This window comes from Podarcis raffonei, chromosome 14 (genome assembly GCF_027172205.1).
Source record: "Podarcis raffonei isolate rPodRaf1 chromosome 14, rPodRaf1.pri, whole genome shotgun sequence".
NCBI classification, from domain to species: domain Eukaryota; kingdom Metazoa; phylum Chordata; class Lepidosauria; order Squamata; family Lacertidae; genus Podarcis; species Podarcis raffonei.
Genome location: NC_070615.1, coordinates 40,942,871 through 41,087,049, shown reverse-complemented (window position 1 = coordinate 41,087,049; position 144,179 = coordinate 40,942,871). Strand labels below are relative to the sequence as shown.

The window sequence follows — 144,179 nt, the reverse complement described above, 5'->3', positions numbered from 1 at the left end:
TACAAAATGGATGTAGACAATGCGAAAAATTTAGATGCAATATAAAAAAGCCAGAAGAAGGAAGGAGGGAAGCCAGCTCTTAGGAGCAAGTATAAATGTAAAATGCAATACAATATGTGTATGTGGAGTATGTAACTGAAAAACCAATAAAGATTATAAAAAAAAGAAAAAAAGAAAATTGGTACATGTGTTTTATTGTTAGTAACGCTATATTACCTGGTTGTTGTTTTTTTAAATGGCTGATTAATAAAATCCAATGAGTTTTAATCAGTTTAAATCTGACTAAATGATTTCTTTGCTGAATATAGTGGGTCTTGGGTTGGTATCCAACTAGCATAGTCTATCACTACAAAATTTCCACTTTCATGGGGGAATTCTCACTTGTACACACCTTGCACTCTCCCCTATTCTCTGGAGGGTTGGGGAAAATCTTTAGGGGGCACACAGGGGGAGAAGAGAGGGGGGTTCCATTGCACAAGCAGAAATCCTTACATTGATGGAATGAGTTACTTGGACGTCACCCTGTGTTCCAATTAAACATGTATAGGATTGGGCTGTAAATCTGCATAATATATGACGAAGTGTTTTGGAAGGGGGTGCCTGCTTAAAGAAAAAATGTTCCAAATACATGTTGGAGCAGAAGGCACCATATTAGAATATTACCTCCTGCGTGGGGGACATGGGAAGCTGCCTTACCCTGCCTGAGTCAAAACACTGGTCCATCTAGCTTCGCAATGTCTAAACCAGGGGTGGTTTCCTCACTGCGGGACATGAAGCTACGGGGAACCAGGCAGAGGGCCTTCTCGGTAGTGGCACTCGCCCTGTGGAACGCCCTCCCATCAGATGTCAAGGAGATAAACAAGTATTTGACTTTCAGAAGACACCTGAAGGCCAGTTTTTAATGTTTGAGGTTTTATTGTGTTTTTATATTTTGCTGGAAGACACCCAGAGCAGTTGGGGGTATTATTATTATTGTTATCATTGTTATTACACTTAGTTGCCAGCATAGCATTCTTGGTCTCCTATAGCAACCAGCCCAGCACTGAAAACCTTAAAATACAAGCCTGACCTAACAGACTAATCAGTGCAGATTTGCAACCCTGATCTTTAATGGTATGCTGTTGTCATCTGGTATTTTGCTCTGCTTTTCCATCGAGGCAACACACACATCCCCCACCCCGCCTCTGGATTCCCCAAAAGTCCGTGCATTTTTCAATATGTGGTATTCGCCTGGATTTCAGATCACGAAATGTCAAATGTGAATGCACAGGCAAAGTCTTTAGGTCCAGAGCAAAGATTGCATAGGGCGATATAAATAGCTTGACGGTAACGTATATGTTTGGCATGTGTCAATCTCGGGTGTCGGGGTGGGGTAAGATCTCTGCACAACATGACCCTGCAGAGCAGCTGAGAAAAGCTGGATTCTGCAGTCGGCATCAATTATGCAACGCAAGCCAGGCAGCCTCTCATACATTTGCTTGATAGAGCATTCTTTCTCCTGCTGCATCTGCTGAGTCCATGGACAGCAAGAAAGTCTGAATCAGTGATAATCCTGCTCTCTGATTCCCACTCCCTTCCTGATCTCCTGAGATTTTTCTATTTATTGTGGGAATGTTCAGGGAGGCAGGAGAGGATATATTGTTTATTAATATCCTTCCTAACTTGCGCTAACAAGTTCCTTTACTTAGCAGAGTTTCACATTCCCCTTTTAAACACACAGCAGGTAGCTGGTTGCGTGTGTAAGCCTCTCACTAGTAGGTTCCTGGTAGGTTCCCTTATATCCCTCTTAAAAGAATCAACATGCCACAATCTTGTGTAATGTATATAAAAAGCAGTTTACTCACATTCAGTTCACAGTTGGATCCCTGAAGGCAGACTTAGTTACAAAGTATATACAGTGGTACCTCAGGTTAAGTACTTAATTTGTTCCGGAGGTCCGTTCTTAACCTGAAACTGTTCTTAACCTGAAGCACCACTTTAGCTAATGGGGCCTCCTGCTGCCACTACGCCACCGGAGCACGACTTCTGTTCTCATCCTGAAGCAAAGTTCTTAACCCGAGGTAATATTTCTGGGTTAGCGGAGTCTGTAACCTGAAGCGTATGTAACCTGAAGCGTATGTAACCCGAGGTACCACTGTACATGTGGAGCTATCCCATATGCGGATAATCCCAGTGTCTAAAAGCTGCTCCAACAATGGAGGAAGTCCTGGACCGTAGTCACATGCAAAAGGAAGGATGCTCCAGCCCAGGAGGAAACAGGAAGTGTTTGACTGGCTGGACCAAACATCCCCTTGCATGTCCACTCTAGGAAAACAAAGAATGTTGTATTTGACTGCTCCCAGTGGATTACATCCCACATTTATCACACACGTTTCAGCCTGTTTCTCCACAGGCTTGAGGACTAGAGACTTGTTGGGGAGTGTTTAATGAAAACCGGTTTGCGAGGGGGGGTTTCTAAGGAGCAGCTGCACCAAAATAGTTAAAAGAACTGCGCTGGGAGCATCTCTGGTTAAAAGTACAGTGCATTACGCATGTTCATTTGGAAGTAATTCCCACTAAGTTCAATGGAAAGTGCACATGAGATGGCATTGTACATCTCACCTCAGAACCGAACTTAGTGTGTGTCCTTAGCAACCTCCTTTCTCAGTCCTCACTGCCCAACTGCAATATACTATAAAGGTGAAGGGACCCCTGACCATTAGGTCCAGTCGTGGCTGACTCTGGGGTTGCAGCGCTCATCTCGCTTTATTGGCCGAGGGAGCCGGCGTACAGCTTCCGGGTCATGCGGCCAGCATGACTAAGCCGCTTCTGGTGAACCAGAGCAGCACATGGAAACGCCGGAGTGGTACCTATTTACCGTATCTACTTGCACTTTGACGTGCTTTCGAAGTGCTAGGTTGGCAGGAGCTGGGACTGAGCAACGGGAGCTCACCCTGTTGCGGGGATTTGAACTGCCGACCTTCTGATCGGCAAGTCCTAGGCTCTGTGGTTTAACCTACGTGGAAGTGACTTCGAGCCCTTAAGCACCGCATGAATACATACAGAACGGTAATCCTGGGGAGGCCAAAGAGCATCTCGGGCCAGGCAGACATAAGCCCCGGCACCTCTCTTTTACTGTAGAAATTAAGCACCGCAGCTATGTACCCTCCCCACCCACGCCGCTGTCTCGCTGAGCTCCCAGTGGGTTTTTTAAACAACAGGCCTTTTCTCTTTCTAAACAAAGCATGTTAATAGAAGGAGCAAGGAATTCAGCTGCGGGTCTGACAATCCCAAAGGCATTTAACTGGATTAACTGCAATAACACAACCGGGGAGTGATAACTAGCCTTTGGGCGAGACAATTGACTGTAAAATGCACAATCCAGAGCTTTCATCTACAGCAGCTTTACACCAGTATGTTAGGAAAAGGGGGGGTGGGGGAGTTCTCAAATGGGGCTCGCCAGTTTGAAAGCTTGCAATGCTTAGACATGTTCTCCTTTGCTCTCCCTCCCTCCCCCCTTTTTTTAAAAAAGTGTGCTTTTAATGGGCCACTTTGCAAATTCCCACCAAAACACAAGTGGTCTTTTCAAGTGCCCCATGATGTCATCCAGCCTTACAGGGTGGTCTTGGGGAAGAAGCAAGGAGGATGCTGAAGCCTCGGGTCTTAAAAGGACAAGTCGCCAGCCTCCAAGTGTTTCCAAGCGGGGTTTTACTTTTGGGGTGGGAGAAGGCCTTGCAGAGAGCTGTTGCCTCTTGCAATTTTGACAGCGAAATCCTTGAGGTTCCGGGCCACGACCTGAAGCTTGATGAAGCTCAGCAGGGCCGCATTCATACAACGCATTCCATACCCTCCGACATTTCTCCGCTGGAAATAGGGGCATCCCATCCCATAAGTTTACTATTTACACCCCCACACGTTTTACTGGGTTGCCCCAGCCACTCTGGGCAGCTTCCAACATATATAAAAACATAATGAAACATTAAACTTTAAAAAAAAAAATCCTCCCTTATGCAGTGGTACCTTGGGTTACGTATGCTTCAGGTTACATACGCTTCAGGTTACAGACTCTGCTAACACAGAAATATTACCTTGGGTTAAGAACTTTGCTTCAGGATGAGAACAGAAATCACACGCCAGCAGCACGGCAGCAGCGGGAGGCCCCATTAGCTAAAGTGGTGCTTCAGGTTAAGAACAGTTTCAGGTTAAGAACGGACCTCCGAAACAAATTAAGTACTTAACCCGAGGTACCACTTTAGTAGAATTGTAAATATATGGTGTGAATGTGGCCAAGGTCTGGGCTGGTCAGTGCCTCCGTGTGTGGCCCTCTGAATATACCACAGCCGCTGGCCTTGAGCTACCTGGCAAAACTGTGATATCATCATCATCAACAACTTATTTATTTATTTATCACTTTATTAATTAAATTTGTATGGCCCCCTATACCTGTAGATCACAGAACATAAAATCACAATATAAAAAGTAGTAAATGAGCAGAAAGCATATGGGGAGGGCTGTACCTTGCTGAAAAATAGAATAAGAATGCAGCTTAGCTCAGTTGGTTAGAGCATGGTGTTGACGACCCCAAGGTCACAGGTTCAATCCCCATAAGGGACAGCTGCACATTCCTGCATTGCAGGGGGTTGGACTAGATGACCCTCAGGGTCTCTTCCAACTCTACAATTCTGTGACTCTAAGAGCAAAAATATGCGCCCTGCATAAATTGAGGAAATGGGCTTTTTAACTAGTTACGGGGGAGAGAGGGGGGTGGAAAGAGGAGCATCAGGGCACTGAAGCTTTGGCCTCTGGCACATAATGAGAAGCATTTTTAGGAAATGGGCCCTAATTTCAAACACTGGCTGGTATCTCCAGGTAGAGCAACGAGAGACTCAATGGAACTCAATGGAGAGACCACTGAAACTGATGAACATGACTAAGTTCAGCCAATTGATTTCAGCAGGTCTACTCTGAGTATAACTTATTTGACCCAGTATCAAGGCTGTTCCCTGCATTCCCATATGAAGTTTTGCCCTTCGTATCAATTAAGTTCGATAACTCTTGCTTGCGGAAGAGGAACGCTTTGATGGAACATTGCCAGACAGACGGGCGGTTATCACCTTTCTCTCCCACCAAAAGGAAACAGATGACATCACCCAGCCAGCAAAAAAATGATTAATGTTTTAGATGTCTGACCAACTGCAATAGTTCTCCAGGGTTAAACGGTCCCCCCCCCCAAAAAAAAAATTATGATTAGGGTTGTCATAGCAATAACAACAACAGGCACTCCTTCAAACAAGACCTTGACCATTTTCATAATAGGAATCTCATGGAACAATGATTCTTTCCCCACACTAGTTCATTGGCAGGGGCTTATCTATAAATGAAGTTTGCTGGAAACCAAACAAGAAGGTGGTAGTTGCAGGGGGAAAGTGGTGGTTTCTATTAAAATAACATGTAAAAGAAAGAGTGGACACAGCTAAAACCAACTTTGCTTTTTTAATCCCAGTTTTCAATTTAAAGAAGTATTGGGGGGTGGGGAGGTTTCTAGCCCTCATGACTGCGGAGAGAACCTCAAACGTCTGATGAAAACCGAGGACCCAGAGAGATGCTCAGGAAAGAATTCCTAATTTCCAGGATGCAAGGTTTTACATGTACCTTGTCCCTCCCTGTAGCTAGCAGAATAAATTATGCAAAGTTGGCAAGGGTTCGTATTTGTATACCTTAATTCAGAGTGTAGATTTTGGGTTTCCATGGTACAGAATGGATGGGGGCGGCAGTCACAAAGCACACGCAGTTCTGTGGAAGTGTCACCCAGATAACATTTCGCTTTGTGGTGTCATGTTTTATAATGCTTTTCTCTTTTGCAACACAGAAGAAAAAGGGGGAAAGAACTGGCTGTAAATCACATTTACTTCAAAATTACGGTCTGCAGAGAGTTTTGTACGTTGAGATGCTAATGCAAAATAATAACAGTAATAGGCTTATTTATTTGTTGCATTTATATTGTTGCAGGCCACCCCTAAACTCTGAGACGTGCGAGATTCCTGGAGTTCCAGGTGTTCAGCTAGGATTCGATTTTCCTTTTGGGAATGAGGCACAGTGGAGAATGTGGTGTCTTTAGGATATATGGTTTATTTTCACATGCAGTGGTACCTTGGTTTATGAACTTAATCTGTTCCGGAAGTCCGTTCTTAAACCAAAACCGTTCTTAAACCAAGGTGTGCTTTCCCTAATGAGGCCTCCCGCCACCGGTGCCCTTCCACAGTTCGGATTCCATTCTTAGACCGAGGTACAGTTCTCAAACCAAGACACTATTTCCGGTTTTGCAGAGTTTGTAAAGCAAATCTTTCTTAAACCGGACTGTTCTTAAACCGAGGTACCACTGTATATACCACCTGAGCCTACAGTGGAGGGGCTCCCAGCATTAACATCCCAGAAAAGGCTGGTTTCTCCCATAGCCATAGCCTTAGATTCAAGCATAAATCAGCCATGGTGCTCAGTCTCTCTCTCTCTGCCTTTCCATCATGGAGGTTTTTTCTCCAGGTCACATCACAGCAAACTCCTGCTCTCAAACTCTGGCTTTGTCCTTCCAAGTATCTAAGAGGGGCCCCACCCATTTTTATCTGGCACAGAATTCTCTTTCCTTTGTTATCTTAATGGCCCATCACCCAGGAAGCTAGCCTTGCTTATTTAGCTTTTAACACTTAAAAGGATTATAGGGGTCTGGTACCCACAAACTCATAACAATATACACTTTCCTCCAAGGACCTCTAGGTGGTTCTTCTCTCCCCCTTTTTATCCTCTCAACAACCTTGTGAGGTAGACCAGGCTGTGAGAGGCAGTGACTGGACCAAGCTCAACTAAGTGAGGTTCATAGTGTTATTATGGTTGTCTCTAACTCCCATTATACTCAGAGTAGACCCATTGAAATTACTGGACCTAACATGCCCATGGCCATTAATTTCAATAAGTTTACTTTGAGTAGGGATAACATTGACTACAATACAATACAGTGGTACCTCAGGTTAAGTACTTAATTCGTTCCGGAGGTCTGTTCTTAACCTGAAACTGTTCTAAACCTGAAGCACCACTTTAGCTAATGGGGCCTCCTGCTGCCGCTGCGCCACCGGAGCACAATTTCTGTTCTCATCCTGAAGCAAAGTTATTAACCCGAGGTAATATTTCTGGGTTAGTGGAGTCTGTAACCTGAAGCGTATGTAACCTGAAGCATATGTAACCTGAGGTACCACGGTATTTCACAAGATGATTCCACAACACAACAGTATTCCCATTTTATTTTGATGGATGATTAATCAATGCAGATTATGCATAGAAATTTTATTTACTTTCCCTAAGGGGCCACTTTATAATGGCATAAATTCCGGTGTTTGGGATGCCTTGGATTCAGCAGTGCAGGATCTTCCTCTGGTCTCTGCTTCAGAGTCTTTTGGTTCCTTTTTGGAGTGCACACTTGTTGATGACAGAGAGATGGAGAGAGAACCCTGCTGCCACCACACTTGCTTTGGCAGCGAAAAACGGAAGAGAAGAAACAGGAGCGGCAGAAATGTCTACAAGGAGCAGCAGGTGGTCTTCCCAGATTGATGCTGTGGATGAGGAAGTTCAGCAGGGCCTGCGGTTGAGCACACTCCAAACGTGAGAGAATTTGCTCTGCTGTGGAGCTGCCACCACCCTGGCCAGCTTCCACGGGGAATATTTTGTCTGTGCATAATTCGGCCTTTCAGCTGGGAAGAGAAGAACCTACCTTTCACTCACCTCTAGCCCTATATTGTCTGTTTGGACTGGGAACAGCTGTCCCAGACACCAGCTGTTTCTAAGCACATGGCTTCCGTGCAAGATTCCTAGCAACTGTAGTTTACCGCCCACAGAACTACAATTCCCAACACCCTTAACAAACTACAGTTCCCATGATTCTTTTTTTGGGGGGGGGGCCACATGAATTAACTGCGCTTTAAATGGATGATGTGTACTCAGTTCTCAGTTTTCCTTCCAATGCATGTGTTTTCTCTCAGTGGACCTTGGGGTCGTGTTGTGGACATGTTTCAAAAAGCCGCAGTCAGATCAAAGAGAGACTGCGACCATTCCTCATCCTGTCCCTTTAGGGAACCCTCTGGGCAAAGCCACCACAAACATTCGTAAAGTACTGGATGTGCTCTTCTGTTATTTCTTTTCACTTTCTGAAGAAGAAAAAAGAGGAGAAAAGATTTTTCATTCTTTCCAAGTATTGTGAGAACAGGAATTTCCCCATTTTAGCCAATTCCACATACTTTTTGTCATCAGAGAGGACGCGGACTGAAGGGTTTAGCAGAGGCTAAAACAGGGGAACCGCAGGGTATATTCTGGTAGCAGATCAAGCAAACACAAAGTAATTGAAAAGGCCAGAAAGAAGGAAGAAAAAGTAGTTTAACGCCAGCTCCAGGCAGCGTTGGAGTAAAGGCCATGAAGGGATCTATTATGAGGAATAGCAAGCTGGTAGAGCAGGCGATCCCAAGCTATGCCATGAGAAATAAATTCATTTAAGGGCTCCAGTGAGCCAGAAACACCATCCATGGTGGAGGAGGGTATCCGTTGCTCCTCTGCATGAGCTACTGTTCTAGATTTTGCCTCCCTTCTCATCAGCCTCGGCTGTGGGGTAGGCAATTCCTCTGCATCAGATCATTCACCATTCTTCTGATGAATAGCAGATTGACTCTCTCTCAGAGGATGCTGCCTGTTGCTTCTCTGCTGATGCTCTGCGTTGATGCAATTGTGCAAAGCTTCCTAGCAAGCGCTGGCAGCCTGTCTCCTGGCCTCTTCCTTTTCTCCCTTACTATTGGTTGGTTCAACAGCAATCTTCCACCTGTGCAAAAGCCCTAAACTGCCTCGGCCCAGTATACCTGAAGGAGCGTCTCCACCCCCATCGTTCAGCCCGGACGCTGAGGTCCAACGCCGAGGGCCTTCTGGCGGTTCCCTCATTGTGAGAAGCCAAGTTACAGGGAACCAGGGAGAGGGCCTTCTCGGTAGTGGCACCCGCCCTGTGGAATGCCCTCCCACCAGATGTCAAAGAGAAAAACAACTGCCAGACTTTTAGAAGACATCTGAAGGCAGCCCTGTTTAGGGAAGCTTTTAATGTTTAAAAGGTTATTGTATTTTAATATTCTGTTGGATGCCACCCAGAGTGGCTGGAGAAACCCAGCCAGATGAGGGGGTATAAATAAATATATTATATTATTATTATTATTATTATTATTATCATCATCATCAAGGAGACCAGCCCTGGAGGTTCCTCCCCGTTCTGCCCCTGTGTGTCAGAAAGAGCACTCAGCTGCAAATTGCAGAAGCAGGCATGGGGAAAGGATACTCTCTCTGGACCCATCCACCAACCCAAAAAAATAGGAGCCACCCACCACAATTCAAGCAAGGGAAAAGCAACCCAGCTTGCTCTGGGTAGAATTGCCTCCTTACAACTCACCACTTTGATCTGGGTTTCAAGAACTGATCTGCCTTTTCCCTTCTCTCCCCCAAACATTGTGCGCCTTGTTTTTATAGTTTTTAAGCAGCACCTGCGACACATTTTTAAAATAAAATGTATTGATGTGGGAACGTTCCCTAGGAAGATGTATGGATTGTTAAACCACGCTGGGAATTGTAGCTTTCTGAGGGGAACAGTGGAGGGGTGTGTGTCTCCTAACAACTCTCAGCGCCCTTACCAAACTACAGTTCCCAAGATGCTTTAGGGCAAAACTGCTACTATTTAAAGTGGTATGTTACTGTTTTAAATGTGTGGTGCAAATGGACCATGATGAGCATGTATAGACCTATTCCCCATGAATTTGTTCTAATCCCCTCTTTCAAACTATAAATCCCATCTTGTGGCAGTGGGTTTCAGAAGTTGCATGCTGGGGAGCTGCTTAAATATTTGCAGAACACTAACCACTACACCAAGGGACACGGGTGGCGCTGTGGGTTAAACCACAGAGCCTAGGATTGCCGAGCAGAAGGTTGGCGGTTCGAATCCCCGCGACGGGATGAGCTCCCGTTGCTCGGTCCCTGTTCCTGCCAACCTAGCAGTTCGAAAGCACATCAAAGTGCAAGTAGAGAAATAGGTACTGCTCCAGCGGGAAGGTAAACGGCGTTTCCGTGCGCTGCTCTGGTTCACCAGAAGCAGCTTAGTCATGCTGGCCACGTGACCCGGAAGCTGTACGCCGGCTCCCTCGGCCAATAAAGCGAGATGAGCACCGCAACCCCAGAGTCGGCCACGACTGGACCTAATGGTCAGGGGTCCCTGTTATGTACTGAAGTTCTCACCCTGGGCCAGCAGGGGGATACTGTAGATAGTTTTCACTCAGGTCCACGTCAGTTATTTTAGGCGGGAAACCCTGGGTTGTTGTTGCTACAATGTTGACAGCCGGCTGCCTATAAAAGCAGGCCGGCTGAGCTGTTTGCTGTTCAGTTCTGCCAGCTTACAAAATAAAGAGCTGCTTTGGAGAAATCGCTGTGTCGTCTGCTATGTTCGCCCACAACTTAACAGTCCCTTTCCCTTTTTGAACCAGTACACCACCCTGGCTGAGCTGACGGGGTTGGTAAGCGGAGAGGGGGTACATTTGGGATAAGAGGCTATAGCGGGTAACAGCTCCAGGCTCCCAGCTGCCAACTCTCCTGTCTTAGGTGAACAGATGAATAATTCTCTCTCTCCCTCTCAGTCTTTGCGCCTTGAACAACGGATGCCTGGCCTTGCCAGAGAAAAGATCGCAGTAAAGAGTCATCAGGGACAGCGTGAGGAATTTAATGCCACAGGCCCTAAAGATTTATCACCCTCAGTCCCTTTTTACAGCCAACCTGAATCCTCCAATTATCTCTTTATGTCTGCCCGTTCCCCCTAATGGGGAGGAAGGTTGCCGGCACTTCTGGGTCAGCGGAAAGCAGAAAGAGTCTCATTGCTCAGCTGCGACAGGCCAGATGGAAGACAAGCAGCTGGGAGAAGGTTGCAACACACATGGTGCGGCTGGAGGCGGGTCGCCTCTGGATTGCTGCAAAGGTTGCTTATCAGCTTCCTTCACATTTCGCCACCTTTGCCCACCCCCCAAAAAACGAGGCAATGGCTTTATTACTATTTATTATTATTATTATTATTATTATTATTATTATTATTATTATTTGGCTCAGTGTACATCATACCTTTAAAAGCACATTTCACACCCTCCCAGGAATCCTGGGAACTGTAAGGATGCTGGGAATTCTTTTTATTTTATTTTTAAGATGGCAAGCCTGCTGGCAGAGACTGCCTTGTTTTAATTGACTGTATGTAAGCCGCTCTTGTGAGCCTTTCTGGATGAAGATCTGGGTACAATTTCTTGAAATAAATACATAAATATCCTCCCTCCCTTCTTGATGGAGTGGGATGGAGGAATGCTCCTTCACCAGCAATGGAGAACGATGTTCTCTCAGGTTCAGGTACGTGTCCTTGTAGTCTGAGTTCTCTTGGCAGTTGACACCTCCAGAGCTTTCGCTAGAATGGACTTGTTCCTCGTCGTGAGTGGAGTGCTTGGATCAAACAAGGCTCATGGCGATGTGCCTAAGTCATACCGAAAGTATTCATTTGATCCCAGCAACTTGGTGTCTGGTGGGAGAGCCAGCAGCAGTCTCTGTAGCAGCAAGCGTGTGCCGACATGTTGCAGCAACACCAAAACCAAGGGATTCTGGGCCATTAGGGCAAATGGGACGCTTGCCCCATCAACCTTGATTTCCCTTCTTCCTTACATACAGTCCAGGGGGATCACTCCTCCTCCAGCTTCCTCTGCACTATACATTTAAAGCAGTATCGTACCACTTTATAAACAGTCATGTCTTCCCCCTAAGAATCTTGGGAAGCAGAGCCTTGTTACAGGCGCTGAAGATTATTTAGCTCTGTTCCCCTCACAGAGCCACGATTCCCAGAGAAGAGGCAGTGATCAGCTCTGTTAGTTAAAGCATGGTGATTTTAACAGCAAGGTTGCGGGTTCAATCCCTGTATGGGGCAGTTGCATATTCCTGCATTGCAAGGGGTTGGACTAGATGATCCTCTGGGTCCCTTCCAATGCTACAATTCTATGTTTCTGTGATTAAGCCACTGTAGCTGTGTGAGGCACACCACTGAACAACATCTTTCTTTAACACTTTCATTATTTGCTGAATTTTTCTCATTGAAAGCCAGTATGGTGGTAGTGGTTAAGAGCGGTAGTATCGTAATCTGGTGAGCCGGGTTCGCTTCCCCGCTCCTCCACATGCAGCTGCTGGGTGACCTTGGGCCAGTCACACTTCTCTGAAGTCTCTCAGCCTCACTCCCCTCACAGAGTGTTTGTTGTGGGGGAGGAAGGGAAAGGAGAATGTTAGCCGCTTTGAGACTCCTTTGGGTAGTGATAAAGTGAGATATCAAATCCAAACTCTTCTTCATTGCCCCTCTGTCGGGAAAATTCCATCTTAGTTGGTTTAGTATTATGCTCCCAATCTCCCCCATTTCATCCATGTTCTCCTTCATTACGCTGCCTAACATGATGTATTCAGGGACAGTGAATTAACTGTTCACAGTTTCCTTAAGCATGCCTAGCTGCTGGACTTCACCCTTCCCTTGAGCTATGAAAACCTGCTGCAGGCCTGCATTAAGAGCTGGAACAGGGTGTTGTAAATAACCCAGTTAATATATCTGTTCAATTACCAACCACCGTGTGAAGCCTGAATCTGTAGTCAACAGGCAGCATGTTTACTGTGTAATCTTTCACAACCCTACTCGGAAGTAAGCTCCTTTGTGTTCAATGGGACTTGCTCCCAGTTAAGTGAGTACAGGATTGAAATCTCCATTTCCCTCACGTGACGACACAAAGGAGAATGGAGGTACTCTGGCAAGGCCCACCCACTCTGGCACATCACATTTTACAGCACACCATGAATTGTGGGGTGCACTTCTGAAGCGGGGGGCCTTTGGGCTCTGAATCGGGGGGGGGGTCCCAGCTTCAGAAGAATGTCCTGCAACTTACTGAGGGCTGTAAAGGTTAAAAGGACCATGCAAGGTTAAAAGCAATGCTGAAATCACATTTCATGCAACTGTGGAGATGTTGGTGGTGGAAAATGCAGTTCCCAGGAATTGCTTTTGACACAAAAGGTTCTGCAACATTCCACTGTGACTCTGGAAATCCTGAATTGAAAATGGTGTTGAAATATTTTGAATAAATAAAATAAACAAAATAAAAAGGATAAGCATTTTCTGCCCTTCTTCTCACTTTTAGTTCCTTGCCCAGCCTTGAGAGTTGTATCAGCTGAGGCATCAATTAGCCAACATTGTCCCCAAACGCCTCCTAACAATTGCTTCTTTTCGTGCCGCCCTAGAAATGATGCAGATGGCGTTCCATAAGAAATGCAACCCATCTGTCAGCCGTGGCCTGGCATCTACCATTTCCACACACATTATGTAAATAATGTGGAAATAAAACATACAAATGAGTCGTACCCCTCCAGCTCACACCCTGGTTCGATCGGGGGCCCCTACAACCAAGCAAGGAAGCTACAGACTCTGCCACTGAGGAGAATATTTGGGTACATCCCATCATGGCTGACTCAAGACGTTGTGCTGCCTGAGGCAAAGGAGAAGATGGCGCCCTCTCCACTCCACACACAGAAGCCAACCAGACTCGTAGTTGAATCTTACTTGAACACGGGATAGTATCTTCCACCACACCTGAGGGCAGAAAACTAGTTTATGAGGCGCAAGGCAAATTAACCACGGGGAATGTCTGAGGGAACTGCCAGTGCTGCCTCCCCAACCAATGAGCCTTGCATGTGGCGGCCGTCTTACTCCTTGTCTATGGGTAGAGCCGTAGAAGCTCCTGTTTCTATGGTAGAGATTCACACCATCGCTGGCTAAATTCCTGTCGTTCTGCTGTGGAGCTTCTCTAAGCAAGGTTGCTCCTGTCCTCTTTTGTTGGATTTTGTTTGCCATCCAAGTTTGTGCAACGGCTGGGACGATGGAATAAAAACTTGCCTGCAATATCTTTGCTTAGCTTTATTTTAAGTAATAATCAAACAGCTGCAAAACACCCCTTCTCACCACTACATGCTCCCCCAGTCATTAACCGAATTCTTTAACACTACACTAGTCAAAGAGAGAGTACAAAATAAGAGAGTAAAATAGCAAGATATGATACAGAGCATTTGGTCAACTTAAATACAGTATTCAAAATAATCAATTATCCTATCACATCGCTGCATTCATTACAGCAGGTAAACTCCCCATGCTAGTTAGGCAAATGGCTAACATACCACAGGTGTGCTGAAATGTCGATAGTTCACAGGTGTGCCGCCATGCAGGCTAAGATTGCAAACACACACACCTCTCTGAGTAGCACCATTGACCACATTAATATTAGGAAAACCTAACATTTTTGTCAACCGAGGAGAAGATACTCAGGACTGGGCTTCTGCTTCCACTGCTGGTCTTCCAAGCTCAGGTACTGCTTTGCTTTTGAAAAGAATAGGTGACTGGACACAAATCCCAGCAGGAAACTATGGGAAGAGATGCTTACTGCTACCTCTTATCTTTGGAAATGACAAGTTGCAAATGGCCTCACTACAACCCTGCGAGGTCTGTCCCCCTCATTCCCATTTCACAGACCAGAAGCAGGTGGAGGCTGAGACAGGAGTGCCAACTTGGGCCCGCAACTGTGGGTGCCTGGGGCCGTGGGTGCCATGCAGCGTGCACAGCCCTGGCATCGAAATTTGTGGGTGCCCGGACCCTTCGTGGGGAATTTTGTGTGTGCTCAGGCACCCAGGACCCAAGGGAGTTGGCACCTATGGACTGAGAGACAGTGACTTGTCTAAAGGCAAAGAGTTTCAGGAGGCTGCCTGTAAACAATTGTGGTGCAGTGTCCCTGATCGCATGAGGCAGCCGTCTTATTTTGAACTAGCCATCTTCTGATGCTCTTTTGTTTTTAAATCAGTGTCTTGCTTCTGGCAATTTGATGGCTAGCCTCAGTTATTTCTTGCCTGTGAAATGGGAATCGTGGGTGGGGACATACCAAACAGGACTGTAGCTTGTGAAGTGCTTTTATAAAGAACTTTTCATTTGCAATAATAATAAGTAGCATAAGTTGGTTCCTCATTGTCTGAGAAACGGATAAAACAAGGAGAGTCTTCTTTGTGGTGGCCCCCTGCCTTGGTAATGCCTTCCTGGCAGGTGTATGACTGACATTGCTTTTAAAGTCATTTCCATGCCAGATTTATTTGCTGGGCATTTAAAACTGTTTAGGTAAGTTTTTAATGTTTGATGTTTTATCACTTTATTATTAATAATACTAATATTCTGTTGGGAGCTGCCCAGAGTGGCTGGGGAAACCCAGACAAATGGGCAGGGTATAAATAATAAATATTAATATTATTATTAGAAACTTGGTTGAACTGCTCTGCTTACATTTCTTATCTGCCTCTAATTCGTTCTGATGATGATTTTTTATTGCATTGCATTATGCATTATGAGTTTTATTTGCATTTGTTGTAAATTACCTGGTATCATGAGATTGAAGGGGAATCTTAAAACTATTTCTAACAATAGGTAAACAAACAAACTTTTCATATGGTAAAAAAACAGTAAATTTGCGGATTGTGCAGGCATCCATAAGCTTTTTTGCACACTTAATATGTAACCCTATATACATCTACTCAGATGTGATTTCCATTTAAGTTCAACTGGACTTACTCCTAGATAAGTGAGCAAAGGATTTGAAGCTCTAAGGAACAATTTGTTCTTTGTATGGATAATGCCTTCCGCAATATAAAATGCCTTCAGGAATCCTTCTGTTCCTAAATCCTGGAGATAGAAACCGTTGGTTTAGATATCAACTTCAATTAATCTCCGTATAATCTATGACAAATATTAATATACAGAGAAAGAGCGGCAGGGTTTGTTTACATTTGGAAATAAGTGCCAAAGAGGTTTCCGATGCAGATTATCCGGCTAATCTAAATGTAATCTGTTTGGCAAGCAGAGGGGATGTGAATGACTCTTTACTGAATCATGGCGTCATTTACCTGCGCAAGGTATTGAATGGGTGAGTTCAAAAAGGGAAAGTGTGTGTGTGTATTTGACCTGGTGGAACAAAACTAAGCTCCTCTGCTAACCTTGGAGGATGACCACATCCCACTTTTTCAAAAGAACAACTAAAACTAGATCCAGAAAATTCCAATGATAAACTTACTTCCTCAGCCCAAAGGGATGTTTTCAAATTCCTCCTGAGAGTTAATAATGATGGAGACAGATGCACCTCACTCGGGAGGGCATTCCACAAACAGGGAGCTACCACTGAAAAAGCCCTGTCATGGGTCAGAATGAACTGGGCAGCCCCCAATTGCAGCACCATCAACAAGGCACCACCTGCAAATTGTGGGCTCCGAGATGGGTGATAATGGGGAAAGCACTCTTTCAGGTACTCTGTCCACTCACGGTGGCTCACTTTTCCACCCAAGCGATGCTTCAACTCCCAACCAAGCCCCAAACGAGATTGCTATGGGAACATAGGAAGGTGCCTTATAGCCCATCTCGCTCAGAACTGTCTCCAGAAGGGATGGAGAACCTTTGGCCCTCTTGATATTGCTGAACTACAACTGCAAATTATAGCATAGACACTTTGCAGGGTCTGCCGCCCTCTGCTCCCCTCTCCCAATTAACCTCTGTCTCCAGGGCCCACCCTAATGGCATCACCTGGGGCTGCCCTTAAATCTGAGACTTGGGCCCTGAAATGTCAGGGTCTGGGGTGCTCCTGACCTGGCCACCCAACTTTCTGGCCACTGGAATTCTCCCCGGGCCATGCACACCACAGGCTCTGCTTGGCATCTACACTATGAGCTGGCCACCATGGGAAAACCTCCTCCCAAACCTGTCTGCCCACTCCTGAAGATCTGCTGGGAGTCTCTTCTTCGTGGCCTAAAGGTGATCAAGAAACTGCTGGTTGGTACGCAAGAGGGGTTCTACGGTGGTTACATCTAGGTTGTGGGACTCCCTGCCTCATATGTTCCTTTGGTCCCCTCTTCAGCCATGTGGCCAAAGACATTTATGTTCCAACAAATATTTGACCTACCAGGTTGGAGGGTTTTGCCTGGCTGGACTGTGTCCTTGAACTCTGGTCATGCCTCTTGTGTCAGGAGCCGGAGTCAAGCATACATCAGCAATAACAAACACCAATGTCAGTGAAGTTAACTCTTTATTCAAAGCAAGCAAATAATAAGAATAAGAATACAAATATATTATTATTATTTATACCCCACCCATCTGGCTGGGTTTCCCCAGCCACTCTGGGCGGCTCCCAACAGATTAAAAACAGAATAAAACATCAAACATTAAAAACTTCCTTAAACAGGGTTGCCTTCAGATGTCTTCTAAAAGTTAGAGGATCACTTATTTCCTTGACATCTGATGGGAGGGTCTTCCACAGGGTGGGCGCCACTACCAAGAAGACCCTCTGCCTGGTTCCCTGTAGCTTCACTCACAGGGAGGGAACCGCCAGAAGGACCTCAGTGTCCTGGCTGAATGATGGGGGTGGAGATGATCCTTCTGATATACTGGGCTGAGGCCGTTTAGGGCTTTCAAGATCAGCACCAACCCATTGAACCAAAACAGTGTAGGCCAGTAATCCCAGCAACTCTTCCCAGTAGGTCATGCCCCAATGAGCCAGTTGCAAGATCTGAAGGTGCCCACCTTCCCACAGCTGCCTAAGTCCCCTCCTCAGCCAGGCTTTCCCCAAACAGTTGTAGACTGTGTCTGCACACCACCCATCTCTGCTCTGCTCTTTTTATTTCTCTGCATGTTTTTGGAGACCAGGAGGGAGGGGAGCTGGTTACAGAAGGAGGGGGAGACTCCCTGGATTCTTCAGCTCTACCTCTTGGTCCCCCTCCTTTCCTGCCTCTGCTTCTGCCTCTGAGTCTGCACTGCTCTCTGCCACAGCCTCTTCCTGCTCACTAAACACTGTTGCCTCTTCAGCTTCCAACACCTCCTCCCCCCCCCCAGGCTGCTCCCTCTTCTCCCTCTGACCACTCATCATCATCCCATCACCACGCCCCATCTCTGAGCCCTCTTCCCTTGGGGCTTCCCATGGGGTTCCTCAGCTGGTGCCCCCCACTCCTCTGCATCCAATGGGTCATGGGTAGGCAACCTAAGGCCCGGATACCGGATCTGGCCCAATTACCTTCTAAATCCGGCCCGCAAACAGTCCGGGAATCAGCATGTTTTTACATGAGTAGGATGTGTCCTTTTATTTAAAATGCATCTCTGGGTTATTTGTGGGGCATAGGAATTGGTTCATGATTATTATTATTATTCAAAATATAGTCCGGCCCTCCACAAGGTCTGAGGGACAGTGGACCAGCCCCCTGCTGAAAAAGTTTGCTGACCCCTGCAATAGGTCCATGACTTCTGCTTGCCTGGATAGAGAGGTACGCAAGTGTGGGGTTAGAAATTAGCCTACAGCACAGAGGTAATTTTTACATCTGCTGCCCCACCCACTTTTTCCTCGGGTCCTCACCCACTGTTGGCACGTGGCCCTCCAAAGGTTGCTCAGAAGGGAACCCTCACCCAGGACATATATAGTTATTTTACACCTTAGAGGCTCGGCAGGTGCATCCCTTGTGCTTGGTTCATAACGCAGAATGTATCTCCCTTCGTCCTATTCCCAAACTGACTTTTTCTCGCCAAAGACATTGGCTCAGCGCCATGAGCTACAGCTGCCGCCCTCCCAGTGCCGTCCTTTGAGCCATGACCAAGAAAGAGAGCCCAGTTGAATGTCCTCTTGGCACACCAACCTCTCCCCTCCCCCTGCAACAAAACCAAAGGGAGCATATTCATGGCTCTTTGGACAGGCCAACTTTCATCCCTTGCCAGATTCTGCCACAATTTGCTCCACACACACTCCAGCCACCTCAACGAATTGCCAGACAGTTCTTATGCTCCTTGCGAACAGGTGAAAACACCAGAGGTTTTTTTTTTTTTTAAACAAATAATAAAGCTTGTCTTCTCAAGCCCATCTGTGGGACTCGGCAGGTAAAGGTCTGTTCACACCTGAGAACAGGGGCCACACGATTGCTGCTTCCTGTCCATCCATTGGTGTGTCTTGGGTATCTCTGCAGAGCACCAACTTATATAAAACTCTAAGGGCATAAGAAAGAATCTTCCGTTGAGTCCAGAATCATCAGCGGCCAAGAAGATTCCTATGGGAAACCCACAAACAACATTTGTGCATTTCTCCAGCAACTGGTAGAGTATAATGCCCTGATGGCTACATGATTGACCCGTCTCAAAGTTATCTCTGTACCCAGAAATGGTCAGGTGGAATTGCACAGAGGCTATTTATTTCTTTTAAAAATCCTTTACATGATCTCTCTTCTAACATGGAACCCAAGGCAGCTTACACGTGAAGCCCAGGCAGTCACCCATCCAAGTACTGACCAAACCCAGGCCTGCTTAGCTTCAGCAGATTTGGTGGCCTCATGTGACTTCAGAATGCAGTCTGGGACCATTTACACAATTGAACCTTGAAGCTGAGGCTAGGGAAGAATTGAATTCTTCTCCGACTTGGATTTAAAATCCAATCTGGGGAAGAATGGTAACATCATATTGCCTCAAGACAGGTGCCTATCAGAATCATAGATTTGGAAGGGACTCTGAGGGTCATCAAGGCCAACCTCCTGCAATGCAGGAATCACAGCTAAAGCAATCATGACAGGTGACCATCCAACCTCCGTTTAAAAACTTGCAGTGAAGGACAATCCACAACTTCCCTAGGGAGCTGGTTCTACTCGTGTGATGATGTTAAGGCACCTACTGAAGGCATTTCTGCTTAGGAAGATCAATCTGATGTTATATTGTTGTTTTTAGAGTTTGTATGGATGATTTTATTGTTTTAGATTCTGGGGAACAGATTTTCTTGTCATCAGAGTGCGTGTTTCAGTGTTTTATTCTGATTTTACTGTGTACTCTGCTTTGATGGGTTTATGACTGGAAGCAGTCTACAGTGGTACCTCTGATTACGAACTTAATTCGTTCCGGAGGTACGTTCTTAACCTGAAACCCTTCTTAACCTGAGGTACCACTTTAGCTAATGGGGCCTCTTGCTGCCGCCGCGCCGCCAGGACACAATTTCTGTTCTCATCCTGAGGTAAAATTCTTAACCTGAGGTACTGCTTCCGGGTTAGCAGAGTCTGTAACCCGAAGTGTTTGTAACCCGAGATGTTTGTAACCCGAGGTACCACTGTATAAATTTATTTAATAATAGAGACAACAACAACAGTACACCTGTTTGACCACTGTTTGACGCAGGCCAAGTATTGTAGTCTGTTGGATGGGCTGCAGCTGGCTCTGACCCCTGAAAACAAACAATATTTTTGAGCTAGTGCTTAAAAATCGACTCCATGGTGGTGGGGGAGAGCACTGTCTCAAAAGGGCTTCAGTAACAGCCGAGCCTCACATTCCAGATCCAAGAGTAGAATTAGAAGGCAGACATGCATAATATCGGAAAGACTTAATGAAATAATCCATATTGTTCAGCCCCAGCCAATTCCTGAGCCCCAAGCACAGCTGGGCCGTGAAGGCAGACCTCCAAACACCGCATCTTATTTGCTTCTCAGCATAGCTGCATTTCTCTGTGTTGGAACAAAACGCTTTAGCCCACTGGGGACCATGCCGAGGTCGATTTGCCCGAGGCCATGGTTTTGCATGATTTTGAGGTATGTGCTTTCTTGCCTTTGCTCTGCAACTGTGACTTAAAGGAAGGGGGGGGGGAATGTAAGAGAAAGGAACCCCACTGGAAATGCAGCTAATCAACAGATTATCTTAAACACATGGTAACGTAATGAAGCCATTCTGCGGCCCATGTAAATTCCACACTTACAAAAGAATGTGAAGCAGCTATTGTGAGCAAACCCATGTCAGATTCCTTTCTCTATTTTTTTTTTTAAATCACTGTGGGAAATATATATGTCTAGTTGTATGTGCTCTGTTACCAGGATTGTAGGCTTTCAAGTCAACATTGTGGTTTTGTGGGTCCTCTGGGGTTCTGGCCGGAAGATGCTATAGATGAAGGATGTCTCAGAAAGTGTCTCCCTCCTTCTCCTGTGCTCACACAGAGTTCTGAGCAATCATGGGCAGTGGTGGGTGAATGTGATCCCATGGCGGGGACCCCGTAAGGAGTCTCGCCTCGGCATTCTGCACCCTCTCCATAATGAGGCTCTGCACTCTGGAGGTGGGGCAGAGGAGAAAGCTGAGAGCTTCGCTTCTCCCTCTCTGACATATAGAGTCACAAGGGGAGGACCTGCTTCCTCCATCCCTGGGTGCCAGCCTTACACCCCCTCATCTGCTCCTCCTTCTCCCTTCTCTGCCTGGTCTTTCTGGGACTTCCAATCCATGCTAGGTCCTGACAGAGCTAAGCAGTCCATGGCACTCAGAGACATTTGGGGGGAGGGGAATGGATGGGCAGGTGACCACAGCCTTGCAACAGGTAAAAACAATTCTCTACCATTCAGATCACTGGTAGTGATGGAGGAAACTGTCAATTTTTTGTTTCTTTCAAATTTTGTAGTTTTCCACTCCACATTTCCACATCAGCTTATGATTTTTAAAAAGAAGTTCTCATGAAAACTCAACAGCATTTTAGTGTAGGTGCTTCCTAATATTCTACATTTTTGCAAAACAATTTCCCTTATTATAATGCATTTTTGTAAGTTTCCCTATATGCCGTTTGCTACACATTACTTTGGTCAGAAAATTGGATTGCAAAATTCAGGGAAGAGTGACCTTGAAAGGGTGGCTGTGTTTCATTTCCTTTATTGTTGCAGAAAACGTGAATTTGGTAAATTTGCCTTTAAATGGGAAGGGAATTGAATTTGACTCCCATTCCTAGTCACTTAACAGAATCTTTGGGCCTCAATTTCATTTCAGCTGAACATGCTCCCAGCAAGACAGCAAACTCATCCCTGTGGCTGCGCATGGCAAACTGGAATAGTGGCATGTGAGCTTGTTTTCCAAGAAAGTTTGTTTGCCACACCTGATCTTCTCAGGAAAGAATAATGGAATCATAGAATTGTAGGGCTGGAAGGAACGCCGAGGAGCCCTTGATAAAGTTGGAGGAGTCCCCAGGGTTCTCCAGAACACATTATGAAGCACACTGCTGTAAACCTTGCAGAGGCCTTCATAAATTTCAGCCCAGAGAGCCAGCCAAATGGAAACTGGAATTAATGCGGCAAGAGCGCAATGGTGTCGCCACTCCAGATTATGTTAGCAGCTGCACCGCCTGCCAAGTCATTCAGCGTTGCTGGCGGACGCACCAAAATGGCATGTTTGGATGCGTTTGAGCCTGGCACGACTGCCTTCCTCTTTGCTAAGCCGACTTTTTGAGCCTTCCCCAGTCTCAATGCAAGCTTTTGAAAAGAGAGAGGAGAGAGCGAAAGAGACAGAGAGCACTGCAGGTTCCCGTTGCATCCTGAGTGTATTGAAGAGCCCAGAATCTGTGGGGATTTTCCACGCACGTGCAATTTGAGAGAGGCCCCTGCCAATTTCATTTCAAAACATAGATGTGTGCAGAGTGTAGCCCACCACTGCCAAGTAGCTTATCTGTTATGTTGTAGGATGTGTCTACAAAGGACCTTCGCATCCCTAGTCTAAATTTCCCGTAACAAGATGCCTAGCTTTTTGTTTTTGACAATATTTATTATAGCCTCAGCCTGAAACGGTCATAGGCACATGAATGAATCATAATCACTCAAAACAGGCAGGGAGACAATCTAGGAATCACTATCTACACTGGGACCCTGTGCCCCTCCCTCCAGATGTTGTTGGACTCCAACTCCCATCAGCCCCAGCCAGCATGGCCAATGGTCAAGGATGATGGAAGCCGGAGTCCCAAAAAATATTTGGATGGTTTATTTCCTATCCCTGATTTGCACACTCACTCTATTCAAGACAGGCAGGATCGAAATGTTAATAACAACAAAAACAACAGAAATAGGCCAGGATTTCCAATTTAAAAACACATTTGGGGGGGGGCAGAGGGTTGCCTTTGTCCATTGCGTTTCTGGCAACAAGCCCAAAAGCCCAAAAATGTTCCAGGTGGATGTGTTTATGGTCTGCTGGCAACCTAAATTAAAGGGCAGCAGATTCTCAATGACTGATTTTTATTTTTTTAAATTAATATTATTGCTACTGGGGGAACGAGGGACACCATTTGGAGGAGGGCATCTCAGGCACTAAAATCTCTCAGGCCATCTGTGCAAAACAGGAGTGTGGGCAGCAGTCCCAGTGGAAGGGCAACAGCACCCCACGTGTGTGGAGGTTACTCTGACAGGCCTTTATCTATGTTAAACACGACTGTTCTGTATCAGATTTTGTCAAGAGAAAACCCAGATTCTGCCTCAGATGTATGTGTTTGCTGATTGCCATAGGTTTCCAGATTTTGCCCAATTCCTGTTGCCCTTCTGCTCACAGAGAAGGCCCATGTTTCCACAGCAATCTGCGGGTTCTTTGTACATATGTATATATATGTATGTGTGTGTGTGTGTGTGTATTTCTCATAAAAATTTATCAGCATTTTTGTGCGGATTTATTCCAATAGACACATTTTTAATACCAATTTGATGAACGTGCACGTTTTTGCAAGTGATTTCCCTGTATCTAATCTGTTGTTGTTTTTTAGATATATTTCTTACATTAATGCATGCGTCTTAATGTACACTTTCCCTAATAAATGCAGTTTATTACATTTTGTATACATTGGAGAACTGCATTACTCTATGAACCGCCCCGAGTTCTTGTGATGAAAGGCCGTTTACTGTATAAATTTAATGAATAAATAAATAAATAAGCCACCCAGAGTGGCTGGTGCAACCTAGCCAGATCGGTAGGGTAGAAATAATAAAATTATTATCATTATCATAAAATTGCAAAATTCAGAGAAGGGCAACTTTTGAAGGATAACTGTGATTTGATTCCTGTATTGGTTCAAAATGCGCAGATAGGTAGTTTCTCATTGAAATCCAAACATAATTGAATGTCTTGCACACACCTAACCTCAGGGACTGCTTCCTTCCGTATAAACATGCCTAGGTATTCTTTTTTAAATTATGTCCATGTAACCCATATATCAGGGACGCGGGTTGCGCTGTGGGGTAAACCACAGAGCCTAGGACTTCCTGATCAGAAGGTCGGCGGTTCGAATCCCCGCGACGGGGTGAGCTCCTGTTGCTCGGTCCCTGCTCCTGCCAACCTAGCAGTTCAAAAGCACCTTAAAGTGCAAGTAGATAAATAGGTACCGCTCTGGCGGGAAGGTAAATGGTGTTTCCGTGCGCTGCCCTGGTTTGCCAGAAGCGGCTTAGTCATGCTGGCCACATGACCTGGAAGCTGTACACCAGCTCTCTCGGCCAATAAAGCGAGATGAGCGCCACAACCCCAAAGTCGGTAACGACTGGACCTAATGGTCAGGGGTCCCTTTACCTTTACCTTTAACCCATATATAGCAGAACAAAACTCCATGAGGGAAATGTAGGTCCCATTGAGATCCTCAGCAGAAGTCCTTCTGCAGGCCCTTTCACCATCTACAATGGTCCATTAGGGCCCCATCAACTCACAGCCAGCCCCAGCCAGCCTTCTTTCTTACAAGCACTCCAGAAGTATTTGCCTCCCTGTTCCTGATTTCTATTGCATGGGGGCTTTGTTGACATTTTCTTTTTAGTATCGCTGTAAGCCGGTGCCTGTCTCTAAAAAGTCCTGCAGAAGTGTTCGAAACGAATGCATCAATTCTGCAAACTTCTCAGGATCCTGCAAATTTCTCAGGACCCTCGCCCAACCAGAAACCTTCCCAACACGCTTTGAAATTTCCTCTTTGGCAAAATCCTTGCCACTGCAAGTCTTCCTCTGTGCCTCCCCTCTGCTTCAGAGGTTTTCGTTAAGCCTGGGTGCATGCTTTGTGAAGCTAGGATCGCCAGCCTCCTGAATCCTGTGCCTAATACCAGCGCTGGACAATTGTGTCGTTCACAGACCCTCGGCAGACTATGATCGTCCGTATTATGGTGGGACCAGCCTGATGGAGCGCAAAACGTCTCCCGCATTCCAGCCAGCGGACAGATGGTAGCAGATGTTGCCTTTGTGGCTGGCCAGCTCTTTTACCCTGCAAAGGATGTTAGCCAAATAAATCTTTAATTCCCCAACTAGGAGCTGTGGGGGATTAAAAAAAAAAAACATTGGGTATGGGACACACCATGCCAATAGTTTTGAATTGATTCGTACAGCTGCACTCCCAGGCACAATTGCACACGAGCTTGTCTCACTGCAGCCACATGGCCATCCTATTTCCTACCTCATGGTAGGTAACAATGGCAATCCCCATTGACCCCCAACTATTGACCACGCTGGTCGGGACTCATTGAACTCCTATAACATACAGCAGGCATTATGTTGAACAAGGCTGCTTTAGATCAACAGAGACGGCTGGAGAGGTGAGCAGAGAACAGGCATTGTGGGCAGCAAATGTGGGCAGCACCTTCGAATGGGACATGCCCATTCATCTCTTGGGAAAGGTGAGGAAAGGTGGTAGATGATGTGAAGGAGCCAAGAGCTGTGTGGTGTAGCCATTTGCAGAAGGCTGGAAGTCAAGGCTGAGGTCAGTGGGAAGGTACAGTTGCGTAAGGCAGCACAGAAAACCCTCTGGACCCAATTCACAGAAGACTCTAAATACTCCTAGTGCAAATTAGGCTGCAAATTACCTACCCACCCCTGCAAAGGAAGCCCAGTGGCTCATACTGAACCTGTTTCTACTTCTGTGGATTTGTGCAGTGGCAGTGACTCCCCTTCTGGGTGTCTGTGTAGGAAGAACAGGAACCTACACTGATATCTAAACACTGTGTACAGGCAACTGAGCTAACTGTTCTCGATTTAACTCTTCCTGAACCTCTGGTTGCCTTTGTTCATGTGAGGGAGCATACGTCTTGCTTGGTGCTGCAGGGTACCTCCAATTGACGAATGGGCACATGATGTTGCAACTGAAGCGAGACCCGTCACAACATGCCGTGTTGTGGAGTCCTCCTGTTCCAGCCACCACCAGCCATGCTTTCTTGAAGAACCCCCACCCCCCGTTCCACTTCTCATTCTCCTCCCCCATTTTCCTGCCCCATCCCTGCCACAGTCAGGCACCATCCCATGGCCACTGAGCATGCTCAGTCTTCATATTCCTTATTTGGGCTCCCTCTTCTAAAGATCTGTTGTAGTTCTGCAGAACTGGTGTTCCCGCTAAACCTGCCAATAACCTTGTGGGTTGACATCATCGCTTTGGCTACACAGTCATATCTTGGATCCTGAATGCCTTGCAAGTCAAATGTTTTTGGCTCCCGAACACCGCAAACCCGGAAGTGAGTGTTCCGGTTTGCAAACATTCTTTGGAACCTGAATGTCCGATGTGACTTCTGTGGCTTCCGATGGCTGCAGGAGCTTCCTGCAGCTAATTGGAAGCTGTGCTTTGGTTTCTGAACGTTTTGGAAGTCAAACGGACTTCTGGAATGGTTTCCATTTGACTTCTGAGGTACCACTGTATAAGGATTGGGATGAGTTCACTTCTGGTGTAGACAAGGCAATGATACATTCTATTAGTATAAGCCACGTAGGGTCTTTCCTTACTGAAAGAAGCTCACAAATCACTTCTAAGTTCCAAGAATTTTATTCATGACATCATTCCGTCCCGTCATCCCAATCGGTAATCCTGAAAATGCAACATTGCTCGTTTTGCTTCCACTGAAATGCACTCCAGTGGTCCACGTTTCTGCTTTTCATTGGAACAGTTACAACAATAATTGCAATGCGGTTTTGGCCGAATGACAGGTTTCTTGCAAAGACTGGGTGCAATCCAGAAGAGTTGGGGTGCCCAGGTCCCATTTGAAATTAATAATACTTCATTAACTGCGTGCAAAAGATGCTAGCCCCCACTTTATGGTAAAGCAATGGTGAGATCCTTTGTCAGTTCTCACGGACAGAAAAACCCTGCCCACATCTCTTAATTTTAGACAGCGGCACTGGTCAAAAGCACTTCAAAACAGGTTGACTATTCTCATCGATTTTAGACCATCTCCCACACAGAAGGAAATGCTTCTGCTGACTCATAAACATGGAGGGTAACACTGCTAATAGCTTCTAGCCACCATGTCTATGTTCTCTCACTACTGTAGTATACCGTACACGTGTATAAGACTAGGTTTTTTTTACTGTAAATAATGATAAAAAGGGGGTCGTCTTATGCACGGATAGTGCACAGGAGGGACGTGTGATTGGTTGCCGCCCCCAAAACAGGGATCGTCTTATACATGGGGGCATGTTATACATGGAAAAATATGGTACTTCTGCATAGCAGTTTCTGGGAATTACAGGCAGGGAGGATACTGTGTGCTCATGTCTTGCTTGAGGGATGCCTGAGTGGACACTGGGAGAACAAGAATGCTGGGCAAGATGGGCCATTGCTCAGATCCAGCTTCTTAGGTTCATAATTACATGCCTACTAGGGAAAAAATCCTGCTTCTTGCTTCAGAATAGACTGCCTTTACCTACAGGTAAAATCAGTGCATGCATGGATTATGGCTGCATCTCTTGGAGGAGGAATTACCTCCATACGGGAGAAAAGCATGGGGCTTGTCATCAAGAAGTCCTTGCATTAAAAACCATGGTTTTTTAAAAGGAAGAATTTTAAAGAATATTCTTTTTTGAAATATATTGCTTTTTATTAGCTTTTTGTAAATGCGTTTGGATTTCAGTACTCAGTAGGTTAAAATCCTTCAATGCAATTGTTTTTTATTTTAAAAATAGTAGTTTTTAGAAAAAGTTAATCAGCAGGAGCTTTTTTTGTCCATTAAAAGTGTGTTTTTTAAAACTCATTTTAACTACTTTATCAATTATTCACTGTAGCACTATTTATGCAATCTCTAGCTGGGTCTTAGGTTCTATGCATCTATTTCAATGGGACTTGTGCACCTATTTTTTGTTGAATTGCACCCAGTCTTTTTCTACCTATAAACCTTTCCACTGTGTGTCTGATACTCTCCGCAATGTGACAGCGATCAAATGTTTCCTGCATTACTACACCAGGCACATTTATTTATTTTTACCAATGCAGTCAATGAAATGCAGTAAGCAAAACAAAAAGAACGATCAAACATTCACTCTTTTCTCTCTCTCTCTTTTTTAGAAAAGCGCTTTTTTTCTTTAAAAAAAAAAAATCCACACAGGACAGAATACCAAAACATTTCACAAGGAGTCTTAGATAAGTATTACATATATTGTATTTTAAAAATCTTTTTTTAGATGGTGCCATTACATTATCTAACATGGCATCTGATTTTCCACATTTCTCAATGCATGCAAAAACAGTAACCAAGGTCATAAATAAGAATAATAAACACAGTTTACAAAGATCAAACAAAGTGTGGAGCGGGAGGGAACCCACGAGACTGAAACTCTTCTTGCAGAGACAGGATCCCATCCTAACATTCATGGTACAGGACACAGTCCAGCTGGAATCTGCCTCAAACAAGCCTCACTGGAAGATGAAAGGGCGCCATAGGTCTCATAGGCAGCCCCCATTCATTCCGCACAGCCTTGCAGAATCCTGCAGAACTGTGCCTGCAGCCTATGAATGGAGTGAAATATTGTATGGCAACGTGATTAGAGTGTTAAATCTAGCGAGTTCAAAAGTGTGGACAACCTAACAAACTACAGTCTAAAATCAGTTCACATATTACGAATATCACTGAAATGAATTATTGTCAGAACGCAGCGGATTCCCTGCTTCCGTAAATGTCAGTATAAACATTTATGCAAACGGTGAATAAACTCACATTCAGGGTGCAAGTAAGCAATTCCCACAGCAAAGAGATCTGACCTTTGCCAAGGTTTGCGAATTTAAGGAGTGCGGGAAATATAAACCGATTGCTTCAAAACTTCATGTTCTGAAAAGCTATGGATTTGGATTTTTTTTTTCTTTGGCGTTTTCTTCACCTCTCGAGTCCATACAGATGGACCACCTGCCAAGTAGTAACTTGTCGCAGTGTGTGGATGTCTTAAGAACTACTTTGTAAGCCAGTCATTGGCTTTGCCTTGCCAAGGGGGTGAGATGAATCTTGCCACTCTTTTGGCACCTGATCAGAAGTCCAGGGGAGACAGCAGGGGGAGCGGCAAAATTCTCTTCCACGCTGAGCAGGGCAGACACCTTGCATTATTAATTATTACCATTAGTCCCAGCAAGGCTAATAAATGCTTGGGCAGGGCAGGGGCCAGCGAGAGCTAAATTGAGAAAACATTGCAAGGGAATACAGCTAAACACCACTGCCACAACCACCCAATCACTTCTCCAATCAAAACCAAAGCTTTGCAGTTTGTTTGCTTTTAAGGTGGAAAATATGATCAGGGATCACAGGTGCTAATCAGGAGTCACACAAACCCAGTATATTTTTGCCCCCTCAAAATCGCTCCACATTCGGCTCTATGGGCTGTGTTGACCATATCTGCCCTAAAGAGTTTGTCCAAATTCATTCTCTGCCTATTCCACTATCAGTTGCCACGCGCCACGTTCCTTCAGGTAAAGATCTTGCCATTGCTTGATGCTTCCTCCATGGTGAAGGAGCAGCAATGAATCAGCGCTGGAGAGCATGCATCAAATGCACAAGGCCCCGGGTTCAATTAAGCATCTTCAGTTAAGAGGGTCTCGAGCAGCAGGGTTGAGGGAAAGAGATCTGTTGGAGACCTACTGTATTTTTCGCTCTATAAGATGCACCAGACCATAAGATGCACCTAGTTTTTGGAGGAGGAAAACAAGAAGAAAAAAAATTCTGAATCTCAGAAGCCAGAACAGCAAGAGGGATTGCTGCGCAGTGAAAGCAGCGATCCCTCTTCCTGTTCTGGCTTCTGGGATAGCTGCGCAGCCTGCATTCGCTCCATAAGACGCGCACACACTTCCCCTTACATTTTAGGAGGGAAAAAGTGAGTCTTATAGAGCAAAAAATACGGTACCTTTCAGTCAGAGGAGGCTATAAAGTATGTAGCTGAGTAGAACTACAGTCTAACTCAGTGTAAGGCAGCTCCCTCCTCAATAACATGCTGGATTCAGAAGAGGAAACAGCGTAACAGATATAATTGCCCCCCAAAGGTATTTCAGTTCTGGCAGTGTCAGTGTCCCATTGCCATGCCCAAGTCACCTGCTACGTGACTGTGCCAAAAGCAGCCTCCCTCGCCACTGGTGCCAAATTCCTGAGCCGTGTGGAGCTACGGTATCCTTAACGCAGGAAGGAGCTTTGATGTGGAGCAGCAAAGCTGAGGTCCCACCCACTTCTTACACCATGTTGCTATTTTGAGCCACCGATCTCAGGGCAGAGTTTTCCCTTCCAAAAAGGAAGGGAAAACAAACCTTATCGCACTGATGAGCGCACTCAGGGTAGGATATTCATAAAAGGGAGATTTGTTTTGGTGTTAGTCTGTTTTGAATATCCTTCAACTCTCTCTGTAGCTTAAGCCTGGTGATTTCAATGAGCTTATGTGCCTGTTGCTCCTTGTTGGACTATGGCTCCATTCGCTAATCAACTCTCACAAATGTTAAAAGGGGATTTTGTAAAAAAAATTTGGGGGGGAGGGTCTTAGGAAACGTCTAATCCGCCTAAGAAGACTTCTGAAGATGAATATTCAAGTTAAGTAGTTGCGGGTTTAGGTGTTTTGTTTTACAGTTTGACGAAACATAGATACGACCAGCTGTTCAGCACACTTAGGTAAAATAAATGCTGAAATGTGTGGTTTTCAGTGTTTATAATTGCATTCTGATAGGCATCATGACCAGGGCAACCAGGAATGTAATTCAGGATGTGAAAAAACAAATTTAAAAAATCCTACAAATAGTTCACGAAAGCCACTTTCATCGAGCTCTCTACTGCCTTTTTTCTAACATAATAACAAAGATGATGATTGGATATCTAGTGCCCCTGACATGATCGTTTAAAAAATATACATAAAATACACACGTCTCTTGTTTTCTTCAAAAAGCTATGGAACGGCATGGGTCAAAATTTAAGTGCACAAGTTTTTAACATAAAAGGCAGCCAGCAGGAATGACTTAAACAGTGAGGGAAATGAAACTGTTGTATCTCTGGATGTTCCTCTTGAGGATTTCTGAGCAAGGGCCAAGGACTCGTTCGAAGCGAGGGCGATCCAGCTTGACACACTTCAGGGGCCCACGAGCCACCACAGTGGCGGCCCGGGGCCTGTTGAGCAAGAGGGCTATCTCTCCTGGAAGAGAGAGAGGGGGGAAATACCATCATCACATTTCTGAAGATTTTGCATGTTACCTGTTGCTTTGATCACAGCCTCTGTTCTCTTCTCTGTGGGGTTGTCTCACATTGTGTGTGTGTGTGTGTGTGTGTGTGTGTGTGTGTGTGTGTGTGTGTTTAAGTCTGCAAATGATACCCAGTTAATTATTTTTCAATCATGTTTCCTTTACATTGTAATGAATGCAATGCAAAGTTAATGTAAGTTATGTATAGCAGACAGCTGGATGAGTTAATGTATTTGGCAGAAACTGGTCTGCAGCAGAATGGAAACAGCGCTGCTTGTGGCTAATACAGGTTGGAATGGAAGCCATATCCCTCTTTCCCTCCACTGTCGGAGGCAGTATGCCTGTGAAGACACATCTCTGAGAATGACAGGTGGGCAGAGGGCTGTTGCACACAGTCCCTGCTTGTGGGCCTATGAAAAGCCTCTGGTTGGCCGCTGTGAGAACAGGATGCTGGACTAGATGGGCCACTGGCCTGATCCAGCAGCGATCTTCGTATATATTATTACATTCCAAGCCATTTGGATCGTACTGTAGGCCATCTTGAGTAATTTTCAGATGGCTACTTTAGCCAATTGGCCACTAGAATCTGTCACGCCGCCTCAGCGACGGCCTCATGTGGAAGCACAAAGGGAGACTCACATCCTGCACAACGGAACAGGGCCACTCCCACATAGCCACCCCAAGGACATACTAAACCTACACTTGCTTGTCTTCCTGACTGTTTCCCAAACTGAAATAAAATTGGGAATTTACCAAAATAATCTGATGGTCCAAGCCGTCCAACTTCCACATACTCTTCGTTGTCAGACCTGCGCTGGAGAACGGAAGCTGTGCCCTGAAAAACAGAAGCAGAAAGGTTTGCTTTGCTTGAATGCACAAGTTTGGGAGAGGGACCGCAGCCCATCATGATTTGCATGTAGAAAGTCCCAGGATTAATCACTGGCCCCTCCAGTTGAAAGCAGTCCAAACTCCTTTCACCTTGGTCACCTGACCTAGCAACCTGGTAGAACTCAGTCGTTCCAAAGGCTGTTGTGAGTCAAGTACCTCCAAAATCTTCCTGAACAGAGTTTGGAAAAGGGGTAGCTTAGGCTGCCTTTCTGTAGACAGGGTTGCTCAGATAATTACCCCTTCACATTTCACACTTCTCTGAATTTTGCAGTTCAGTTCTTGATTTTTTTTAAAAAAGTATCAAAGTGCATTTTAAGATGAGCATTTAAGGATAAAATGCACTTAGAAATGTGTATGTTTCAAAACACCTTGTTCAGCACCGCAAAGAAGTCTGATCACTTGGGCAAAGTTTGGTTTGCAGTCTTGAAATATGTCTGTGAAGAGAGAGGCAGTCATCTCACTCCCCCAGCATCCCTATCATCCCCTTAGCTCAAGCTATTGCAGCCCAAAGTTATCTGTTTTAGCATGGTGCTTTGTGCATGCTTTGGGATCAGTCATGCTCTGAGTACCTATGCTGTTCCTTATTACTACAGTCATACCTTGGCTTACAGATGCTTCAGTTTGCATTTTTTTGGGTTACGGACCACCGAAACCTGGAATTACCGGAACAGGATACTTCCGGGTTTCGGCGGTCGCGCATGCACAGAAGCACTAAATCGCGCTTTGCACATTCACAGAGGCACCGGATTGCAACCCGCACGTGCGCAGACACGCCACTGTGGGTTGTGAACGTGCATCCCACAAGGATCACGTTCGCAACCTGAGCGTCCACTGTATTGTGGTTGTTTACTGCTACTGTTTTCCATTTCATGCTCTTTCCTGCATAAGAAAAAATTAGTGGGAGGGGGGCAGAGTATTGCATACTTGAGTGTTGTAAAACACACACTTAAATGATTGTGTGTCACTAAATGCAGATTTGATACAAAAATGGAGACAGAATGGAGGTTTTTCTTTTCTTTTTAAAAAGGTTTGATTGTAAATTTTCACTCTAGCAATTCAACAACCAGTAATTAATACGGTAAATGGAAGAAATACAGTGGTACCTCAGGTTAAGTACTTAATTCGTTCCGGAGGTCCATACTTAGCCTGAAACTGTTCTTAACCTGAAGCACCACTTTAGCTAATGGGACCTCCTGCTGCTGCCACGCTGCCGGAGACTGATTTCTGTTCTTATCCTGAAGCAAAGTTCTTAACCTGAAGCACTATTTCTGGGTTAGTAGAGTGTGTAACCTGAAGCGTATGTAACCTGAAGCATATGTAACCTGAGGTACCACTGTATAATAAAAAGGGGGGGTGTACCAAGAAAAAAACCCACTTATAAAATAAAATATTAAATCGATGTAAGTTATAAGATGGAATGTCATCATTTATCATTCCAGAACTGAATAGATATTGCCCATCTTTCTGTAAATGTATTGCCTTATACACTGACTGCATTCCTCTTGTATGTCAACTTCAACATTAGCAAAACTTGCCAAGTTTTCCTCAGTGACAGAACGGAACCGACATGTGGAATCGACACAAAACGCATCTATCCCTACACACTAGTCACAAGAAACCTATGGCTGTTTTTTGTTTGCTTAAATTTTCATTTGGCTTAAAAAAAAAAAGAAACATGGAGCAGTGAAGGAACCTCTGAAGTCTTGCCTTCGCCCAGAGGAGTCTCGTTGTCTGATGAGTCTTGTGTTTCGAAGATTGTGGCGGCCAAGTGAAAGGGCTAGAGGGCATCATGCAGGTCTGCACATTTTGGAAGACGTGCCGAACTACTGCCCGATTAATACCTGCTGCTCTCAGTGGCCGAGTAGGAATAATCTCCCAGAGATTCTGGCCATTATGCAGGAGAGCCTTAATCACTCAGGTGCTGCCTTGCATTCTGCCAAATCTTTTTCTATGTCTGCGTACACACCATACAGGTGAAGCACATTCTCCTCTCCCCACTTCACGAATCCTGGGAATCCTCCTTAATGGAACGACAATTCACAGCACCCTTAAAAAACAACAATACTACAGTTCCCAAGACTCCTTGGGTGGGAGGTGCAACTATAGTGTCTTCCACTCATTCATTCAGCCACCACAGCCACTGCTTTGAATGAGCAAGGTCTCAGCTGAAAACCCAGAAGGGTTGTTGCCAGTCAGAGTGGACAATACTAGGCTTAGATGGACCAAGTGGCCCAAACTGGCACAAGGTTTCACATGTTGCTATGAAAAAATAAAATTCCCTTATTGTGGCCAAACGCTCATTACTCAGCCAAATAATTTTGTCTGTGCTATCTGGGAATGAAAGCTCCTTCATGTCTCAGTTTCTAAGATTTATTGCAGAGGAAAGGAGGGAGGCAGGCAGGCAGGGAGAGATTTGCACTCCTGCATTCTGTAAGGAAAAAGAGAATAAACCACCCTGTCTGGTCTCAAACCTGATGCTTGCAGTGTGTCCCCACAGCCCCTCGCTCTCCCTCCACATATCAGAGCCCAATAGCGGAGAGTTTTCTGGAGCAATCTCTTCTGCCACCCAGTTGCTGTCTGCCTTCTGAATCCAAGGAATACTGCGACTCTTAATCGGCTGCAGGAGGGCAGAGATGGCCAGCCTCCACAATATTAAAAAAAGAAGATGTAGAAGGAGCAAAATATCTCAGTTTGGCAGCAGAGAGCAATGCCTATTCCAGACACATTCCAAACCCCCCCCCCATTCTTGTTTTTTCAACAGTCACATTTTCTGCCTCTGCCCAGCAAGAATGGGCCTATTGCAGACCAAGAAAGCCTCTGATACCCAGACAACAGGAAGCAGATGTGAGATCAGATTATATCATTTCACCTCTTGCTGCAAAGCCCTGCGCTCCACAAATGCTTCCTGGAGCACTGCTAGGGGCGACCCTCCTGGAAATATGGTCTTTTCCAGGGCGCAAAGGACAGGATGCTCATAATTAATCACCAGCAGCCATGCCATTTTACACTTGGGATAAACCCTGTAGGATCTTCCATCTCAATGAATCCTCGTTATTCCGTCCGCTAAGGATGTGAAGACCAGTTGTAGAAACACTGATAACATAACCCGCTAACGGTAAGCCGTTGTCACTCGGTGATGCACAAATATTGATGTTTCCAGACCCATGCTGCTTCCCCAAAACTTCTTCTAAATGGTTCACAACCCTTTGATAAGGATGAATATGGACATAGAAAGGAAAACAGGGTTCCATGGGTTCTTCCAGGGTTGTCAGTCCTTCAATGGTTGTTTCTAAATCAATGGGGGCCATTTAGTTCATGAAAGAATCACTCAATGCACATCAGTGCACCTTAACGCTGTTCAATCAACTCTAATATATTACATAGATTTCTAATGAAACCATGGAAACAACAGGCTATTCGTTTATAGTGAACAATGGCTCCTGGGGAGAGACAAATAAACACTGATTTATTCTTAATGGGCACTACTCAGGCATTTTTCTGCCTAACAAGACGACAACTGTTATTTCCTTTCTTCCTTTCCTATTTTTACACACTTGAAATTTAACAACCTCACAGATAAATGTGTGCCCATAACTTGCAGCCCCACAGACTTTGCATTTGCCTTCACAGACTGGCCAACTATGCTTATCCTAACAAATAAAGCTTCTAGACCAGGGGTTCAGGCTGAGACTACTGTTGTTGCTTAATCTCAGCCTCAGCTGCAACAAAACATGTCTCTCCCATTTTGGTCTCTACAGCCACAGCAGGTGCTATAACTCTCTAATGGTTTGATTTCATCCTCCAAGGCGCACTCCTATATTTTCTTCCAAGACAGACGGATGTCAAAACACCAATGATGCGTTCAGTCTACAAACCATACGTACTTGATTTTGCCCCTCCACCCCAACACATTTGCCTTCTGCTTCCCATTGGGGTGGAATTGCATGACAATGCAATTATGTGATTTACACAATGAATTCATAAATACATATTTTCACCAGAGCAGAGACCAAGATGAATAGCATAGTCATGGGCAGAAGATGAACTGCAGCAGAGTGGAAACAACGCTGCGTGTGATGGATACAAGGCAGAACGAAAATTGATGCCTTCTTTGCATATGGATCTCACAGACCTCTGGACGGTAATTTTACAGTATTGGAATTGAAAACACTGGTCACGTGCACAAGGGCTCGTGGCCTCCCTGCGTTGCTCACTTGAGACTTACTGTGTCAGTCGTAAAGTTTTGCAGCTTTATCTTTAGGTCCTATGAGCTCCCAACACTTCACGTCTCGCCTTCAGGTTTGAGAAGGGTGTTTGACCTCGTGAGCAGAGAGGCTGGCCCTCAGGCTAATAAATGTTTGGGGACTGGAATGATAAATCTTTGGTGATCTCAGGAATTTTGGAAAAGCACTGGAGGGTCTCTCTCTTCCCAGTAACTGATATCATTGAGCCTTTTCTCCTCCCCTCCAAGTAAATATGAGCATCGCATTGCAAAAACAACAGGAGTCACTGACCTAAAAACAGGCTGCCTTTGCCACCCATCCAGTATCCTTGCTTCCCCTCCCTCTCTGCCCCATGCACCTGTCTGCCTCCCCCTGCCCCCTGCCAACCACCCCAAACACTCCTTTATGGCAAACCATCTCAGTTTGCAGCAAAGCGCAGTTATTTCCTAATGGCTTTCAGATGCCCCGGTGACTTGCTGCGCAAAAATTTACAGCTTATTTATGGCGTCATAATTTAGGACATTAAAAATGAATTAAAATTAACAGCCCATGAACTTGCATCCCTTCTGAAGTTATGAAGGGGCTTTTCCCCCTCTCCTACGGAACAAAACCCACCAAATCACTGAATGATGCTTCATTTTGAAATGATGGAACGTGCACCAAATGCTGGGAAGACCTGGTTGCAAAGCCTGATTGATAGGAGTTAGAAGCTGATACTTTACTGCAGATAGAAAGGTGCCGAGAAACCCATTTCCTTTGCTTTTCCTGGTTGCACATTTTGGCCCAAGTCCTGATAAAAAGGCTTGCCATCTTGTTTCTAGGTGGGGATCCAGCATAACCAGGGAGTGTCCAGTTAAGACACTTCTGGTCTGCAGCTCAGGACACAATTCAGACTTACAAGGTCCTGCACAGTCACTAAGTCCTGCTTGCCACAAAACCGCCTGATCATGATGATAGTCTTCTGAGGTGCTTCTCTGCTTTCCAGTATGAGGGGGAACGACCCCAGGACTGTCATTGTTCCTCCCTCTGTTCCAGACGTGGTTGCCTAACCTCAAAAAGGATATTGCAGAGTTGGAAACATTTCAGCAAAGGGCAACAAAAGTTAGCAAGGGGGCGGAGAGACTCCCTATGAGGAAAGGTTGCAGCAATGGGACTTTTTAGTTTGAGGAAAGAGGTGGCACAAGGGAAGTTTGCAAAAGATTTTCTCCCTCTCTCCTAACATTAGTACAAGCATAGGCAAACTCGGCCCTCCAGGTGTTTTGGGACTACAATTCCCATCACCCCTGACCACGGGTCCCTGTTAGCTAGGGATGATGGGAGTTGTAGTCCCAAAACATCTGGAGGGCCGAGTTTGCCTATGCCTGCATTAGAATTTATGGACATTCAACGGAGCTGAACGCTGGAACATTCAGGACAGACAAAAGCCGGTACTTTTCCACACAGTGCATAGTTAAAACCATGGCGCTCAATCTCACAGGAGGCAGTGATGCCCATCAACTTAGATGGCTTTAGAAGAGGACTGGATTCATGGAGGAGAAGGCTGTCCACTATCTCCACTTTCTGGGGCACCATACTTCTGAATACCAATTACTGGGGAGAGTGCTGTTGAACTATTATCCTGCTTGTAGGTTCCCCACACAGGCGTCTGGCTGGCCACTGTGAAAACAGGATGCTGTTCTCAGTGACCCATGGGCCTGATCCATTAGGCTCATCTTATGTCCTTCTGTTCAGAGGTGTGTTCTAGGTCCACCAGTGGAACACCTGCTTTCTGGCCTTATTGCCCTTAGAACCCTGTAGGGGGGTCAGAAATGGTGGTGCTTTCTTGATGTTGCATCGGGGACATCGTTGGCCTTGGGCCTCTCCCTCTGTCCATCCTCTGTCTCCTATCCTACAGAAGGAGGTCTACAGCATCCAACAAGCTCCAGCTGCCCTTCCGGAGTGCAACCATAATTTGCAATTTATTTTCATCCCTGTGGTATTTCATTTACATATTTGATTTAATACCTGTATGGTTGGGTTTTTTAAAGTTTTAAAAAGTTTAAGAGGGGGGAAAACAACCCAGTTATTATATAAAGTAAGAGAGAGAAACTGAGACAGCATATGATAGCCAATAATGTGTCTAATTCTGGGCATCACAATTTAAAAAGGATCTTGGCAAGCTGAAATGTGTGCAGAGGAAGGAGACCAAGATGATCAAGGGTCCGGAAACCAAGCCTGATGAGGAAGGGTTGAAGGAGTAGGGGGTGTTTAGCCTGGAAAAGAGGAGACCCAGGGGAGATATGATAATCCATCTTCAAATATCTAAAGCGCTATCACATGGACAATGGAGCAACCTTGTTTTCTCCTGCTCTGGAGGGTAGAACCCAAACCAATGGATTCAGGTTACAAGAAACGAGATTCGGACTAAACATTAGGAAGGACTTTCTGACAGCAAGAGCTGTTTGACAGTGGGACAGAGTCCCTCGGAAGGTGGTGGACTCTCCTTCCTTGGAGTTTTTTAAGCAGAGGTTGGATGGCCATCTGCCATGCATGATCTAGTTGAGGTCCCTGCATTGCAGTGGGTTGGACTAGATGGCATTCAGGGTCCCTTCCAACTCTACAATGCTAGGATTCTATAAGTTTTAAATTATGGTTTCAATAATAAATCAGAATTATATCAATTGATGAGCGTGCACTGTTTTTCCAATAAATGTTATATGGTTTTGAACAAAGCCACTGCATGCTTCTTCTCTTAGGTGGAGATAACTGTTGCACATTCCTACTACTTATTTTCCCATTGAGGCAAACTGGAGTTTTTTCTTTTAAGGAACTGCTCTTTTAATGAAATGCTATAAACTACTGCCACTCCTTTGAGTGCTGCTGGGAAGCTCCCTACAGCTGTCGCTAACATGGCCCACCTGCCCAGTCTGAACGAACCAGGTTATAACAGCTACAGCTACTTTCTCCATTACAGCACCGCTGCTGAATTTTGGCTTAGCAAAGAAACTACTGAACATTTTACTAGTGTAAAATGTGGAATAGTATACCAAAAAGAAAAAGGGAAAACTCACACAAAACAAACTCAGCTACTACTTAGCATGAGCCAAACGAAAACACAATCCAAGTCACGGCGAAGTCAATGGAAACTCTTCTTGGCTCCCGCTGCTGTAGTTGGACAAAACCCCGCGAGTGCAAAATACATTTACGGCACAGAAGTATTTTTTTTTCATCCTCTTTGGTCATGTGTTTGATAATTTACCAGAAATTGACTGACTGACACTGTGGCTCATGGTCATTATTAGTTTGAATTAAGGTGGTTATTGAAGCCGCAACTGCTGGAATTACAAGTTTGGAAACGCAGACAGACTAATAACTCCAGCAGATGGACTGAGATTCAACCCAACCTCAAGGTGATGTTTTTAAAACCCCAAAAAACAGTTTTAAGACAGAGCAGCTGTTTTTAATTTAAACCCTACACCGGCGTAATGTCAAGCAATTTCGGTTCAATTTCACCAGCCTTTCCTTGCATGCCTACTCCGGCTTCTTGCCTGTTATAATGATTACCCCCTTCTGAATCAGGGTTGCCTGGACAGGCCTCACATTTGCATTTCAAAAGCAAACACTCTCTTGGAGTGATGTCCACCAACTGACTCGCTCTTTTCTTGGTCCGTGAAGATTAATTCGACATTAATGTGATGAAACAGGCATTTCTCAATCTGTGGAGACACCAGCTTCCAAGCAACAGGAAGAACTGGTGACTTCTTAACAAAATTGTAAATTATTTCGTGCCAAACAGCCACATGCTGCTTTGTGAATGATGGGCTACTGGAAGAGGAGTGCCAAAGCCTGTCGGTGCCCTGCGAGAAACTTACAGAAAGGACAGAAAAACATATCTAACAGGACTGAACCTGAAAGACTGAACCCATGTCATAAGAAGCATTGTGGTGGCAAGTGTTAGAATTTTTAGAACACAATGGTATTTTACAACACCGGTCCTAAAGGATCTACGCTGGCTACATTTCCGAGCACAATTCAAAGCGTTGGTGCTGACATTTAAAGCCCTAAACAGCCTTGGCCCTGTATACTTGAAGGAGCGTCTCCACCTCCGTTGCCCAGCCTGGACACTGAGGTCCAGCTCCGAGGGCCTTCTGGAGGTTCCCTCCCTGCGAGAAGTAAGGTTACAGGGAACCAGGCAGAGGGCCTTCTCGGTGGTGGCGCCTGCCCTGTGGAACACCCTCCCTTCAGATGTCAAACAGATAAACAACTATTTGACTTTTTGAAGACACCTGAAAGCAGCCCTGTTCAGGGAAGTTTTAAATGTTTGATCTTTTATTGTGTTTTTAATATTTTGTTGGGAGCAGCCCAGAGTGGCTGGGGAAACCGAGCCAGATGGGCAGGGTATAAATAATACATTATTATTGTTGTTGTTGTTGTTGTTGTTGTTGTTGTTGTTGTTGTTGTTGTTTGTTGTTGGCTTATGTTTTACTGTGTTTTTAATATTTTGTTGGGAGCTGCCCAGAGTGGTTGGGGTGACCCAGTTGGATGGGCAGCATATAAATAATAATAATTATTATTGTTGTTGTTGTTATTAACTTCTATCTAGGGGTCATTGCTTGGTCCTTAAAAGATTTGCACATGTCAATGCATATATATGGATGTAAATGTAGGTCTTTGGACAAATTGAGATGGTTGGGTGCATGGAGCTTCCTTGCCGCTCTGCTTTGTGGTATCTGCAGCAGCCCTGTGTTTTTTTTTGGGGGGGGGGGTTAAGGTGCTTAAAATGGGCTCCGTAGTAAAACACCTGCTTTGCATGCAGAAGGTCCCAGATTCCACCACCGGCATTTCCAGGGTAAGGGAGGAAGTAGGCAAACACTTCGCCTCCCTTCCCTCTACCTGCAGGAACCTCTTCACATAATGCATGCTAATCACTGAATCCAGCTTTTCTTGGCACAAACATTTGATTGTAATTAAAACACACACGGATGCTGTGTCCACCACCGGTCAAGGTATACACCCTCTTTTGCAATGACTCAGGCATTCTTAAAAAAGCGCTCCCCAGGTCTAATTTGGAAAGAATAGAGAAAAGATCGAGGAAGAGGAATTTCCTGGTGATTAATGGGCAGGCGGGTGGAGCCATGTCTGGGCTTTAACCCTGCCCTTTCATGGGTCCCTCGGAAATGCCTCCTGGGCTTAGTTGTTTTTACTGCATGCTACTCGTGAGGGATTGTCCTTCTGAGAAGGTCTCCCCCTTTCTCCCCTGCCTTGTGGCTATTTCTGTGTGTGCCCGAAAATATCAAGCTGACCTCCTTCTCCTCCTGCTTCTGCTTCTTTCTAGGTGTATATCAGGGCAGGGAGCCCTTTTTCACTTGAGGGCCACACTGCTGTGTGGGCAATCTTCCAGGGGCCACGTGCCAGTGATGGGAAGGGCCAGGGAAGAAATTGGGCGTGGCCAGAGGCAAAAGTGGGCGGATTAGCAAATGCAGATTTCACCTTTGTACAGTGGGCTGGCTTGTACCACATTCAGCCCCCCCCCTCTCTCTCACTGGGCACTGTAATGTCCAGGAAAGCAAGAGGCATTACAGTGGTACCTTGGGTTAAGAACTTAATTTATTCCGGAGGTCCGTTCTTAACCTGAAACTGTTCTTAACCTGAGGTACCACTTTAGCTAATGGGGCCTTCTGCCGCCGCCATGCAATTTCTGTTCTCATCCTGATACAAAGTTCTTAACCCAAGGTACTATTTCTGGGTTAGCGGAGTCTGTAACCTGAAGCGTCTGTAACCCGAGGTACCACTGTATCTGAGTTCAAGAACACATTCCAGCCAGGCAAAAACACTTGGATTGGGAAGCAGGTCAAGTGAGGGGTGTGGTTTTGAGGGCCAGAGAGAGAGAGGCTTGGTGCTTAGACCCAAGGTTCCTCACCCCTACTCTAAACCATAGTGGTCATCATCATCATCATCATCATCATCATCATCATCATCACCATATTGCTCAGAAATGTACCGGGAGCCAATGTAGGTCCTTTGGGACCAGTGTTATATGGTCCCAGCAGCTGCTCCCAGTCACCAATTTGGCAGCCACTTTCTAGATTAGTTGTAGTTTCCGAGTCACCTTCAAAGGTAGCCCCACATAGAGAGCATTGCAGTAGTCCAAGCGGGAGATAACCAGGGCACGTACTACCCTGGCGAGACAGTGTGCACAGGCAGGTGGAGCTGGTATACAGCTGCCCTGGACACAGAATTGACCTGCGCCTCCATGGACAGCTGTGAGTTCAAAATGACTCCCAGACTGTGCACCTGGTCCTTTAGGTACACAGTTACCTTATTCAGGATTATTATTATTTTAAAACCAACCCATTGCTCTTGTAAACTACTCACCATCAACATACAGAGCATGTCACCGGTTTCCATAGGGTTGTATCCAACTAAGTTCTACTCAGAGTAGACTTATTAGAATTAATGGATCTAAGTTAGTTAGGCCCATCTATTTCAAGCTATCAGGAAACATCCCAGTCCTGAGGGTGAAAAAGTGATCCCAATGAACTTTGTGCTTAATAAAAAATATCAAGCGCTTGCTATTCGGAGGAAAAAGCCAACTTTTAATATTTTCTTTCTCATTACAACACACACACAAACACACCCAGAAAGCAACAAGTGTGTCTTTAATTCTCTCAACCACACTGATTAATCTACAGATCAAATCAATTCAGTCTTGCAGCCCTACTTGCAATGCTGCCATGGCGAGACAATGAGAGAACCCCAAGCGAGAGGGAGATCCACAACTACGAAAGAGGGGATCTGTCACCCTATTTAAGTGCATCAACTCTGAAAGTAGCATTCAGGTGTCAACCCAGAAAGAATCACCTGAAGGACACTTTGCCCGTGAAAAAAAATAACCACCAGTGTCTGTGGGAAAACAGCAGAATTAACATGCACCCTGACACCAGATCTTTCTGTGCCAAGCACTGTGGCGCAGAGCCAAGCAGGCTCTGTTTTCCTCCTTCAGACATGCCAGCGGACAAAGCCATAAAAGTTGCAAAAGGGGGAGAAGAGACTGGGGTGGGGGGGAGAGAAATGTTGCATTTTAAAGATTCCTCCACTCGACAAAGCTCGCCATTCTCTTTTGCTTTCTCTCCGAAGCCAGGAAATGTCCACTGAGTCAACATATAAAGCAGCTCGATAATGCCTTATTCATCAGCTCTTCATATTTGGAATTGACCTTAGCAGCTACCATGTTCAGAGCAGAGATGTTGCAGAATTGCCGCCTCCTACCAAGTCAGCAGGATTGAATGCAATTAAATGAAAGAAGGAAGAGGAGATAAGATTTTAAAGAGAGAGAGAGAGAGAGATGGGGAGTTGGGTGGGTAGGATTTGGAAGGTGGAGGCAGCACAGAGCAGCCCTGGCTTCAGTAACCCATCCCCAAATGCCTTTCTGGGGAAAATTCTTTTAAGCCAATAATATTGTATTATGGTCGGGTTACTCCCACCACCACCTGCTACCCTGTGAAAATATTCGGCAGACAGCAATGCACGCAGACTGAGCAGAGGGGGTGGAGCGGGAACCATAGACAGGCATCATAACGAAAGCCTTTCAAAGGATGTTAAGGTTGGTGGCTGGGGCAGCAGCTACAGTAGGTTAAGGCAGCGGTGCCTGAGCAAGAATGAAAAGGAGACATTTCTGAATATGTTGTCCTTCGGGGAAGAGTCATAGCTCAGTGCCAGAGCATCTGCCTTGCATGCAGAAGGTCCCAGGTGCCATAACCTGGGACCTCCCAGTAGGAGCGCCTCCCTTCTGAAACTCGGGATACACAATGTTGAGCTGGACACACCAGCAAGGGCAGAGGAGAAAATTGATTCCGATCACATTTCAAGGCAAAGTTGGCCCTTTCCGAAACAATATGCAAGCCAAAAGGCAGCCCACCTTTTAAAATACATGCATCTCTGGATTTTCCTGTGCAATTCTACAGCCAAGGGATGTGTACAGTGGTACCTCGAGTTACATACGCTTCAGGTTACATACACTTCAGGTTACACACTCCGCTAATAAAGAAATAGTGCTTCAGGTTAAGAACTTTGCTTCAGGATGAGAACAGAAATCGTGCTCCAGCGGTGCAGCAGCAGCAGGAGGCCCCATTAGCTAAAGTGGTGCTTCAGGTTAAGAACATTTTCAGGTTAAGAACGGACCTCCGGAACGAATTAAGTACTTAACCCGAGGTACCACTGTACAAGAATGCATATATAGTGGTACCTCCAGTTGTGCACATTATCCATTCCAGAGCTCTGGTTGGATCCCAAGGTGTGTGTATCTGGAGGTGCTGCTTCTGCGCATGCATGCAGTGTGTAGAGCACTTCTACGCATGTGCGCACGCCAAAACCCGGAAAAATACTTCCGGGTTTGCTGAGCACGTATTCCGAAGGATACGTAACTGGAGGTGAACGTAAGTAGAGGTACCACTGTAATGGGGTAAAGTGTGAACATGCATGTAACAGTGACAGTAACATACAAAGATGGGTTTTATTAGGGTGTGTGTGTGTGTGTGTGTGTGTGTGTGTGTGTGTATCTTGGGCCAAATCGCACACAAAGCAAGTATATCAGGAGAAATTTACACTAAAATGCTGGTGAAGTCATAGAACAGTTGGAAAGGACCCTTAGGAACATTTATTCCAACTCCCTGCAGTGCAGGAACGTGCAGCCATCCCGCAGGTTTCGAACCTGCAACCTGGGCATTATCAGCACCACCCTCTTACCAACTGAGCTATCCATGCAGGGTTAAACAAGTATGTGCCCATCCCTATGGACCAGTGGTCTGACTCAGTATAAGGTAGCTCCCTGTGTTTCTGGTGGGGGTGGAATTAATCATTTGGACACAATCCTTAGAATTCAGCCATGTCTGGCTGAATGGGTGTTGCACAGTTGCTAGGGTGGAAAAGAGACTCTGCGTCATTTAAAAGTGGACAGAGATGATTCTGTCTGGCAACAGCAACTATATAGCTCTCAATACTTGCCTTTGGCTTAACAAGTGGGCATTTGCGGATGATAATGAACCCAATAAAATAGTTCCACAGCTGGTCACAATGATATACAGTGGTACCTCAGGTTACATAAGCTTCAGGTTACATACGCTTCAGGTTACAGACTCCGCTAACCCAGAAATAGTACCTCGGGTTAAGAACTTTGCTTCAGGATGAGAACAGAAATCGTGCTCCGGCAGCGTGGCAGCAGCAGGAGGTCCCATTGGCTAAAGTGGTGCTTCAGGTTAAGAACAGTTTCAGGTTAAAAACGGACCTCCGGAACGAATTAAGTACGTAACCAGAGGTACCACTGTATGTAGGTCTGCCATCAGAAACTGGCAAGTTAAAGCCCTCCATGACATTTATTTTTTTACAGAAGCATTGTTATCCCATCTTTCAGTCCAGATACCCTTAATATGGCCTGCACCAAAACTAATCAGACAAAGAAAAACACACCGCCAACTTTGCAAACAACAATAGCAGAGCACAACTAAAATCTGAGAATACAAAATTTGCAGGAAAGGTACTGAGCTTCATTTGCCCCAGCCCAAATGGTTGGTGAGGAAAGCCACGTCTTTGCTGTTCAGTGAAAGGCAAGCCGCTGGGGAGGGCATTCCATAACCTAGACAGAGTAACTGAGAAAACCCTTTATCTGGTCTCCACCCAGAACCCTTCAGACAGCAGCAGGGGCATACAGCAAAATTTCCCTTGATGAGCCAAGGATTCACAAGGAAAGAATGAATGAGCAACTGACCACAAGATGGGAAGTGGTCTTAAAACTGAGTCAGGTCATTGGTCCATCTGTTGTCTACACTGACTGGCAGTGGCTTCTCCAGGGTTTCAGGCAGGGAATCTTTCTCAGCTCCTATCTGGAGATGCCAGAGATTGTGCCCAGGACCCCAAAGCATATGCTCTCAGCTACTAGTTGGTCCTGGGAAAACTGACCTCTGTCCTGTTGCCATTTCTCCATTCCATTGGCTGCCACTGGCAAGGTCAGGGTTACTGTCCATGGGTAAGGATTACTATACGGAGAGTAGGGAGAATTCAACAAAGGTTTGCTATTGCCTGCAGAAACACCATGTTAATTAATGTCCAGATCTCCATGAAGCTCCTTTTTACTGGAAACATGGCTGAAAAGTCCTCCACAAAGGAAAGCTTGGTTTAATCCATCCCAATAGCCAGGGCGTTACTCCACTTAACATCATTTTCAAGAAGCCGTTTGCGTGATACCTTGCATAGGGATGTTGCAGGATTCCGACAAAAACAGAAATGTTCGCGGAAATGTTCGCTTGTCGATCGCATGCCCTGAACAGAAATCAATCTAGTGAATGCAGTTTGCATTTGCCCTTGTTGTAGCTTTCAGTCCACAAACTGACTACATTTCTTCCCCTCCTGCACCCATTTGCATTGTATTTCCTTTGCAGTGAAATAAATGGGGTGGGGAAATGTAATGAAAATGTGATTTACATACTCTATATCAGTGCTTTTTTTCTGGGGGGTACGCATACCCCTAAACATTTTGTGAATCTTTGTACTTTTGCCCATTTACTGTATTTATTTTCCTTTATTTCAACCATAAAATTGTGATTTTCTTGAGTCAAAATGAAAGTAACCCTAAACATTTGTTTTAGGGGAAAAAAGCACTGTTCTATATAATTAACTATGTAAATCATGCAAGTTACATTATTTTGCCACAGCAGACAATGAGACAGTTTTTGGTGGATAATGAAACTGCAGCGGAATGAAAACAGTGCCTTCTTACATCCTTAACCTTGAAGCAAGGATTGGAGGGAGGGGCTCTGCTTCTGACCATTGCCTTTGGGCAGTCTCTAAAAGACGAGATGGATCAATACCATTGGTAACATGAGGTTCTCTCTCTCTCTCTCTCTCTCTCTCTCTCTCTCTCTCTCTCTCTGTGTGTGTGTGTGTGTGTCTGTCTGTCTGTCTGTCTGAACCTTTGACTACATAGGGATATCTCAAATGCATTTTTGAATATTTAATCGACATGTATACTGGCAATATTCAAGAGAGCATCCCAGCCTCCATTAGCATTCTCAAATCTCAAGAGAGTTGTTTACCATAGTAAGGAAGCTGTGCTAAGGAGAAAGACGCATTGATCACACACACACACATACACACACCCAAATTAAGGGGCTGTGATTGACAGCAATGGTCAGCTTGATTGACAGCATTGGTCAGCTTTTGTGGGCGCTCCTGCCTGAATGCTTGCAACATCTGTAGATGTTCCTGCTTCATGAGTGAACAGGGAACAGAAGCCCACGTATGCCACAACGACGTTTAATTTGCCTTTCAGTGACACCAGCTAACTGGGTTCAGTCCAGAAAGAGGAGCAAGCAGGATGTCCTAGCTGCACCATCTATAAAAGGGGAAGCGCCAAGAAAACTTGACGTTCTCAAAACTTTCTGAAGCCCAAGTGATCTGTAAGATGTGGCACTTGTCGGAAGTGAATGCACACTAGATTTACACACCCGGATACATCACCTTTCCCCTTCTAGATATCAAAGGAGCCTGTGGTGGGAACTGTTAGCTCCCAGCATAGTTAAGAACGTATCGGCATTTCCAGCGTAAACCTCAATTTTAAGGGGTTTATGAATCACATGTTTTAGATTACATCTGGATGAGGCTGAACTGCTTGGAGGAAGCTGTCATCCCAGATGTGAATTTGAAAGCCAGCCTTACTGATTTGTTTTGCTACATGTTGAGCATGCAAAAGAGAAGCTTTGGGTACTTAAAAAGAAGCTTGAGGTTGACATTCTTCGGGGCGTTTGTGGATTCTTTTTATGTTGCAAGGCTGGGAAAGGTAGCCCAAGAAGGGATCAGTCACCCAGGTTTTGCAGACCAGCGAACCATATATGATGTGGAGGAGAATGTTTTCATGTGTTCATGAACTCATCTGAAATATACTCAGAGTCGAGAGTGGATTTCATGCTCTTTATTCAGCTCATAGTGGGAGGAGGAATGGAAGTTCCCCCAAAGTATCTGCTTTATATACATTATTTACACAATGGGCTGCACGTGATTGGCTAATTCCGGAATTCTCCTGTAAGCCAATCAGGTTGTGGATTCACTTCCATCTGGAGCTGGATTGGGTGGCTCCTGCAGACCAATCATACTGCTGCATTGTTCTAGGACCAATCAGACTGCTGCATTCTGAATCCTATTGTTCTAGGACCAATCAGACTGCTGCATTTTGGATCCTATTCAACTCAGTACATAACATCATCAAATCCCATCCCTTCGGTTCCATCATCTTTATCCTTTTTGCCCCCTTTACCTATTGCTAAAACTTCTTTCCATGTTCCAGTCACCTCTCACCTTGACTTGCACATGGTGGACATGGTTTCTGTGCCCTGCTCCAACCGGGCAGTACCGCCCATGTATGCTTCTGAAATCCTTTTAATCTATATTCACTTTAGTTTCTTTTATTCCAAACCAGGGTTTCCCAAACTTGGGTCTCCAGCTGTTTTTGGACTACAAATCACATCATTCCTAGCTAGCAGGACCAGTGGTCAGAGATTATGTTTGATGTTTTACTATGTTTTATATATACTGTAAGCCACTCAGAGTGGTTGGGGAAACCCAGCCAGATGGATGGGGTGTAACAATAACAACAACAACAACCAACAAACACAATTCCAACCATGAGCCGTATCCAACAAAGTTATACTCAGAGCAGACCCACTGAAATCAATAAGCCTAATTAATAGGCACAAATTAATAGGCATGCCTAATGCCTGCAGACCTTCCAAGTGTCCCTATTTTCCAGGGACAGTCCCAGATTTACAGAAGCCATCCCGGTTTCTGATTTGATCCCGGAATGTCCCGCTTTTCCTGTGGATGCCCCTACTTCCGTTGGAGAAATATTGGAGGGTATGAACGTATTCATTTCTATGGGTCCATACGTGAGTAGGACGTGCTGGACACAAGGGCGGAGCTCCTCTAGGGCCTAGTGAACTCAAAGAGACCTGCTCCCAGGTGAGTGCAGTTGGCACTGCCGCCTTAGTTTGTTTGTATTGAACAAAAGGATGACTGCACGGATCACTGGGAACTAGGGGAGGGGGGAAAGGAAGCTGAGAGGAGATCGCTGCCACAGCCGACTCAAAACATGGGTGACCGTGGAGGATTTGCAGCACAGCCTTTGTAGCTCCTTCTGGACAGCCTTCCCAGTCCTTGTTACTAATTAATCAGGCTGTGTTTCTGCAAGAGATTACCAGGCCTGATAGCAAAGTGTGCCTAAGGTGGGCCTTTGGCTCCATTCATCCCGACAGAAGACATTTACCCAGAAGTTCTCACGCCTGGCCTGGCTGTGTTTGTGTGTGTTTGAACCAAAGGGGTCTCTCTCAGGTTAAGATGGCAAGCAGTTGAGAGCACACACCGTTCCTTCCAGTGTTGGCCACACAAATCAGCAGTAGTGGATCAGTTGCATTATCATTCTAAGCAGAGGTTTTTAAGTGAGCAGGCTGTAAGGCAACATGAAGCACCCAGGCCAAGAGGCAAGCAAAACCAACATGCAACAGCAACAACAAAAAATATAAATCTGAGGCATTCTGGAGCTGAACACCTTCATCTGCCCCAGCTGCAATGAAACATGTCTCTCCCTTGTCGGTCTCTACAGCAGGAGCTGTAACCTTCTAATGGCTTGACTTCATCCCCAAAGGTAGACGCCTTCATTGTCTCCCAAGACAAATGGATGCAATGAACCTCCCTCAAGCCTGGATTTGGTAAATCACTAAAATAATATGCATGTTACTGTGATTTATGAAGCAGAGTGTTATTATTTTTTCTTTATGTGGTAAAATGTTTTGGCTTCCGCCTCCATCAGCTGCTCTGATAAAAATGATGTTGTTTCCAAGATGGCAGTGAAAGAGTTTTGGGGGTGGGATACTCAGAAGGTCTTCATCTGATGAAGCTAAGAGATGCTGGTCCTATGTGCCAGGTTGAGGCCATGTGGTGTTTGTGTGTCCAGCATGTACACCCAGGAATAATAATAATAATAATAATAATAATAATAATAGGAATTTTAGTTACATTTCTTATTTTTCTGTTGGGTACTTTATTTTTATTAGATTTATTTTCTCTTAAGCCACCTTCAGCCATGGGGCAGAAAGAGAAACAAATAAATCTGCACTTAAAAATCTGCACCTGTTCTCATTTAAGGATTAGATATATTAATCACTGCAATCAATTAGAAAGTTAAATGGCGCAATTACTCAGAGCTCCCATGGCCTGCAATTTAAGTAGAGGGAAATGGTTGCCAGCATCCACAACTCACCAAAATCAATGTCAGAATTCCTAAATGATGCGAATGTTGTGACGGCGAGCATGGAAAACCTTTGATGGCTTTGCTCAGCCTTCTCCAACTTGGTGACCTCCAATCGCATTGCACTACAATTCCCATTAGCTGCAGGCAGCAAGGTCAGTGGTCAGGGGCAATGGAAACTGGACTCCAAAATATATAGGGGGCACCAGGTTGGGATTAGACTGGATTAACTGAATTGGATTAGTTTAATGTCGCAGAGGGGCATAGCAGGCAGAAAGTGCTCAGGCTGCCGTTGGCTGAGATGCTCTAAGGGCCTTTGGCTCCTTTAACTCAGTGGAAAACTGGGTCTCTATAAATTACATGAACTAATCTGGCATCGTCCCCTTGCTTCCTTTTTAATTGCACCCTCCTCCATCTCCCTAACGTTGCTTGAATGGTTTCCCATCAACAAGATGGCACTTAGCCCAACTGCTAATCCAGCATGAAGTTCTCAACATGCAACCGATATCAGGGGGTTGGGGAGGGGAGGGAGGGGCAGCTCTCTCAGCATACCGAGAGGAGTTCCATGACATAACTCCGGACCATATATGGTGCTTGCTGACGAGAACTAGAGCCAAAGGATCTGATACGGGGGAAGCGTGGGAGCTGAAGAAGCCAGGATGGGCTGCCACAGCTGTGGACTACGGCATTCTCGGGCAGCTGAATCAGTCCAGCTCCCTCCTTGATGCTCTGCTACTAAAGCTAGCCTTGGGAGAGGCTCAGGTTGGAGTTCTTGAGAACAACTCCCACTCTGAAGAACCGTCTGCGGATAACATCCCACGAGGCCAGCTCGACACCTCAGCCTTAAAAAATACAAGAGAGCAGGAAGCTGGGAGCACAAGAACCAACTCCTAGGGGCCCCCACAATAAAATATTTGTGGTGGCCGGGCCCCCGCAAAATTGATGAGCATTCCCATTCAAATGGTGTGTGTGCACTGCATCATGTGATCGGTTATGCGGGGCTGGGCTTACCTGGGCCCACACAATATTTTATTCAAGTTGGCACCCCTGGCTGGGAGACATTGCGATGTGCAGCTACTTGCTCAGAGTTCAGTGGGTTTAAGTTCTCCAGCACTGCCTTCCTTGTGCTGTCATTCCCCCCTTCCAGTCAATTCTTGATTGACCTAGAACAGGGATGGGGAAGCTTTCGCCCTCCAGATGTTGTTCCAGTCAGCGTATCCAATTGTCAGGGACAAAGGGAGGTGTAGTTCTGCAACATCTGGTGGGCCACAGGTTCCCGGTTCCTATCTAAGGCCTCACACCATATATTTAGAGCACCGATACCACTTTAAACAGTCCTGGCTTCCCCCAAAGGATTCTGGGAGCTGTTGCTTGTGCTGAGAGTTGTTAGGAAAGCCCCTGTTCCCTTCACAGAGCTACAATTCCCAGAGTTCCCTGGGAAGACGGATTGACTGCTAAAGCACTCTGGGAAATGTAGCTCTGGGAGGGGAATGGGGGCCTCAAACCCCCTGTGGTAACAAACCACAGCTCCCAGAATCCCTTCTTTTTGGGGGGGGAGCCATGGCAGTTTGAAAGCACTGATGCCACTGTAAGGTATGGTGTGAATGTGGCCTTAGAATTTCCCACCTGCAATTCCATCAAATATGCTCAATACAGTGGTACCTCTAGATGCGAAAGGGATCCGTTTGGGGGGCCCATTCGCATTTAGAAGCAAACGTAACCTGTGTCTGCGCGTCTGTGCATGCGCGGGTCACGTTTTGGTGTTTCTGCGCATGTGTGTGACGTCATTTTGAGCATCTGCGCATGCACAAGTGGCGAAACCTGGAAGTAACACGCTCCATTACTTTCGGGTTGCCGTAGAGCGCAACTCGAACGCACTCATCTCGAAGCACATTCAACCCGAGGTATGACTGTACACTTGCTGTGTAATAGTAACACACACACTTTCCAAAAGGCTGTGGCTCAGCGGTACAGCACATTTTTTGCAAGTAAAAGGTCTTGTGTTCAGTCCCTGGCACTTCCATCAGGAGGCGAGTGATGAGAGAGATTCTTCTTGTCCTGGAGCTGGTGCCAGTCACAGCATACAATATTGGGCAGGACATGTTATAAGCCAGCTTCCTATGTCCCTAAGTCATTATAACAAGAAGCGGATAGTAAATTCAATGAGGCTGCATTCCCACAACGCTTTATCCCATTTCCCCGAAGTTTCCTTATGTGATCATTTTTGTGCTTTATGTGGTCTTTCACATGCCATAAAAGGTACTTCTGGGAATCTAGTGGAAGTTTAAGGAATGAGGAAAAGGGAACATTCTATTTGGTTATATGGGTTTATTTTGTGGGAAGCTGTGGGACTCAATCTGAATAATGTTTAAATCAATAGCCTTGCTTAGTTTGCTTTTGGTTTTATTTCCTTGGGGTGGGTGGGGGGAATTAAATGTAATGATGACCCAAATAAATGGGGCAGGTTTGTAGAGGGAGAGGAGGTCCACTTATGTGGCCAAATGTAAAGGGGTTTGCTCAGGAACATTATTAGGACTGAGGACTGGACCAGTTCCTTGCCCTCAGGGACCATAGCATCTAGAACAATGGTTCTCAACCTGTGGGTCCCCAGATGTTGTTGGACTACAACTCCCATCATCCCTGAGCTCTGGCCTTGCTAGCTAGGGGTGATGGGAGTTGTAGTTCAACAACATCTGGGGACCCACAGGTTGAGAAAGTCTGATCTAGAAGAAAGGTGCTGCTTTGCTTCCTGTTGGCTCAGGTTGCAACCCATTTGCCCCGCAGAGCTTACTGGAAGCCAGGAAGAAGAGGCTCCTACCTGCTTAACTCTGCCACTTCGTCGGCATATTAGTCTTCCCCAACCCAAGTGCCTGGCCATTGGCAGCACTGGCTAGGACTGATAATTTGCCAACATTTGGAGAGCACCAGGTTGGACTGCATTTCTGTGATGGCGGCACTGGTTCTGATACATGCAGAAGATTCCATTTTTAACCTGTGACGTCTGCCAAGGCTGAGGGCAACTCCTTCCCTTTCTCGATGCCACGGGATTCCCCCAGGTGGAGGGAAGAAGACATGAAGATGCTTCACTCTGAGCCAAACTCACAACTGTCTACTCTGACCGCTTCAGGATATCAAGCAGAAATATGTCCCAGTTGTGCTTATCAATATCCTTTTCAACAGTTCATGCTGGGGACTAGAACTGTGACCGTCTGCATGAAAAGCAGGGGACCACTTCTGCTTCCATTTCCTAAGGACTGGGGAGGAAAATCACCTGTGTGATAGCCGCTACACCAGACCTGCATAACTAAAGCAACATGTGTTGGGTCCATGAACAACAGCTCTTCAGACAGCTTTTTCTCTGCAGGGAGGATGGAGATTGCTTTATGGTAGGGTGGAGACATCGGCTGTTTGAATCTGTCCCACCTCACTGTCCCACCCACCGTTCACTAACATTATATATGGGGTTGCTTTATAGCTGAACTGGAAAACTAGCAAGACCCAGCTAAATATACAGCCTGACTCTTGAAAACAAATACCTTAAAAGCACACACACCAATGAAATCAGAAAGGCAGTAATCTCCTGAGTGCTGTGTACACACACACACACAGTGGTGATAGTTTATGATATGGCTGCAAATTTGTTTTTGTTTTTTTCGGGACTGTGCATCTGTTACGAGGTTCACTTGCCAAAATATAATTCTTTATGGCAACAAGCGTTGCACGGCGCTTAAGGTTCTGCACCTCAGTGCCAGGAATCTCAAATGGGATAATTCCATGACCTTGAAAATCCAGCAGATGCATTCCACATCTGCCCAGGCTGGGAAGGCCTGATGTTGTTGTGTGAAAAAGCAGGGTGGGAAACAAGATCTCAAAAATGTCTGAAGGAAGACAGGGAGGGGGAGGTGAGAACTACTGACAGGAGGTTTTTAAAATACTTCCCCCTCCCCCAGCCTTTGTTCACTAGTTTTCACAGATCAAACTGCAAACCTGTTACACACTGGGGACATAGGAAACTTCCGTATACTAAGGTCAGATGATTTGTTTACATAGCCCAATATGCAGCAAGTGTCCAACAGAGGTGCACACAACAACCTGTATATTTTGTTCAGTGTCAGTTTTGAATGCATTCAGTCTGAAATTTGTTCTATCCCATTTAAATCATGCATTTAAATTGGGTGCACAGTCCCCTAAAATGTACATTCTGAATGGATTCCTCTAAAAAGTATGTTTTATTTCTGTGCCTTTTCTCCTAAAATACACGTTTTTGTATGCATTTTCACTTTGAAAACACATGTTTCCGCACGTTGAACCAAACTGCACCTGATCCTTTTAACTGGCGATGCTGAGGACAGGTGCTTCAGGATGAGAGCGGAGAGAGAGAAGGGCAGAAAGGCACTTGTAGGGCACACAGATGACCTCGATCACACACTGTTGAATAAGTGTGTGTGTGTCAGGCCATGGGGAATCCAGAAACCCAGGAGAGCAGGGGGAAATATTTTACTTGTCTTGAATAAGACTCTCAGACCCAATGAATGAGCCAATCCCCTCACCACAAGTCAACCTAAGGCAGAGATGGGGGAAACTCATCCCCTCCCACGTTTTCTGTTTTTTTGTCGATTATTTCAAATCTTTGAAAGGAAATATTTTTCTTTGTTGTATCGTTTTTGTTTATGCTTTATTGACATGGAATGTTATCAGAAAAGCAAAGAAATAAAATATGCAAAGAAAACAACAACAATCGGGCAGGATACAATCCAGCAAAACCAAATGCAACATTATTAATTTAGCCAAAAGAATATTATCGCATAGATGTGCTCCCTTATTTCAGAATTCTTTCTCAGCCCCCCACTTCACTCACTCACACACACACACACACACACACACACACACACACACCCTACACACGGATACAGCTCACACCTGTGTTTCAACCCAGCACACCGCTTAGAAACAGCAGGGAGGCGGGTATAGAGATAAGTGGGAGGCAGGCAACTCCCTGCTGTTTCGGCACAGAGTGCTAAATTCTCCAGGTCTGTTATGGCTGTAAATCCCCATGAAACGAGGTTTTAAATTGCGGCCCCAAACTGTGATGAGAACCAAAAGTTCAGGACTGCAGAGTTGCTGAATAAATCTATGCTACAGACCTGAAGCAGTTTAACACTCATATACTCTCTCTCTCTCTCTCTCTCTCTCTCTCTCTCTCTCTCTCTCCCTCTCTCTCTCTCTCTCTCTCTCTCTCTCTGGGAATTGCAGTTCTGGGAAAGAGTGGCAACTGGGCTGCGAAGTATTTCTCAGTGGCTGCATTCACGTGGCGGGTTATTCCACTTTCACAACACTTCCTTAATGCCAAAGAAATGAATATGTAATAAACTAGAAAGGGAAGTTGGGGGAAGTCGTGTGTGTGTGTGTGTGTGTGTGTGTGTGTGTTAATTGAAAATATAAAATGTAATTTGCATTTTTGATCATGCTAAAATTTGTTGTAAAATTTCAATTAAAAATAAACAACACTTCCCTAACTTTTAATTTCCACATTAAAGCTGAGCTTCCACACAATGTTAGAAGCTGCTTCTGGAACAATAGTGTGATAATAGCACAAGTATAGCACTGATTCCCATATTATTTGCAAATGGATTTTTTTCTGGAAGCAAAAAGCATGGAAATGAGCACTATATTCCATGATTGTTCCAGAAGTGGCTTTTACATTGTGCGAAAGCTCAAACGTAATGCGGAACTTAACAGTTTTCAAACGTAATCTGTTCCAGAAGACCGTTTGACTTCTGAAACGTTCGACAACTAAGGAGCAATGGGTAGTCAGCAAATTCCATTGAGAAAATGAAGAAACACGCCTCGGAAGCCGTTTGACTTCTGAGGCGTGTTTGAAAACGGAAGCATTCACGTCCGGGTTTTTGCGTTCGGGTTCTGAATCGTTCAGCTCCAGAGATGCTCAAAAACTGAGGTTCCATTATATTCTAGAAAACAGGTCGGCATCTCTACGGGCAGGCTTTTGGAGGAGGGGTAAGGTGAAGAATTCCTGGTTTGGGCTTTTATAGACCTGGCGAATATTTTAATGTTGCATCCCCCCTGCCTTTCTTCCCTGTGTGTTGGAGGTATGGAATTCTTTTCATTTTGATGCATTCCCCTCCCCCCATTGTACTGTTTCATGTTTTTATGGATGTAAATTGCTCTGGGGCCTACTGGCAAAGGGCAGTATGCAAAACGTTTAGACAAAATGAACTAACTCAAGGCTTCCAAAGGAAGCATACACCCCAAGGAAGTAGAAAGACAGAAAGTCAGGTTTTGCATCCATGGCAGTGACCAGAGGAGGAATGACCACTGAAAGGAGCGCACACCATGGTGCATCTGCATCAGCACAACCGGACGCCTTCATCTGCCCCAGCTGCAACAAAACATGTCTCTGTTGTCTTGGTCTCTACAGCCACAGCAGATCCTGCAAACTCCCAACAGTTTGACTTCACCCCCAAAGGCGGGCTCCTCCACTGTCTCCCAAGACTGACGGGTGCCAACACACACAACACCAGTTGAATCTGCACCCAGAATTCTTTGCAAAACAGTTGCTTTTGCTTTTATCCACAGCACATCGATCCATGCGCTCAGTTTGCAAAACCAGCTCACATACTCTAATGTTCGCTTGCACAATGCCTCCTTGCAGTTCTGAGCTTGGAATCTTATCCGCGGTCCCAGTTAACAGAGCCGATGCAATGCAGTCACTTGATAGTTATATACACTTTCAGGAATTGTACCGGGTTAGAAAGCCAGGCTTACCTCTGTGATGATGAAAAAGTCATCTCCTGGCTCTCCCTGAACAACTATCTTTTCTCCATCTTCAAACTGGACTGGTTCTAGAGCATCTGCCACAGTCAACCGCTCCCATTTGTCGAGAGATTCTGAAACATGGAAGAACACAAGGAGGGATTTTCTCAGGGCACCTGTTTATTTGTGTTGGTTTGCCTCTAAAAGTTTAACAGACCTTTTCTACAAGCACCAATCCAGACACAAAAGTTGTTGAGCTTTTTCCTTTCTTTTTTTAGTTTTGCCCAAAGTTGAGCTTTTTGACATTTTAAAGCTATTTTTAAGGGAATTCGCCAAAATCTAGACTTCAGACATTGGTTGCCATATGTCCGGATTTTCACTGGCATTTCAGTGATTTCCACCTGGGCACTGCTTCCAACTGCAGTATTCCAGCTATGTCAGGGAAATTCCGGACTTATGGCAACCCTAAGCACCAATCAAAACCCATTTCACCCTGCCCACGTCCTTCCGTCAAAATGGTGGATAACTTACACAGGGTTGTGCAACTCTACTTTTAAAAGAACTTTTGCCCTTTGCATTTGCACTTAAAATGATAAATGGATTTAAATTGCCTCTTACAAGTGCAGGTGCTGGGACCTTTCCATTGCTCGCTCTGATTTGCCGTAATTGGCACTCTTAAAATTATCGCTGCAATGCAGGTCCTTTCTGGCAGTCTGGAACGGATGATATCCCAGACCTTCTGCTAAGCATTGCAAGGGTAATTGCAAGTTCTCCTTTTCGTGATGCAATAAGAAGATCAAGTGCATTTCCCCTCCCCAGGCAAAAATGGTAAAGGGCTATTGTTTAATAGGTGTGTTGCAGGGTGCAAACCAGGATGATGTTGGTGGTGTAATAGGATTGGGAGGCTGAGGAGTCAGTGAGGATTGGAAATATAAAGGGCACCTAACAGGGGACAGCAGGCAGTAGGCAGGATTCAGGGGAGATACAGATTCAGGGAAGGTTACAGTAGAGCAGAGGGGCGAACTCAGCAGAGGTACAAAGATGTTTCCCTAGTCTCTGGGAAACAACAGTGAAAGACAGCTATTTCCCTTTGTTTGGTGGCTTTCCAGAGGCACGTGCTTGGCCACTGTGGGAGTAGGATGTTGGACCAGATTGGCCCCTGGTCTGATCCAGCAGGTCCCTTCTTATATCTGTTAAGGTTGAAGGTGAGAAACAACTTTGACCCACCTGCTAGCAGCCTCTTCAAGCCTGCAGCCAGAAATGTTAGCAGTGTGGGGGCCTGAACTTACAGAGAGTCAAACACAGGTAATCTGATATAGCGGGAGTTATTTAATGCTATTACATCTGAATAATATTAGATTCAACGTGATGGCATCCAAAAACGAGGCTCTGGTGACTGAGTGATTCCAGAATCTTAGGAGGTGGGAGCAGGTTTTATACTGTAAATAATTTAGAAGATGCATGCTTTTGTGCTTTGTTGTTGCTTTAAATAAAAGCTGAAAATCCAGAGTTAGATCTGAGCCAGCCAGGGTCCTATTGCCCACTGCCCCCCCCCATGGTTATGGACCGAAAGCTTCCTTTTATAGGTAGGATGCCAATGATGCTGCCTGGGGCTGCTGCCCCATTCTGCCTAATGGTAGGGGGGGGACGAGGCTGAAAAGAGGGTCAGATTTGCATAAAGTTTGCATAGTTTATTTTTTAATGTGTAGGTGCCATTTTAAAAATCATTACTCCAATTTAAATAGAAATTCAATACATTTAATCATAGTGGGGCTGGCTGTGTCAAGGAGACTTGCATGCCCACTCATCCTGTTCCCTGTTGATGAGCAATGTCAATGAGTTATCTATCTTTAATCCAGACTTGGACCACACTCCTCCAATTAAGGGCTGTCCTCTGAGAGCCCTTCAAATGGTGCGCTCAATACATGAAGGCATATGAACACCTTGAAGCCGCCTTTTACCAAGCCAGAGGGCTGTCGCATGGAAGATGGAGGAAGCTTGTTGTCTCCTCCTCTGGAGGCTAGGACCCGAACCAATGGCTTCAAGTTACAAGAAAGGGAATTCCGACTAAACATACAAGCAGTATTAAGAACTGCTTTCATCTAGTGGGGGGGAGGGAAACATTTCTCACCTGTCAACTGGGAAACCTAATAGTTTATGGCACAATCATATCTCTCCACACTCCCTGCATTTTCTGACTGCCCAAATGAGAAATGATTGCAAGGATTATCAGGGAGCGGGGGGGGGGGGGAGAATGACTGCTCAACTATTCCAGGAAGGGTTGTACTCGTACAAAACCCTGCTGTGGTAGGCATGGGAGAAGAGGAAAATTATGGCTGCCCATGCCAGGAGTCCTGTGTCTTTCTTATCTCTGCCAGGAAGATGCTAAGGTGAAGTCTTGGTATTAAATCAGTGTTGTTGCTGCCAACATTTCATTAAAAGTAACAAATACGTTTGTGACTGCTGGCAGCTGGGTGGCCATCCTCTCCCACTCCAGTACACCTGTGAACCAGCCCGTGGCAAATTATTTTATCTGCATGCAGAGGGTCCAAGGTCCAGTCCCCCAGGATCTCCAGGAGGGGCTAGCAAAGACTCCTGTCTAAAATCCTTGGGATAAGAGTTATGCTGCCAGTTCATCTAGATCAGGGGTGAGGAATTTCAGTCCAGAGACTAAGTGAGGCTTTCCAGACCTTTGTGCCTGGCCCTTGGGGACTCACTGCAAGCCACACCCCTTACACACCTTTTTGCCTGGAATGTGTCCTGTGCTAATGCTTCTTGCTTTCCTGGATGGAGAATGTGTGTGTGTGTGTGTGTGTGTGTGTGTGTGTGTGTGTGTGTGTGTAAACCTCTTGCTTATAAATGGCTGGAATGTAGTCTACTGTACAAAGGAAAGAGTTGCATCTGTTGCTCTAGCTGTTGGTTGCAACTCACCTTGCAACAGAGGGGTCTGCATGAAGCTAACGCTGACAAAAGTGAGAGTTCTCCATGTTCCCAAACTATCCCTCTACCTTTAAATCTATGCTGACTTCTCTCTCTATCTCTTGGCTGTTTACACTGATACATCTTAGGTTGCATCCTGTTTACAGCTTCCTCCTCCTCCTCACTGGGTGATCTTGGGCCAGGCACCGTCACTCAGCCTAACCTACCTCACGGGGTTGTCGTGAGGATAAAAATGGAGCAGAGAAGAATTACGAACAACAGCTTTTGCTCCTTGGAAGAAAGACAGGATACAGTGGTGCCTCGCAAGACGAAATTAATTCGTTCCGCGAGTTGTGTCGTCTAGCGATTTTTTCGTCTTGCGGAGCGCGGATTCGATGGGTATTAACGGCTTTAAGAAAAAGGAAACAAACTCGCAAGACGTTTTCGTCTTGCGAAGCAAGCCCATAGGGAAAATCGTCTTGCGAAGCAACGCAAAAAACGAAAAACCCTTTCGTCTTGCGCGTTTTTCGTCTTGCGAGGCATTCGTCTTGCGAGGTACCACTGTATAAAAGTAACAACAACAACAGAATGGGGGGACCATACAGTAGCTAGAATAGTGCATTTCAATTGCTATGAACTGGCAGAAAAGTCAACAGGTGGTCAGCCAAGATCCTAAGCAATTTCCCAATGATCTGCAGAATATTGAGTTTGGGAACCATTGGGCTACAGCGAACCCCATGTGAGGGAGATGGCAGAGAGGACTGCACCACTTCAGAGTGTGTGAGTGGGAGAAAAAGGCATTTTTGGAGGCTCCTCTATATTAAAAACCCTCCCACAAAAACAAGACAGAAAATGTCCAGCTCATCACTAACTAAGCCCACTGCCAGCTGTGGTTGTTTGTGAATTGCTGGGAGTAATTTTACATATGGGAGATTTCCTCTTTTCTTTTTAAAGATGCATCTCCCACCTGCAGTCTGAAGTACAGCAGCCTGTTCTTACACCCTTAATTTGCTGTGTTGTGTAGACCAGGCTTTATACATGTGCACACAGGCTTTCTGAGTATTTCCTTGATGGTTTTTTTACCGCTCGACCACCATATATTTTTCATCGGTGCAACAATATCCAAAAGGAAAGGAAAGGCAACACACCCAAAATGGAGACCTTGCTGAGGAATTCTTCGTACATCTTCCGTTTCCTCAGGGTGCTGCCCTGAAAGAGAATGAGAAAAGGGAGTAAGTGAAGCCAATAAGTATTGCCTTGTAGGAACTGGAGAAAAAAGTCCCTGCTGTCTAGCAGTCTGTCTCTCCAGCAGTGGCCAGCCAGAAGTTGTCTCCTGTTGGAAGGGTCATTGCTAAGTGCTGTACATCAAAAGGTCCCAGTTAATATCTTATATGTAACTGTGCCTTTTTGTAGCATTTGTTGTTGTTTAAGTTGTCTGCTGTTGTTGCTTTAGTTTTCAGTATATCACATATTTGTGCATGAACTGTGCCTGAGAAGTATCAAAGTGCCTCTGAACCAATATTTAGTCCACAGGATTCCTGTTACAGCCCTACAGCATGTGAACCCCGGGACTTCCAAAACTAAATGTAATACTTTATCTGCCACCCCAGAGGTGGGGAAACCTGTGACCCTCTAGAACAGCCTTTCTCAACCTGTGGGTCCCCAGATGTTGCTGAACTACAACTCCCATCACCCCCAGCTAACAACACCAGAGCTCAGGGATGATGGGAGTTGTAGTCCAACAACATCTGGGGACTCACAGGTTGAGAACCGCTGCTCTAGAACACGGGTAGGCAAACTAAGGCCCAATTGCCTTCTGGATCTGGCATGCGGACAGTCTGGGGATCGCCGTGTGGATCGCCAGCGTGCGTGTTCTTTCCCTCTCCCTCACATGGTGGTGGCGGCAGCACCTCCTCCCTCCCTCCTCCTGGCTTCTCCCTGCCCTGCCTAGAGGAGGAAGGGGGCTGGGCTTTGTTGGTGCCAGCAGCAGCAGCGCTTGAGTGGCTGCCATTTTAAGCAGCTCCTCTCAAGAGCCCTTTCGCATGCCGCTCATCGTCCTGCCATGCCCACTGCCGCCAGCCCCTGCTGCTCACAAAACACAGGTAAGCAGCCACCAGGGCTCATGGTGCTTTTGCATCATTATTTTTTCAAAATATAGTCCGGCCCCCCACAAGGTCTGAGGGACAGTGGACCAGCCCCCTGCTGAAAAAATTTGCTGACCCCTGCTCTAGAAATTCGAACTCCCAGAATCTCTGATCATTGGCCAGCGTGGCCTAATGGTGAGAGTGTTGGACTAGGACCTGGGAGAGCAGGGTTATTTCCCACAGCGTGCACTTGCAGTTTTTGTTTTCTTGTTTCGGATTGCTTCTGCTGATGTCTCCCTGCTCCTCCGAAACTTCAGTGCTGCCAAAGCAAACAGCCTAAGGAGAAAGTTCTTTTGCAGCTCTACCTGGGATCTGTTAAGCCCCCAAGAAGGAAAAGCAAAAGGGGGGGTCAAATTAATGCCTGGTGGAGCTCCACCAGCTTTCTCACCACACAGACCAAATGAAACCAAGCTGGGTGAATCTGGGCCCATCACTCTTTTCTTTCTTCTCAACAAGAAAGGCTAAGCAGAGGCATCTATCTGTTAATCGCTCGATTAAACTGCCTCGTTATCCTCTAAAAGTTAAGCAAGCCTGTAATTAAAACAAGAGGAAGCTATTCAAGTGACAGTGCTGTGTCCCCAAAGGCCTGATTGAGAATGGAGCTCGTCGCCTGGTTTCCTATCTTATATATGTCTCTGTCTCCCGGGGGGGGGGAGGGCAGAAACACAAGATATAAAGGAGCCTATACTGAAAGGGGGAAATTATGGACACACACAAGGACACATGCAGAGAGCTTCCCTCTCCACTGGCGTGAATGGAGAAACCTGTTCGTACAGGAGTTCTGCATGTGCCCTGGAGTATGTAAAGGGCTGTGAATTAAGATGGATGGATGAAATCTAGAAAAAGGCAGCCGCTCCTAAGGCTGCAGTCCTACGTACCAGTTGCTCTTCATTCTGAATTTTTGTAACCTGCCCTCATAATGTACAACTGGGTATTAAGATCTGATACACAAATAAATAATACTTGGGAGTAGGTGGTCTTGTGCCCTGCTTTGCCTAAGATAACATCTCTGTTTAAAGCAGCAGTTCTCAACCTGTGGGTCCCCAGATGTTGTTGGACTACGACTCCCATCATCCCTGAGCTCTGGCCTTGCTAGCTAGGGGTGATCGGAGTTGCAGTTCAAGAACATCTGGGGACCCACAGGTTGAGAAAGGCTGGTTTAAAGGGTAGCCACAGCACTGCCCTCTGTTTGAAAGGCCTCCCGGCTCAAAGACGAGGAATGCTAAGGAGGGAGAGCAAGAGCGGCCACAAAATTTCCCAGCTGCAGTTGGGCTATTAGCCATGATGGCTATGCTCTGCCTCCACCAAAGGAGGAAGCAATGCTTCTGAATACCAGCTGCTGGGAACCTCAGGAGCTGAGAGCACTCTTATGTTCAGATCCTGTGTGAAGGTTTCCCAGAGGTATCTGACTGGACATTGTAAGAACAGGATGCTGGACCAGGTGGGCCATTGGCCTGATCCAGCAGGATCTTCTCATGTTATTATGTTGCTCAAGGGGCCTGAGCAGGCACACAGGTCACCTGGACACAGTCATAGAGTTGGAAGGGACCACAAGAGTCATCTAAGTCTAATTATTATTATTATTATTATTATTATTATTATTATTATTATTATTAATACCCCACCCATCTGGCTGGGCTTCCCCAGCCACTCTGGGCGGCTTCCAACAAAATATTAAAATACAGTAATGCATCAAACATTAAAAGCTTCCCTAAACAGGGCTGCCTTCAGATGTCTTCTAAAAGTCTGGTAGTTGTTGTTCTCTTTGACATCTGGTGGGAGGGTGTTCCACAGGGAGGGCGCCACTACTGAGAAGGCCCTCTGCCTGGTTCCAACCCCCTGCAACATAGGAACCTTTTGCCCAAAGTGGGGCTCGAACCCACAAACCTGAGAGTAAGAGTCTCCTGCTCTACCGACTCAGCTACCCCAGTCCTCCCCACTATGGTGAATTCCTATCTAAAATTATAATAACAATTTTTAAATTTGCACCGACACATATAAATTAGCATATTCAAATACACATGCAGATGTTTTGTTTTTGTTTTATTACATATAAATGACCACCCTCTCTTTAGGAGCAGGTTTAGTGGAACTCATTGTGACTAACTTCCCAGCAAAGCTGCACAAGACTGGGCTGCACGGCCCATTTCATCCAGGGGGACTTTGTTTCGGAGGGGGGCGCTCTCCAGGCAGTGGGGGGCTCCACCCTCCTTTCCTTCCAGCTGCTGGGAAGCAGCCTCAGAGCGATCCACGCCCCGCTGTGCACAGCCCCCCTGTTTAACTGCAAGGCTTTTCAGATCTGCAATCAACGCTTTAACCGATTTATCACACCAATTAGCTGGTTCAAGCTTGCAGACTTAATGCCGAGCTGTACCAAATCACTTCCTGTCTTCGTCTTCTGTGGCTCCGCACCTGCCAGCCCCACACTTAGAGGAGGCCACAAAAAAAGACTTAGCAGAGGGGTGACATGTTAATCTATCAAGGACCGGAGAAGCAGAAGCTGGGCTGGGCTGGGCTGGGCGGCTAAGCCGTAAACAAACACTGTGATGTTTGCTTATGGCAAAGGGGGAAAGGGCACCTGCCTCGTCTTCCTTGCGAGGAAAGGGTGCTGATAAACTAAGAGAGGAGGCAAGGAAGTGGACAGCGGCTACAAGGAGCAAGCAGAGGGCATCCTCCTCTATACTGACAGTAAGCTCGTTCTCCAAGCGATGACCTTTATTCAGCCAGCAGCCTTACCCTCCAGGCAAGGTGAAGCGGTAGCCTCAGAGGCACCCGATTCTGGGTGTCATGAAAGGGCAGCAATTTGTTAGTCATCTAATTTATTATTTGTGCCAGGGAGGTGGGAGAGGCCCCTGGAGGAGTTTCTGCATTCAGGTGCCAAAATAAGTTGGCTGGACTTGGGTACGTACCAAGCACCTTGATTTGTGATGGGGGGGAGGTGTGTATATTGGCTGCTTCGCTTCAGGCAACAAATAATCTGATACCAACCCTGCCAAAAAGGCATCAGTTCAGGGATGGAGGTGGGGAAGAAATTTGGTTCAGTTCACAGTGAAATGTGAATGCTGAAACAATACCTGAACCGAAACATGGCTATACTTTGAAATTTGCGTTCCTCTGAATTTTGCGATGTAGTTCTCCAGCCAAGAAATGTGTATAAATATACAGTGGTACCTTGGGTAACAGATGCTTCAGGTTACAGACGCTTCAGGTTACAGACTCCGCTAACCCAGAAATAGTACCTCGGGTTAAGAACTTTGCTTCAGGATGAGAACAGAAATTGCGCAGCGGCGGCAGTGGGAGGCCCCATTAGCTAAAGTAGTACCTCAGGTTAAGAACAGTTTCAGGTTAAGAACGGACCTACAGAACGAATTAAGTTCTTAACCCAAGGTACCACTGCACAGCCTTTGGCTCCCCAGCTGTTGTTGGACTACAACTCCCATCATCCCTGACTGCTGGTCTTGATAGTTAGGGATGATGGGAGTTGTAGTCCAACAACATCTGAGGACGGAAGGTCGAGAAAGGCTGTATTAGAGTGAAACTCTGCATTAAAATGCATATATTAGTGAAAATAACCCACAAAAGTGCATTATATTAGCGAACATCGCTTTGCAAAAATGTGTTTAAGAAGGATGTTGACAAGTTGGAACATGCGCAGAGAAGGGCGACTGAGATGATAAAAGGTCTGGAAACTGAGCTGTTGAGGGAGCTGAGTGTGTTTAGCCTGGATAAGAGAAGACTGAGAGGAGATAAGATAGCCACCTTCAAATATTAGAAGGGTTGCCACATGGAAGATGGAGCAAGCTTGTTTTCTGCTGCTCCAAAGGGTAAGATCCGAACCAATGGATTCAAATTATAAGCCAGGAGATTCAGACTCAACATTAGGAAGAACTTTCTGAGGGCAAAAGCTGTTTGACGGTGGAGTGGACCCTCTTGGAAGGTAAAGGACTCTCTTTCCCTGGAGGTTTTTAAGCAGAGGTTGGGTGGCCATCTGTCAGGGATTCTTTAGCTGTGATTTCTGCATTGCAGGGGGATGGACTGGACAACCCATGTGTATATTAGGAGAAACTAACACAAAAATGGGGGTGAATTTTTTTAAAAAATCAAACTGATGTGGAAATGTGGAGAGCTGGACATACAACCAGGATAGACGATGCTGCCTTTGTAGGATGAGTATCACAGGACTTCAGCAGCAGCTAAGCTGAGGGAGACGGATCGAGGCCCTTTCTACTGGCCTGCCTCATCCAACTGCCACTTGGTCCTTCTGCCTCAGCAATGAGGAGGGGGACCCAACCCTTGCCCTCTTCTGACAGCTGCTCACCTTGGCCTTCCCAGTCTCCTTCCCCTTGTGCTTTTCTTTTCTTTTCTTTTGTCCTTAATTGTGTCTTTATCGTTTCAGAGCTTAAGCCTGAGGGCAGGGGTGTCTGTTGTTTCTACGTTTTATACAGCACGTAGCAAGCGTAGGTGGCTTTATAAAGAAATAACCACCTGTGCTGAGAAACAATCTCATTTCTTTACCTTTTTAAAGTGTCATGGCTTCCAGCAAGGAACTCTGGAAAGCTTCTGCAAGAGGGTTCCTTAGCGCACCGCCACACAGCTATAGTTCCCAGATGCCGGGAACAATAATTAAACTTGTTTGACACTCAAGGATTGTCCCACTGAACACATATACTGCACCAAGACTGTTGATTATGGATTTACAATTATAGCACAGCTTTTCCTCAAAGCAGTTCACGGTGGTAAGCATATGTCTCTCTATTATTATTATTTTATCCTTGCAACAATCTTGTGCAGCACATTAGGCTGAGAGCTGACCCAAGGCCACATAGCAAAGTTTCATGACTGAGTGGAAATTTGAATCTGAGTCCAGCACTCTAACCACTACACCATACCACCTTGAGTAGCATTGCTGGAAGGACCTCTACGGAGAGCCTTGGAGAGCTGCTACTACTGATCTAGCTAAACCATCAGTGCCATCCCACCCATGAGGCAGGGTGAGGCAGCAACCTCCCAAGGAGAGGCACCCCCATTCCAACACCCAGCTTTGCCATGGGACTCCCTGGCCTCTAGGCGCAAGGAGACAGATCTCCCTTCCACTGAAAGGTATGGTTTTTACCATCTTCTCCTAAAAAGCAAAGCTGGTGCATAGCTCCACCACTGAGGGGGTATGTGAGGGAATCTATAAACAATCTGCCCCCCTACCCAGTGGGGGCAACTCCTCAAGGGCTTCTTGAGGAAAAGACTTTATGGAGTTTGTCCCCCCTACATTGTGGGAACAGCAGTGGGGCATTCCACCTCAGGTGCCGCAACACCTTGGGCCACCCCTGTAGACCATTATTGCCTTATTTGAGAAGCTCTCCAGCTCTTCCCTGGAGACAGCAGGGATGGAACATGATTTGTTACTGAGAGCTGGCTTGGGCCTACTGGGTCAATGAAGGCAGCTTGCTTTGTTAGGTCCAGCGGGCCTCTCTGTTTGGGCCCACAAGGATATGTTGGCCTGGCCAAGTCACAGCTACTCATCCTACACCAGAACTGATATCATGCATGACATCAGGTGTAGGTTACATAACGATGCAGCTGCATCAAAGCAGAGTTTGCTCCTGAAAGTCAGCACCTGTGAAGTCCCAGGCACAGCGCTTTGCAAGCCCTGGCAATCAGCTAATGGTTATGACTTGCAAACCGAGGCACCTTTGATTTCAACCCATGTGCGCAAAAACCGGTCACTTGCAAAGCTTGGCCCATGGGTGGTATGTAAGGGGAGTTCTTCACCCTTGGTCTAGGGCCAAAACAGGCCTAGGCTCGCCGTGGTTTCAAGCTGTGTCAGATTCTCTGGCCCTCTGGATGTTGCTAAACTACAACTCCCATCATCCCTGACCATCAGGGCTGATGGGAGCTGATATCCAACAACATCTGGATGGCCACCAGTTTCCCATCTCTACTTTAAACAGAAATGCCAGGGATCAGATTCGTGCAAAGCAGATGTTCTTTCGCTGAGTGACAGGCTCAGTAAGATAAGTGCTGAAAACACACACGGTGTGTGCTCAGGCCTATCTCGCCGGGGTGTTTGCTGCGAACTGCCTTGGCCGGCTCTGACCCTTATCTGACCTCCCCATCGGATGAACCTGGCTCCTGATCCTGGAGGATGCCTGAGCCCTGGAAATGCTAGACGTTCTAACAACAAGCCCTCGCCAAAGCCTGACAGCTCAGCGTGGGACAGCAAGTGGAAAACTGGACACTGTGCACCCATCCATGTCCTCCTGCAGCAGCGTCCAGGGTGGAAACTTCAACTGGCGCATGCACCCAAGTTGGCGGCTGTGGAAAACCAGGCAGGTGCGTGCCTTGTGGCGATAGGCTTGGAGGGAGAAGGAGGTGGGCGGGCTGGGGGGGGAGCAAAGGCAGATGGTGCATCTACTGCTCTTTGAAAATGACTGTGGGCGCAGAAGAATTTTAAGAAGCAGTAATCAAGGAGCCAGGCAGGGCTGCACAACCACAGCCTGGAATAGTTTAAAGGAAAAGCAGGCCAGAGATGGGGAAGCAGGAATTCAGCTTGGAAGGAGGGTAAAAGAATAAAACTCTAACAATAACAACAAAACTAACCTACAGCTGCTTCCTGTAGGAAAAGACCTTTTGACACTGAAGGGCACTTCCAGACTGTCACTATTTTCAGAGGAGAGGGTTGAATTCAAGTATGTACCTTCTGCAAATGTGGGTGCAACTCAGTTTGCAGAAGAGGAGTTTGCATGGAGATAAGACAAGAGTGAGGAACCTCCAGGTTCTCAGACTATCCCTGTAGCTTTATTTCTACGGTGACTTCTCTTTCTAGCTTTCTGTTGTTTAGACTGATACTTCTCTGAAAGGCACATCTCTGAAATGAACCTGTATGGATAGGTTCTGGTCATTTGCAGGGCAAAGTTACAACTTTTGTGTATGGACATTTTTGGCGCAGAAGTGGGGGTCTGAATGCCCCAGACTAGTTCTCCAAGAGTGTTCCTGAAACCTATGTCTTCTGCACCATTCTGTTCTGGTTCACTGATCCTCTTAAATTCTTCTTTAAGAGATTCATCTTCTTGACGGCTACATTATATAGCCAATTGAGGATCACGTGGCTAGGGTGATGATGTCATAACTGTTAGAATTCCTGCTCTATGATTGCAGTCATGGGATTTTTGTCTTTCACATGACGGTATATGTTTTGACTCCACAGAGTGGGAAGTGACGGAGACAGGATGTTTGTGTTACTGTGTTCCGTGAAGTGGGACTATTGTCCTTTGTTCTTTTTCTCTTTGCTGTCTGGTGCTAGAGAGAGAGGGAGCAATGTTGCAGTGCTCCATGTGTGTTTATATGTAAATAAAGTAGATTAGCCAAAATGCTGAGTTGCTGAGGTCTGTTACGCATGATGCGCAAACTCTGCGGATCCCTAAGTATGCCGCTGTCTGTTGGCATCAGTTGCTGTGATGTTCGGGAAGAAGAAAGCTTTTGAAGCTACTGAACAATTGTCCAGGAGGGAGAGAACATGCCAGTCAGGCATGTGTCTATGCCTGGGTCCTACTCGAGTGTAGGCTGAACTCCTGACAATAATAACATGTACCAATCATCTTTGGCTATGTGATGGCACAATGCTTTCTGGCCTTTCTCTGAAAGCAGAAACACCATCAGCTTATTTTTCCAGCCCCCCCCCCATGTAAAAATTATGGCCAAAATGGAGGAACCCATTTCACAGGGCGAATTTTTGCACGAAACGCTCACCATTTTGACACTGTCCTTATAATATGCAGTAATATTACAGTACTGGGGCAGTAGTGGATGAGATTAGAGTGCTGTTCTAGGACCTGGGAGACCAGGGTTCAAATCCCCTTTCAGCCATGAAGCCCACGCTGAGCTACCTTGGGCCAGTCACTACCTCTCAGGGTGGTTATGGAGGACAGGGAGATCTATGTGTGCCACCTTGATCTCTTTGGAGAAAAATGTGGGATATAAATGCTAATAATAATAATAAATTGTGCAAATTTAATGTCTCAATGAATCAATGCACTGCATAAAAGACAGCTGCTGAATGAAGAACATTCTTTAGACTGTGATCCTAAAGCACACTTTCCAGGGAACAAGTACCATTTAACTCAGTGGGACTTTTGCTTGAGTATACATGAAGAGCAGTATGCTGTTAAACTGACTAGCCCTGAACACAAGTCATTTATTATTATTTTAAAGTAATAACCGAATGTGTTAGCGGATCATAAAAAAAATAAGATACTTTTAAACCATATGCTGCAGGGTTATCAATAAGATGCATTTTGGAAAACTGGAACTTTGGTATCCAGGCCATAAAAAAAAAAAAGAGGCACAAAGATTCAGTAGAAAAGAAGAATGCTGAAAAGGGATTTACAGGCAGTGAAGTGAGTCCAGGGTTTGCAACACGATATGGCATCAGGAAAATAAAAGCTGATGCCATTTCGATTAGGGTTTTTTTTTTTTGCAAACACACCATCACACAACTGGCCAGGGAGATGACAGTCTCAATCTCTGTGGCTCTGATGTTCCTGCACCTGCGGCCCCATGTTCCATCTGGATGTCTCATTGCCAGAAACATATCAGCAAACAGAAAAGGAGTTCAGAAGTATTGCTAAAAAAATCCAGCAGTGATTTATGGGGGGGCAGGATAAGCATTTAAAGCTTTGCAGCTTTTCGTTCTGTTAAACCCTGCACGTCCCGTCCCCCTGCCGCCCTTCTCCAAGGCGAACAGCAATCAAGGAAACTTTGGACAAACAAGAGAAGCCAGTGGAAAGTCTTCAGGTATATTTAGAGGGTGAGAATCCCAAAGAGAGGGGTGAACGATGAACACGTTAAAAAAAATTAAATGAAAGCTACACGGCTAGACAGACTGAACTGGAAAAGATTGGGAAATCCACCTGACTCGGTGATCTTTTAGTCGGTGCAAAAAAAAAAAAGGTTTTCCATGGAAAGTAATGGTCATTTCTTTAAGCACACAGTGGACAGAACTCTGGCAAATGCACTCTGGTGAGGAAAGGATACCAAACCGCCTGCGTGTTGTCAAAAGAGGGTGCCAAATAGATTTGACCTCAGAAGATATCGTGAGAGGCAGAAGACCAAGTTCTCCTCTCAGAAATCTGTAAGCGCAGCTCAGCCCATCTTCATATGCTCCCCCCCCCATCTCCTGGACTTAGGTTGGCCACTAAGGTATTGCCAAAACAAGAGGACAATAAGGGGCTTGTTGGAATTGCACGTGCATGGATGCAAATGTAGAAATAAATGGTTTAATTCAAATATAGATACATCTCACCATAGTGAGGGAGGCTGTCACCAAGTGACGTGCTGTGTGCCTTGCTCACTCTTCTATGAACCTAAGAATGTAAGGAGAACTTGCTGGATCAGGCCAATGGCCCATCCAAGCAGGATCTGACCACAAGAGCCCTCTCCCCTCCTGTGGTCCCCAGCAACTGATATTCAGAAGCATTGCTTCCTCCAGCTGAGGAGCCAGAGCATAACCATCATGGCAAGTGGCCATTGCTGGCTGTCCAGGCACCAATGAGCGATGGGCAAATTCAAGCCCCCGCCTACTTACCTTCCAACCAGATTTGGACCTGACAAACCTTCAGAAAGAGGACTGTGTTTTTGTGTATGCTTTCGGTGGGACCCTTGAAGCCATTTCTCCCCTAAACTCCTTTCTTTTGTGTAATTTAATTTATTTGCTTGTTGGCTCTTGCATTGATGTCACACTTTTTCCTCCAAGGAGCTCAAGGTGGCCTAGATGGTTCTCCTGCTCCTTATTTAATCCTCACAACAACCCTGTGAGGTAGGTTAGGCAGACAGTGAGTGGCTGGCCCAAGGTCACCCTGTGAGCTTCATGGCTGAGGGAGGATTTGAACCAAGAAGAAGAGGAGGAGAAAGAGGAGTTTGGACTTGATATCCTGCCTTTCACTCCCCATAAGGCAGCGGTTCTCAACCTATGGGTCCCCAGATGTTGTTGGACTACAACTCCCATCATCCCTAGCTAGCAAGTCCAGAGCTCAGGGATGATGGGAGTTGTAATCCAGCAACATCTGGGGACCCACAAGTTGAGAACCACTGCCTTAAGTAATCTCAAAGCAGCTAACATTTTCCTTTCCCTTCCTCCCCCACAACAAGCACTCTGTGAGGTGAGTGGGGCTGAGAGACTTCAGAGAAGTGTGACTGGCCCAAGGTCACCCAGCAGCTGCATGTGGAGGAACAGAGACGCGAACCCAGTTCACCAGAGTATGAGTCCACCGTTCTTAACCACTACACCACGCTGGCTCCCTAGTCTCCCAGATCCTAGTCTGACACTCTAACCACTGCATGACCACACTGGTAATCCCTCCTCTCCAGCTAGAGTATGAGGGGGCACTCCTGCTTAGAAGGTCCTCGTGGCCATTTCATCTTTTTCAGCTCCAGGGTTCTGTGACTTTTAAGAATGAGACAGCAAATGCAGTTGCTTGGGGGCAACACCAACCAGCCCTCCCAGTCTCCCCATTCCTTCTGGTAATCTGGAGCAGGCCCCTGGCCCTCTTGGCCAAGTTTTTTTTAATTATTATTTCCAGTAAAAACAAAACAAACCAACAAAACCCCTTGCTTTTATCAAGCATCTAAAGCAACAACAACTGGAGAAGTTCTGTCCAAAAGACATAAATCCATACATCATAAATTCATATTTTTTAAAAAATATAAAAACTGCATAAAGCAATCCCAAACAGCAGATCAGCCATTTCCAAAATGCTTGGCAGCAGAAAGAATGGTATAAATAATAACACTGCGTTGCTTATGCAGCCCAAACAGTGTCACCCACACAGAGGCTGGAGCCATCAACAAAGTTTGCAAAAGCAGTGGAGGGGGAATTTGGAGAGGAACCCCTGCTCCCCCACCACCAATATATACATTGCAGGGGGTTGGACTAGATCACGCTTGTGGCCCCTTCCAACTCTACAATTCTGCAAATTTTGTAAACAATGCTTGGCTGAAGAACTACATTGCAAAATTCGGATAAGTGCTAATTTCAATGCAGGGAGGGGGGCTATGTTTCATTTCCCATATTGTTTCAGAAAGTACGAATTTGAGAGATTTGCCTTTAAGTAAGAACTGCATCGAAGCCCTGAACCTGTCCCTGTCTATCACATAAGAATGTACAAAGAGCCTGCAGGATCAGACCTATGACCTATCTAGTCCAGCATCTTGTTCCTACAGTGGCCAGCCATATGCCCATGGGAGGCCCAAAAGGAGGACTTATATGAATAGTCCTTCCAGCGGATTCACGGGACAGATATTATGGGCTGTCCCATGAATCCGCTGGATGAAATAGCGGAAGAACATTGCCTCAGGAGAGTGAGGAAAATTCTCAGGGATGATTCACACCCTGGCCGGCACTTTCTTGATCTCCTGCCCTCAGGCAGAAGATATAGAAGCATGATTAGTCGTACCAACAGGGTAAAGAATAGCTTCTATCCGTGGGCTGTTAGGCTGCTGAATGAAAAGATAACAACAGGGCAACTGACTTTCGGGTTTGGTGGGTGTGCATCAGTAAATGAGGGGAATTAAGACTAAGAGAGCTGAGTGGGGGGTGCTCGTGTAATCTCACTGTATACAAGTTGTACAAGTGACATTAAAGTATTTCAATTCAATTTCAATTCCAAAGCACACAACAAACCACCTAGTCCCATCAACTCCACCTTCTGTGGTATCTCCCTTTCTTCTCCTCCAATCCGCTCTCCCCCTGGCTTGGTTCCCTCTCTGTATGTCATTCTCTCACTCCGGGTTTCCTTTCGCCTCCTCTCCCCTGTTCCCTCTCTCCATCCTCAGAACCCCCTACATCTGTGCTAACAGGAGTTGAGGAGCTGCTTCCTAGAAAGCTGCGCCTTGAATTTGGGAGCTCAACCAATTGAAGCCAGGAGAATGGGGAGAGCAGGGCCAGGTTGCAAATAAGAAGGCGGATCCTGGCAAGCGGGGAGCTGGCTTGAGGTCCCAGTGTGAAGCCCTAGTTAATTCTTATGTAAGCCTGATATTGAATTATGCTTAGAATGGAACATTCTTAGCAGAGCACAAAACAGTCTGTGCGCACACAGCCGCTGAAACAAACGCGTTGCTGATCATGAAACCAAAATACTTCAAAAGACCCTGGCACTATCCGTTCCACGGCGCTAAGTAGAGTTGCAGCAATGGGTTTGTTTTACATCTGAGGGTTTGTTATTCACAGAATCGCAGAGCTGAGAGTTTCTGGGGGCAGGAGGAATTTTTAAAATGTTCTCAAATCCCGAATTCTTTTGAAGAGCGGCTGGCAAAAACAGGGTTTTGGAACCGCGTTTCTGAAAAGTGTTGAAGGATTGTTATTTTTTAAGCATATTAATTTTAAAGATTTCTAAACCACTCTTCTTCGCCCTCCTTCAGCTTTGGCAGACTCAGTCGGCTGTATACAATGCACAGAGTAGACCCACTGAAATGAATGGACATGAGTGGTTCATTCATTTCGGTGGGTATGCTCTGCATGGAACTTAGCTGGATATATCCCAATATTATTTATATGTTTGACAGCTTCAAGCTGAGGAACAGTACTGATAGTTTGTGGAGAGAGACTAGCTGACTAACTTGCATTAGTCATGAAGGATGTCCCAATAAGGAAACGTACTCAATCATCCTCAGGGCTGCCTCGCAGATGTGGAGTTGTATGTACGCTACTGATTATTACCCACACACTCAAAAAAAGAGCCCTGCAAAGGTATTCAGGCCACGAATAAATGACTCCTGGATGGATTAGTCAGATGCCCAGTGTGGTAAGTAGCAGGGCCCCCTCAGAGAAGTTATGGCTGACAAGAAAAGTGTTGCACAACATGCTCCATTTGATCTCTCTCATTAACAGCAATAAGTATTTCCCACCTACTGGGTGAGAAAGTGAGTAAAAAAGGAACTAGTAGGGAAAAGGATGGGGGAAGACCTACTGACTGAGCTGTAGTTTGGGGAGGATGATTAATCAATTTAGAAATGATAGTGGGCATACAAATTTTAGGAAGAGGTGATGGAGGAAATTTCTGAAATAATAGGTGCACTAGTGCCTTGAAACCCAAACTGTCTTTTACCCATTTTTGATGGGTTGACTGCGGACTTAATATGTAAGCCACTTACAATTTGTCTGTTAGTAGCTGCTGGCTTGATCACTGCAGATGCTGACAGCAGCTACGAAATTAAGAGACGCCTGCTTCTTGGGAGGAAAGCAATGACAAACCTAGACAGCATCTTAAAAAGTAGAGACATCACCTTGCCAACAAAGGTCCGTATAGTAAAAGCTATGGTTTTCCCAGTAGTGATGTATGGAAGTGAGAGCTGGACCATAAAGAAGGCTGATCGCCGAAGAATTGATGCTTTTGAATTATGGTGCTGGAGGAGACTCTTGAGAGTCCCATGGACTGCAAGAAGATCAAACCTATCCATTCTTAAGGAAATCAGCCCTGAGGGCTCACTGGAAGGACAGATCCTGAAGCTGAGGCTCCAATACTTTGGCCACCTCATGAGAAGAGAAGACTCCCTGGAAAAGACCCTGATGTTGGGAAAGATGGGGGGCACAAGGAGAAGGGGACGGCAGAGGACGAGATGGTTGGATAGTGTCTTCAAAGCTACCAGCATGAGTTTGACCAAACTGTGGGAGGCAGTGGAAGACAGAAGTGCCTGGTGTGCTCTGGTCCATGGGGTCACGAAGAGTCGGACTCGACTAAACGACTAAACAACAACAACAGCTGCTGGCTTAGCCACATCTCAAGGCTGGCTTGGCCAAGTGGCTGATATAGGACATGGAGGCAGGATGTATACAAGGACCCAGGGAAGAGGGATGGGGTTACACCAGGTCCTGCTATTTGCTCATTGTGCAAAAATTCACTTAAAGGACCCCTGACCATTGGGTCCAGTCGTGGCCGACTCTGGGGTTGCGGCGCTCATCTCGCTTTATTGGCCAAGGGAGCCGGCGTACAGCTTCCGGGTCACGTGGCCAGCATGACTAAGCCACTTCTGGCGAACCAGAGCAGCGCACGGAAACGCCATTTACCTTCCCGCCGGAGCGGTACCTATTTATCTACTTGCACTTTGACGTGCTTTCAAACTGCTAGGTTGGCAGCAGCAGGGAGTGAGCAACGGGAGCTCACCCTGTCACAGGGATTCGAACCACCGACCTTCTGATCGGCAAGCCCTAGGCTCTGTGGTTTAACCCACAGCACCACCCTCGTCCCAAAAATTCACTTATCCACACATAAAGAATTATGCCCAAACATCACTATAAGTACCACAGATTCAGATAGCCAAACATTGGGAGTTTGCCCACTTCCTTATTTCCTTGCTTGTTTCTGCTTTGCTGGTGGACGGCAGCCATTTTGGGGCAGAAACCATGCAGGAAATGAGCAAGATCGGACAAAACAGAGAACAGAAGAGATCGGACAAATCAGTGTTTTCCTTGGGCTGCAGCCACTTTAGGGAAAAACCATTGGGGGGGAAGGGGAGAATCGGACAAATCCCAAATCATAAATATTTCCATAGGAAACAATGGAAGTCATAGCCTTGTTATGTGAACATTTGCCTAATAAATGATTTCCAGGCAAACGTTCACATAGCAAGTCTACAATTTCCACAGAACACGTATTCTGTAAGTGGGACCTGCGTGTATATAAATGCTGGAGAAAACAACAGGCAGAGAGGAAGGGGAGAGATCTTTTAAAAAGAGGGCTGGAAGAACAAAAATGTGGGGCTGAAGAGGGATAACGCTTTGTGGCCCAAAAGCAGCATAGAAATAAACCATAACGAAACATAACATTTCACTTGGCTCCATCAGTATACAAAATTAATAAATAAACCCGGCAAATTGGTGAGGCAGCAAAGCCCCCTCCATCGGCCTGGCTAGACCAGCCACCACTGGGCTCCTCCTCTCCCAGGAATGCCCCAATTACCGTTTGCAGTACATCTCATGTTCTCTTGCGCAGTTATTATAATGGCAGGCAGGGTGTTCTGTGGGGTGAGGAAGGACTCTCAATGGATGAGGATAAGGCAACATCAGCCCTTCCAATTGGCCGGCAGTATGGAGTCTCTGGATTGGTCAAGTGCAGCCTAAGTACCACGGGCTGGGCTTTCAGCCTCCACTTGTTCAGTAAAACTATACTTGCTGATCTTCAGGTTCCAGCTTCCCACTACTTCCATCCTCTTTGTAACTTCCAGGCTTAGATTTGGGTTTGGCCGCCCATGACGTGACCCCAGCCAGGTCCTGACCGTTTTCCTGCTGGCTACTTTTCTGGAGGCAAAAGGGGAAGGCTAGAAGCATCTCACTTCTCATAAAGACAATATGGGATGGCACATTCTGTTTACAGTGCCTTTCTCTCCCACAAATCACAGTAGAAACCCATGTACTGCTGTTGATTTTCCGAGCAGAGCAGACACCGAGCCCTCAATTTTCAAAGCCTTTAACCTCTGTTGTAAAACACTAAAGCACCATATGAGTTTACGGCATCCGTAAAGGAACCAGTAAAATAGAAGCATTAACTTAGGCAAATAATTAGGTTTTAAACCCACCATTAAAATGCGCCTGTAGCTGTCCCTGTCGATACCCCAAAGCTTGAGGTCTGTCTTGGCTTTAACCGTTGCAGCCCTTGGCGTTCCGTAGATGAGGGCGAGTTCTCCAAAGCTTCCTCCTTCTCCAATGCTGGTGACCCATTCTCCGTTCACATACACCTACCGGTTAAACACATGAGAGAGAAAAGCAAAGTTGGTTAGAACACGGTGCTGATAACACCAAGGTTGCAGGTTTGATTCCTGTATGGGCAGCTGCATATTCCTGCATTGCAGGGGGCTGGACTAGATCAGGGGTCAGCAAACTTTTTTCAGCAGGGGGCCGGTTCACTGTCCTTCAGACCTTGTGGGGGGCCAGACTATTTTTTTTTGGGGGGGGGAATATGCATGAATTCCTATGCCCCACAAATAACCCAGGGATTCATTTTAAATAAAAGGGCACACTCTATTCATGTAAAAACACACTGATTTCCAGACTGTCCATGGGCCGGATTTAGAAGGCGATCGGGCCAGACCCGGTTGCCTACCCATGGACTAGATGATGATGATGAAAACTATTTTTTAATTTATAACCTGCCCATCTAGCTGGGTTTCCTTCCAACTCTACAGTTCTATGATTCTACGATAAGAATAATTCATCAGTGTTAATTTAAACATATATAGAAGAGGGGACCCCAGGCCTGGCAATCAAATGTTGCCCTCCAGGCCTTTCTATGTGGCGTCAGAACTCCCATCAGGCCACACTCTTCACTGGCCCTGCTTTGGTACCCAGAATGTTTTGGCCTGCCTGGAAGGTGTTCCCGAACTCTGATGACACTCCTTGCTTTCCCAGATGGAGGCTAGAGAAGAGTGTGTGTGCAGAGGTCAATGTATAAAGGAAACATTTACATTCATTTCTCTGCCAACTTTTGACATGCGGCTGTCAGGGATTGGACTGAAGAGGAATGGTGGAGATGGCCTCCCTCTTCTCCTGAACCTTCCTGAGAAGAGGAGGATGGTATAGATTTATGACAGGTCACAGCTCAGGGATAGAAGAGGGGCAAAGCTGGGAAATAATGGGAGAAGCGGAGCAGGAACAACTGGCTGACGCATTATTGCTAGAGAGCATTCCAGACCACCCCCTTCTCCCAGAACATGGAGAGCAATGAAAGTAGGAGAGCAGAGAGCCCAGAGGCAATTGTCCCTAAGCAGACACCGTAAGGGAGGTGGGGCTGTTGACAAGGGAGAAGGGAAGGGGGGAAGAGATTATTCGAAGCAACGCCATTATCCAACAGACAGCATTTCTACGTCTCTCTCTGTGAATATTGAATAAAATACCTTGGGGTAAGAGCTTCTTGTCTTTCCATTACTGGCAGTCTGCCGTGAGGGAGGGGGGTCGGATTCCCTAAAGCCTGACAGAATGCTGCTCAGAAGAGAATGTGGCCCTTGGCCTAATTCCCCCCCCCCCTCCGCCCCACCCAATGTATAGTAGCATAGGCTTTCTCATGTGTTATCCAAAGAAGATTGACAATTGCAAGAAATAGATTCAAACGAGAAAGGGCAATAAGAGATTCAGACCATTGCCTAACCAATGTCAAGCGTTTATCCTTCCAACTTCAATATCCATTTTCTCTTAATCCCCACACCATAGGAATATAATTTGTGAATGTCTGCAAATATCACAGATTTTTCCAAAACAAAACCCCTGGTTACCCTTAACTAAATTGGTTTTATTGAGTTAAGGGCAACCAGGGGCAAAAGATAGTGGACCCATTTGAGAAAAAAATTGAGGAAAGTCTTTATTGATGACACAAGTGTAAAGGATAATGACTCCTCCTTCCCCATCCTTGATGTACACTAGACTATGGGACTTCTGAGTTATCTCTTCATCTCACAACCCTGTAAAGAAGAATTTTGTAATGGAAACCCTGTAAAGAAAACCTAAAGGGGGCAGAACGTATTGAGATTATCTTTATGTATAGCTATTGAGCTGTACAAAGCCTGTTATATTAATAACTTACCCTTTGTATCTGTTTTGTTTTTTTAATTTGAATTTTCAAGCAAGTTTAATACACAGATTTTTATTTTATTTTCTAAAAAACCCAATTTAGGAACTTAGTTGAATGGGAAATGACTGTTCTTCCAAAATACACGTTGCAAAACGCACATTCCAAAAAATAGCTGTCTCCCTCACATGCTATGGGTCTCTGGAAGTCAACAGTCCAGAAACAATAGCTGAGCCATTTCCTTACAGAGTCACTAAAAACAACCGCAGTGATTGGTGGAACAACCTGCTTTGCGGACAGAATTTCAAGTCTTCTTGCTTTTAGTACAAGGGCTGCATTTGCTCTTTGAGTTTCCAGCTCCCTGTGGTGTGTTGGCATCTGAGGGTTTCCCCCAACGCACCCTCTTTGTAGAGTCTGGCGCGCACAGAACCAAGGGGCAGGGCTGTCACTGTCTTCCTTTTTCTGTTTCGGCAATACTGTCGGACTTGAAAGGAGAGGAGAAGGTAGCTGCAAGGAAGTTTGCAGGAAAACACCACCATTGTGAAACTCAAAAGAAATCCAGCACAGAACGGGAAAGATCTTACATAAAAGGGATGCCTTTCTCTCCCCCACCGCACGCCTCTGCTTCATAAACTTTATTAGCAAAGTGGAATTCAAGCAATTGCTGGGGCCGCAGGCACACAGGAAGTTGCTTTATACTGAGTCAAAATTTTGGTCCATCTAGCTCCCTACTGTCCACACTGACGGACAGTAGCTCTCTGAGGTCCAGCATCGGGGCCTTCTGGAGGTTCCCTCATTGCAGGAAGTGAGGTTACAGGGAACCAAGCAGAGGGCCTTCTCGGTAGTGGCACCCACCCTGTGGAATGCTCTCCTGTCAGATGTCAAGGTTAGGTAACCTACTCCACAAGCTTCCATTGACAACTGAGGGCAGCGCTGTATCAGGAAGCTTTTAATATTTGATGTTTTGTTGTGTTCTTTTATTTTATGTTGGAAGCTGCCCAGAGTGGGCAACAAATTAAAACACATAATAATAATAATAATAATAATAATAATAATAATTTATTTATACCCCGCCGATCTGGCTGAGTTTCCCTAGCCACTCTGGGCGGCTCCCAATCGAGTGTTAAAAACAATACAGCATTAAATATTAAAAACTTCCCTAAACAGGGCCGCCTTCAGATGTCTTTTAAAGATAAGATAGCTACTTGTTTCCTTCACATCTGAAGGGAGGGCGTTCCACAGGGTGGGCGCCACTACTAAGAAGGCCCTCTGCCTGGTTCCCTGTAACCTCACTTCTCACAATGAGGGAACTGCCAGAAGGCCCTCGGAGCTAGACCTCAGTGTCCGGGCAGAACGAAGGGGGTGGAGATGCTCCTTCAGGTATACAGGACCAAGGCCGTTTAGGGCTTTAAAGGTCAGCACCAACACTTTGAATTGTGCTCGGAAACATACTGGGAGCCCATGCACAGAACACAGGAAAACATCAAACATTAAAAACTTCCTGATACAAGGCTGCCTTCAGATGTCTTTTAAAAGTCAAATAGTTGTTTATTTTCAGTGCTACTCTTCTAGAAAAAGCAGTGCCAGAACTCACCATAAACACCTCTTAGAATGGCAATGGCGCCCACCTGAGAGGTGCCAGAACTGAGTTCTGGTGAGTTCCATCTGAAATAAAAAGAGCCCAGTTTATTTCCTTGACATCTGATGGGAGGGCCTTGCACAGGGCAGGCGCCACTACTGAGAAGGCCCTGTGCCTAGCTTCCTGTAACCTCACTTCTTGCAATGAGGGAACCACCAGAAGGCCCTTGGAGCTGGACTTCAGTGTCTGGACTGACCAATTGGGGTAGCTATGCTTCCTCAGGTATACAGTGCCGAAGCCGTGTAGGACTTTAAAGGTCAGCACCAACATTTTGAATTGTGCTCGGAAACCACCCTTGCTCCCTTCTCTAGTGACCAAGAAGGAGCGCATAATGTAGCTGTCTGGACATGTTGCAATTCTCCAGCGATGTGAACTTAAGAACCTGCATTCACTTCCCCAATAAAAATGTCATTTTCTAATATCAGCCTCATAAAAGGGGGGGGGGGAGTGTGTTTTGAGGGTTGGAGGAACTAACACAAATGACCAGAGTGTTTGAAACAGGAAGACACTGTACTCAAAGTTTAAAACCTCAGTGCTTGGCCAGACATGACACAGTAAATTTTGTTTTCGCGATGATGACAAAGTGTATTGATGATGCATGGCCCTGTCATCCTGTCCTCTGGGCTGAAAGTTCAGCCACACTAAGTTTACTTGCAAATCTGCCTCTTTTTTAAAAAAAGGAGGAAGAATGAAACATTGTCCACGTGGAAGAAGTCTATTTAAGGTCTCAGCTTATTTTAGCCTTCTGGTTTCCTGAGAAAGAATGAAGAAAGGTGAAAAATATCAGCCAAAAGGAGCACTCCCCCCCCACACACACACCCAAAGACAGGGTGTGGGGAAAAGTTTTAAGAAATCTGCTTCTTGAGAGATGAAAAGGACACATGCACACCAATTTAAGTAATGTAAGAAACCAAGTTTGTTATTTGGAGTAGAGCTGTGTTGGGTTCAGTGGTAAAGCACATGATTTGCATGTATTAAGCCTGAGGTTCAGTCCTTGGCTTCTCTATTTAAATGGGTCTTGAGGGAACCTCTGTCTGTGATATGGGAGAGCCATTTATTGCCAGTCAAAATGCTGGACTAGACCAAGGTAAGATAATTAAAATAAATCTGACAATTTTGTTCTTTCAGTTTATCTCCCCTCTCCCGCTGCAATCTGCAGCAATTTATCATTAGTGTCTTCCTTTTAATCCTCATGAAAATCCATCAGCATTTTTGGTGCGAATTTCTCTGAATAGGCACATTTTCGCAAAGCAATTTTACCCAAACATAATGCATTTTTTAATTAATTTATTTTTTGCAAGTCATTTTCACCAACATGTGCATTTTTATGCACACTTTACTCTAATGTGTGCATTTAGGCACACGTGACCTGGGGTGGAGAATGGCATTGCAAAACTCGGAGAAGTGCAAATTTCAAAGGGTGGCTTGCTTTGGTTTGCATGGTGTCTGGAAAGCATAAAATAGATAGGTTCACCTTTAAATGCAAACTGAATCAGATTTCTCCCCCTTCCCACCCCTCTGTGACTCCAGCTACAAAGGCTGTTCCTTCAGCTGCCCAGAGGCTCCCAGGGTGGGGTCTTGTTTAGTTGCTGTAGCTGGGGGCAATGTTTAGTTTTGGTTAAGGCGTATTATTTTTGCTGCTATTTCAGTGGGTTTGTTTTGTTTTTTTACTTCTGTTGTTAGCATTAGTATGAATAATTTGTGCATTGTTCAATCTAAGTGTATATCTATTTAGATGTTTTGATTAGCCTATTAATACTCATGCCCGTGGCTATTTAAACTTTGCTATGCCTTGCAACTTAAATGTTGAGGAATGTTTATATTTTGTTATCTAAACTTTGGTGATGTAGCGAGCTGCTCTCATAGAATCATAGAACTATAAAGTTGTAAGGGACCTGGAAGGTCATATAGTCCAACCCGCTGCAATGCAGGATGGGCATCCGACCTCTGCTTTAAAAACTCAAATGAAGGAGAGTGCACAGCCTCCTGAGGAAGCCCGTTCCAATGTCGAACAGCTCTTGTAATTCCTTTCTTGTCTCCTCTTTTCCCAGCTAAATTACCCAGCTGCTTCGACCGTTCTTAATATGGCATGGTTTGTAGTGTAGTTATGCAAGTAAACAGGTGATAGTGATGATGACAAAGAGGTGAGTAAGAGACGATATGATATAGATTCAAAAATCTAAAGGGCTGCCACATGGAAGATGCAGCAAGCTTGTTTTCTCCTGTGCCAGGGGGTTGGACCTGAACCAATGGCTTCAAGTTACAGTGGTACCTCGGGTTACAAACGTTTTGGGTTACAAACGCTTCAAGTTACAGACTCTGCTAACCCGGAAGTAGTACCTCAGGTTAAGAACTTTACCTCAGGATGAGAACAGAAATCACGCAGCGGCGGCAGCAGGGGGCCCCATTAGCTAAAGTGGTACCTCAGGTTAAGAACAGTTTCAGGTTAAGACAGACCTCCAGAACGAATTAAGTTCTTAACCAGAGGTACCACTGTTTAAGAAAAGAAATTCCAGCTCAAAATCAGGAAGAACTTTCTGACCGTAAGAGCTGTTCTACAGTGAAATGGCTGAGCGTTATTTTCTTTTTATGCAGGGACGAAAAGGGGGAAAGAGCAAGGCTTGTAAAATGAAAGTAACCAACAGGAAGGAGGTTTGTATTTGGAAATATAGATCTGGGACTCCTCCCCCCCCCATCAAAAACACACACTTTGGAGCAGGTACTTTCAGAGGGGTTTTTTTTTACTGGAAGCCCATCATTTATATTTCACCAGATACATTTAGGCAGGTCGCCAGGCTTCATGAGGAAGCGATGCCACTGTCTTACCACCAAGACGGAAAGAGACTTAAGCTGCTTCTCTATCTAGATTTTCTGGATCCAGAGACTTTTGAATGTGAATAAACAAGGTGACTGGAAGATCCATTGTCATAGCGAAGTAGCAGGCTTCCTAGGGATGGAAATGGGGATGCAACAGGATCTGACACCCTCCCTACACACACACACACACACAGAGAGAGAGAGAGAGAGAGAGAGAGAGAGAGAGAGAGAGAGAGAGTGCAGTCTTTTTCTCCTCTTTCCAGGGCAACCCAGGACTCAAAAGAACATGGTCAATGGATTATTCTGAGTAAAAGCCAAGGGCGGCTCATTTAAACATATGCAAATCAGGCTTGGCAGAAAAAGTTAACCTATGTATGTATGCAGGCAGAATACTGTCAAGAATAACAACAACATTTTTATTCACAGTATTCTGTGAGTAATAGCATCCAGTTGTGAGAGGGGCAGCAGTTCAAGTGAAGCCAAGCTGTTATGCAGTTTGGTGTAGAGGTTAGACTGTTGGACTAGGACCTGGGAGACCAGGGGAAGAATTCAACATCACACTAAGGCAAATGTGTTTCATCAGAATGCTAGATGGAATGATTCCCCCCTCTCCTCTCCAAGCATGGTTATGGGGGGGTGTCCCGTCCCCCCGCTGATTAGAGGCACATGGGAGGGCAGAGAGGGAGGCAAGCACCATTCTGCAAACATATGAGACTCCTGCAGATGGAGTTCGTTAGGGTTCACATCCCCACTAGGTCATGAAGTTTGCTGGGTACCTAAGACCAGATTGAATTATGGTGCTGGAGGAGACTCTTGAGAGTCCCATGGACTGCAAGAAGATCAAACCTCTCCATTCTTAAGGAAATCAGCCCTGAGTGCTCACTGGAAGGACAGATTCTGAAGCTGAGGCTCCAATACTTTGGCCACCTCATGAGAAGAGAAGACTCCCTGGAAAAGACCCTGATGCTGAGAAAGATGGAGGGCACAAGGAGAAGGGGGCGACAGAGGACGAGATGGTTGGACAGTGTTCTCGAAGCTACCAGCATGTGTTTGACCAAACTGCGGGAAGCAGTGGAAGACAGAAGTGCCTGGCGTGCTCTGGTCCATGGGGTCATGAAGAGTCGGACACGACTAAACGACTAAACAACAACAAGACCAGATGCTCTCTTTCAACCTAACCTACCTCTCAGGGTTGTTGTGAGGTTAAAATGAAGAGAAGGAGGAGCATATACACCACCTTGAGCTCCTTGGAGGAAAGGGGAGAGAGAAATGGATGGATGGATGGATGGATCCTAGGTCAGGCTATTTGTCCATCTAGTCCAGGAGAACGAACACATGGTGCTGGTCTTATACTGAGTCAGACCACTGGTCCATCTAGCTCAGTACTGTCTACACACACTGGCAGTGGCTGCCTAGGGTCTCAGGCAGCAGCTATTCCTAACCCTACCCAGAGATGCTGTTGTTTGAACCTGAGACCTTCTGTAGGCAAAACATGTGGTCTATCACCAAGATATGGCCCACTCTGCACAGTGCTGACTGATGACAGCCACATAGAGTGGCAACAGCTCAGCAGCGTAGTATATGCTCAGGATCCATCCCTGCAATGTGTAGTTTGCCCAGTGGTCACATCCACACTGTCCGTTTAAAGCTCAGGGCTGTCCCCCAAGGAATCTTGGAAACTGTAGTTCGTTAAGGGTGCTGGGCATTGTAGTTCTGTGAGGAGAAAACCAGAGCTTCTGGTTTTATTTTTACTAGGGTAGCTTTAGTTTTATTATGGGGTGTACTTAAATATGGATTGGGTGTGCACAGTGCCAGATTTATATATAAACTAAACAGGCTATAGCTTAGGGCCCCACTCTCTTGGGGGCCCCCCAAAAAATTAAAGGAAAAAAACCTGGATGTACATTTCCAAAATATAAGATAAAAACCAAATAAAATAAAACCTACATACAGCAACAGTGTTTTGTGTTGTGTAGGTTCCTATTTTGTTATGTGCAGATGGCTATAGATACCTATTAGGTCCATAAATTACCATATAGCATATATCCAACACAAAAAACAGCGACAATTTGTTGTTGACAAAGGACAGCTGGACATATAAAGCGCCCCATTACCTTCAGTAGCTTAGGGCCTCATCAAACCTAAATCCAGCCCTGGGTGTGCGCAGCCTTAGGTTCAGCAAGAGATGGAGTCTCTGGGGATGCGCTGAAGGTTTTGTAGAAAATGCACTTTTTTGAGGAGAGTTTTAGAGGAGGCTAGTGGCAGCAAACCTTGCAAGAAGGGGCAAATATGTGCACTGTTTCTTAGCATGCAGAATTTGACTTGCCTTGGCACAGGATCTGGGGGTACCTAGGTGCCAGATTTTGATGCCTGTCCCCTTATTGCAAGGCAGAATAGATACCCGGCCGGGCTCATGCCTCCGCAAGCCTGTTGGCTGCTAAGGTGCCACTAAGTTTTAAAAATAAAGCCAACGTTACCACACGTCTATAAACACTGCAGTTGTGATAATTGTCAAGTTTTGCCTCTCCTCCTTGACCTGCCGATGTGGCATTGCTAGCTTCCTTGATAGGAACAATGAGTCACACGGATTTCCTGAGGAGTGACTTTCGGAGTGTGAGGTTTTCGATTCCGAACAATGCCAATTAGACGGTCCCCTGACACAAACAAGCACTTTTTTAAAAAGAAGAAGAAGATGCCTCTCACTAAAATAACTGCAAGGAGCTGCCGGGCAGCTTAAAATACACCGCTTGCTTCTTGAAATAGAAGAGGGATGGGAAGAGACTATCCGCATCAGATAACCTGATCCCTGCGTCCCTGAGATTAGCCAGTACTGAAATAAGCCACACACACAAAAAAAAAATCACATTTCCAAGGCTTTCTTTTAAAAACTACAAAGAGGATTTCAGAACAACAACAATCTTCTAGATGATTGTTAACAGCAGCAACAAACACCCACCAGGATCTGCATCAAAAAATTGCAGAGTTGAATGCTCCCTGGTTGGCATTCCATCTACTCCATTGCGTTCCCTTCCCTTCATTATTTTAAAACAGCCCATCATCATCCCATGGCCTCTGAGCATGTTCTGTACATCATGGGATTTGGGGGTTCTTGCCCTCCAGAAAAAATAAAAAGGACCACTCTCCTGAATCTATTGATGCTTGCTCCAGACTGGAGAGGGTTAAGGGGATCTCTGCTTGTATCCCAACGTCATCCCTTAACAGATGCACAATCCAGCCTGTGTGTGTGTGTGTGTTTCTAAAGTTCCTAAGCAGGTTTCCCTATCTGCAATGCTATCTCCCTGAATGGCATGGGACAGAACTTTCGGGTGCCCAGGCATCTATACAGCCAGGCGAATCTCGCATCTGCTTGATGAAAGGGCTCCCTTTGCAAGCACTTGCAATTCAAGGTTTAGCCCTTCGGGAGCAAGTTCTGAAGAGCACAGTGAGATTCCTGAAGATGAAACCATCAGCCCGAGGCTGCCGCTCTCGTCCTCTATGGGAAGAGGCAAGCTACACGTAAACTAAACTGGGTGATTACCGAAAATAGTCTGCTCTCCTTTCTCGCGGCCCCTCGGGTGCATTCCATCTTGATAGCCTTCCATCTCGATCATCCAGTGGCAAAATGTCTTGCCTACAGGTGTGGTTAATATGGCTTCTAAAGTAATTTGTTTGCATATGATACCCCATTAACCTACTTCACGCGGACAAATAAGCTTGGCTCACGAACTGTGCCGCGTGGGAAAATTGCTTCTTACAAGCCAAGTCAGCCCCGAAGAGCTGCTCCCTTTCGGACTAGAACCTGTCGTGGAAGCAAGGTTTTTAAAACTGAGCTGGGTGGACATATGGGAAGAGGAGAAGTATTTTTTAGGGCACGATGACTTGGTTCAAACATAATACGAATGGCTCGTCCACACTGAAGTTAAATGTGCCTTTGAAATTGCTTCTCTCTCTCTCTCTCTCTCTCTCTCTCTCTCTCTCTCTCTCTCCCTTCTTTGCAGGATCTACACAATGTCCAGCAATGCAAGTGGCAACCCACACTTTGTCCCTCCAGACATGCCAAGGATGACCTGAATGGAGCCACTGCCAGTCTGTGTAGGCAATACTAAGTGGACCAGGAGGTCTGAGTATAAGGCAGTTGTTTTTTTCTGTTCCCAAGGTAGCATGAATAAGATCTGAAGGGAAACCACAAAATTCTGCCAGGTAAGAGGTGAATTCACACTTACATCCACTTCTCCTTGGTCGATTACGTAGAAGTTGTCTCCTTCATCTCCTGCAAGGAAACAAAAACAAGTTTTGATGGTTTTCACAAACCGTTTCCAAAATGGAGACAGCATACTCTTGCGCAGACTCATGGAACCAGGCAAGAGCTCCCATTTCCAACTTGTGTATTTGGTTATTTCAAAATACCACCTTATATATTCATGATCAACAGGATATCGCTGGAAATTAAAGTATTCCTGCATTTTACTGCATAGCCATCTGGCAAGTAAGCGCATGACATGATGAACTGCCAAGTATATTAACTCTCATTAACACATCTTCAATTTCAGCTTTCCTTATTAATTGTGTTTCTAGCAAAGATACTCAGGCAGCTTTTCTCAAGTGAATTAAGGCCAGCACTACAGAAAGCTCGTGTTTAGAGTGCCAGACCTAGGACCTGGGAGGCCAGGGTTGAAATTCTCACAGAGCCCTGAAGCTCACTGGGTATTCTTGGGCCAATCCTTGCCTCTCAGCCCAATCTGCCAGGGTTGTTGTGGAGAATAAACATGAAGGCGGAGAATCGTGAACACTACCTTCAGCTCCTTGGAGAAGGAGGTGGGATGTAAATGCAATAAATAAATTAAATAAATAAATACATGCTACACTTCTGGCTGGTGCCTTCAAAGCCCATGGGTCACTTCTCCTGGGAAGGCGATTCTTCCACCAAATAAATGGCAGACAGGTGGAAAGGCAACTAAACCTCCTTCTAAGTCATCACTTTCTCCATCCAACTGCTCTCCCTACACTTTCCCAACAGTCTAAGTCAGTGGTTCTCAAACTTTCTTCTCTGGACCACACTTTCAGAATGAAAATTTGCTCACATCATGCCAATTTTTTAATTGACAAGAAATACATTGGGGGGGGGGAATAAATAAACAACTAGCAGTGCTTGGTGGTGTTATAGAACACAACTACTTTAGAATACGGTCATGGGACATCCAGAAAATATAAAACAATGCAGCTATATAAGAACATGAACCATTCTCAAAATATAATTTTAAACTAGCCTCTTAGATATGTACCTTAAACATGTGTACAAACTCGATGAGAGGTGCGAGTTTGCTTTTGCCGGGTAATCTTGTTTATATTAGGTCTAATTTAAGACCAAAAAAATGTGCATCTTCTCCTCAACACAAAGAAAGCTTTCTCTTTTCTCATCTTTCATATTTGTCAGAGTTAAAAATCCCTGCTCACAACAACAGGTTGAGCAGCCAGAGGCGTGGATACTGTCCCTGGTTGTATATCCCAACAAAATTATTTTGATACTATACTACACTACGTTGAAATGTTCAAATGCCTATTAGATTGTCCTTGAGCCTTCCCGCCATCTTCTCCTGCCAAACCCTTTGAGAACCATTGGCCTAGGTTCTGGACCAAGACTGGAAGACCTGTAGCATGTTTTTTCTTTCTTTCTTTCTTTTTACAAACAACCAAAACCCAACAGTGAAACCCCCCAGGCGGCTGATACATTGAGCATACATAATCAATAATAACATATTCAAATCGACCATATGCACAATTCTATATGCATTAACACTCCTCGCTCCACAAGGTTTATTTAACTTTTAACAATTTAATTTCCCCAAATTGTTCAAATCTACCCAAATAATTCAGTATCTTCTCAAACCAATCCTCCTCTTTCTCACTGACCTTAAACCCTTTCATTCTGTGTATCTTCACAGTTAGATATTCTAAAATTATAATATTATTCAATTTTTTCCTCCATTGGTTCACCCCTAGCTCTTCTGCATTTTTCCAATTACTCGCTATAACCTGTCTGGCTGCAGTTACCATCAATTTTACCCATAACTCGGTGCTACTCAGGCTAATAAGAACCATTAATTTAGATATTTCCACCTTCCTACCCACAATTTCCAATATTTCTATACCAATCTGTTTCCAAAATTTATTAACTAATGGACAATCCCACCACCTGTAGCTTGTTGTTGAGCTTCAGCTCGAATCAACTTCATTCCCTGTGGCCAATGGTCAAGGATTATAGGAGTTGCACTACAGCAACTCTTGGAAGACCCATTTCCCATCCCTGCTCTAGACCCAGAAAACCCCGATGGGTGGCAAGTGGCTGGGGGAGGAGTTGGAACAAGAGCAGAAGGCATGGGAAGGTCTACGTTCCTGTTACCCACTAGAGAAGTCACTCTTTCAGCCCCCCCTTTTTGTAGAAGAGAGGCAGGGGCTGAGCTCCAAGGTCACATCATTTCCCCCCAAACATGGATGTTCATGGAGCAATGCATTTCACGCTTCCACCAGACTTATGCAGGGTGGGACGCTTACCCTGTTGTATGACAGTCTCTCCAGCAATGTGTGTGACAGGGAACATGGCATCAAATATGTCACTGCAAAAGAGAAAGAGACCTATTTAGACATCTTTGTCCTGCTTGAAAGCCCTCAGTTCCCCATGATGTGTGGATTCTTCACATTCAGCATGTAAAGAAGCTGGCATGTTGTTTAAGGTCGCTTATTTGCGGTAACTTAATGCAGAGCAGTTCACACACAAACACACACACACACGGAAAACTGTCAAAATGAAAAATAGTGATTTAGGACAGCTCCTAAACATTATAAACAGCAACAGCAAAACAATGAACTAGGCAATTAACATTGGTCCTAGTAACATAAATAATCATTGAAGTTTAACAATAATAATTTAATAATAAGAATAAGTAATTGGAGTTAATTGGAGGTAGGCATCGATGAACCCTTTTGTTTATGTATTTAAGTCTACAATTTGTGGAGATTCATATTCATATCTTCTCATACAACTGAGAACGGATGGTAGCTAATCCCTCTCTTTCTGCTTTTCCGGACTTCTTTGAACATCGCCTGTTCTTGTTCCAATTTATTTTATTTTCCCCTTGTTTAACCCAAGTGATTTTGCTCAGGAGTTGTCAGTTCCCATAATTTAATAAGCTATCCCCTTAGACAGGGACATTCTCTCTCTTCCCCCCGCCTCCCCCGGTATTTTGCATATAAAATCCTTGCCGCTATTAACAATATTTTTGGGTGGCATGCATATTTGTGGTATGACAAGGTTAAAGCGCATAAAAGTTTCAAAAATCATATTGTCAGAAAAGCACTATTAAATGTCTGGGTCAGATATAAGGACTTGCTGGAAAATAAGACTCCAAGATGGCTATCACCAATGGAAGCTAAGGCAGTCAAAAAGCTAAATATGGAGTCGAAATGGCCAAGATATTGGGAAATCTTGGAAAAGGAAGGGGACAAATTGAGATTGCAGAGTTTTGAAAAACTAAAAGGGAAGGTGAGAGATTGGTTACATTATCATCAAATAAATGAAGTGTTTAAATTAGACAGTAAAATAGGCTTCCAGGTGGAAAAATCAAAATTAGAGACTGAACTGTTAGAATCCAGTACTAAGAATTTGTCAAAAATGTATGATCTGCTGCTGAAATGGAATACACAAGATGAAATGGTAAAATCAAGTATGATTAAATGGGCTCAGGACATTGGTCATAACATTATGTTCGCTGATTGGGAAAAGTTGTGGACCACCGGGTTGAAGTTTACGGCGTGTAACGCCCTAAGAGAAAATATAATGAAAATGATTTATAGGTGGTACATAACCCCAGTCAAGCTTGCAAAGATCTACCATTTGCCTGATAATAAATGTTGGAAATGTAAAGAAAAGGAAGGTACTTTTTTCCACCTCTGGTGGACGTGCCCGAAGATTAAGGCATTCTGGGAAATGATTTATAATGAACTGAAAAAGGTATTTAAATATACTTTCCCCAAGAAACCAGAGGCCTTTCTCTTGGGTATTGTCGGGCAGGGGGTGTTAAAGACAGATACAATTTTTTTTATGTATGCTACAACAGCAGCTAGAATACTTATTGCAAAGTACTGGAAGACTCAGGATCTACCCACACTGGAAGAATGGCAGATGAAGGTGATGGACTACATGGGTTTGGCAGAAATGACGAGCAGAATCCGAGACCAGGGAAGAGAAGCGGCGGAAGAGGAATGGAAGAAGTTTAAGGATTATTTAAAGAAATACTATAAAATTAAAGACAGTTAGAATGATGTTGGGTTTAAAATAAATGGTTACTATTAGTAATGGTTAAGACAGAGAGAATAAGGATGATTAACATAAATTTATAATAAAATAAGGGAAGATTCGCTGAATAACTGTAAGAACTTGGAATACAGAAACGGGAAGCAAGAGGAAGTCGAGGAAGCAAGGTTTAAGAAATTAGGACATGAAATGGTACTTGTTTTTTTGTTCTGTTAATGTTTGTTGTTTGTTTCTCTATGTTTTGTTTGTGTTAATATAAAAATTGTTTAATAAAAAATATTAAACATTAAAAAAAAAAAAAATCCTTGCCGCTAAAAGCATATGAAATACCGGTAATAATTTCTCTCTGTGTCTTTGGGAACCATGACAGCGAATGCCTCTTTACAGCCTTTAATGACATTCTCATACAAGGAGAAATGTGAACATTTTCAAAACTTGAAATCCTGATGAATGCTGGGATTTCCATGAGTCAGCCCACGCAGTTCATAAGAGGGCTGGGCCTACTCAGTGCCAGTGGCAGCTGCCCATTGGGAATGATTGGGCAGAAGGCTGGTAGGCCAACAGTAGGGGGCGCCAGAGCCAATGACAAATGTGCTAATTCTTGTCCCCCATCGTCCTCCCTGCTGAACTCTAATCCCATACAGTCATACCTCATGTTACGTCCGCTTCATGTTACGTTCTTTCAGGTTACATCCCTCAGCGACCCGGAAGTACCGGAAAGGGTTACTTCCGGGTTTTGCGACTTGCGCATGCGCAGACACGCAAAATGATGTCATGCGCATGCGCAGAAGCGGCAAATCGCAAGCCACGCATGTGCAGACGCGCCACTGCAGGTTGCGCTCTTTTCATGTTGCAAACGGGCCTCCGGAACGGATCCCATTTGCAACCTCAGGTTAAGTACTTAATTCGTTCCGGAGGTCCGTTCTTACCTGAAACTGTTCTTAACCTGAAGCACCACTTTAGCTAACGGGGCCTCCTGCTGCTGCTGCGCCGCCGGAGCCGGATTTCTGTTCTTATCCTGAAGCAAAGTTCTTAACCTGAAGCACTATTTCTGGGTTAGCAGAGTGTGTAACCTGAAGCGTATGTAACCTGAAGCGTATGTAACCCGAGGTACCATTGTACTGTTTTATACCACAGAGGCTCTGGTTTATTTTTCTCTTGCTTTTGTTACGCTACAGCCCTTCCAGACAGCGATAATTTAGTAGCATTGGGGAAAGATAACAGAACAACGAATAAAGCAGAATAAATCCACCACTAAGGCAGTATTATTGTGTCAATGAAATATTGCAGAACACATGCACAATAAAACACCGGTGGCTAAAGACATACTTAATACTATGCGCTTCAAGAAGAACTGTCCAATTGCTTCCTACTGAAGCAGCACACAGAACAACAAGGTGTTGCTAATCCATTTATTGCCACAGGGCGCAGAGAGAAGGTACATTGTGGGATGCAGAGGGAGGCTGTGTGCACACCATACATTTAAAGCACATGGTTCCCTCAAATAATACTGGGAACTGTAGTTTGCCTCACAGAGCTACAGTTCCCAGCACCCTTAACAAACGACAGTTTCTATTATTCTTTGGGAAAGTTGTGTGCTTTAACTGTATGTTTTAAGTTGAATAATGTATAAAAGATGCATAAAAAAGCATTATTATATGAAGTGAGAGAGGGAAGGGGGTTCAGAGAGATCTGTGATGGATCAGAGAAATGAGACTGCCTGCTCTAGAGTGCTGTGGCAAACAAGAAGTTAACAAAGCATGGGATAATGAGTTAAAAACGATAATAAAAATGCTTTCTGGTGATTAATGCAGTGGTGCAGCCCCCTTGAGTTAATATTGTTTTAATGGCCTTTGGAGTGATATGAGTTGCGCACCCCTGGTGTACAGCACATTCCTCAGCATGCCACATGAGCAAGGAGAACAAAGGGAATTCTTATAATAATAATAAATAAAAAAGATTCACCCAAATAGCCGGGAGGTCAGCAACTAACCTGTGGCAAATTTTCGCTCCCATATATGGGAAACTGAGCATTGCAAAATCCCATTATTAGCTTATTTCCTGTCCAGCAGTTCCAAAATTCACTCGCTCAGGCTTGGATCTAGGAAACACCCGGTCATAAAGTTGAACCAAAGCACTATCGTTTGCTCCTGAAGAGTTATATTTTCGCCGGAGAGCCTTTGTTTGATTCAGAGGTAGACAGGGACTCGGCTAGGGGAGTGGCTGGCAGGCTCAAGGCTGCCCCCTGCTGGGGAAGCCACTGTGGGGATGGGGATGCTTCTGCAGAGGTGGCCAAGGGGCCTCTGGAAATTTGTGGCCTCACTGCATCCAGCTCCCATTCCAGATGTGGCCAATGAAGATGTGAGGGGATGAGATGGAACGTGCTCATAAGGCTTTCTTTGCCGACTGGAGAGTATGCCCCAATTTCATGGCTATCATTGGCTAAGAGTCATGATGGCTATATATTACCTCAGGCGGCACAGGACTCTGAACGCTGGAGAACATGATGGGATAAGGCTACTGCATTCCTGCCCTGCCTGTGAGCAACCCACAGGAATCTGGTTGGCCACTGTGGCTTTATTTTCTTCCTATGTGGGGCTGCTGAAAGGAGAAACATGTTCAAAGTCACCACAATCCTTATTTTGAAGTGCCCCTCGGAGCCAATGTTTTGCCCCCTGTCTCTGGTTGGTAGGCCTCAGGGCTCTTGTTCGAAACAAAACAAAGCGGATCCAGTGACTCTGAAGGAAGGCCGGCCCTACCATTTGGCAGTTGTGCAGCTGCGACCTCAGGCAGCGAATGTTGGGTGTCTTGAAAAGGCTTCCCTTGGGCCTGTTCCGGAGTCTCCAGCTGCTACAAGATGCTATGGTGAGACTGTCAATGGAGGAAGATTGGCGCCAGCACTCAACTCTGGTGATCAAAAGTCTGCACTGGCTGCCCATACACTGTTGGACCAGGTTAAAAGTATCTGAACAGTGGTACCTCAGGTTACATACGCTTCAGGTTACAGACTCCACTAACCCAGAAATAGTACCTCGGGTTAAGAACTTTGCTTCAGGATGAGAACAGAAATCGTGCTCCAGCGGCGCAGCAGGAGCAGGAGGCCCCATTAGCTAAAGTGGTGCTTCAGGTTAAGAACAGTGTCAGGTTAAGAACGGACCTCCGGAACGAATTAAGTACTTAACCCGAGGTACCACTGTATTCATTTACATTCTGTATTCATACCCTCCAGCATCTTGAGTCCCAACCACACAAGATCCCAGAGCCCAAAAGGCATACATATTTGGGGTTGTGCTCCCACGGCACCCAAAAACACGCATTTTGGGGTGCCATGCGAGATCGTTTCCCCGAAGATCGTGTCTCCCCCCAGGGGAGAAGCGCTTTCTTCTGGGCGAGACCTCAGCACAAAATCCTGCAATATCGCAGCACCCAAAATGGCCGCCGTGCTGTCACGTGAGAAAACAGGATGTCCCGTTTTTCCCAAGATACTTGACAACTTGGGTCCAGAATATGTCAAGGATTGCCTGATCTCTTATAGCCCTGCCTAATCACTGAGATCTTGTGAGGGGTGACTGTTAGTGGATCCCCCATGACACAGATGCACAGCTTGAATCCAACAGTAGCTGCACGCTCAATACTGTGGGCCCAATTTATGGCCAGGTGTGCCCCCCCCCCCCGAACCTCCAGCACTTCTGGATAATCTTTCATCTTATTTCCAGCAGGTTTTTAAAACTGAATTCTGATTTTAGAGTTTTAACTCATTTTAAGTCGTATTGTATCGGGTCTCCTTTGATTAAGCGATATAAAAATTGTCGAAGTAGACAGTAACATAGAAGGCATAAATAAAAGGCACGCAATTGTTAGTCACAGAGAGCATTGTTGTATTTTTACCAGCAGGGAAAGAGAAAACTGCCTCTGAGGTTTTCTGCTGAGGGTTAGTAGCTAAGGATACTATGGGAGTGCGCAGGACGAAGCACTATTTGTTTTACCTCAGGCAAGAAGATGCCTTGGGCTGGCCTTGGCCTGAACTCTGCCCAAACTTGCTCCAGAATCTTCTGCAGTGCGGAAACGCAGGGCTTCCTCAGTTGAGACAACCCTTTGTAAACAAAATTCTCTGAAAGTCTGAAAACCGCTAGGCAAACATTGGCGTAGGAGCTTATGGCTCCACGTCTGAGTTCTCTGTGAAGGAATGGTATATTTTTTGTGAGAGCAATGCCCTTGTTCAGTGTTTCTTTCTTTTCATACATATATTTTTTTGAAAGCTGATGTCTTTAGCTCATGGGGGGGTGGGAGGTAGGGAAGTGCCTGTCACAAATTCATAATTTAAAAACCATTATAATCCGTAGATTAAGGCTTGACAGACCCGACAGGTGTTCTGCATTTTCCTTGCTCTGCTGAACTTTTATTACCCAAGACAAAGGACATGCCTCAAGGCACCCAACACCCTCAACTGAGCCCACAAGGAGAGCACCTCACAGGAGGTGGGGTGGAGCAGGAGCAGTCAAAGCCGCATGTTTATTTGTTCTTTTGTTTATTTATTACCTCTGTTTATTATTATCCCGCCTTCTGAGCCAAAGGATTTTCGGAACAGCATGTGAAGATGATGTTGAGAAGGGCAAACAATGTCAAACACATTTTAAAGGCTGCAGTTCCAACAATCCCGGGATAAAAACCAAAAGAGCCCAGATTCGAAGGAGACAGAGGGCCCTATTTCAACCTTCGACTCATTTGTGCAAGGGAAATTGGGGGGGCGCTGCAGGTGAACCCCACACCCAAGCATCTTTACAGCCCCCCAAAAGCTGATGGGAAACTGCTAAATCAGGTGGCCTCCTGCACCTGTGAAGGCTCCCAGTGCAATTTACAACCCTGCATATGTATTATTATTTAGAAGAATTATATACCGCTTAATGAAAAAGGTGGGGTACAGATTCAATAAAAATGAAATAAATAAAATTGAGTGGGAAAGTGTTGACGCCTCCTGGTTAGCCAATCTCAGAATAAAATAGGTAAAGGTAAAGGGACCCCTCACCATTAGGTCCAGTCGTGGCCGACTCTGGGGTTGCGGCGCTCATCTCACTTTATTGGCCGAGGGAGCCGGCGTACAGCTTCCAGGTCATGTGGCCAGCAGGACTAAGCCGCTTCTGGCAAACCAGAGTAGCGCACAGGAATGCCTTTTACCTTCCCACCAGAGTGGTACCTACTTATCTACTTGCACTTTAACGTGCTTTCGAACTGCTAGGTTGGCAGGAGCTGGGACCGAGCAACGGGAGCTCACCCTGTTGCGGGGATTCGAACTGCTGACCTTCTGATCGGCAAGCCCTAGGCTCTGTGGTTTAACCTATAAACCGTTGATCAGATCCTGCAAGGCTCGCTGTACATTCTTATGTTCTCTCCCCTCTGTGGACCTCAGGACCAAACAGCCTAGATAGCTCAGTTGGTTAGAGTGTGGTGCTGATAACGCCAAAGTTGCAGGTTCAATCCTGTAAGGGATATGTCACGGGCCAGGGATCGGTTTCACCTGTTGAGCAGCAGCCTGAAGGAACAGGAGGCAGAGTGACTCTACCTGCTGATGATCAGCCTTCTTGCTCCTGATAAGAACCAGCTGGCTCCAGCTTTCTTATGCTGGGTTTCCAGCCTCAGTCAGTTGCTGGAAACAACATTTGTCGTTCCTGGCCAGACCTTGCTGCTTCTTGCGACCTTGGACTCTCAGCTTCCTTGACCCCTGGACTGTCTGATTGCGTGAACTGAGATACTCCTTACCTTAGGACTGGACTGAACTTGGCATATGGACTCTGCCCCCAGGCCAGTACCCCCCTGAGACTTGGCTGGCCTCGCCTGCCACTGAGCTCTGCTGTGTCTGAGCAGCGTGGGACTACAACAGGATAGCTGCATATTCCTGCAGTGCAGGGAGTTGGATGAAATGTTCTTCATGTTCCCTTCCAACTCTGTAACTCTATTATCTAGGAAACTACCATCCTGGTGTGCAGAGCTCTGCTGGTCCATTCTGCCTGGCTTCACATTGTAATCAGAAAACCTTCCCAAAGTCCCTGCGAGGAGGAAGAGAGGTTAAGTGCAGGAACTGCTGAGTGCTTTTTTGATACCGTGCTCTACCACGATACATCAAATTCTAAGCAAAAAAAGAAAAAGGTACAAGCATGTAATGTTAGGGTTCGTGTTAGCTAGATGAGCAAAAAGAAGATGGGAGAATTTGTTCAGACACGAAAGTTTTATCTACTGGATAATGACCAAAAATACCCCAGCTGCCTTCTCTAAGAAAATCAAATTTTAGAAGATTTTTCTTTTTTTTTAATGGCTGTGGCTATCAAAGACTTGCTGCAGGTTTTAACACGCAGAGAGCCCTGAAAGCTACTGAAGGTTCTTCTAGAGTTATAAATACCATCTCTGTCTTGTAACGCATATAGTCATTCATACTTATGCAAAGAGGACTGAAAGACTCTGTATACAGCAAGTGTGTAAATGATGGCACATTAGCTCACCTGGAGAGGTATTTTGGCATCCATTCCAGAAGGCTCACGACACATTTCTCCTGAGTAAGACTTTTAAATCCCAGTACCACTTCTTACTAAGAAATCCCAGCAGTTCCAGGCCTCCCGTGTGTTTGCCTACACTTGGTTAAGTAAATATTGCTGATGCTCCTTTTCAAAAGCTTCCTCCGGGTCTTTCATGCTGAACACTACAAAGTAGGAAACGGCCCTCATCGTCTTTGTCTGGAATAAGCTGGCTGCCGATGTCTTCAAATGATAACAACCAGCTCTGAGCAAACATCACAGGCACCCTTCACAGCAAGGACAATGGACGTTGCCACCCCACAAACCACTTAATCCTGAACTTTTGTACTCGACGCTGCCTTACTCCTTTGGGCTCAAACCTGAGGGCCGGTTCACCCAGGTAGATACGTCACTTTGTTCCTGGATTGTTAAACAGTCATACCTCATGTTACGTTTGCTTCATGTTACATTCTTTCAGGTTACGTCCCGCGGCGACACGGAAGTACCGGAAAGAGTTACTTCCTGGTTTCGTGCATGCGCAGAAGCGCTAAATCATGTTTCGCACATGTGCACAAGCGCCAAATCGCGCCGCGGACCTGCACAGATACGGCGCTTCAGGTTGTGCTCTTTTCATGTTGCGAATGGGCCTCCAGAACGGATCCCGTTCGCAACCAGAGGTACCACTGTATTCACTTATGGGTGACATCTGAACGCACGAATTTTATACACTGAAAAGTGTTGTGTTTGAGGGGATGGGATGGCCCATTTCATGATGGCCCATTCACATAGGCTGAGGATTAAGTTCAGCCCTGAATGACTTGGGACCAGGTTACCTGAAAGACTGCCTCTTCCACATGTCCCAATGCTTAAGAACCTCTTTGGACGCCATGCGCTGGGTGCTCCCTCTGAATGAAGTGAAGTGGGTAAACACCACAGAGTGGACCTTTCTACTCTTAGCACCTGCTTATGGATCAGCCTTCCAAAACAGGCTGGCCTGATGCCATCTCTGTACTCTTTTGGGTACCAGGCTAATATCTTTTTGTTTATCCGGGCCTTTTAGAAAAAAACTGATGTAATCTGAGCCTCTTGGTTGTCTTTAAAATTGTTGTTTTAACTGTGGACCAATCAGCACTACACATTTAAAACAGTATTATACCACTTTAAGCAGTACCCTTAACAAACTACAGCTCCCATAATTCGGGGGGGGGGGACATGAGTGTTTAAATTAGTATCATAGAGCTTTTTAATATATATTTTTATTGGGGGAAAATACAAAGTTACAAGTGCAGAGTGAAATAAGGCACAAAAAGAAACAAGAAATAGTACCCATGCAGGAAACAAAATGGAACAAAAAGGATATTGTGCACATTTCAAAAAAGGGGGTGAGTGGGAATTGTTACTGTAGTGAACCAGACCATAACCTAATGCGGTATTTATAAAAATGAAATGGAATTCATCGTAGTGTTTTAAATGCATAGTGTGAATGGGGCCCTGGTCAACAGAGTAGCACCTTCTGACTGATGTGCTTCTCCTTTCAGCTCCTCCCTCTCCTTGTTTCAGTCCAGGGTCCACATTCATTTGAGTGCCCTTCCCAAGGACCACATGCCCATGGCGGACTGGGCCAGAGGCAAAACCAGGAAGAGCAATGTACAGAAGTTTTACCTCAGTACAGGCAGTTTCTATGCGCACTCGCACACCCCTCTCATCCGAACCCCTGGGCCATCTGAAGACAATCATGTATAGGTATTTTTTAAAAAAAAATTTTTATTCTGTTTATATAGATATATTGAAAGCTGCCCAGAGTGACTGGGGCAACCCAGTAAGATGTGTGGGGTAGAAATAGTAAGAATTATCGTTATGGAATGGGAGGTCCCTATTTTCATCGGAGAAATGTTGGAGGGTATGCTCTCTATCCAGGCAACCAAGAGGCATCATGGGAGTCCAATAATGCATTCCTGTCAAGGGGAAAAACTCAAGGAAAGAGTGAATCGGGGCCAGTAGGTGGTGTGACTGGAAAAGGCGAGTGGCCTGAGGAGAGCCCAGAGGTCTGGGAGGCTGCAAATGGCCCTGGGCCTGAGGTTCCCCAGCACTGCTCCCTGGCCCTAGATTTAGATGTGCCTCTCCACCAGGACCCCGTGCTGCTGTACAGGCTGAATGCCAGCTACGTAATTTACGCTTTGTACTAGGATCAATGAATCATAGAATCATAGAATCATAGAGTTGGAAGAGACCACAAGGGCCATCGAGTCCAACCCCCTGCCAAGCAGGAAACACCATCAGAGCACTCCTGACATATGGTTGTCAAGCCTCTGCTTAAAGACCTCCAAAGAAGGAGACTCCACCACACTCCTTGGCAGCAAATTCCACTGTCGAACAGCTCTTACTGTCAGGAAGTTCTTCCTAATGTTTAGGTGGAATCTTCTTTCTTCTAGTTTGGATCCATTGCTCCGTGTCCGCTTCTCTGGAGCAGCAGAAAACAACCTTTCTCCCTCCTCTATGTGACATCCTTTTATATATTTGAACATGGCTATCATATCACCCATTAACCTCCTCTTCTCCAGGCTAAACATGCCCAGCTCCCTTAGCCGTTCCTCATAAGGCATCGTTTCCAGGCCTTTGACCATTTTGGTTGCCCTCCTCTGGACACATTCCAGTTTGTCAGTGTCCTTCTTGAACTGTGGTGCCCAGAACTGGACACAGTACTCCAGGTGAGGTCTGACCAGAGCAGAATACAGTGGCACTTTTACTTCCCTTGATCTAGATGCTATACTCCTATTGATGCAGCCCAGAATTGCATTGGCTTTTTTAGCTGCCGCGTCACACTGTTGGCTCATGTCAAGTTTGTGGTCAACCAAGACTCCTAGATCCTTTTCACATGTAGTGCTCTCAAGCCAGGTGTCACCCATCTTGTATTTGTGCCTCTCATTTTTTTTGCCCAAGTGCAATACTTTACATTTCTCCCTGTTAAAATTCATCTTGTTTGTTTTGGCCCAGTTCTCTAATCTGTCAAGGTCGTTTTGAAGTGTGATCCTGTCCTCTGGGGTGTTAGCCACCCCTCCCAGTTTGGTGTCATCTGCAAATTTGATCAGGATGCCCTTGAGTCCATCATCCAAGTCGTTGATAAAGATGTTGAATAAGACCGGGCCCAAGACAGAACCCTGTGGCACCCCACTAGTCACTCTTCTCCAGGATGAAGGCCTTCCAATGCAGTTTCAAAAACTGCTTGTGATGGGAGTCTTGCTTTCCTTATGAAATGGCGGGCGTTGATGAGCCCAATTTATTCATGAGTCTCAATCAGCTTCAAGGTGTGTGTATCTCCTGCTTATCTGTCCCCAAGAGCTTAGAAGCAGCGGATTTTGGGCTCTCAAATGTCATGGCGCCCTAGGCAATGCTAAAATTCAGCACCCCCTGCCTCTCTCCCTCCATTCTGCAGTGATGTTTCGGCGCCCCCAGCAGCGTGGCGTCAGGTGCGGCCGCAGCAGTAGCGCCACCCTAAAAACGCCTCTGCACTTAGTTCCACATCTGCATGCGTGAAGGAGCTGAGGAATGTATGCAGGCCCTGGTGAGCACATGTTTACCTTGTGACGACTTGCAGCACTGTTGCAGCAGCGCGCTGACCAAAAAGCGAGAGCCTGTTTTACTCTAACAACATTGTTCTGATAACCTATTTTCCCCTTCCCTCCCCGCCCCAGATGGCAAATCCATTGAATGTTTAGTTGTTTTAATTGGTAGCAGTTGTACAGCACCCAAATTGAACGGAGCACCTCCTTTTTTCAGAGGTTTAGCACTTCACACACAGGAGTCGGCTCAGACAGATGCAGGCCTCTGTGCCTGACTGCCAGATTCCACTGTCTGCCCTCCTTTCTTGTTGTTTTCAAATGATAAAGCAGCTGAACGGCTCAGCCAGGACACTTCCACACCTGCCAGGATTTTACTGGCTGGACCAGAATTTCATCCTCATGTATGGCTGCCAGAACAGAAGGATGGAAAGCCAGAAAAGTCTATGCTCAGTGCTTTCATTATAAACTTCTTCTAGAAGCTGCGCTTTAATTTTTTTTTAAAAAAATAGCACTCTTGGGTACACTCCGCACATGTTTGGAGACAGCCCTAACAGATTAATCAGCTGATTAAAGAAATTTAAAGCTGCAGTCTTTGATATGAGCTCTATTGAACACATTCGGACTGAGGCTCAAACTACATGCTGCATAGCTTTATGGCAAGGGGCCTGATCCAGATCAGGAGCCAAGCATAAGCAAATAAGAAGAGCCTGGCTGGATCAGGCCAATCCAGGATTCTGTTCTCACAGTGGCCAACCAAATGGCTGTGGCTAAACCAGCAAGCAGAACCTAATACACAGAGACTTTAAGCCTTTACCACCCCCATCCACTGTAGTCCCAGTCCACATAGGTGATACAGTACATGCCTGCAATTTGCAGGGCCAGATAGAGAGACTTGGAAGGGCAGTTTGGGCCCTCAGTTGTCCACCCCTGCCCTAGAGCCCACCAGTTACAGAGACCTGCCACTGCAACACAAAATGTACGTCACTTGGCTCGATTTCCCTCAGCCATTCTCTCCCAAATGAAAATGCAAGAACCTGGCACATAAGATAGACGAGACAGTTTTATGAGCAGGAATAAGCACCTGCTACTTTAAATTTCAGATAATGTGCCGTGATTTTGTTGGGTTATAAATACCAATCTAGTAAACATGATGCTATTTTAATCAAGCTGCCTCTCTATTACGCTTAAAAACAAAAAGACTCAGGTGGTTGGGGTGAGGGATAATGACAACTATTTATTGATTATGGATTTTCATTTTTTTTTTTTATTAAATATTTATTAGCATTTTCAAGAATTAAACAAGAACAAAAAATAAACAAAACAAAAGAAAGATACAAAAATACATAACAAAATTAAACAACAAAGAAAGAAAAAATAGAAAAGAAACACATAAAATTATTCATACTTATTGTTCTTAACCTTATTTCTCAGACCTCCTCACACCTCCCCTTCTTGTATTCCAATTTAAATTATCAGTTCAGCAAGTCCTTAACTTATTTCTTTACCTTAATTTATACATTTATTCTAACATACCATTATTTTACTTTGCTTCTTTTTTCCATTTCCTCCATTTATTTTTTACAATCTTATTTTCAATTAATTTAAAAAAGAAGAAACCAATTTTACCTTATTAAAAACACACATCAATACTTATACCTCATTAATTGTTCTTAAACCTTTTTCCTAAAGTCGACCAAAATTTCCCTTCCACGATTTACCCAATTTCCTTACCACTAATTAAAAATGAAAAGAAAAACAAATTATCCTTATGTACCCTTTGGATTCCCAACCTCCACCCGCCCTTTTTCCCGGTTCCAGTCCCCAACCAATGTCCATCAGTCTTTATGTTATTTATTTAGCCTGGAGACCTCACGTCCGAGGCCCTTTTATCTCTCTCAGTTCCTTTCTGCCGGTCTCTTTGATGGTCCTTAATGTTAAACCCCAAGTCTCGGAGGGGCTCCGGCCCAGCAGAATCCTTGTTGCTTCCAGCCAGTCTTCCATACTTGAACGCAAAGCCTATGGGGGGCTCCAACTCTTGTTTCAAATTTCTTACAGATCCAGATGTCCCCAAGGCTCCAGCTTTCACCTTCCGCAGATTTATAATCTCCCATTCAGACCAGGCTTTCCACATCCAATTTTTATTGTCCTTTTTTATCATCATGTCAGGCCTCATATTGTAACTCTCCTTTAACTCCTGCACATCTCCTGCTTCTCCTTCATTTTCTTCAAAGACAGCACCTTGCTCCATCATTTCTGCACTTTCAGTTTCATTTACTTGTTCAGTTAAGTAGGCTTCCTGTTTCAAGTCCTTATCAGGCTCAAAACTGTTGTTCACTGTCCAGTGTAGTAGTGATATCTTTGTAGACATAACATTGTATTCATCTTTCAAGTTTCCCAAGAGAGCGAGTGTTCTATCCAGTTCTGCTTGAAATTTACGTACTCCAGCCATTTTTGTAATGTAGTATCCCTATTACCCCTCTAGGGGGATTTTAGTTCCTTAGTATTCCTTTCAGCTCAAAACCAAAAGTCCAGTTAATTTGTATCAGCCCTCGTTATTTTCAAATAAAACAACAAAAACAGCAGAAACAATGTTCTCTTTTTCCAGCTGGCAACTAGCTGACTCGCAGCTCTCTTGACAGCTGTCAAAATCTTCCATGCAACAGACTTTCTCTTAGGACGTTCCCGGGTCTCGGGGGGGGGTGAAATTTCAGTCCCCAAATTCTTTTTATCCTCCAGTAAATCCTTATAGTGTCAAAACCGTGAAATCAGGATCTTTTCACTAAAAAACAGGTTCTCTCGACCTTAGTTGCCCAGTCCTTTGCTTTAAATTGTTTACAAAGAGGGGGGGTGACTTCCTTTTTAGCCCCTTCCCGCTCGTTCCAAATCCAGAATTAAGTTTTTTAACGTTCCAATCTCCGTATTACTCACGGGTTTATATTTTAGAGTCCAGTCGGTCTTGGAAGAAGTTGGCGCTCTCTGTCTATGGCTTGCGGCTTCACTCCGTAGGCGAGGGAGTACTCTCAGCACCACGCCTCACCCTGCCTCCGTTCCGAAGCCTTTAAAAAGGCTCCGGCGCGGATTGGGGGGGCGCAAATGGTGCCCGCCGAGTCTCTGTGTTCACAGGCATCCGCGCCTGTGATTTTAAGGGTCCCCGCTTCGCCGCAGCGGCCAGACCCAGACGCTACGGAGCCGATTCCCTCCGGAGCTCGGAGGGAATCCGCCATTAAACAATGGCGCCAACCCGGAAGTCTATTGATTATGGATTTTCATGTCCCATTTTTATATTTTCAGAGGAAATGTATCTAATGTGCAACCTTTCCATAAAAGCAGAATGCAGTATAATTCTGGCTCACCCCCTCATGCGTTGGGGACACTGTTTTTATGGTGGTTTCACTCCTACTCACAAGGTAGCATTGAGTGACTGTGACTCAGCCCTCCGTCCCTGGGTGGCTGCCTTCAAACTTTCTCTCTGCCCCCGCTTCTTATCCTTTCTCCTCCTCCTCCTCCCCTTCCACCTGGAGCTACCAAACCATGGCAGATCCTGATGGAACTGAAAAGCCCTTGGCACATAATGCCTGACCACTGCTGGTTGGAGGTGATGGGAGTTGCGAGTCCAAAAACCTCTGAAGAATGCCACTTTGGGTATCCCTGCTACAGAGAGCGCCCTGGTTAACATTGTTAGGATGATGCCACATTTCTCAAGTCCCTAGGCACGCACGCACACACACACCCCTACCATGTTGCTTCAGGAGGAAGAGAAAGGGGAAATGACCATCATGAACTAAAGTGTTACCCTTCGCTCCATGCTGAACTTCTGGGAAAGGAACCTTCTGCACAATCGTGGATGGAGCTTAGAGAATGAATGGCAGGCAGCAGTGGGGAGTGAGAAGGGAAGGAACTGGCAAATACTGAATTCTGGTGCCAGCTACCAAAAGATAACATGATTGAGCTCCTGAAGAAGCACATTTGAAGAAATCGCTCCCTTCCTCTTACATCTCTGCATTCCCTTCACATCAGCAGCTTTACAGCAACTTCTTTTCCTAAGCCTTATTGTGATTATGGATGAATGCAGAATTTCTATTCATATATATATATATATCTGTGTGTGTGTGTGTGTGTGTGTGTGTGTGTGTGTATGTATGTATATAGGCGGATCTACTTAATTCACACCATCTGAAATAATACCCAAGCTGAAACATAGCCATGTTTTGAAATTTGCACTCCTCTGAATTTTGCAGTGAAGTGCCACAGCTAACTAATGTGTACAAAGATGCATTGGCTAGTGCAAAGTGTGCATGAAAATGCATGTATTGGTGAAAATGGCATACGAGAATGCATTGTAGACAGGGAAATTGCACTGCAAAAATGTGTCTGTTAGGCAGAACTGCAGACAAAGATCTGTACGTTATTAGAAATCCGCACGAAAATGCTGCAGAATTTTCATGAGGACTTGTTTCCTAAGAGATCACATGTTGAAATACGCAGAACTGAACTTAAGCATGGGGAAATGGGGTGTTAAAAAGGCACTGATTTCTGCCCTGCCCATCAGTCACATGCTGCACTGTGTCTGCTTCAATGCAGTTCAGCTTATCGCAAAAACTACATTATTCGCCTCGCTGTCCACTGTAGTGGAATTTTATGTCATCAGTTACATAATTAATGACATCACCATATTCCATACCGTTCACTTCAATGCAAGGAAATGCGATGCAAATGGGAGGCAGGGGACAGTCATCAACTGTGTATTGCTTGTGAACTGAAAACAGCCACAAGTCCTGATTGCACTCCGTTGAAATCCCCAACTCAGTCATGGCTGATCATGGGCCGATCACTATCCCTCAGCCTGACCTGCCTCACAGGGTTATTGTGGGGATTAAATGAGGAGGGAGAGAACCATGTACACCACCTTGAGCTCCTTGGAGAAAAAGCTGGGGTACAAAGGCATAGAATCATCAAATAGTATAGTTGGAAGAGACCCCAAGGGTCATCTAGTCCAACCCCCTGCAATGCAGGAATCTTAACTAAAGCATCTATGACAGCCAGCCATCCAACTTCTGCTTAAAAGCCTCTAGTGAAGATTAGTCCACCACCTTCCGAGGGAGTCCGTTCCACTATCTCTTACCATCTGCTCTTTGTTGGCTATTTGCAGTTTAGTAGTGCTGCAGAGAGCTTGCTGGGGAGACCATGGATTAAAAAGGGACTCAAAAATAACTTAAACAAGGTTTTAATAACAAAAACAAAAATTCCTTATACACTAAATACATCATCAACAAACCAGACCCAACCACCAACCCATCCCCCAGGGTAATGGGAGAGCTAGGTGCTGCTCCTTATATACTATACCCAATTGCTGACACAGCTTGATTAACACAGCTCAGCAGCACCTGCTATGTTTCACAGCTGTAAGACTGGGTCTCATTATTTGCCCTGGCCCTTAAAGACATACACAACTTGTGAAACAATAATGAACCTTCACATATTAAAGTGACCATTCAACACTCTTACCATCAGAAAGTTCTTCCTAGTATTTAGCCGGAATCTCCTTTAATATCCAACTACCCTTCCAATTCAAAACCTGGCAAATTAGCATGTTGTTGCTTGTTGCCTAAAGACAGACAATGGCAACAGGCTGGCTTCCCTGAGAAGAGCATTCCACAAATGGGGAGCCACCGCTGAAAAGGCTATGAGTATTGAACAGATGAGAGAAAACCTTTGGATCTGTTAGGTTCCCTGGCATCACTTCTGATGAATGGTGAGATAAAAACTGCTTGAATAAATTATCACAATATAATATAGTTGCATTATATCTCCTTCATGTCAAGACCAATCTCCAGAGCTAGAGATCCGTGCTTGAAAGAAAAGGTATAATTCTTTTACTTGCCTTATATTTTTCATTTTCTTGATCTAACAAAGTAATCCACATGAACACCCGAAATATCCAATTAATTCTGTTTTTACCTCAGCTGTTAACTGATTCCATTTATTTAATTCTTCTTGATAATTAACTCTCTTCTTCAGCATTGCTGACAACTTAATGAAGCTCAGTTGTTTCCAGATTTTTCTGATTACCCTGCTTTGTTGGTTGACATGTTCTCTTCTGTGCTTTGGCAAATAACAGCTTTGAAATGGTCAAAACACGTAGGATCTGGATCTCACAGGAATATAGGGGCTGAATTCTTTTTTAAACAAAATCTAATAAGTAACTCAGCTTGCGAGCTTTCTCTTAAGGTTTCAACCAAACAGTTCCCAAACCTCTTTGCTTTAATGCACCCCCACTACAAATGGAAGAAAACTCCCTTTGTTGGATTCGCAAAATCAACACGTTTCATCTCTAACTTTCTTTATGATCTTTGACTTTTGCTTTTTTTGTTGTTTTTGCTGCCACTGCCTGCTTTATACAGTTCTGTTAATCAAACGCTGACAACAATAACCTCCTTTGCAAATATGACTTCAAGCAGGTATGTGGCTCAGACAAGTGCGATCAGGCCTTCTTCTATAAAACAGCTCAGGAAAAAAATGGCCTCTGGCGTTCTAATCTCTCTAAATGTTAACTGCAAAGGAAGGGGGGAAATGCTTTACAATCCTTGCCCCCCCCCAACGCCGCCGCCCACCCCCTTGAGGGCTTGATATAAGGCTGAGCCAAAATTACCCTAGCCAAAATAAGAAAGAAAGAGGAAAAAATGTATGGCCTTGACATTTTATTTCTGAATGAAACGTTAGGAAAGTCACTGTGCAAATTCCTTTCGGTTAAACCCTAAAGTCCAAGAAGATCAGGGCTAGGAAGCCCCATTAAAAAGGTTATCTGGTCCATTTCTCTGCACTGAAGCAGCACCAAATCCGTCAGAACCATTCTCTGCTCCAAAGTAGACATGATGATCAATGGATCACATGGAAAGAGGGAAGCATCCTTTTAAAATTGAGAGTAGGCACAAGTAACAGCTGTTTTCACCCGGGCTGGAATTCCTGTGGTGTAGAGGATTAATTAACACCCACCCCCCAGTCATGATGCCAATGAAAATGCCCCCCCAAATGAAAATGCCCTGTTACATACCTTCCAACATCCCACTGATCAAAACTGGGACGCTTGTCTTTTGGTCCTGAGCTGTCACAGGAGACAGGTGACTCACTCAAGGTTACCAAAAAAAACCCTAGCGTCTTTAGGTCTGGCGCTCTGGCACCAGCCAGTTATTCGCGCAAGAGCGCAAGACCAAAAAACAGGGCATTCCGGGATCCAATCAGAAGCTGAGACTGCTTCTGTAATTCCAGGATGTCCCGCTTAAATCGGGACGGTTTAGGGGTATGCTGTTAGACCTAACACAGCCACTGTGTACTTCTGAGTTACGCATTTTCCGCTGCATCTATTCCACACCTCAAGAAGCAAATCCCTCACTTCCTTTTAACAAAATAAGCAACCTCATAAATTTTCCTATGAGGAAGGGGCATAGCTCCATAGCAGAGAACATGCTTGGCATGCTAAATAAATAAATAGCCCCAGGTTTGATCCCTGGTCTTTCCAGGTGAGGCTGGAAAACAATCCTGCCAATCAAAATAATGAACTAGACGGAGCAACAGTCTGACATGGTTCTTTAAAACGCCAAGCTCTGTCTAGAAAGTGAGCCCTAAACTCAGAACAGACCCAATGGGCCTAACTGAGCCCATTCATTTTAATGGGTCTAGTCTGAATAAAAGGTAAAGGGACCCCTGACCATTAGGTCCAGTCGTGGCCGACTCTGGGGTTGCAATGCTCATCTCGCTTTATTGGCCAAGGGAGCCGGCGTACAGTTTCCGGGTCATGTGGCCAACATTACTAAGCCGCTTCTGGCGAACCAGAGCAGCACACAGAAACGCCGTTTACCTTCCCGCCAGAGTGCTACCTACTTATATACTTGCACTTTGACGTGCTTTCGAACTGCTAGGCTGGCAGGAGCAGGGACCGAGCAACGGGAGCTCACCCCGTCACGGGGATTCAAACCGCCGACCTTCTGATCGGCAAGTCCTAGGCTCTGTGTTTTATCCCACAGTGCCACCCGCGTCCTGGTCTGAATAGAGCTAACATTATATCCAACCCAATTGATCCAGACACCTACCTATCTACCAGGAATTGAGTTGCACACTAAAGTTTGCTACTATGATCGGTAAAGGGCTGTAGTTTGGTGGCAGAGCAGCTGCTTTGAATGCAGAAGATCCTGGGTTCAAACCCCCGTCTTTCCAGGTAATGCTGAGAAAGAGATGCCGGAGTGAAACCCTGGAGAGCTGCTTCCTGCCAGTGTTGGAAATACTGAGCTAGATGGGTTCTGACTCGGTATAAGATTTCCTTCTAGTGAAATCTGCACTCAACTTGGTTCCGCCTCCAATTGTTTCTGCTGGCTGCTTCCAGCAAAGGAAGAATGCAAGGATGTGGCGATGGGGGCAGGGGGTGGAGGAAAGTGATTAAGATGGCAATAAACTAGGGCCTATTGCAAAAAGGAAGGAACTTCTAGGTGAGACTTCAAGAAAGGAAATGATTCAGTGGTCGGGGTGGGAGATATCTACAAGCAGATGGAGTTTCATATACTTAATTAAATCCGACTCCATTGTAAGGAAGGAGGTGCCGGGGTCCAAGTTGAAAAAACAATATCAAATTGAGGAGGCTGTTTATGTGGGGGGCTTGGATAGAGAGGGACGGATCTGTCGCTCTCATTTTATTTTCTTGTCTCTGGTTCATATTACCCCATTTCCACTTCAGTCTGCAGTTTTTAAAAAGTCTGCATGAAAATATATATATGCTGGTTTTTGTTTTTTGTTTTGTTTTTAAAAAAACTGTTGTTTTTTTAAACGGGTTGCAATCTATGCTAGTCCTAGTTAGAATAAAACCATTAAAATTAAAGTACAGGACAAAGATAAGTTTATTAATACAACCCATTGTTTTTATACATGCAGTTATTTTAACTCCATGTGTGGGGGAGTATAATGTTTTATATATGCAATTGTATAAGTTTTTATATGTGTGTACCTGTTTTATAAATGCTTTTATTATGTTGTGAATAGCCTTGGAATGCCTCATGGGAAGTGATTCATAAATGAAATAACAATAATAACGTTTTGTGCACATTTTTCTTAACATGAGGCATTCTCAGATGCTATTTTCATTTCTGTGCACGCTTCCCCCAATATATGCATTTATTTTGGTTGGAGAACTGCTTCAGAAAATTCAGAGAAGTGCATTTCCCAGTAGCTGCTACTCAGAGGTTTCCACCTCTGGCAGTAGAGGTAGCACATAGCTTTATCCTTCATGAATTAGTCTTGCCCCCTTTTCAAGCCATCCAAGCTAACAACCATAACTACATCCTGTGGCAGTGAGTTCCACAGTTTAGCAAGGTGTTGTGCAAAGAAGGATTTCCGGTTGTCTGCTCTAGATCTTCCAATAAACAGTTTCATTGGCTTGTCCCAGGTTCTACTATTGTAAGCAAGGAAGAAAGTGTCTCTCTTTCGTCTTTCTGCATACGGTATGAAAGTATTGCCATCCCCAGGAACTCTCCAGATTCCTCCCTCCTTCTCCAGCTACCTGATTCTCTTACCTGGAGATGTCAGGGGTTGAACATGGGACATTCTGTAACCCAAGCATATGTTCTATACTACTGAGATATGATCCCTCCCTAAAGGCTATTCCTTTCTTCACTTAATTTCATTAACAGTATTTACCGTATTTTTCGCTCATAGGGTGCACCGGACCATAGGGCGCACCTAGTTTTTGGGGGGGGAATAAAGGGGGGGAATTAATTTTTTTTCCCAGCCCCAAAGAGCAAAGAAGCCAAGACAGCAAGCGGGATCCATCCTGCTAGCTGTCTTGGCTTCCTTTTTAGCCATGGGGCTGGGGCGGGGGAAGCCTGAGTTTCCCCCAACCCCAGCCCCAGAATGGGTCCGGGAGCAGGGGCGAGGTTGCGCGCAACCTCGCCTTCGCTCCCGGAGCTTGCTGCTATCTGCAAGCCTTCAGAGCCTGGCGGGAACTCCCACCGCGCTCCGAAGGCTTGCAGATAGCTGCCTGAAGCCTGGAGAGCGAGAGGGGTCGGTACGCACCGACCCCTCTCACTCTCCAGGCTCCAGCGAAAGCCTGCATTCGCTCCATAGGACGCACACACATTTCCCCTTCATTTTTGGAGGGGAAAAAGTGCGTCCTATAGAGCGAGAAATACGGTATATACCACCCAACAGCTTGAGAATCCATCTCAAGAATAGGAAGAACTTTCTGACGGTAAGAGCTGCTTGATCGCAGAACGGACTACCGTGAAAAATGGTGGATTCTCCTTCATTGGAGATTTCAAACACAGTTTGTACGGCCATGTTTCAAGGATTATTTAGCTGTGATTCCTGCATTGCAAGGGGTTGCACTGGATAACCTCGAGGTCCCTTCCAGCTCCTCAGATCTGTGATTTTAAGCCTGCCTCTTGCTTTGACATAACATGCTTTCCCTCTGCCCCACTGGGTAGAAGGCAGAGCAGCTTCCAAAACAAAGCCTCACAATTTCTGCCAGTACAAACTTCCTCCTCCTCCTCCTCCATCCCTCCAATGGTATGACGTCTTTCCATTTAAGCCCTCAAGTCTGTTTTAGTGATGTTCTCAGCCTCTCAGCAAAGCAGCCTGGGTCAAACACAGAGATAGATAGATATCCCATCTCTGGGGAGGCGTGATAATCCAATCGCCTGGTGCGTGCATAAGAAGGGAGGGGCATCTCATATACCATGGAATAAAGAGGCACACTTGGAATTGCAATCATGGGAAAGGCCATGCAATGAATGTTAAAACAGGGCAACCTGGAAGAACATAGGAGAAGCAGCTGCAGGAATGCAGAGCAAAAGCACATTTCTCCAGATGTGGCTTCAAGCTGTCTTTCTCATCACCACCTGTTGGACTTTAGCCTCCCGCTTTACAACAACATGGAAGTGGAAGCATCCATCCCTGCGGTTGTGGGGCTGGCACTTCCTGGCCAGAGGTCTAGACTGGCACTGTGGCAAGGCAAGTAGCCTATGGCTGCATTAATGCCAAGTTGTGTAGCTTTGATTCTGTTCATACCATACAAAAGGCCCTCTCTGCAGCTAGGGGTGCGTACACACCAAACAGTTTAAGCACATGTCTTCCCCCAAATAATCCTGGGAATTCTGCTTTTTTAAGGGCTCTGGGAATCATAGCTCTGTGGGGGTAAACTACAGTTCCCAGGTGTGCATGCAGTCCAATAGTTATGTGAGTGCCAGATGTGTCCATACAAACAGCTATCCATACATCCTGTGCAAATCAAGGAGGGCAGGTCCACCTCCTTCCCTGCTGGAAGTGGCAGGTTGTCCTCTTACTCTAGAGATCAGGCATAGGCAAACTCGGCCCTCCAGATGTTTTGGGACTACAATTCCCATCATCCCTGGCCACTGGTCCTGTTAGCTAGGGATGATGGGAGTTGTAGTCCCAAAAACATCTGGAGGGCCGAATTTGCCTATGCCTGCTAGAGATGCTCTGTTACAACCAAACAGAAGTGTAATGTGAATTAAACAACAATGTACTGTTTCTGTTTCTGACAATCAAAGATTTTGTCTTTTTTGGCTGCCTGATCAGTGTCACACTATGTGGCCCCCCCCCCAGGGGGAACTCACAGGAATTCAGTTCCGGCACGTCTCTGGTGGGTGCCACTGCCATGCTAAGAGAATGAGGGAGGTGTTCATGGTGAGTTCCAGCACCTCTTTTTATAGAAAAAGAGCACTGTGTAAATGTATATTCAAATTTCTTGAACACAGTGACACCAGGTGGCAAAGACCAAAATGGCTACCCTCTTATGACCAGACATGAACCACTTGATCTTTCAGCTGAAAAGGCAGGAACAAAATAATTCCCCTGATGAAATCATGGGACTCAAAAGGCAGTATGTGCACCGTGGTGGTTGGCTGTGATTTGAGATCATGGCAAAAGAAGGAATCTGAAAAACATGAGCAGCAGTATGTCTGAGCAGATATCGTGGAGCCTTAATGTGCTATGCTTAATGGCATGCTGAGAAATGTACAAGGATTAGTTATGTGAAATGCAACGTAATTGGGTGGGCTGGATGTGCAGACAGGGAACACCCAGATACGGGGTTCCAGATTCCATGTCAAGGGTCATCTAGTCCAACCTCCTGCAATGCAGGAGTCATAGCTCAACACTGCTAAAGAGTCCCTGATAGATGGCCATCCAACCTCTTTGTGGAAACCTCCAATGAAAGAGAGACCATCACCTTCCAAGGGAGTCCATCTCTCTGTCGAACAGGTCTTGGCGTCGGAAGTGCTCTACCACTGAGCTATGGCACACTGTTCCCTGCAGGGAAAACTGTCCTGGGGGAGGGGGCTTACTGGTTTCGTTACTGTGCAACTGAGGTGTTTTGAGTGCCTAACCAAAGCTTTTTCGGCAACTAAGTGGTCAAACAATCCCTGGGCTTCCCATCAGCCTTGGATCTGAGGAAAGGGCATGGATCTCAGCGCTGTTGCTAGGACAATCCCCACTCACTCAAATATGGAAGCCTACATGTAAACGTTCTCCAGAGAAGAAGAGGAGTTTGGATTTGATATCCCGCTTTATCACTACCCAAAGGAGTCTCAAAGTGGCTAACATTCTCCTTTCCCTTCCTCCCCCACAACAAACACTCTGTGAGGTGAGTGAGGCTGAGAGACTTCAGAGAAGTGTGACTAGCCCAAGGTCACCCAGCAGCTGCATGTGGAGGAGCAGGGAAGCAAACCCGGTTCACCAGATTACGAGTCCACCGCTCTTAACCACTACACCACACTGACTCTCAGAGGAGCAAACCAAAAGCTGTAGGGGGGCTTATTTCCATCAGGAACACAAGACAGATGGAAAGAGTAAAACAACAACTTCTACTTTCCTCTTTTAGTGTTGCAGTCCCAATTGAAACCACACACACACACACACACACACACTCCTGCACATTACACGAAAATATAAACGCTTTCCATCTGGTTTGGCGCCAATTTCTTAGATGAATGTGCCTTCTGTGATGTCACAGCATTGTACCATGCTGATTGGTTGTGGGTTAACTACTTACGCATCGTTAAAAAGAGGGGAAAGCACATTGCTTGTGCTTGGTGATGGAAGATTTGTGCAGATTGGCATAAAATGTATGTATGCAAATTTGTATGTATAGGTGCAAATTTTAAAATACTCCCTAAAATATAAATAGGCTCCTTTCCCCTGAAATTCAGAATTGCTTTCAGATGGAGGACTCTCCTCTGTAAAGTAGGACACATCACCAACCTCATAGAATTGTAGAGTTGGAAGGGATCCCTAAGGGATCCAGCCACCTGCAATGCAGGAATCTCAGCTAGAGCATCCACGACAGATGACCATCCAACCTCTGCTCAAAAACTTCCAGTGAAGGAGAGTCATTCATTGTCCATCGTTCCAGCTGCAAAAAATGGGCTTGTCTACTGCCAAAGAGACAAACCTAAGCACCTGAGGGCTGCCTGTGACACGGAATGCACAGACATGCAAATTCTTTCCAGGAAGCACATTGTGGCTGCCATCCATCCTTACCACCAGCCACTAAAATACTGCATAGCCCCACTTTAAAAAAGAAAAGAAAGAACAAATGACAAAATCATCTGGAGTTAGCAAATGCTTGAAGTATTCTGTTACGGGCAGTCTAAATATCCGCACGCAGCAGCTGACAGAACAGGGCATACCAGGCTCTTACAGCTGTTGTAGCTGATTCAAAGACCACCTTTGTTTCTGGAAACAAAGGACAAGGATAAGCCCAGCTGCCACCTCACAAGATGCAGCACCGCTCAGGTCAAGAAACCTAGGCTGTAATCCATAACTTATTTAGTCCGGAAGCATTCCATTAAAGTCGACTGGGCTGCTCTGCAGTGAACGGGTTGTGGACTACACCCTCTGCAAAGCTGAGCTGTACCACGTTACTTACAGATGTATATAAACTGAACGTTAAAACAGGAGACCCACTGAATCTTTCTTCTATGGGTGAGCCTGTTTTCCTCCTGCATCCACAACGTAAATGACATAGTAGTGGTTTGAACCCACAACTGGGCTACAGCCATCCTTCCCCTTATGCAGGCTCTCATCTTTTTATTATTATTATTATTATTATTATTATTATTATTATTATTATTATTATTATTAAGCACTGAGTATACCTTTATTCATTTAAACATTCGCATGTCACCTTATTTTTTTTAAAAAGCACAATCAGTTTTAAAAGAGTTGCAAAGGTTCTCCAGGAGTTAATGACGCTACAGGCCACAGCCAATCAGCGCTGTGCATGCCAGGTTTCTGTGGCAAACTCACTAAACAGGATGACATTGAATAGTGGCAGACCTTGGCACCTCAAATTTCAGTGGCGCCCTGTGAAATGCCAAAATCTGATGGAGGCCTCCCGCCCCACCCACCACTGCCTCTCACCTTCTGATAGTTGTGGTTCCTGCTGCAGTGCCCCAGAAGCCCCATGCCTGGTGCAACTGCACCGGGCGCTCTCTCTTAGATCCACCTTTGCACTGAGCTCGACTCAGAAGACAATTTGAATCAAATGCAGTGCCTGCAGTTCTGGAGAGGCCTCAATGATCAAGTAAGGTTATTGTGACCATCTTACCCTTAAATGTCTACCGCTTGGTGGAAAGAAGAGCACAAATTTAACAAATGAATAAGCGAAATAAACTGCTACCCAACTGCTCGGCTAAAACCCAGCTTGATGATTTCCATTCCTGTTGCCAATCCTAGATGGGCGCTCAGCTAGCAATGGGCAGCCAAAACGTGAATAAGGTGAAATCAGAGGACCATATCCTACCTTCTCTCGTTGTCATCCAGATGAGCAAAGAGCACGTTCTTGGAGATGGCCTTTGCCAGAGCAGTCATGGTTTTATAGTCCTTGGGAATAACCTAGGCAAGGAGGAGGAGAGAGACACAACAATCTAGGTTCAGTCAAACGCCCCACCACGGACAATCTCACAATGAGGGATGCTCCTGAGTTTTAAGTTCCTAATTAAGAAACATTAAATTAAGAAACATTAAAAAACCCCACATCTAAGCAGTACAGTATAGCCTACGGTTACCAGATTTTTTTCAATGAATCCTAGGACAATTTTTTAAAAAAAATTTTTTATTTTTTTTTTGGAAGCTGAGTAGCAACAGGGAGTCAGTAGTGGGAAGGATGAGGCAAAAGACCCTAGGCCCAAGCACACATGCCTATTGTATAAAGGTGCAAAGCGCTCCTTTCGCACCCTGTGAAACATAAATGCGCAGAGTTTTTAAAAAACTGGGCAACGACTGCCCGCCTGTAACTCCCGAGCCTCCCCCGATCAGTCAAAACGAAGGGGGAAGGGGGCAGGAGATCTGTACCACCGGACGTCCCCGGTTCCCCTTCAGCAGTGGCAGTCAGCAACCCGGAGCCAGCCTGGTAGTGCAGTTGGCTCTGGCTGGCTTCAGGAGCTGCTCGCTGCTGTGGCACCCACCATTTTTCCTCACCGGAAGTCCCCATATGATGTGTTGCACACAAGACACATCATATGGGGACTTCCGGCAACGAAAAATGGCGGGCGCCATAGCAGCGAGCAGCAAGCAGCTCCTGAAGCCAGCCAGAGCCAACTGCACTACTAGGTTAGCTCCAGGCTGCTGAGGCTGCCGCTGCCACGTTTCCCGGGGACAGATTTGAAAATCTGGGGACATTCCGGGGACAGAATTTGTCCGGGGACAGATTTGCAAATCCGGGGACTGTCCCCGGGAACCGGGGACGTCTGGTAACCCTAGTATAGCCATATATAACAGTGCATGATAACATCAAAACCCAGATAAAGTCCTCATGTTGTGCAGTGTTTAGAGGAGGGTGGGGGGGTCTATAGCCCAAGGGTATCTAACCTGTGGCCCTCCAGATTCTGCTGAACTACAGCTCCCATCATCCATGCTCTAACAAGGGATGGTGGAAGTTGGATGGGAAGCATATGTTGAGATTCCTGCATTACATGGCCCCTTCCAACTCTACAATTCTATGATTCTGTGATATTGCAAAGGAACCGGTTTGACCCCTTCAGCAGTTCCTTCAAACTCTCATCTTACAGATGTAAATTCACAGGCTTTTGGGGATCCAAAGGGCATCATCCAAACCACCCCCTTCCCTTTCCTGTAACAATGTACTGAGCACTGAAGTATGCATGTATTTTGTAAAATGAAGTTTGAGCCACATTTTAATGGATAAGTTGGGAGCCCCTGGGCTAGCCTGTGGCTTTCCTTATGACCTGGACTGTGCCAGCAAAGGAAAAAAGGGCAGGAGAGGGAGAGGCATTATTACCCTGCAAGGAACATCAAATGGGGATATTAAGAACAGCTGACTAGGAAATAATTAAGCAGCTGGCAGTATCTTATAAAATATTACTTTTTGCAAATGCATCTTATGCAGTGAGATACATTAATCATTTAACTCGCTGTCTCAAATACTGGGTGGCTGCCAGCACGGCTTTATTTAAACCTGGGAGAGAAGCCCAGGGAACTGTTTTGACATGAAGAGAAACAAGGATGAAGCGATTCAGGGCCCATTCGCACAAGCGTGTCTGCATAGGATGGCTGCCACTTGGGACATGAGAGGCGGCTGTGTTGGTGATCTGTAGGAACTGGTATATTTTCTGCGCTCTGCCCTGATGAAATTGTTGAGCTGATCAGCAGCATGCCTGGCTGAAACTACGTGCGTGCCAATATGGGCATGTGAAACCTCAGCATGGGCTCACTTAGCGATGTGAACAACCTAATCATCTTGGATCGCAGAGGAAAAGGGTAGAAGGCTCCTTTCGTGCTCTCGCTATTCATGCCATGCTGCTGTTCAATGGCGTTCTCTGGGCTTTTAGTTTCCATGCAGAAACAGGGAACCTGCCACCACCAAGTGTTGCTGAAAGCCCACCATACGTTTAAAGCAATCCTCCCAAACAATCCCTCTTCCCAGGGAGCTCTGGGAACAGTAGCTCTGCGGGTAAGGGTAAAGGTAAAGGACCCCTGGACGGTTAAGTCCAGCAAAAGGTGTCTATGGGGTTGTGGTGCTCATCTCGCTTTCAGGCCGAGGGAGCCGGCGTTTGTCCACAGACAACTTTCTGGGTCATGTGGCCAGCATGATTAAACTGCCTCTGGCGCAATGGCATACAGTGATGGAAACCAGAGCGCACAGAAGCATTGTTTACCTTCCCGCCACAGCGGTACCTATTTATCTACTTGCACTGGCGTGCTTTCGAACTGATAGGTTGGCAGAAGCTGGGACAAAGCTATGGCAGCTCTCCCCGTTGGGGGGATTTGAACCACTGACCTTCTGATCGGCAAGCCCAAGAGGCTCAGTGGTTTAGACCACAGTGCCACCTGCATCCCTTCAGCTCTGTGGAGGGGAATAGGGGTCTCCTAACAACTCTCTTAACAAACCACAATTCCCAGTATTCTTTATGTGGAAGCCATGACTGTTAAAGTGCTGTAGGAGTGATTTGAATGGGTGCTGTGAATGGGACCCACGTTCCCCACAGAGAACTCGGTCATGTGTAGCTATTCCAGTAGGGATTAATGTATTGCCCACCAGCTGAGGGGAGCTGACTGCAGCCCTTTTGCACTATGGCTAGCCATAGTGTGAGGAATTTACATATACATTGCAGGGGGTTGGACTAGATAACTCTTGGGATCCCTTCTAACTCTATGGTTCTATGGGCAGAGCAGAAAACATGGCTCTGGAGATCCAGCTAATGGGGAAGTTCTAGTCTGTTCCCAACTCAGCATCACTTTTGATTTCTGGATAGGTATGGTAGCTTATTGACGCAGCTGGGGGTGGGGGAATGTTGCTGTGTGTGCATCAATAAGCCATTTATAGCACTGATCTCAAGAACAGGATCCCGCAGATCTTTACCTTCCTGACATAAGAAACCGCATCTTCTTCCGTGTACACCTCTGCACTGACTCCACCCCTTCTGTGCCGCGCCTTGACCACCGGGTTTGGGGGCGGAGGAGAAATTTCGTCATCGTGGGAATCCGATTGTGAGTTGGATTTCTGCCAAGCCAGGATCTGTTTGCATTCTTCCTACAAGGGAGAAAGAAGAGTGAGAACCTGTTCTCCTCCACAACTGCCAGCCCAAACCATTTAATACCAGTTAACCCCACCAGTCGTCATCCCACATTGAAAACGGAGGCTACGTACTGTAAATATTTACTCTTGTCAGACTCTTGGTACAAAAATGAGATTTGCAGTTTCAGAACCGCTTTCGCTATTAGGACTTAATCCCCCAAGCATGGCTGTAAAACAAGCTCTGAATTTTTACAGAGCTGAGTTTCTATATAGGAGAGGGACACTGAATGGTCTCGTTGGGGGGCTGTTTCTTTGAACTGCAAAACTGAAAATCATCGTACACATAACTGTTAAATTTTACCGACAAACATTGTTTGGGGAAAGAGTTGGAGCTGAAAAGAGGATTGTATGTGTGTGAGAGAGAGAATTATTCCTACAAACGCCAAAGAACTGCAGAATAGCAGACAGAGGTAATGTTCAATCATCCCAACCTATCCATCTCCCTTCCACAATCACTAGGAAATTTAGAAACCTGGAAAGAAGGGTAGGGGTGTATATAAAGGGTAGGTGATAGAGCTCAGTCTTGCTTGGGATATATACCCTTTGATGGGAAAGTCATCACCCCTAATCCCAGATGATTGTGGGCTACCTATGGCTCCTCCACACTAAAAGAAAGACAGTCTGCACATGCTTAAATGAATCCCTTTATTATTATGCTTTACATTGGGATAACCAATGTTGTGTCTTCCAGATGGTGTTGGACTACAACTCCCATCATCCCCAGGCAATCACGGCCAAGGATGACAAAGTTGTATGTAGCCCAACAACTTCTGAAGAGCACCACATTGGCTTCCCTGATGAAAAGCACAATAATCGCATTCACTACCTCCCAATTTACATTTTCTAGGATTTCACACACACACATATCCCAGTCAAAGTCAATTAACAGTGAGATCAAAATCCTCCGCTGGAAGCTGTGGCGTACGGAAAGGGGGGTAAAGATTTTACAAAATCCACCTATTATCAGGTGGAACGTTTCATAGAGTGCAAATCACCACCCAGTAAAGCAGACCCTCCAAGTGTCCCTATTTTCCAGGGACAGGCCTGGATTTACAGAAGCCATCCCGATTTCTGATTTGATCCCAGAACGTATTGCTTTTCTTTAGGACGTCCTTATTTTCACTGGAGAAATGTTGGTGGGTATGGAGTTATGCAACCCCTGAGCCAAGGAGATAATAAACTATACAACCTTTAGAAGCCATCTGAAGGCAGCCCTGTATAGGGAAGTTTTTGAAAGTTTTATATATGTTGGAAGCCGCCCAGAGTGGCTGGGGCAACACAATCAGATGAGTGGGGTACAGTCATACCTCATGTTACATCCGCTTCATGTTACGTTCTTTCACGTTACATCCCGCGGCGACCCAGAAGTACCAGAAAGGGTTACTTCCAGGTTTTGTCGCTCGCGCATGTGCACAAAATGACGTCACACACATGCACAGAAGCAGCGAATTGCAACCCACGCGTGCGCAGACGCGCCACTGTGGGTTGTGCTCTTTTCATGTTGCGAACAGGCCTCCAGAATGGATCCTGTTCGTAACCAGAGGTACCACTGTATAAATAATAAAGTGATGATGTTGATGATGGAAAGGACATCCCTATTTTCATTGGAAAAATATTGGAGGGTATGGGATGGCACAGATGACAAAGCTACCCCCTAATAGCTACTTAGCTTAGGACCACAGTGGCAGATTTATGGTCTGCAGGGCCCTGTGTACAGTCCTTTTGGAGGGCCCTATTCATCCACCTAAACAAAAGGGATGGGGGAGATGAATTTACACCGACTGGCAGGGGTTCTCCAGAGTTTCAGGCAGGAGTATCTGCCAGCCCTGGCTGGAGATGCCAGGGACTGAAAGTGGGAACTTCTGCACGCAATGCATATGCTCTACCAATGAGTTACACTTGAGTCCAAGCCCCACAGTCCAACAACATCTGGAGGGCTATGGGTTCTCCATTCCTGACTCAAAGAGACTTGACTGATAGCTTTCCAGCGAAAAACCTCTCCAGACCCAAGCAGATTGCTCATCGCCGTGTTCTGTCGTGCCATACACTGGGCCAGAGTCCCTGCCAAGTCTGCTCACCTCACGTATTGCACTGACAAGACAATTTAGGAAGTGTGTCTACCAAATAGCAGGGTGCGGAGGAGGGAACAGCTCGGATCTCGGTGTCAGACATGTGGCTAATTACCATCTTAATCAGCTGGTTGTATTGACACAGGAAATGAGTTATGGTTAGCTCATCAGCTGTAGCATGAGAAAAAAGAAAGGAGTGCGGTGCTCAAAACTGTCTCCTGATTTAATGGCTTCTTCCCAAAAGGCGTAAGAGCGGCGAGAAAAACAGGTGATTCATGGACCAGTCAGCAGGAATATGTGCAACCATCTCAAAAAGATTATCTTTGAGCTAGGAACAATGCACAAAAAAAAGGGCAAGGAGAGGCCAGGTCAACAGTAAAAGCAGTGGCCGCCATATGTTGTTGAAAAACAGTCAGTGCTGCCAGGGTCCAGGGTTGTGAGGTGTCGATCACCCACAACCGTTTCTGCAGCAGGATCCCTGTGAGCGTCTTAGAGCTACCCAATCAGCATGGAAAAGGAGCCTTTTTATCCACTGCCTGCTCCAAAGCCAAGCGTTTAGGGAAGCTGAAAGCACAAAGCGCTTCCGTTTCAAGAGAGTGGTGTGCATGCACTGTTAGCTACAATGGTGCTTCACAGAAAATACAACAATTCATTCCAAAGGGCGATATTGGGGCACTCCACATCACTTGCACATGCACAGAAAACAGTAGATCTAACTCCAAGGCAATACATGGAGGTCTGCAATGATCTCTGCAATGCATTCCTAATGGTTGTATAAACTCAGAAAGTTGCATCATCTTAGAAGGGAGATGGCTGTGACTGTCATGAATGGACCCTGCACTTTTGAACTTGCCCCTCTACTACTGAGTACGACTCCCACCATCCCAGAGCATTGGCCTTCCTGGCTGGGGCTGATTGGAGTTGGGGTTCAACAATATCTTTGGGGCACTATATTGACTCACCATGGGCTAGGTCCTTTGGAGATTTCCATTTTAGGAGGTGGGGAAGAGAACTAAATTGCAGAGATTTTTAGGAGTACGCATAGCATGGAGAATGAGGACAAAGAGGAGTTCTCTTCCTCTCATTCTATTAGAACGCAAGATCACCCAGTGTAATAATAATAATAATAATAATAATAATAATAATAATTAGTAGTAGTAGTATACCACCCTATAGTCCCACATCTCAGGGCGGTTACAACATAAAATCACTATAGGAAACCACAAAATACATAATCAAAACAAAAACAACCCAATAACCTTCCCCCTTCCAACACATTTTAAAAGGGCTTTGGATATCAATCAGCCCAAGGCTTGCTTAAAAAGGATCATTTTTGCCTGGCGCCTAAAGGTATATAATGAAGGCGCCAGGCGAACCTCCTCAGAGAGATCATTCCACAAACAGGGAGCCACTGCAGAGAAAGCCCGTTCTTGTCTTGTCACTCTCCACATCTCCCTTGGAAGAGATTCAGGACAGACCACAGTTGTTCACAAAATGAACTTATGGAATTTGATGCCACCAGTTACAGAGTATTAAGAACCCTGGAGCAAACATATAAAATTGATGCAACTGATGATCTTGGCTGATGAATGAGTGATACTTGTAATGCAAATTGTCACTAATTGGTTTTTTAATGTTTTTAACGCTGCAGTTTTAAATAGTATTGTGATAGGTGTGTTAGAAATTCAATAATAAAAGAACAAAAGGTTTGTGTTCCGTTCAGCAGAAGAACAAATTTGCTCCAAACCACAGAAACTTTTCCAGCCTGTTTCTGAGCTCAACTTTGTCAAAAGAGAGCTTTTAAACAGGCAAGTCTTGTTCATTCTCTGCAAACTCGGTGCCCTCCATAAACATTCCAACAGATTCCTACTATCCTGTCACCAGATGCATCCACACCACTAACTTAACCTGGTATGGTACCTGTTTAACTGGCATGGCTTCCCATAAATCCTAGGCATTGTAATTTGGTGAAGGTACCAAGAACAATACTCTGTTTGCAGATGGTAAGCTTCTCTGACAAAAATAATTTCCCAGATTAGAATGACTATTAATCCAGTTTGAGCCTGTGGCATAGATACATACCTGAAACCACGATACACAAATCTGCCAGTATGGTTTATCGGTTATAGCACTGGATGAAATCTGGGGGAACTCAGATACAAATATCTGCTTGGTTACAAAGCTCACTGAGTAACTTGGACCAGTCACTATCTCTCACCTCAATAAACCCTCACAGGGTTGTTGTGAAGATAAAGGGGGGGAGGAAGCCAGGTACACTGTATTTAGTTCCTTCCAGACAGGCAGCATATAGATACAATAAACAAACAAACAACACAAAATGGTGCATAGCAGCACCAACCTTTTTAAAAGAAAATTGTAGAAGAAAAACTGTACCTCTGTAGCAGCAGTAAATGATCGCCGACTAGCAAGATCAACCATGTTTCAGAAACAGCAGACCACAGCATATTAGAGTTAGTGGAAGGAAACTTTGGAGTCACCTGTTTCTGCTTCAGGTGGGGCCCGTATGCATACCTGAGGCATTCCTCCCAAATGCCTAGATGCCACCTCATCCTCAAATGCCCCAAAAATAAAGATTCCACAAGAGCTCACTTTCATAGAGGCTTCCCAATATTTTGCACTCTGCTGGCTCGGAAGGACTTGTCCATCAGCTCCTCAACAGCAACACTGAGGATTCTGCGCTATCACGAGGCAAAACTCATCTGTTCTGCATTTCAGAATTTGCACTCGGAAAAACACTGAGATAACTGCTAGCATTAAGAGAAGAGGGCTAGCTTTATATCGCTTTGGATTCACCATGCCACAAATATTGCTAACACAAATCATCTCCGTTTCCCATATCTGATTTCACCCCCCAAAAAAATGTTTTGGGGACTGATTTACAAAGCAACTCCCGCTGCAAAACAGGCTTTTTGCAGTCCCAGGTCACTGTCTTGCCCCCGCTTTTCCCAGCACCAAATCGCCCTGACCACAACTTTGCTTTCCTCCCCCCACAACTTTGGTGCATGGTAAACTTAACGGAGGGCCGCTTATTGGACTGCCTGCTGCAATGAACAATGTAAGAATGGTAGAACCGGAAGGTTTTTAAATCAAACAGACAGAGAGACAGAAAACCCCAATTTATAAGCCGAGTTCCAGAGGGCAGCACCTTGGAATGATAAAGTACAAAATCCAGATGATGCACCAAGATTAGCATTTATATACTTCTTCAAAAAAAGCCCTCCCACTTAACTTGGTTTTTTTTAAGAGAGAGTAAATATAAAAATGCAAGTTACCATACGGTTCATTTGTTTAAAAAGAGATCTCTTCGCTACCAACTCCCTTTCTACGCAGCAAAGCAGCTAGCTTTTCCCATATGCTTCTCTTTGCTGCCCAGGTTCGAAAATCCATTACAGAACTCAAGCAAGGAAACTCAGGAAGACACGACAGCCAGGGCTAAGCTTTTAAAAAGTCATTGTCCACATATCCTGGGGTAAAACCGCACACACGCACTCTCTCTCTCTCTCTCTGTCTCTCTCTCTCTCTCTCTCTCTCTCTCACACACACACACACACACACACACAGTTGTAGCAAATCTTTTAAAGGAACAATCAGCAAACCTTTCAAGAGGGGCCCTTTAAGTATATCCATCTCCCGACGTAGCCTGCCATGAAGCCATCAACAGAAGTCACAAGTAAACACCTCACCCGTCCTTTTATTTATTTATTAAAACTGTCATCATGGCAACAAGCTCTCATGATGTACCAGAATGGCACGCATAATTCACAAGCGCAGAGATATTATGAGTTTGGACACTCTCTCCTTGACTTCATGCTTGGTTTAAACACAGAGAGACAAACACACAGCCCCAGGGCTACAGAGAAGAGAATGGGCCTTGTTGTACTCTTATTTCAGTGAAGGACTTAAGGAGAAAGAAGGGTTGGTCCAAGGCATATTGCTGCCTGAGGCAGAGCAGCAAATGGTGTCTCGCGCTTCTCACCCACCTCCAGCCAAGACGCTTAGAACCAGTGGTGGGTGGTGGCCATAGGGCGGGAGCCAGGGAGGTCAACAGTAGGTGGCGCCAGAGCCAGTGGACAGGCAGAGCCAACAACTTCTGGTTTTGTCGCCATCCTCCTCCTCCCTGTTGGGTTCTACAAGGGCAACACTGAAAAGAAGGAGGGTGCAGTTGATAGCCACCCCTTGGGCTGGGTGTAGGTAAGAAGGCAGGCAGGTGGGGGCTGCTGATGCCACTGAGGTTGTTGGGGGCTGTGCCCCATTTGCTCTAAAGGAGCGGCTTCCACTCCATAGTACCCAAGGTCAGTACTCAAGGTCAGTCAAGTGGCTTTGTTGTGTCTCCACTATCAGAGGCAGTAGGCTTTTGAGTACTAATTGCTAGAAACCAGGGGGCTGGGAGAGCGCTGCTGTGTACAGATCTTGCTTGCGAGCTTCCCAGGGGGCATCTGGTTGGCCACTGTGAGAACGGGACAGTGGACATTGATCCATTTGGACTGATGCGGCACTGTCCCACCAATCTCAGTCTGCCCTCAGCTAGCCATCACCTTCCTGCCTTCTTAATTCCCGCCATTCCAGAGAGTTGCACTGCCTGTTGGCTTCCTCCTCTCAGTGTTGCTCTTGTAGAACTCAGCAGGGAGAAGGTCATGAACCAAACTAGAATTAGCTCTGCCTATCATTGGCTCTGGCGCCACCTACTGTTGGACCTCCAGGCCTTCTGCCCCACCAGTCCCAATGGGCACCCAGATGTTGGACTGATTGGGACACTGATTCTTCTTAATTAGGCCAATGGCTGCATAAAATTGGACCAAAGGCTGTAAGATTGCTTTTAGCCTACTCCAGGTTTATTTTTTGCAATTCTACAAAGCAAATCTCCTGACAGGTCCATGGGACTTGCTTATTTCAGTGATTCTTTATTTCCAAGAAAATAGCATTTTCTTCCTTGTCATTACATCTGTTGACCTCCTCCATCACCATCTAAGAGGTTTCAGCTTGTAAGCACTAGACTCAAATTGACTATATGGATTTTTCCGGGAAGGGCTTCAAAAGAAAAAGCTAGCTATTAAATACCACCTAAGTGCTCTCCATTTGTTCTCTTCCACCTCTCACAGCATTCTGAAAAATAACAGCATGGAGCATGTTCCAAATAAATTATTCCATCACTTTCTTTTCATCAGGATTGATCCTAAGAAACATCACCCAAGTTGCCCTGCAAACCATTTCATCTACAAAACGAAACAAAACTTCTACAACTCTTCTCTGGTTGTCCTTGAAATTATCCACAGTGAATCTGCATCGCTATTGTTGCTAATTATTTACAGAGGCTGCAATCCCAGCTTCATGTTTTTATCATTTCAAAAAGAGTATAAACAAGTACAAAAATACAAAATACAGAAAAACGGGGCAAATCCAACTCTTTTAAACACTTGTGAGAAATTGGAAACCCTAAAAATTGCTCACCTCTCCCCTAAAGGCAACCCATATATATTATACCAGCACAATTAAGCAGCAGATATGGGGACATCACCTTGCCAACAAAGGTCCCTATAGTTAAAGCTATGGTTTTCCCAGTAGTGATGTATGGAAGTGAGAGCTGGACCATAAAGAAGGCTGATCGCCGAAGAATTGATGCTTTTGTACTATGGTGCTGGAGGAGACTCTTGAGAGTCCCATGGACTGCAAGAAGATCAAACCTCTCCATTCTGAAGGAAATCAGCCCTGAGTGCTCACTGGAAGGACAGATCCTGAAGCTGAGGCTCCAATACTTTGGCCACCTCATGAGAAGAGAAGACTCCCTGGAAAAGACTCTGATGTTGGGAAAGATGGAGGGCACAAGGAGAAGGGGACGACAGAGGACGAGTTGGTTGGACAGTGTTCTCGAAGCTACCAGTATGAGTTTGACCAAACTGCGGGAGGCAGTGGAAGACAGGAGTGCCTGGCTGCTTCGGTCCATGGGGTCACAAAGAGTCGGACACGACTAAACAAAAACAACAGCAATATGGGGAAAGCCCCAATGAATTCAATAGGAACGTAAGAAACTACGTTTGACTATAAAGCATACATAAGTTTGTGAATCTGCTTCCCTGCATGCTACTCTTTCATTTCCACCCACACCCAGTCCAGCTCCAATAATGGAAATGAGTCCATTGTAGCAGGGTCTTCAAGCAGCCCAGCAACTCTCCCCCCAATTTACAGCAAAACTGGCAATCATCTGCTCAACCAAAACAATACTTGGTTAAGTTTCCAAATGGGGTTAAAATGGGCCAATCATAAATCCCTCTTTTTTATTGCCCTGGTTTCTCCGTAACACCCACTTTTTGTTTCACAAAAAACATGTTCTCCACTTTCTTTACCATGTGTTCATTGGATTTTCCATGGACCTACACAGAACCCATCCATCCCATCCCTGTACAATCACTTGATGCTCTTTGGACCTGCATAGAACCCATTGCTTCAATTCCTGGTCTCCCTCTTGATGCTCCTCTGACCTGTCTAGAACCCTCCACTGTCTTCCCTCCATGCTTGCTTGGTGCTCCTTCTGCCCACGTGAAACCCTCTTTTGATATCCTTCTTTTTCATACTTGTTCTTGGCTTGCCGAGACTTGACATTTCCAATGCAGAAATAACATTTCAAAAAGAAGATAGAGAAGTCTCAAACAAAGATTTTTCAAATGTATTAATTTTTGCTGTAGCATAGAACCCTTGTTGGCAACTAACGAATTAAACAAGGAACAAATCTTGAACTCAACAATGCACAGAGGCCAACCGTCACTGGATCTGACACCAAATGCATTCCCAGGCAAGTTGAGACACTGAAATCCCATCTCTCAACAACAGGGGCTATGGCACACCCTGCCCTCGAGCAGACACCTTACAGGCTAGTCCAGGGATAGGAAGTGGGTGGCCTTCCAGATGTTGATGTCGTGAACCCTGTCTGGACAAAGAGTTGGAGGCTGCAGGGCCATCACATGAGGGTCTGGGTCTGGGTAAGGGCTCAGAGCTGACTGCAGAAGACAGGAAGACTATTGTGCATGAGGCAGTTGGACAAGAACTTAGAGAGGAATCTCCTAGACCACCAGAGCCAGAGCTTGGACCCTCACAGGCAACCTCCCCTGAGCCTGAAGAACCAGATGCCTCCTACCACACATCACTAGTCAGGGACAGCTGCGAGTGCAGAAAGGTTATGGAACAAAGGAGGGGTCTTCAGGTCAGAGGGTTGGCCCTTAAGTTACTCAAGGTGTGGGGAGGAAGTCTGGAGTGAGAGGCATAAGAGGCCTCAGTCTGCTCCCCACCTTTGTTGGAGAAAGTTCCTTGCTTGGAGCTTTCTGCGGAGAGAGAGGCATAAAAGGAATCTGGAGAAAGAGGTGGGTATAGAAGGCTTTAGTCTGCTCCCAACCATTGATGGAGAAAGATGCTCACTCAGAGCTGTCCATGGTCCAAAAACCTTCAACCAGCTTTGCTTCTTTCTCTGTAGGCTTTGGAACTGGACCAGAACACAACTCCTGTTTTCACTGGCCTCAGCTAGCATGGCCAACATTTAGGGACAATGTGATATTTATTCCAGAGACATCTGGAGGACCACTGTCCCCAGCCCAGGTATAATTCCATGCCCATTTCTCCAGAGGTAGTTTGTTTTATTTATTTCCAGATATTTGCAAAATGCCTAGGCTGGCCACTTATCCAACACCCAAAAGTGGATCGCCAAAAAAGCAGACAAAGGAGGATGCCAATTTGCACAGGATTTGCATATGATTACTTGAATGCACTGATGCAAATTTAGATATATTACTGTAAGTTATAAGAAATACAATACATTTTGCCATAGTGGTAAAGACTGACCAGCTGGCCTGTGCTGACTGTAAACAGGGGAGGAAGTGCTCTCCCATCTTAGAGTCCTTTATCTTAAAATGGGTGTTGGGCTGGACAGCCCATCAAATGGAGGACCAGTCCTGCCATGCATACTGTCTTGAACTGGCAGGACAATGGAGAGGAAGAAGAGCATCCCAGTGAGGGGTGCAGCCGTGACTGGGACCCACTGGAGCAAGCCAGGGATGGGAAAGGAGAGGTTAGGGTTTCAGAAAGTACACACAGGGTGACAGATGCCGGCTAGGGGATGGGGGTCAGTGTGCAGGGACCAGAAGAGCAGGACCCCTAGTCAGGGCCAGAGAGGCCCCCATCTCCATGAACAAGGTGGCCTCTGAGACAGAGGGAGCAGTGGGAAGTATGCTTAGGGAGGCTGAGGCAGGCAAGGGCCCACAGCCCAGGTGGAGCAGGCTCAGAACAGGTGAGGATCACAAGCCTTGTCAAGCCCAGATGGTGCAATCAACATGCAAGGTATAAACGGGAAGCAGAGCTGAGGTGCTGGTTCTGCTTAAATGTTGATGGACCTCAGCTTAGATGCTCTGGCACCTCTATGGGACTGTGCTTTGGTATTGGCTTTGGACTGTGTTTTCTGACTGATGGACTTTGGGCTTGGCTTACTTGGATTGACCCTGGACTACGTTCCCTGACTTTGGATTTGACATACTGTATACACCAGCAGGAGGGACACGAGTGGTGCTGTGGGTTAAACCACAGAGCCTAGGACTTGCTGATCAGAAGGTCGGCAGTTCGAATCCCCGCGACGGGGTGAGCTCCCGTTGCTCGGTCCCTGCTCCTGCCAACCTAGCAGTTCGAAAGCACGTCAGAGTGCGAGTAGATAAATAGGTACCACTCCGTTGGGAAGGTAACCGGCGTTTCCGTGTGCAGCTCTTGTTCGCCAGAAGTGGCTTAGTCATGCTGGCCACATGACCCGGAAGCTGTACGCTGGCTCCCTTAGCCAATAAAGTGAGATGAGCGCTGCAACCCCAGAGTTGGTCACGACTGGACCTAATGGTCAGGGATCCCTTTACCTTTACCTTTATACACCAGCAGGACTTGCCGCTAGGTAGACCAGGGGGTTCAGGACACACTCAGGACTTGTTGTTGTTGTTTTCATTTTGTATTTTTTGATGTAAACCACCCCAGATCTTTGCATGAAGGGTGTATATAAATGATGATGATGATGATGTAACATCAGCATCCTTTACAGCAGTGTTTCCCAACCTTGGGCCTCCAGCTGTTTTTGGACTACAATTCCCATCATCCCTTGCCACTGGTCTTGCTAGTCAGGGATGATGGGAGTTGTAGTTCAAAAACAGCTGGAGGCCCAAGGTTGGGAAACACTGCTTTACAACAGGGATGGGTAGTCTATTGTCCTTCAGATGTTGTTCAACTCCAACTCCCACCAGCCTAGCCAACTGTCGGGGATGAAGGGAGCTGTAGTCCAGCAAGGTCTGGAGGAGCACAGGTCTCCTGCTTCTGCTTCATGTGATAATAACAACCTCATATCTCTCTTATGTTCCTCCAGCTCTACTTCTCCTCCCACAATATTCTTTCCCTTATAAGAACATGAGCTATTATCAAATCCTTTAAACTTTTCAAGAGAATTACCATTGCCCTTGGCAATCCAACCCTAAATTAACAAAAAGACTCAAATGCTTGGGAAAGAGCTATATGTGAATTATGTTCTCTTTCAGGCAGGTGTTCTTGCCTTGTGAGGTCATGGAACTCCTCACAAAGCTAAGGCACCCTTCTGCGCATGCTCCTGGTTGGCCACATTGGCCAGGAACAGGATTGGTTGTCTTCATATATTAACTTTCAGCTCATCATCAACAAACTGTCTTTGTAGCAAGCCTGTTGCTTCCAGAAGGATTACTCTGCTGTGGTTTGTGCAAGATATTTGGGATATATAACCAGGGCTGGCTTTTGTTTTTTAATTTCCCTTGACTATAGCCACATTGCTCTGGTTCAAATGTCTTGTGCTGCACACTTCCAAATATCACAATGCCTGTGCAAGTATATGATGATGATGATAATAATAATAATAATAATAATAATAAGTTTATTATTTCTACCCCGCCCATCTGGCTGGGTTTCCCCAGCCACTCTGGGCAGTTCCCAACAGAGGACTAAAAACAGAACAAAACTTCAAACATTAAAAACTTCCCTAAACAGGGCTGCCTTCAGATGTCTTCTAAAAGTCAGATAGCTGTTTATTTCCTTGACATCTGGTGGGAGGGTGTTCCACAGGGCGGGCGCCACTACCGAGAAGGCCCTCTGCCTGGTTCCCTGTAACTTCGCTTCTTGCAGTGAGGGAACCGTGAGCTCCCACTCGCCCCAGACTGGTGTTTTATTGTGGGTGTATCCTGCAAGATGTTATTGGCACAATAATAGCGCATTCTTGATGGATTTCCTCTGCTTTAGTTTGCTCTGTGATGCTTTCCCAGTGCTGCCACATTGGCCCCATCTGTGATGGGTTGTTGTTTTTTGGCCCCTGCTTAAAACATTTGTGTTTGGGCAACACCAGGCATAGGCAAACTCGGCCCTCCCGATGTTTTGAGACTACAGTTCCCATCATCCCTGACCACTGGTCCTGTTAGCTAGGGATGATGGGAGTTGTAGTCCCAAAACATCTGGAGGGCCGAGTTTGCCTATGCCTGGGCAATACTATCCAGACATGTAGATGTTTACATGTTTAAAACTCTCTTTAGTTGGTTGCTGGTTTTATTATTGTTTTTAGACAGAGATATATATTTTTTAGACAAATGCTTTTAACAACTTATTTTTAGCTGCCTTTGCTGGTAATTTTAATATTTCTTGTAAATCACTTAAGGTTTTGTTACAATCAAGCAGTATATAAAAATTGTGTTGAACAAACGAATAAAACCAGGCCATGCTTGCCTCTGAAACAATCTGTTGGCACATCTTATCAAGGATTCTAGTAAAATCTACTTAGCGAATATTCTTGCTCCATTCCTGCTTCCATCCTCACTTTCCTTCACAAGCAGTGACCTTCTCAAAGCCTCCATCCCCGTTTTCTCTCGACTGCTTCACTGTCGAGCACAAAGGAGGCACATTCCCCATCCTTCAAAGCTCATTTAGCCGAACAGAGCTGCCGTCATCCTGAAACGCAAGCTTTTCATGCAAAATTCATACCCACATCTCTGCAGACATGGCTTTTATGATGCATTAAGCTGTAACGTCAAGCTAAGCTGCAAACACGGCTACGCTTGCTCTGCAAAACGTCAAGATACTAATAAGGGAAGGTGGCAACTATTAGGGTGGGGGTGGGGGGGTCAAATCTACTCTAGTTGTGCTGAAGATTAAAGCAGGATTGCACAACAACACAGCACCCGTCCCCTCTTGAGTTTAGAGGTTGATGGGTCTGAGTTCAGCTGATGCCAATAACTCCAACACGGAAAAAGTTAGCAAGGAAATGTCTTGGCAGCTGGTGCCTATTAGAAATGGTAAGGCAGAAGGCAAATGACCAACAGGAGGCGGAGCCAGAACCAATGATATGCGGAGCTGACCGATTGCAAGTAAGAAAACTTTCAGGTAGGTGCTGGCTAGCTGAGGGCAGATGGAAGCCATGGAGTAGTGCCCCTTTGCCCTAATGGAGCAGCCCCCCGTGACTACATGGCGGACATCATGAGCTTCTGAGTCAGAATCCTACGCTGGTTCACTGTGCCACCAGCATCTGCTGGATGGGAAAGGGAACTGCTGGGGTATCAAACTAGGAGACTTGGCACCAAAGTCCGGAATCCTCCTGGCTCACCCAGGGGCCAATCTGGCTGCATGTCCTGACGACTAAGGGGGCCACTTAGACATTTCCAAAAAAGGAGAGAACAAAACAGGACACCAATTTGCCTATCAATTGCATGTACTAGTTTACATGTAAAGATGAAGATAATTGGAAATAATTACTATAATTTAAATAGGCATTCAGTACACCCCATCCTAGTAGGGAACCAGGCAGTGGTGCCCGCCTTGTGGAACACCCTCCCATCAGATGTCAAGGAAATAAACAACTATCTGACTTTTAGAAGACATCTGAAGGCAGCCCTCTTTAGGGAAGTTTTTAATGTTTGATGTTTTATCGTGTTTTTAATATTCTGTTGGGAGCCGACCAGAGTGGTTGGGGAAACCCAGCCAGATGAGTGGGGTATAAATAGTAAAATAATAATAATAGTAATAGTAGTAGTAGTAGTAGTAGTAGTAGTAATATCACTGTGACCAGGTAACCTGTGTGCCTGTTCAGTCTGTTATCCAGGTGCTGCTAACTTCAAGGTCCTGCACCTGTTCTCCCTTCTTAGGGGTGTTTGACTTTAAGCTGACCTCAGAGTAGACACCATTCAAATAGAAGGCAGTTCTCCAACATTTTTCAAACAGAAGACAGGACACCCTAGTCATAGCTCTGGCAATTTCCAGGACTAGAAGCTGAGGGTCAGTGGTCCACCACTGAACCAGAGCTCCTCAAGTCCAAGATGCCACAGATCTCTGGGCTAGAGACTCCAATTCCAGGTCCAGCAAGCGCTGGCGAGTGGGTGTTGTGTTGAAACTGGGCCAAGCAGCCCCAATGGAGCACCAGATGTCCTAGTGAGTTACCTCAGGAGCACAGAACCTTTTTCAGCCTGAGTGTCACATTCCCTTCTGAGGCCACATGGCAGTCATCAATGGGGACAGAGGCAAAGTGGGAAACGCAACTAACGTAAATTTCATCTCTGTATGGTAGATTGTTTTCTACATACATTCACACACTCCTCTCTATCGCCCATCCGGGCAGGCAAGAGGAATGATCAAAGTTCAAAGATATTTGCTAGTCAGGGAATAACACCAAGGATGAGATGAAACAACAACACGTGCAAATAATGCTTTTTTGGGAGGTACAAAACGAGGTGCCAATGCTTGTATCTTGATTAACGTGCAAAATGGCTGCCATGGGCAGTAAAATAGAGAGAGAGAGGTGTCAGTACTTCATTAAAAAAGCAGATAAAAGCAAGAACATAGCAATAAAACACAGTAAAATCCCAGTACTCAATCAGAGAGTGACTGTTAGGCACGGAAGTCTATACCAATGGTGGCCAGCTGAATTGGGTCTCAGAAGCCCTTCCCTTCCTTCCCTGAGCACTTATAGAACTGAGCAGGCAGGAAAATGGGGACCTAGCTAGAATTAGTTGGCTTTTCTGTCATTGGCTATAGCTCCCCCTACTGTTGGCCTCCTGCCCTACCAGTATCAATGGGCACCAGCCACTCCTGACTCGAAGTTGTTATGGGGAAGTCCACCTGTTTCTTCCTCTGCTCAGTCAGATTTCTGGCTTTGGGCTGGCCTGTCTCTGTGCATGTTTTAACTCAGCTGGCAGCCCACAGTTATCTGAGAGGCCTGCCTGCCTACCCTCAACTTCAGAGTCTGACAAGGCAAGCTCAAGACCTAGTTCCCCCATCACACTGTGGCCACATCCATACCATAATCCTGAAGCACTCATGCCATTTTAAGGACCATGGCTTCCCCCAAAGAATTCTGGGAACTGTAGTTTGTTAAAGGTGCTGAGAATTGCTATCAGCAATTCCCATAATTCTTTAGGAAGGATGCCATGGCTCTTAAAGTTGTAGAAGAGTGTTTTCAGTGCATGGTCTGAATTTGTGTAAAACCTACTCATTGGGCCCACAATGGGCCTCTTTTTATAAGCTGAATTTTGGAAGAGAACTCCGTTGGGCTCTCTTCTGACCTCCACCATACCGCCACACTTTTAGAAGATACTAATAACTGAGGAGAAAAGGAAAGAACATCTTTTAAATGTACGTCTCCATAATTTAGCCAAGCTTGCGTTGTTCCTTGTTGACAAGAAGCCAAGCCTTAAGACACAAAGCTTCTTTCTCATGTACTGAAGATGAAACTTTGCCTTTGGCACATTTCAAAATGTGTTTTGGAAACACGGCGGAACAGTAGATTATTATTATGATGCGTTATATACAAAACACTCGCCCACTGGCATCGCGTATGAGAGGGGAAGGTGAGCTACACAACCAAGAGGCAGACCAAATGACGAGGTTTCAGAACCTGCATTCAAAACCCTGCACACTTTTAGAGTCTTTGCTCAACTATCTTGTGTGTCTCTGCACAACCACACTTCCTGATCGAAGACAAAGTGCCTTAGCATCTTTACCCATCCACCAGGCCCTTCTGCTCTCCCCACACCCCAGCAAAGAGCCTGGACTGAAGCATCAATGGCCAGGAGACAGAGGAGAATGCCACACACAGAGGGATGGGGGAAGAACAGTGGCTCAGTGCACATTTAAAGGCAAAACGACTTAATTTGCACTTTCTGAAACAATACAAGTAGTGAAACACAGCCATCCTTCAAAATTCAGCTTCTCCAAATGTTGTGGTACAGTGCTCCAAACAAGCAAAATTTTTAATTTAAATTTAATTTAATTTTTTTATTTAAAAAAATACATATATTGGGGAAAATGTGCATTAAATTGTTATAGAACATGTACGTCTCCCACAAGATACGGGATCACAGAATCACAAAGTTGGAAGGGACCACGAGGGTCATCTGGCCCAACCCCCCGCAATGCGGGATTTTTTTGCCCAACGTAGGGCTCAAACCCATGACTGTGAGATTAAGAGTTTAATGCTCTACTGACTGAGCTCTCTCACCCACAATGAATCTATTGTTGAAAAAAACATACAAAAATGCATTACGTTATGGCAAGTTGCCTGCCAAAATATGTACATTAGTTGAAACTGCATACAAAAATATGTTTATTAAGAATAATTTTTCATTCAAATGTTAACAGATTTTAATTAGGATTTTTTAAAGAAAAAAGAAAAATGCAAATTGCTGCAGAAATGTGGAGAACTAAATTTCAGACTTGAAACTGAGAACTGAAACTGATATAGCTGTTCATTTCTATATACACGCATACCAATTTTCATTGTAATTCCTCTTGGAAATCAACCTCAGTTGGAAAACACAGCATAAATTGAATAAAACAGCAAACAATGGTCTCATCTCGGTCAGTAATACAAGCCAAACTGCACATCTCAGGATCTGTCCTGTGTTCTTTTGCATATATGACAATGCAATAGTTGCAGGAGCTCAGCGTTACAGCACCATCGATAGCCTTGCCCTCTGTGAATTTGTCTAATCCTCTTCCAAAGGCCTTGCAATTAAAGCGTCACAGAAGTATCCAAGCAAGATTCAGATTCAGGTGTCAAAAGGGCCGGCACAAAATCTCACCTCTCCTTCTGCATCTTTCCTTATTTGAAAGACTTCATCACTGAAAGACTGGATAGACCAGGCATCCCCAACCTGCGACCCTCCAGATGTTTTGGCCTACAACTCCCATGATCCCTAGCTAACAGGACCAGTGGTCAGGGATGATGGGAAATTGTAGTCCAAAACATCTAGAGGGCCAAAGGTTGGGGATGCCTGGGATGCACACATCTCAAGCAACTGCTCCCCCCCTCGCAAAACAAGATAGTTCATTCTTTAGTTAACTCTGCTCAACAGGAACACAAGAGATGATCCTTCTGATTTTCTCTTCTTTCATTCCCTAAGTAAAGCAATGATCCCCCCGAGCCAAGCAAGCATCTCAGAAGGTTTCCTGTGCACTTGGTCTGCCTCAGGTGCCCCACAGTCCTCTCTCTATGAGTTGGGCTTCTCTTACCGACCCCTCTGCACCCAAGAGTACGTGGGGTGATTTTAACTCGTTTTCGTCTTCACCAGAACAACTTAGGCCCCAAATATCTGAAAGACCACCTTCATCCTCACAGGCCCTCTTGGGTGTTAAGATCAGCAAAGGAGACTCATTTGGTGTGATTCTCGTTATTATAAATAATAACAATATCCCACCTTTTCCTCCAAGGAGATCAAGGTGGCATAAATGGTCCCCCCCCTTAATCACTACAACAACCCTGTGAGGTAGGTTAGGCTGAGAGACAGTGACTGGCCTGAGGTCACTTGGTGAACTTCATGGCTGAGTGGGGATTTGTACCCTCTTGTCCCATGTCCTAGTCCTACACTCTATCCACTAAACCACCACAGTGGCTCTCTGAAATTGTTGTTGTTGTTGTTGTTGTTGTTGTTGTTGTTGTTGTTGTTGTTCCCTATCCATCCTTCACCATAAGGTCCCAAGGCAGGTTACAGCAATTTAAAATCCAATAATTAAAAAACAGTTAAAACAAATTCCAGTCACAGAAATGGGGTAGGTGCTGAAAAGACATATCTCAAGGGTCAAAGGCCAGGGCAAAAATATGTGTCTTCAGCATGTGGTGGGAAACTATACAAGAAAGGTGCCAGACACACCTCTCTGGGGAGAGAGCTCTGCTAGCTAAAAGCTGCCACAAAGAAAGCCCTCTCCTGAGCCACCCCAACCCCCCTGAACTTCTGAGGGTGGTGGAACTCCCAAGAGGGCCTCCTCTGCTGGTCTTCAGGCATGAAGAAGGTCTGCAGGATACTTCCACCAGCCTCAGAAGCATGGGCATAGCCAGGGTGTGCAGCTGCCCTCCCAATCAAATAAATAAAAATGCTTAACTAGCTGACCAATTGCATCACAGATAACTCTGTTCTGCCCCCAAAAAAAACACAAAGCTTGCCCCCACTCAAATAAATCCTGGCTAGGCCCATTCTCAGAAGTGTGGGGAAAGCTGGTCTGGGAGTGGGCATTACCTGTGGCAGACCCTCAATTGTGGCATTCCCTCCTCACAAAGGCTCATTTACCACCTGCATCTCCCTTTTGCTGTATACCACAAAGATACCTCTTTATCTTTGTCTCTGATGAGTATTTTGCTATGTGGGACCCTCCTCATTTGATGGAGGTATACTGTACAGTTTTTGAATGCTTTTTCTTGGCTTTTTTAAAATACCTGTAACCATTTTATCTGTGTTTATAACTGTATATTATACTGTAGCAACCCACCCTGGGACCTTACGGTGAAGGGCTGGCAAGAAATCTTACAAATAAACAATGAATAAAAATCTTGACCATTCCTGCTTATGCCAGCCTTGCAAGTTCAATGCCGTTGTTTGCTGAAAGTGTTAGGCTAGCTAGATGCTAAGTTTGCGTTTTACTTTATCTTGTACTCTGCTTATCTCTGTCCCCCTTCTTTAATCACTGTTCTTTACCGAAATAAACTCTCTATCATTTCGAATGCTGGAGGTTGGCTGGTTGCTTTTAGATTGCTACAGTTTTATCTCCCCCACACCAGGCTCCTCAGCAGCATGTCCCAAGGTCTGGACAAACAGAGAATCCAGAGAGGACAGTCCCATTCTTGCATCTAGCAGAGAGTCTGCTGACATTTCCCAGTTTCCAGGACAAGAGCCCGAAAGCTGTGGGTATCCCTGATCCCCACTAACTTAGAGGCTTATACAGTGGTACCTCAGATTACATACACTTCAGGTTATATACACTTCAGGTTACAGACGCCGCTAACCCAGAAATAGTACCTCAGGTTAAGAACTTTGCTTCAGGATGAGAACAGAAATCGTGCAGCGGCAGAGGTTAAGAACAGTTTCAGGTTAAGAATGGACCTCCGGAACAAATTAAGTACTTAACCCAAGGTACCACTGTGGTACCTCAGGATGCGAACGGGATCTGTTCCGGAGCCCTGTTTGCATCCCGAAGTGAACGTAACCCGTGTCCGCGCGTCTGCGCGTGCGCAGGTCACGTTTTGGCGCTTCCGCGCATGCACGTGACGTCATTTTGAGCATCTGCGCATGCGCACACGGCAAAACCCGGAAGTAATGCACTTCATTACTTCCAGGTTGCCGCAGAGCGCAACCGGAAAATATTCATCCCGAAGTGTATTTATCCCGAGGTATGACTGTATCATAATGTCGTGACTGTGCTACCTAAAGCTTAGAACCATCTATGAATGGTGTTTTACACCGTTGCACAGTAGATGTACGCACAAGGCTCAGTGCTTGCCCCACTTGTGGGAGCCCTTGGCATCGGGCACAGCAAAGGACATAACTCGGCATGAAATTTGCATATTCTGATTTATATGTAAAGATTCCTCTGGGAAATCAGGGTGGTGGGTGGCTGAGGTTTCAGCACTACACACTATAAAGCGGCCAAGCGGCCTGTAAGCAAAGATTTCCCTTTGTTTATAAAAAGTAGGAAGGGGCAGGAATTAGGGATAGGCGAATCTGTCCATTTCAGTTTCTCATTTCCCCGTGCTTCAGTTCTCCAGATCTCCACATCCGTTTGTGAATTCCTTTTTCCCTCTTGTGGAAATTCATCAGTGCTGTTGTGAAATTTCTCCTAATACACACCTTTTGGTGCGCAACCAAATATGTTTTTGCAAGCAATTTCAACAAATGTAATGCATTCTGCATGTTACTTTCACGAATATATGCCTTTCTATGCACACTTTACTCCCACCATTTGCATTCTTGTGCACATTACTTGGCCAGAAAACTGCACTGAAAAATTTGGAGAAATGCAAATTTCAAAGGATGGCTTTGTTCTGGTTCATATATTGATTCAGAAAGTGTAGAATAGGTAGATTCACCTTAAAATGAATAAAATTTCTCCCCCAACCCCAAATAGGATGTATAGAGGTTGCCAGGAAAGACCTGTGGTTCTGGCCCACAACACAACTACCTCACACCTTCCCGTGATGTAAACATCACAGAGCTAGACAGACCAAGGGTCTCAGTCAGTAACAAGCAGTTTCCTAAATACTGGAAGTATCTTTGATTTTGCCCTGCTGTTACATTTGTGCCCTTTGCCCCTGTGCATATTTGACAATCACTGACCTTCTCCAGTTTCTCAAAATGTTCTCGCAAGAACTTCATCGGCCGGTCAGGTTTTGCTATGCAGAGGTTGACAATGCACTCTTTCAGAATCTGCTGGATGTTATGCTTCTGAACGTAGCGTTCACATCCCTTCAGGCTCTCGTCGTCTTCCACATTGCAAGAGGACGAAGCAGCCATCTTTGTGACTGTAAACAGACAACAAACCTGGGTGAGAAAACGGTATGGTGTTTAAAGAAGCATAAGCCATTCTCCAAAGTCTTCAGGTGTACAAAACTGGACAGAAATCAAGTTTTCAAATACTGGGCAAAAAGTAACTTTCAGTATCTCAGTCCTATCAAATAATCTGCCAGCAACATAGAATATACATTGCATGTTCTCACCCAAAAGACTTGAATAGCAAACCTACAATGTAGCAGTCCTTAAATGTTCAGTGTGTTATAAGTCGTAGGCTCTTCATTAGAAGTTTACCCCCCCCCCAAAAGTGAAAATGATCTTTCTATATAATCTTCTGCCCCTTCTGCATCATGGAGCAAAAAATATCCTAGCTCTGCCTGCACTAGACTGGTTTGCTATTAAATATTTTTTTCATAATAATTGTTAGACACTGGTTTTTGGGAAACTGATCTTTATCTAATGGACCTGGTGAGTTGGTGGCTTAGCCTTTTGGCATACAGAACACCCCAATGCTATTTCCTTTCCTCTCTCTGCAAATTCCAAAGAAACCATTGCATACTATTCCTTGTCAAATTCTGAACTGTTCAGTTCATTCCCCAGCAAATGTGGTACAGAGAACAGCACCTCCACACCTTTTTGTGTGTGTTTTTATGGTTCTAGATATTAGTGCAGAAAAAATATCTCAAGGAAACAATATTTGTTCGTGAAAGACAATAAACCAGCACTCCTCTTTCATCAAAGCAAACAAGAGGGTGAATGACCCATTCCTCCCGTCAATGCATTTCAGACGCCAAGCTCATCCAAAATAAAAGGACACGTGTTCGAACTGCAACTGAGATTGATCGGGATGTGCAAACAAGAGAGCGGACTGTGCGGTGTCAATCCCTGATTGCATTTCCCTCTCTTTAGGTAAGCGTAGGTCCAAGATTTGGATGTGTTTTGCATGCACGGATGCCCCATTGGCAGAGGACCTGACATCACATATTTTTGGAAGGTGATCCCCACAAGACTTCTAAGAGAGGAGGAACGGCAGGTCCAATCTCTTGTCAAACTGAATCTCAAATCACTGGAAGAAGATTAAAATTTGGGAGAAAACTGAGAAACGGAGCAACAAATAAATAAAATTGCACAGCCTTAGAGCTGCGCAGCGAGGGAAACCTCCTCCCCTTCCTTGTGCATCCTTCCCAAAAGAGCAACATCTCTTAACACTGTGAGTGATTCAGACTGAGGGTTGCAGTCAGCCAACATCCTCATCCCTTGCTAGGGTTTGATTTATACATGGGGAAAGGCTGTCTCCCCAAGCATTCCCAATGCCTCCTATATCCCCCAACAAAGCACCATCGCAGTCTCTCTCTCTCCCTCTTTCTCGCTCTCGATGGAGAAGGAGGGGTATCCTTCATCCTCTTCTCCCCTCCCTCTTCCACCGTCTCCATCAGCAACAGCCCTTTGTGCTGAATTAATTCTCTCAGCCATTGTTGCTGGGGGAACAGCTGCCAAAAGCAGGCAAGGGAGGAAGGAGGGATGGAGAGAGAGGAGGGTGAATGGGGGGAAGAGATCAGAGATCCCCTCTCCATAGCGCTAGGGGGACAAGAGCAGGCTGCGCGTGCAATGCCAGAGGGGACCATAGCTAAATACCTGAGTTGCTGGATCAGCGACAAGCAGCAGCGGCAGCTACAAACCTCTTCCTCTTTTAGCTCCCGTTATTCCGCAGTGCAGCCTCCTCCTCTTCCTCCTCCAGCGGCTGGCTGGCTGCTCGTGAATCCCCCTTTCCCCTCCTCCGTGTGCTTTCAGAAAAGCCCCGGCAAAAGAGATCCCCGCTACTTATCCACCCCCAGATTTGTCTGCCTGCCTGTGTTTTGATTCCCCCCCTTTTCTTATTCCCCTTGCACACAAAGCGTTAAGGCTCTGTTGCGCTAGCAGCAGCAAACCCACACACACAGGAAGTCCCAGCTGGCTGTCAGTCATAGGCAAGTTCAGCCTCCCTCCTGCATGGAGAGAAAAACACACACACACAGGCTGGGAAGGAACATGCTCCAGGCCCTGTGCGATGCTTGTGGTTATGTTAGTCCAGTCACTTGCTTGGGGGATGGTGATGATGTTGCTGCTGTTATTTTAAACTCACCCAAAATGGAACAGGTAGGGGAGAACTGGGGCACGATGGAGAGGCAAGGATCTGGAGTGATGGCTTAAAGAAGCAAGGATTTAGTGCCTGTTGAGACTAGCAGGGCAGAAGGCAATGAGCCCAGCAGCGGCTGGAGACAGAGCTGATGGCTGATGTAGCTA

The 144,179-nt window shown here is 45.5% G+C and overlaps 1 protein-coding gene across 4 annotated transcripts; it reads right to left on the bottom strand.

Annotated features, from left to right (window-relative positions):
* Window positions 1–29,702: 29,702 nt before the first annotated feature.
* On the bottom strand, window positions 29,703–143,850 carry PRKAR1B (protein kinase cAMP-dependent type I regulatory subunit beta). Of its 4 annotated transcripts, none has more exons than XM_053364406.1 (11): window positions 143,532–143,850; window positions 141,723–141,926; window positions 120,803–120,973; window positions 117,725–117,816; window positions 91,094–91,155; window positions 88,765–88,811; window positions 78,104–78,262; window positions 61,547–61,607; window positions 57,492–57,613; window positions 32,082–32,163; window positions 29,703–31,282 (listed from the first exon to the last, which is right to left on the bottom strand). In XM_053364406.1, the coding sequence occupies exons 2-11, from the start codon at window positions 141,897–141,899 to the stop codon at window positions 31,110–31,112; spliced, it is 1,146 nt and encodes a 381-aa protein (XP_053220381.1). In that variant the 5' UTR covers window positions 141,900–141,926; window positions 143,532–143,850; the 3' UTR covers window positions 29,703–31,109. The 4 variants fall into 4 exon arrangements, with proteins under 4 accessions (XP_053220381.1, XP_053220382.1, XP_053220383.1 ...); XM_053364407.1 differs by having other exon boundaries at window positions 141,723–141,907; window positions 143,576–143,849; XM_053364404.1 differs by having other exon boundaries at window positions 29,895–31,282; window positions 141,723–141,907; window positions 143,532–143,848.
* Window positions 143,851–144,179: the final 329 nt, after the last annotated feature.

Coding starts and splice junctions, on each gene's coding strand:
- PRKAR1B (XM_053364406.1), bottom strand. CDS start 141,899: ATGGCTGCTTCGTCCTCTTGCAATGTGGAAGACGACGAGAGCCTGAAG. Junction 91,156..117,724: donor CTGGATGACAACGAGAGAAG/GTAGGATATGGT, acceptor TCTCTTTTGCAG/TGACATATTTGATGCCATGT. Junction 88,812..91,093: donor AGAGACTGTCATACAACAGG/GTAAGCGTCCCA, acceptor GTTTCCTTGCAG/GAGATGAAGGAGACAACTTC.